The sequence below is a fragment of the Cervus elaphus genome, chromosome 16 (genome assembly GCF_910594005.1).
Source record: "Cervus elaphus chromosome 16, mCerEla1.1, whole genome shotgun sequence".
Taxonomy (NCBI): Eukaryota; Metazoa; Chordata; class Mammalia; order Artiodactyla; family Cervidae; genus Cervus; species Cervus elaphus.
Window position 1 is genome coordinate 36,866,811 of NC_057830.1, and position 144,179 is coordinate 37,010,989.

At 46.4% G+C, this 144,179-nt stretch overlaps 2 protein-coding genes and 1 non-coding gene across 3 annotated transcripts; 2 read left to right on the forward strand and 1 right to left on the reverse strand.

Moving 5' to 3' along the window:
• Nucleotides 1–13,680: 13,680 nt before the first annotated feature.
• Nucleotides 13,681–93,289, reverse strand: DPYSL2 (dihydropyrimidinase like 2). The gene is made up of 14 exons (XM_043927167.1): nt 92,977–93,289; nt 89,552–89,640; nt 87,604–87,788; nt 49,582–49,746; nt 47,356–47,417; nt 46,332–46,412; nt 45,310–45,378; nt 39,205–39,325; nt 28,699–28,855; nt 28,091–28,232; nt 25,492–25,662; nt 20,005–20,184; nt 18,742–18,907; nt 13,681–16,414 (listed from the first exon to the last, which is right to left on the reverse strand). The coding sequence occupies exons 1-14, from the start codon at nt 93,013–93,015 to the stop codon at nt 16,323–16,325; spliced, it is 1,719 nt and encodes a 572-aa protein (XP_043783102.1). The 5' UTR covers nt 93,016–93,289; the 3' UTR covers nt 13,681–16,322.
• On the forward strand, nt 74,058–74,176 carry LOC122673083. The gene has a single exon (XR_006334575.1). It is a non-coding gene; the product is annotated as a 5S ribosomal RNA (ribosomal RNA).
• Nucleotides 93,290–134,085: 40,796 nt separating the features above from the next.
• PNMA2 (PNMA family member 2) lies at nt 134,086–141,773 on the forward strand. Its single transcript, XM_043870535.1, has 3 exons — nt 134,086–134,218; nt 137,466–137,597; nt 137,889–141,773. The coding sequence occupies exon 3, from the start codon at nt 138,305–138,307 to the stop codon at nt 139,397–139,399; it is 1,095 nt and encodes a 364-aa protein (XP_043726470.1). The 5' UTR covers nt 134,086–134,218; nt 137,466–137,597; nt 137,889–138,304; the 3' UTR covers nt 139,400–141,773.
• Nucleotides 141,774–144,179: the final 2,406 nt, after the last annotated feature.

The window sequence follows — 144,179 nt, forward strand, 5'->3', positions numbered from 1 at the left end:
TTCCATCCAAGTAGTAACCAGGCCTGACCCTGCTTAGCTTCCAAGATCAGACAAGATCGGGCACGTTCAGGGGGGTATGGCCGCAGACAGAGAGGCACATTTCCAGGTGGAAATGGTATTATACAATCAGGCTCAAGCAGGCTCAGAAGGCACAGGTAATTTGCATGAGCAGGTTTCTCAGACTCTCTGACATCTCTTCCTATTCAGTCCACGTGCGTGGCCTCACAGGGTCGTTTAGGACTCGCTGATGGTGGAGAGAAAGGCCTCGCCCTCGTCACAGATGATGATGTATTCTGCGTAACACGCAAAGCAGAAATGGCATGCTGCTTACTAACCCAATCAGGACTGCCCCTGAAGGACAGCAGGAAGAACTCTAATCAGAACATCTGTTGTTCTCTGCAGAGAGGGAATCAGAGGCACAGGTCCACACTGATTCCTGGGGAGGGGCGGATGGTTTGGCAAGTGGTCAGAGACTTACAGCCTTCCCAGATGGCACTAGTGGTAAAGAAACTGTCTGCCAATGCGGGAGACATAAGAGACGTGAGTTCGATCCTGGGTTGGGAAGATCCCCTGGAGGAGAGCATGGCAACCCATTCCAGTAATTTTCCCTGGGAAATTCCATGGACAGAGGAGCCTGGTGGGGCTACAGTCCATAGCGTAGCAAAGAGTCAGGCACAACTGAAGTGACTCAGCACATATGCACGCAGAGACTTAGAGAGAACAGGATTGGAAAACTGGTGATTAGAGTGGTCTGGTGATAACGAGGTATGTGGATAGATCTCTGAGAATAAGCATGGGGTGTGGAGATACATGTGCCTGGTGTGAATGTTAACCATAGGACTCACCACAGTGGAAGTTCTTAAAAACTAGGTGTAAGTGACCCAGCCTCTTCCCAGGGACCCATTTCTTTCTGTGAACACACCTGTGCGTGAGCTTCCCAGTTGGCACAGTGGTAAAGAATCCACCTGGGTTTGATCCCTGGGTTGGGAAGATCCCCTGGAGGAGGAATCAGCAACCCACTCCAGTATCCTTGCCTGGAGAATCCCCTGGGCAGAGGAGAATGGCGGGCTACAGTCCATGGGGTTGCAGAGAGTTGGACATGACTTGGTGACTGAACACACAGGCGTGTACTTGGGCAGGAGTCTCTGGTGCCAGGAAGAGGAGCTCTCCTAGTTCAGGCTGTCACAACAAAATGCCACACCTGGGGCGGCTTAAACAACAGACATTTATTTTCCACAGTTCTGGAGGCTGGAAGTTCCAAGATCAAGATGCTGGCGGATTTGCTGTCTAGTGAGGGACCTCTTGCAAGCTGCAGATGGCCACCTTCTTGCCATGTTCTCATATGATGGAGAGAAAGAGCTCTCTCTCTGACCTCTTGTTGTTGTTTAGTCACTGAGTTGTATCCTACTCTTTGCGACCCCATGGACTGCAGCCCACCAGGCTCCTCTGTCTGTGGGGTTCTCTGTGCATGAATACTTCAGTGGGTTGCCCTTTCCTCCTCCAGGGGATCTTCCCGACCCAGGGATCGAACCCACATCTCCTGCATTGGCATGTGGATTGTTTACTGCTGAGCCACCAGGGAAACCGCCTAAGGAGCGGTAGGCAGCGGCTCCCTACAACATCTTTCTCTGTGTTGCCTTTTGGCTTTTTTTGAGTTCTCCAACTCCTGTTTAGACAATTCTCTATATTAAGTTTTCTCTGTTAAAACAATTTGATTTAGTTCCTGCTTTCCTGCCTGGATCCACACAGATAATGAACAAAATACATAAACATGGCTACGAAACCACAAGGCAAGGTGAAAACTGTTGTTTCAATGTGCCAGGCTCATGGGTGCTTCTGTATCTTTCTCCAAATATTTCTAAAGTCCTGGTATGATTTGGTTTCGTAACTGTGCCCTTCCCGGAGGACAGCATGTACCCTACGTACAAGGGCCAGCCACTCCTATGCATAATGATAGGTAAGGAAACCAATTTATGTAACTCACTGGTAATTGCCAGATGGGAGAGGACAGAAGGCAAGGGCTGGGAGAAAAAGCAAACAGAACTCTGAAAGAGATGCTATCTAACAGAGGGGAGAAAAATGTTTTCTGATTACAGGAAAACAATCCCACAGTTCAGAAAGAGAACATTGTTTTATTACATTAAAAGTTGTTGCTTTTTTTTCTTTCCTTTCTATATGGAAGTAGTTGGGGTAACAAGTGAACTGGGGTACTCCCAGGAGAAACACACGGTGTCTCTGGAAGCATTCTCCTAGGGAGGCTGAAGATCTGGTCATCACTGTCCTGGGAGCTGGACTGCAAGCATTATCGCCCTCTGCTGGACAGGACTCTGCAGATGGGTGGCCAGCACCCTGTGTGTTAGCGACTGAATGGTGCCCCCTCCTGAAATTCATGTGCTGAAGTTCCCACCCCACTACATCGGAACATGATTTTATTTGTTGACAGGGCCTTTAAAGAGGTAATTAAGGTTAAACGAGGTCATTAGGGTAGACCCTAATCCAACAAGACTTTTGTTCTTAAAAGAAGAGGAGAAGAGGGGTTTTCCTGGTGGTCCAGTGACTAAGACTGCCCTCCTAAGGCAGGGTGCCCCGGGATCGATCCCTGGTCAGGGAAATAGATCCCACATGCCACAACTAAAAAAAAAATATATATATATATATATATATATATATATATATATTCCTCATGCTGCAACAAAGACCTGGCTCAGCTAAAAAAATAAAAATAATGTGAAGAAAAAAAATTTTTTTTAGAGAAAAGAAGAAAAGGAGATTAGGACACAGACACACATGGAAGGAAGACCATGTGAGGACACGGGGAGAAGACGGCTGTCTGCAAGCCAAGGAGGGCATTCTCAGGAGAAAGCTTGACACCTCAACCTTGGATTTCTAGTCTCCAGAACCGTGAGGAAATAAACATCCGCTGTGTAAGACCCACAACCTGTGTGCATTGTTACGGCAGCCCCGTCAAACGAATATACCGGGTCCTTGACTACCTTGGTCACGGCACACACACCCCCACCCCAGCTTTGGCTCCACTCCAGAAAAGTGCATATCTTGTTACGACATAGGCCTGCGGTCCCACACCTCTATCAGGTCTCCTTCAGTGCTGAATTGGGCTGGGCGATGACCTGCAAGAGCTCATCCATTCCTGGGCTGTCTCAAGGCCGATGGGCACTGGCCTTCTGAAGAATAAGGCACAGGAGGCCATGTGGCATTGCGGGAAGAGCACCAGCTCTAAGTCAGGCAGGTCTGGTTCCAATCCCAATCGCAGCACTCATTGCATGAGAAAGCAAATCAAATTCCTTACAGTTTCTTTCTCTGTAAAATTAGGATAATGGTATTTATCTCATTGTTATGGACTGAACATTTCTCTATCTCAAATTCATGTGTTGGAGCCATAACCTCCAGGGTGGCTGTATTTGGAGATGGAACCACTAAGGAAGTAATTAAGATTTGTTGTTGGTCCATCACTAAGTGGTGTCTAACTCTTTGGGACCCCATGGACTGCAGCACACCAGGCTTCCGAATTCCACTGTCTCTGGAGTTTGCCCAAACTCATGTCCATTGAGTTAGTGATGCCATCCAACCATCTCACCCTCTGTCACCCCATTCTCCTCCTGCCCTCAATCGTTCCCAGCATCAGGGTCTTTTCCAATGAATCGGCTGATTGCATCAGGTGGTCAAAGTATTGGAGCTTCAGCTCCAGTATCAGTCCTTCCAATGAATAGTCAGGACTGATTTCCTTTCGGATTGACTGGTTGGATCTCCTTGCTGTGTAAGGGACTCTCACGAGTCTTCTCCGGCACCACAATCCGAAGGCCTCGATTCTTCAGTGCTCAGTCTTCTTTATGGAGCAGCTCTCACATCTGTATATGACCACTGGAAAAACCATAGCTTTGCCTAGATGGACCTTTGTCGGCAAAATTATATCTCTGCGTTTTAATATGCTGTCTAGGTTCGTCATAGATTTCCTTCCTAGAGGCAAGTGTCTTTTCATTTCATGGCTGCAGTCACCATCTGAAGTGATTTTGGAGCCTCCCAAAATAAAATCTGCTGCTGTTAATTAAGGTTAAATGAGGACATGAAGACGGGGCCCTGATCCAGCAGATTACTGTTCTTTGAGGAGACACCAGAGAACACTCTCCCTGCCTGTTCACACACACTGAGAAAGAGCCATGTGACCACACAGCAGGACGGCGGCCGTCTAGAAGCTGGGCCAGAACTCTCAGCAGAGGCTGAACAAAGCAGAACCTTTACCTTGGACTTCTAGCCTCTCAGACTGTGAGAAAATCAATTTGTTTTTAAGCCACCCAGTCTAAGACCCTTTATAACGGCAGCCAAGTTACCTAATACACCCATAGAGAAGCTTCAGGGCAGTGGTCCCCAACCTTCTTGGCACCAGAGACTGGTTTCATGGAAAACAATTTTCCGATGGACTTGGCGGGTAGAGGCATGGTTTCAAGTGATTCGAGCACACTACATATATTGTGCACTTCATTTCTTTTATTATTACATCAGCTCCACCTCAGATCATGAGTCATTAGAACCTGAAGGTTGAGGACATCTGCTTTAGGGGATGAAACAAAAGAACATCTAACCAGCTCCAAGGGTTCAATAAATACTAGCAGTGATTGCTAAAACTCTAAAACCAGTGGACAGAAATTAACGGTGAGTACCCAAAATAGAGGGGGATGCTTTGGCCGGTATGATGGCCACCATGGAGAAATTCAAGCATGAGTCAGAGAACCTTTGGGGAGTATTGTCACAGAGATAATTCAAGCATCAAAAAATGGTTGGACAAGGAATGGATAAAGACACACTGACACTGAAGTCGCTCAGTCGTGTCCAACTCTTTGCAACCCCATGGACTGCAGCCCACCAGGCTCCTCTGTCCATGGAATTTTCCAGGCAAGAGTACTGGAGTGGGTTGCCATTTCCTTCAATGTGGTACATATATACAATGGAATACTACTCAGTCATAAAAAAGAATGAAATAATTCCACTTGCAGGAGCATGGAGGGACCTAGAGATTATCATACTAGGTGAAGTAAGTCACACAGAGAAAGACAAATATCATATTTCACTTATATGTGATATCTAATAAAAATGATGCAAATGACTTATGTAAAAAAGAAACTGACTTATAGATCTCAAAATCAAATTTCTAGTTACCAAAGGGGAAATGTCGGGGAAGGTGATCAATTGGGAGATTGGGATTAAATATACACACTACTATGGATAAAATAGATGACTAATAAGGACTACTGTCCAGCACAGGAATTCTACTCAATATTCTATAATAACTTACGTGGGAAGAGGATCTGAAAAAATGGATAAATATATCTATAAATAACTGATTCACTTTGCTATACACCTGAAACTAACACAAGATTGTAAGTCAACTACACTCCAATAAAAATTTAAAAAATAATAAGACATTATTTTTCAAGTGGTTGGAGAACATGCCTTTTCAGCTCCTTTTCAGTCACAAGAACTTTGGAAATTTTGCCGTGGGATTTTAAAGTCCTTCCAGAATGCCTCAGTATTCATTTTCTCTGGATGATGCATTCACAAACCTATAAAGTGACAGTCAATGCTGTAAAACATTATCAGAAAAAGTGTTCCTGTTGTGTTACCCACTTTTGTATGTGTATGTGGTGTGCGCATGTGTATATATGTGTGTGCTGAAAATCCCTGCTCTTATGCTTCTCTGACATCAGTGTAGCAGATTTTTCACAAACCAGCTGCCAGACGACAGCAAAGTCATATACGCACCCACAGGAGGGAAAAAGCCAACAAGAAAACAGTTGACTGTGGCTTCCTCATCTATGTGAGACACAGCAGGCCAGCCCTAGCAAATCCCTCCCTGATTGGCGTATCAAGGAAATGCTTTCACATTTTCACTGATTCACAGGAATCAGTGCGTGGGCATTGCTATTGTTGTTTAGTCACTCATTCGTGTCCAGCTCTTTTCGACCCCATGGACTGCAGCCCGCCAGGCTCCTCTGTTCGTGGGATTCTCCAGGCAAGAATACTGGAGTGGGTAGCCATGCCCTTTTCCAGGGGATCTTCCCAACCCAGGGATCGAACTCTGGTCTCCTGAATTAGCAGGTAGGTTCTTTACTGCTGAGCCACCAGGGAAGCCTGCATGGGCATTAAGAGCTGATTTTATTAGTTAGCAACCCCATGGTCTCAGTCAAGGAGCCCACACTTGGCTCCAAATACGTCCCAACATTTTCCCCTGCAGGGAGACCCCTGCCTGATCTGGACATGCTCCATCACCCCGGCCAGGGGTGTGCCTGTGGGACATAAAGACTGGCCTCTGGTCCTGGGATATCCCTCACCAGACGTAAGAATCACCCTGACTCGGAGACCTATGCCCTTGTCAGTGGTTTCCTCTCCTTGAGAAAAGCCACAGGACACGACAGTGAGCAGAACTCCTTCTGTTTTAGTATTTGGAAGTAACGATTCTTTTGTATGTGCTTTGTCAAAGATAGACAGCTATGTGAGGCAGGCTACTGAGGATGGCATGGACTCAACGTGTTAAAACCAGAGACCGAGAATCCTGAACTCGGGCATTGTGCTGGCAGCGCCCTCTGGTGGACAAAGAGAATGCTGCCTCTTGCTCTCTGTAAAATACTGAAAAATTGCGGTGGTGGTGGTGGTTAACCACTAAGCAGTGTCCGAGTCTTTTACCACCCCGTGGACTGTAACCCACCAGGCTCCTCTGTCCATGAGACTTCCCAGGCAAGAATGCTGGAGTGGGTTGCTATTTCCTTTTCCATAGGGTCGTCCCAACCCAGGGAACCCACGTCTCCTGATTTCTTTAGCAGTGAGACACCTGGGAAGCCCCCCAAATTGTGTTAAACCCATTTGATAACGTTAATAGAGTCAAGCATATTTTCTTGCTTTCCAAAATTAATTGGAAACGTTATTTAATGTTATTGAAGGAGCATAGTGATAGGAGTGCAGGATTGAAAGGCAGACAGCCTGGGTTTGACTCAGCAAAACTACTTTCTACCTGTATAAACTTAGGCAAATTATTTTAAGTCTTTATGCTTCAGTTTGCTACTCTCCAAGATATCTCATACCATGTTGTAATAATTAAATGGATAAATACATTCAAAGTACTTAGAACAGTGCCTAGCACTAAATAAATGCTTATTTTTAATCTTAAAACATGCTGAGAAGTCAGGATTTCTTGGGACTACCCTGGCAGTCCAGTGGCTAAGACTCCATGTTCCAATGCAGGGGGCCTGGGTTCAATCTCTGATCAGGGAACTAGATATTGTTGCAGTGAAAAGGGAGGAAAAAAGGAATGAGTTTTTTTTCTTTCCCTTTCCTGAGAACAAAGATGATAAAGAGAATACTGAGCAGGCCTGAACATTCCTAGTTTTCCTAACTCTGCATGTGCATAAAAAATAAACCAATTTCAATTACAAAAATTTATCCCAAAAGTTTCAATAAAATTCTTACAAATTGATATCAGCCCTCTGATAAAAATAATAATAAAATACCTGAATTAATTTGATCATAGATCAAAAAGGAAAAATCACAGAATCATGCCAATAGGATTTCTTACAGTCTGGCAACCATTCTTTACAAAAAAAGATTTTTTTCTAAAATAGGATTTAAAAACTATTTGTTCCTAATGTGATAAAGAATATCTGTGTGAACACAATAGCCATATTTGGTATGCTTAAAATGTGTTCTAAATAATTTTAGCTCTGAGGGATTGTATGAGTAAGTAAGTGTAGAAATGGTACAGTGTCAAATAAGCCTGCGCAATGATTCAGCAAATAAAACAGGCTTTTATGTGTTTATGTGTATTCTAACTGTCCATATGTTCCATACCCCTTTGACCCTGTAGGACACTTTGTTGACAGAGCATCTCTCCAGACTAGCATTTTATAGGAAGTCACTTTGGAAAATGCTGTAGTAGTGGTCTTCCCCCACAATACGGAAAAGAAAATAACAGTGTTACTGGCTCCACTCTAACGTTGTCCTAAAATTTTAGGTCAAAGTGTTCTCAGCTAACATGCGGGCAACCCAGGAATCGAATCTTTGTCTCCTGAGTCTCCTGCATTGGCAGACAAATTCTTTACCACTGAACCACCTGGGAAGCCGGCAGTGAACTGCTTTAGTAACAAAAAAATCTACACACCCACTTTGCTTTAATACGTAAAACTCTGCTAACTTGGAGTCATCCATTGATCTTTTCATGGACAGAATGCAACCCATGCACTGGGGACTGGGGAGCTGGCAGAGTGCTTGTTTAGGAAAGGATTATTCACTGATTCAGTGTTGCATTCCATTCTCTGTGCAAGCTGCTTCAAGGGCGGGGGACCTCATATTTGCACAGTTCATGCTCTGCTGCCATCTATTGGAAAATCTGTGCAACTGGCCAGAGCTAAGTTTTAAATAGGCTTCCCTCCAAATTCCTCAACCAATATTTTGTCAGCCGAGATTATCCTCTTGTCATAGGCCTGCCATCTAGGAGGGAAAGAGAACAGCAAGAGCAGACAGGGCGCTTATTAAAGTGGAGGTAAGCATTTAAAGGCAATCAAGTGAAGGACCATTTTAAGTAAAAAAGTGAGAGAGAATGCCCACTCAAATGGGTGGAAGCAGAGTGGCCAAGCAGGGTGCGGAGAAGATGGAGAAGTGGGAATGAGGAAGAAGAGCAGTAATAATTCCAGAGAAGTGCAGTAAGACTTTCACACACCTATGAGTTCCGTTCTGAGAGCTCAGTCACTAGTGCAACTTGTTTGCCCGTCCAACAAGGTTAGCCTAGGTACCCACCCAACACAGTTGCTATATAGGATTGTACTGGTGCAGGCTTATAATACTTTTTACACACAAAAAATACATAAAAACAAAAAAGAAAGAGAACATTTTTAATCTTACAGTACAGTTCCTTGAAAAGTACAGTAGTCCAATACAACAGCTGGTATACAGGGGCTGGCATGGAGTGAACAGGCAAGAAGGGTTACTGACTAAAGGAGGGAGCGGAGGTGGGAGGCGGTAGAGCTGAAGGCTCGTCAGCAGTAGGGAACAGAGGGCCAGCTGCCGAGCCTGAGGCTGGTGGAACACACGTTTGCATCTTTGAAAGTCCGCAACATGAAGGTTCATGTGTAGGGGTTTACTGTAACCCTTTATGAACATTACAGCTGTCTAGACACCCATACAATTCAATTAAGTGTACACCTAAAACCTGCACCATTGTTTGTCTCTATTCCGCCGTCAAGAAAAGTTAAAACTAAGAAAAACGGATGCAACAAAACAGTTATCTAGGAGAGTAATGATGGTAGCTGAGATACAAGCAAAGGAGCAGAAAAGGGGATCCGGTTTTCTTTTAAGGCAAAGATGTAGGGGACAATGTTTAGTGAAGATGGGAGTTTATGGAATCATGTAAGTTTGTTGATCATGAAGCATATATATAGAGAGAGAGTTTGGGAGTGGGAGGCTTGGTCAAGGATAGAAGTTCAGAAGGACAACATGTAGGAAGATGAGGTACAGTGAACTAGCTTTCCATAGTCCTGTGAAAAAGTAACAGAAACCTCAATTATACACAGCTGGACCACCAGAAGGGGGAGCTCTCATACCCTGAGATAATCACAGAGCCAACAGGAAGAAGAAAGACTTCTCTCCTGGCAAAGGCTCAGCCAACGAAAGCCATGGACTCTTTGTTTACTAGAGCTTCCCAATTTCCTTTTCCTCGATTTAAAAAAAAAAAAAGAGTTGTTCTCCTTCCTTGCCCTGCCAGAACTTGCACATGGCTTGCCCTGGTTGCAGACCCTGTGATGACCGAGAGGGCTGAGATGGGGAGGCGAAGGGCACAGAGAGGCCCAGGAGGGAGGGGATATATGAATACACGTGGCTGATTCACTCTGTTGTGCAGCAGAAACTAACACAGCATTGGAAAGCAGCTATACTGCGATAAGAGTACTGCTAATGTTTGATCTGCCTGCGACGCAGGAGACCTGGGCTCCATCCCTCAGTCAGGAAGATCCCCTGGAGAGGAAATGGCAACCCACTCCAGTATTCTTGCCTAGAGAATCCCATGGACAGAGGAGCCTGGTGAGCTGCAGTTAACGCGGTCACAAAGACTCGGACACCCAGGTCATTAGGAAGCTATAACCCTCTGGCCTCTGACACCTCCCATGATACCAGACGAGCATAATTAACATTGTCCTGGGACAGTGGATTTCCACCAAAAAAAGAATGAAGTTAGTTGCAAACCCTGAATGGCAATTCTCAGTTGATCCCGAATAAATCTGTTTGCTAAAGAAATATCGGGCAGTCTGTTTCAGGTCAACAGCCCTGCGTTGCACAGTAGCACATAGGTTTCCCAGAACTCAAGCCGGGAGGGAGGCCAAGCAGTTAGGAATGGGTCAGGAATTTGCATTTCTCGTGATCTGTCACATGGTGTGGATTGCCAGGGAAGAACTAAGCAATCAGCAGGAAGTCCTTCATCTTGATGGGTTGTGTCTGTTCTTTGGAGTTGTTACTCTGGATCAAGATAGTAGTGCAGACGGCTGCTGGCAGGCAAGGCTGCTGTAGCTGGGGATCCAGAGCTGGGAGTGCTTCAAACCAGACCAATTGGAGGACATGCACTCAAGGGTGTCGAGGGAGGGACTTCCCTGGTGGTCCAGTGGCTAAGACTCCACACTCCCAATGCAGGGAGCTTGGGGTCGATCCCTGGTCAAGGAACTAGATCCCACAGGCTGCAACTAAGATGCAAATAAATAAATATTTTTTAATAAAACATTGAGGGAACTAGTGGGAGAGTTAAAACACCCACCGTGGAGCATGAGTAGGGTACTAGGGGGAGGCTAACAGCTGAAGGACAACCAAAGTCATGAGGCTGAAGGTGTATGACATCAAAAAGAGAGTGGGGACGTCCTTGGTGGTTCAGTGGTTAACAGTCCACCTGCCAATGCAGGGGACATGAGTTTAATCCCTGGTCTGGGAAGATTCCACATGCCACAGGGCAACTGAGGCCGTGTGCTGCAATAGGAGAAAGCCCGCGTACAGCAAGAAGACTCAGCACAACCAAAAAATAAACTTTAAAAGGAGAGCAGGGAATATAAAGCTGGGAGCCCGTCTCCCTACACCTAAGCAGGACCACCCCCTCCCCAGAGCATCCCAGCAGGTGGCCAGCCCATCTCCTCCCTGTTCTCTTGAGAGACAAAGTGGTCTTTGACTACATTCCGTGCCTTCTCACCTCACACTTAAATGCACAGGAAAAAATGAAAGGTGTGTGTCTCCAGCTGACGGAGTGCTGCATCAGTGACCTGACCTCATTTACCAGGCTTATTGGGTCCCCAGAGGCCTCCTGAATCTCTGAGGGATGGAAACAGCAAACCTCTAGAGTGACAGGAACAACCATTAGACATGTAAGCTCAACCTAAAGGAAATCAATCCTGAATGTTCATTGAAAGGACTGATGCTGAAGCTGCAGCTTCAATACTTTGGCCTCCAGATGTGAAGAGCCGACTCATTGGAAAAGACGCTGATGCTGCGAAAGATTGAAGGCAGGAGGAGAAGGAGATGACAGAGGATGAATGGTTGGATGGCATCACTGAATTGATGGACATGAGTCTGAGCAAACTCTGGGAGATAATGAAGGACAGGGAAGCCTGGCGTGTTGCAGTCCATGGGGCCACAAAGAGTCAGACACGACTGAGGGACTGGAAAACAATGTAAGGTCAGGGTGAAGTCCGCTGCTCATCCGATCTCCCCTGAGGAGGGATGGACCTTGGAGACCCGTGAACAGCCAGACAGGCAATTCTCCCGTCCTGCCCCCTTCTTCCCTGGGGCATCCACGCTTGGGTGCCATCCATGGTCCCTGGGGTCCCCAGATCCTGAGATGAAGCTTAACGTCATCACTGAAGGAGGTCAGGCCGTTTCCCTCTCGTTTGTTTGTTTGCTCAATACTGGATTTATAACAGTTTGGGGGATCTGCCTTTTCTTACAGGACATGGGTACTACAGAAACTTACCAGATAATATAACCTTCAACACATACTAACTCAACACAAAAATATTTCCCGAAGAACATGCATTCCATGTGCTTTTTCTAGATGCTCTAACATCTGTCTTTGGATTAAATCACACCACTAGAGTTATGCACCTGGTCCCGTTGTTCAGCCACGTGGCACCCATGGGACGCCCCTCTTTTGAGGACCCACTCTCTAGCCACCCACTTTCAATCCCTTCTTCAAATGGACACAAGCCTCTCCCCAGCGTCTCCATGGACCTCTCCATTAGAGGGCGGACCTCTCCGTCAGAGGGCAGACCTCACGGTGGGTGTGGACAGCCCTTGGCATGGCAGTTTGCTACAGGCTGGGTGGAACTTGGACACATGGGCAAGCAGGCCTGAGCACTTTACGTGGGCTGGAGCCAAGGTGGGGTTAGAGGGAGGGTGGGCTGCGGGCCTGGGGTCTCCCTATCAATGCTTGCCTAAGGTCTCATACATGTCAGGTGAACATTTCTGCCCTTCTCTCCAGGATCGGTTCAGTTTCCCCTAGATGTTGGTGCTCTGCCATCAGGCAGCATTGATGGCAGGATGACAGCCAGTCCAGACACACAACACCGCCGTCCTTGGACCCAGGACTTGCCCGTGGGGCTGAGCACCAGGAATCTGTATCCCTTTGGAAGGACTTATTTCTCTTTGGGTCACTATGTTATATGATCTTCTGGCCATGTTTCCTTTTTTGTTCTATTTGTTGCTAGAACGTTCAGCGTTCCCTCACAAATTTACAGCCTCATGGCATTGTGCTGTACCAACCAAACGCAGACCTTATCTCATTTTTCCTACTCTTAATTTCCCTTTACTCAAACACCGTTTATACAAGCTTGGCAGAGTGTGTGTATTTTTGTAAATCATCTCCTATCCTGTTTGGACAGGGCTGGATAGAAAAGAAAAAGGGTTCACCAACCACACAATGGGCACAGGGGAGCCCCACTCACATACCTGCTTCATTCAGTATTTTGCGAACCAATGAATCAGTAGTATCAGTGCTAGTTAATAAGCTAACTGTGAGGACTCAGCATCCGGTAGGTGGGAGTGGGCACGGCTCACCAGCCCCTCCAGATGTGCATTCTTGCACCTCCCTACCAGGGGTAAAGGAACCTGCTTCACATCCGTGGCTTGTGCGATCCTAGTTCCCCAACCAGGGACTGAATCCAGGCCCTCCCCAGTGAGAGCGCTGTGTCTTAACCACTGGACTGCCAGGAAGTCCCTCCGATGAGCTCCTTGACTGAGCTTTTGATGCAGGCCCACATATCTCAGTCTCTTATCTTCTGTACCCTTCTGTGGGTTAAGGATTTTCAAGGGTGAACAAGCTCTGAGGATGCAGAGAGCCCAAGGGGTCACCACACTAACCCACGTGGTCCCACCAATTTCCACTTCCCAACTTATGTTTACAGCTCGATCCGGGAGGCTCCCTTGGCCGGGCTTAGGGTGGAGTCCGTGAATTTCTGAGACTCAGGGCTCTGTTCAGAATTAAACCTCAGTGGCCTGGACAAGATTACCAGAAACACACAATGAAAACTCCTGAATTAGCACAGTCATCAAAACGAGGCCGAAGACATCCAGAAAGTTCTGGGGAGGGAAGTTTTGAAGGAGGCCCGGGTCAAGCAGCCTGCCTCCTTGAACATCTCAACACAAGACACACCCTGAAACAACCACATTTTGCTTTATTAGGCGTTCCATGGTAATATAACACAGAGTTCTTAAGGAATAATAAACACGAGACTTGTTTTGCTGTTTTTTTTTTTACCATAATTATTTTGCCATTGAGACAGTGGTTACAAAAAAAAAGGTACTCTCCTGGCTACACATGTAATGAGCTTTAGCACTGAAAATTCCTCCACTCGTGGGTCACAATCACAATTCCAAGGGTTAAAATCCATCTATGATTAAATCCTACATGGTTGAGAGCATCAAGTCACTGCAGTTTTACTCAGTTCTGAGACACTGTCGATTTATTTTAGCATTTACACATGACATTCATTTAACAGACACACAAAGCAAGCCAACAGGAAAACATGCTTACACAGCCTGCAGAAATCTTCAGGTTTTAAGTTGTCTCAAGGAAACAATCAAAAGAACCAAGATGAGCATCATGGAAAAACAGGAAGACTCAAGTGAAGAGAAGAGAGCTGCAAGTGTTTCTTAGAATTGAAACAAAAATCTTTTTTTTTTTTTCTGACTGGTTCAATTTCCCTCGCAGTGCAGGTGAGAAAAAAACAAAAAAGCAAATATATTAAGTTAACCAATGATTCTTTAAAAGTGCAATTTCCTTTTAAAATAACAAATAAACAACAACACCAACAAAAAGAAATAAACCCCAACCATAACCCCAAAGGCAAAACGTGTGGAGAGACAAGTGTCGTGATGGGATGACCTATTTTTTGATGTTACGCTTTATGAAAGCAGATTTGGTTTTATAAAAGCCTGCAAACGTAACATGGCTTAGGAGGACCTGTAAACACGTTTGGAAGAAGATGCAACACAGCTCAACAAAGACAGGAATAGGCACAAGGCAGCTAGTAGAAAGTAGAAAGGGTGTCTGAGACCAGGAGAGGGTAGGGTGTGGACACAAGGTCGCCTGTGGTCTTTAAGAGGCCACACATCAAATTTACAAGTTTTTTTCCCCCACCACAACTCTGACTCACAAAACAGATTTTTCCTCTTGCAAATGAAAATGGTCTTTTTTTTTTTTTTTAAACTCTTCATTGAATTTGCCACAATATTGCCTCTGTTTATGTTTTGCTTCTATGGCCCCGAGCCATGTGGGATTCCAGCTCCCTGACCAGGGATCGAACCCACACCACCCACGTTGAAAGGCAAAGTCCCAAAACTGGACCACCAAGTAAGTTCCCTAAAATGGTCTTTAAGCCAAACTTCCCATGGACTTTCTGAGTTTAGAAGACCTCCGTATATTGCATGATGTCTTTCTAAATAACTGGACAAGAAAAAAATAAGTTTTTTTTTTTCTCCAAAGTGAGAAGCCCAGTGTGATCTGGTGCCCCCCAAAAATACTTAGATGGAAAACAACAGTCCTCAGGGCCAGACTCCATCAGCTCAGCACCTCTTTGCTGGCGGCTGGCTGGAGACTGGTTAGCTCACAAGTTACGGGGGCTCACCTGACAGATCTGATTGTGTCTTTAGCCCAGTTAGCACTGCACAGGGGAAAACCTCTCAGGTCCTAGAGTCTCAGACTTCTCCAGCATCTCAGCACCGTTTGAGGTCTATTCTGGGCCCACGTGTGACAGCGTAGCTAACTCGGCCCTTCCCTGCATATGGGGATCATCTCAAACTCAAAGGCACATCCTGGGGATGTGAGTGGGTAGCACTGGTCTTATACAGACTAGGACAGCATCTTACAATGGTCGCGATGACAAAGCTCACATCTTTCCAGGCAGGTTCTTAGGACCACAGTACAACGGCAGACCTGGTCATTGGCAAAGATCATGGGAGGAAAAAAAACAAAAACAGAGACGAGGGCTGGAGGAAACACAAAGAAAGAGCAGACATGTGAACGTATCCATGAATGACAAAGCAAGAGGGACAGAGCGCGAGCAAAAAAGAGGTAAAGAGAGAAGAGAATCCTCAAAAGATTTCATCTGCAGCAAAAATCTAGGCCAGAAAGAAAACCTTTCCTTTATTAACAGTTGACCCAGAAGACGATGGAATGGCGGTGTGGATGCCGTGCAGCCTCTCAGGAGGGACATGGTGAGTCTGCCCACCACCCTGATTCAGCTTGATGGTTACACAATTGCATCATTAGGATGTCCAGTTCAAACCCCTTGTAGTAATAATGAATTAGGCTTTCCAATTTTGTATTAAAAAAAAAAAATCTCCCCCCTCCCCTACCCACCCCACCCTAAGCCCCAGAAAGAAAACTCTGCTAAAACTTTAAAAAGAAAAACGGCAGCTCTGGGCAATTCACTTTATCTTCCCCTCCCCTGATGACCAGGAAGATGATGACAAATACAACACGGTTGGAGATGAGAAACACCCTCACTGTGATTTGCTTTGTTTCGCATGTCTGAGTGTTGGATACGGTTCTGTGTACGGGCTTGGTGGACTCAGGGTGTGATATTCCTAGATGTGTAGGGAGGTGGGTGAGCAAAATAGGTGACTCCGGGTGAGGGACGGAGTGTGGGGGCTCGAGAGGGAGCCCCAGGAACTGGCTGCCCCACAGTAACTATCACAGGCTCCTAAAAAAAAAAAAAAAGGAAGGAAAGAAGGAAGGAAGGAAGTCTCAGAAAGTCCTCAGGTGTCCCATCCCCCGCTGGCGGCAGCCCTGAACTCTAGCCCAGGCTGGTGATGTTAGCACGGCCACCAGGGGGCGCCACGATGCGCTGGGTGGTGCGGCGGGGGATGTTGTCATCAATCTGGGCACCTGGAGAGGAGAGAGAGGGTCAGAGACAGTTACCCAGGTCCCTGCTTTAAACCGAAATAACGTGGCTTTTTCCTAAAAAATATATTTTTGTTGAAATAGAGTTGATTTACAATGCTGTGTTAGTTTCAAGTGTACACCACAGTGATTCAGTTAACATATATCCATTCTTTTTAAGATTCTTTTCCTATATAGGTCACTACAGAATATTGAGTAGCATTCCCTGTGCTATACAGTAGGTCCTTACTAGTTATCTAATTTATATACGGCAGTGTGTCTATGTTAATCCCAATTTTCCAACTTATCCCTCCCCACCTTTCCCCCTGGGGAACCATAAGCTTGTTTTCCCACATCTGTGACTCTATTTTCTGTTTTGTAACGAAACAACATAGCTTAGGAGAAAACCTGTCAGGCCCGTTCATTGTCCTTCTAAAACCTCACCAAGAGGATAAGCTACAAAAAAAGGCTGGCCTCAAGTGGCCTAAGAATCACAGATGGTATAAAGTCGTCCTTGGAGAAGTTGGATCCACTGCCTGAAAAGTAAAACTATACATAAACGAACACCACATTTCAGGCTTTTGAGAGACTCAGACTACATCCTGTCCCTATTCTCAGTAGGTCAGTTAAGTGTGGCTTTTCCAAAGGTACGCTCTGTCCCCCTGACACTATTCATCTTCTATGTAATCATAGATAGGACTCATCATACTTAATACAGAATACAGTTAATATATAGTTAATATAGTTCCCTGTGCTATAGAATAGGACCTTGTTGCTGATCCATCCTATGTATAACACTTTGCATCTGCTAACCCCAAACTCCCAGTCCTTCCCTCCTGCTTGGCAACCACAAGTGTGTCCTCTATGTCTGCGAGTCTGTTTAAGTTTCATACATATAGCAGAGGGAATATATTCAATATCCTATGATAAAGCATAATGGAAAAGAATATGAAAAAGAATGTGTATAACTGAGTCATCTTAATGTACGGCAGAAATTAAACACAAAGTTGTAAGTTGACTATACCTCAATATATATTTTTAGAAAAAGGTAGGAGTCGTGATGGTCTTTATGTTTTGGGGGGCTTTTTGTTTTTGTAATAATTTATTTATTTTCCATTGAAGGATAATTGCTCTACAATATTGGGCTGGTTTCTGCCAAACATCAACACGAATCAGCCATAGGTATAGCCATGCCCCCTTTCTCGTGAGCCTCCCTCCCACCTCCTTCCCCATCCCACCTGGTCTTTACGTTTGAATGGCCTGCTGAAAGACAGCACAGAAAGTGTCATGTAACATGAGCAACATGGATTACGTTATGGGAAAACTCATGCTCATTAGTTTTAAATTCTTTGCAAATGGGTAATCTGTATATGGCACCTTTCTAAAACCCAGTATATCTGACAAAAAATATATATATTTCTGATTCACTGTTTCCTTAACCCATCATAGAGATCCGGGTACAGATCTGTGACTCAGGGACTAGAAAAATAGAAGATTTCTAATCACTGGCCAAATGAGGGATTGGAAAGAAGTTCAAGTAGAGAAGCTCTAAAACTGGACTCTTTTCCTCTCACCTTCCCTGACATCACATATTTTATCCAGATTAATAGCTAACAATTATCAAAGGACTCAATTCTAAGCATTTTATATGCATATTAAGTCACCTAATCTTCACAACAACCCCAAGAGATAATTACCACCGTTACACCCATTCTACACATGAGAAAACCAAAGCACAGCTTGCATCTGGGCTGTGAAGTTAAGTTGCTTCAACTCTAGACTCCACAAGCTGAACCACTCCAATTTGCTGCATTCGTGAGGGAGAGGAGAGTCCTAAAACACCACAATATCCTTTTTCATGATGGACATGATACATTGAAAAAACGTCCTCTAATATCCTGCTCAGTGGCAAAGAACCCGCCTGACAACACAGGAGACGTGGGTTCAATCCCTGGGTCGGGACGATCCCCCGGAGAAGGAAACGACAACCCACTTCAGTATTCTTGCTTAAAAAATCCCACGGACAGAGGAGCCTGGCGAACTACAGTCCATGGGGTCGCAAAGAGTGGGATGTGGCTTACTGACAAAACAACAAAAACACTGTCCTGGACATAGTGTAGCCAGTAGAACATTATATGTGATATAGACTCATGTCAAGATTCTGAAAGCCAACCCACCATCTGCTGTGAATTACATCTCTAGTGAATTACATCTTTGGGAGAATGGGTCTATCATTCATTTCCACTTCTTCTTCTACAAGAGTGATGCCCGCCCCACCAGCAACATGGAGCAAGGCCCTGCAGAAGCAGGTTCTGACCCAGCCATAACCATACCGGACAAGCTGAATCCAGACTGGTGCAGGTTCCGGACAGGTGGGGCCTGCTGCTTGGCCGGAGACGTCTTAGCCGAGGAGGCCGGAGTGACCGTCTTGGGTGTCACAGACACCTCGCACACAGGTCCGTCGTACAGACCGCGGGGAACCCCTCTCAGCTCCGCCAGCTGCAGAACAAAAGAACCCCTCAACTCAGGCCACATTCACAGAGGATACCTACCTGGCAACTGCCTGCCTGATGGGGAAGTAACAGGTGCCAGGATGGCCCTGTGAGATTTGGGGGAGGAGGGCTCTCTACGGAGTATGGCAGGGACAGATATAAGCACACAGCCAGCACCCCAGCTCCTGTGCAAAGCTCCCTTAATGTGGGTCCCATAAAAACTGATGAGGGGCTTCCCCGGGGGCTCGGTTGGTAAAGAATCTGCCTGCAATGCAGGAGACCTGGGTTCAATCTCTGGGTCTGGAAGATCCCCTGGAGAAGGGAAGGGCTACCCACTCCAGTATTCTTGCCTGGAGAATTCCATGTACCCTGGCAGGCTACAGTCCATGTGGTCGCAAACAGTCAGACACAACTGAGCAATTTAACACACACATGCACAGGGAACTAGATCCCAGAACTAAGACCAAATGAAGCCAAATAAATAAATAAATATTAAAAAAAAACAAAAAACTGATGAACAGTTCTTCCCATTTTCTCCCAAGGCACTTGAGCCTAAACTTCGGAGGAATTCCCAAACATGTTGTGAAGAGGGTCTGGTCACATGTTCAAGATCTGGTCCCAGAGCTTCCAATCTTACTTTCCCTTTATTCCCTGACAGTTCCACCCATTCCCTGCCTCGCGGTCCTCAAGCACCAGTGCTGGAGAGTATTCAACATGTCCTAAATACACTCTACATTTTCTATGCTCATAACTGTCTCTCTACCTAATTCCCTTGTTTCCATTCTTTGACTTGTACAACTTCTACTTAACCTTCAAGACCCAACTCAAAATGCCCTCTCCCCATGTTACTTTCTCTTATAACTGCAGCAGCAGTCCCCTCCTCGAAGCCTCATCACAGCACACGCCGCAGTCTCACATCACTCTGGCTGGCTGCAGACATGCCTGACTCCTGCACTGGCATTCTGAATTCCAGGAATAAAAAGACCATGTTTTCCTTCTCGCTAAATCTTCCGTACTGACAGTAGTTTGACTCAGAGTGCTCCGTGTTAACGGAGTTGAACTTTATCCAGGAGAGAAACCACTCCTAAGATAGGAGGTACTCACCCTGCTCCTTGCCTTGATACGCTTGTAAACGAAGTCAGGGAAGGGCTTCCGGGGGATGTAGCGTCCAGAGCCTTCGGTGACATGAAGGGTGCCATCCTCCAGGACAATCTTCCCCTGGCTGATGACCACCAGTGGGGAGCCACGGCACTCCATGCCTTCGAAGATGTTGTACTCAAGAGACTAAAAGGGAGGGAACATAGTAAACTTCAGAATTCGCCCTCCATCCTGGCAAAATCTCATCAGTCTGGCAGTACCCACTGCCCAGCAATCACTCAGAAGAAAGAAAAGCCCAGAGATGGGGTCCCTCTCCTGAATGACCACTCACCAGGACTTCATCACTAGGTCTAAATTCTGTCTGAGTTTCAGCACAAACAGAGGGGTAAAAATCACGGAAGAGAAAATTTATACAGAAAAGCAGAGGGGTTTGTAAATGCCACACGAATATAAGAAAATGATTCCTCGTATAAGCGGTGACTTTGCTCTCACTAACTCAGGCTCCAATCAGGTTAAAACCCCAAGAAGCCTTCTCTGACCAAGTTCTAAATTTAATCTTGAAATGAGCCATCCACGAGTCGGTTTTCCCACTGGTTCGCTTGGTTTTCCAATCAGTTAGCGATGTGGTTAAACTGAAGTTGCTAAATGAAAGGACTGTGGTAACTCCAGAGACATGCCGTCGATAAAACGCTTGAGGTTTAATTTCCCAACAAGGCAGCCATCCTTTTGGTTCCAAGCCTTTCATGGTGAAAAGGGGGATATATCTGTGTGCCCTCTTGGAAAATATGTGGGGTCTCTGTCTGAGTGAGTTTGTTGCTGCAATAACACTAAAAGCTCCACGTGTCACAGGCCCACCCCACAGCCTCAGCTCACCCGCTGCTCCTTCTCCAGATTCCAGACGCCTGCCCTGCTCACAGGTACAGCTGCCTGGACCTGGAGAATTAACAGGCAGCTCCATGGCAACCCACTCCAGTATTCTTGCCTGGGAAATCCCATGGACAGAGAAGCCTGGCGGGCTACAATCTATGGGGTTGCAAAGAGTGGGGCACGACTAAGCAGCTAACAAGTTTGTATCCACAAAAAGCAGCTGGGCTTCTGGGGAGATTCGGACCAGGTGATCAGCGCTGAAGAGTCAGTCTGTGAGCAGAGCTGATGCACTGCCATTCAGGGCAACATCGCCCTTAGTGCAGGGGCTGGTGGGCATGGGGAGCCCCAGGCTGGCTCATCAGCTCACACGGGACCCGTGGGGTTGCCTGAAAACAGCAACAAAACAGCCCTGCTCTGAGACTCCAAGGAGTAACCTGAAAGCTCCTGGAGGAGTAAGAGGAAGAGGCACCTGGGAGAAGGAAGGCGACTCTGCACATGGATTCCCAGGACCACAGTGTGTGCCCCCAAGCCCGTCATCGGTTCTAAGACACTGGTCCCTGGAATGAGCCTGTATCTCACAGCACGAGGAGCTGCCCAGTCAATGTCCGCCTAGGCTAAACTGGGCCCTTCCAGGGGATTGGAGTCAGCTTTTCCCACTGGCCTGGGGGGGTTCCCAAACCTGTAACATGTTACAGGAAAATCTCACCCTCAGGTTTTTTCTGGACCGCTGCTGGACACAGCTTGCATAAGCCCCAGCTTTCAGTTCAGATTCTCTAAGCAGCCAGTTTTGCCCTCTCTGCACCAAAAGCCAGTATCAAGAAAGGCAAGCTTCTCTGCCACCCCTTCAGTACCTGGCAGATCTATCTCTCATGTATCCCGTGCTCAGCACAAGCTGGCCTTTGGCAATACAGCATTTGATTTTAGAGCAGGATCCTGTTAGACTCCTCCTTTTTTGGACATGCTTTCCTTTATAGCAGTACCCAAACAGACTATCTTAAAATTGGTGGCACCTTAGATCTGTTTGAAATCGAGGAGTTGTATGACTCTGAGCTTTAATCTTGCCTCAGACCTTCGGTTTCTTCACCTGCCTCCTTCGCAAGGCTCATGTAGAGATGACAACCCAAGAAGCATCATATGGGAAAGAATTCTGTCTGCTCTGAGAGGACCTTCAGGAGGGTTATCCTTGAGGACTGAGTCAAGTCCCAGCTCCTCCATGTCCCCCACAGTTAACTGTCTACACTCTGACAAGCTCCTCTCATGCCCTCCTATAGTCATGGCGACAACCCTGGCCATGGTGCCATCCGCCCCGGGGTCCACATCCCAGGTCTGCCATTTGCCAGCTGTATGACTTTGGACCAATTCCTCACACTTCTCTGAGACTCAGCGGCCTCACCTCTAAGGGGACACAGCCCACTTTACAGAAATGATGCTAGGATCACAAGAAATAAAAGGAAAAAAAGCATCTAGCCCATTACTCAGCATTATGTTGGCATTTAGAAAATCCCTCATTCACTGTCTGGTTCTTTATTGCACTTTCCCAGCAAGATTGCAAGCGGCAAAGACATCCTGAGATGCATATGCTGAGTTTAGTTGCCTAACAATGACTGATCTCATGGGACGTCACTGGTGGTCCAGTGGTTGGGACTTTGCCTTCCAATGCGGGGCGGGGCGGGGGGGGGGGGGGGGAAGGGGGTCAATCCCTGGATTGGAAAGCTAAGCTCCCATATGCCTCATGGCCAAAAACATGAAACAGACATGATATTGTAACATTCAAAAAAGACTTTAAAAATGGTCCATATAAAAAAAAATAAAAAAAAAAAAGATGGATCTCAGCACCCAGAAGATCTATGGGTCACCTCCCATTTTTAAAGGGATGTGGAAGAACAAGTCCTACGGCTAAGTGACTTAAAATTAACAAGTTCAATGGTCAGTCACAACCTGGGGTGTTCAGAGCCTATTCTCTGTCAAGGGCTTCCCTCGTGGCTCAGGGATTTGCCTGCAATGCTGGAGACCCAGGTGCGATCCATGTGTCAGAGAGGTCCCCTGGAGAAGGGAATGGCTGCCCACTCCGGTATTCTTGACTGGAGAATCCCATGCACAGGGGAGCCTGGTGGGCTACAGTCCATGAATGGCAAAGAGTAGGACACGACTTGAGCGACTAACACACACAAATACTCTGTCAAACAGTGAGGCAGCGAGACCTCATCGCTTACCAGGTACAGACCTTTATAACTTGCACCCACACATGCTTCCTAAAATGACTCATCTGGCTGGATGCCGGGCAAATCCAAGCAGAGGCTTAGTAGCAACAGGGCTGTCAACAAGAGTTAGCTAAATACTCCAAATTAAAGCTAATTAGCCCCGTGGTAGGAAATACTGTATTACACGGGGAAGGCCTCCTGCTAGTGTTCTTCTAGATAATTAGTGTTGCACAAACATGCTCCGTGCCGGCTCTTTCAAAGAGGTTTGGATGGGCGAGAGGCACTGTTAGAAGTCATGATCTCCAGGACTGCCTGGAGGTAAAGGCAGGGCGTTGCTGTTGAATGTCTGGAGGGTGGAATCTGTCTTCTTGGATCATCACTCCTCGACATCCTCTCCTCTGCCGGGTTCAGAGCTTCCCACGCAGGTGCTCTAGTTAGGTCACCTGCAGATTACACAGTGAGTCCAGCCTGCTCTTTCCATCACCTCCGGGAAGGGGACTCTGTCAGGGAGAAACATTTTTCTCCCTCTGACCCTGACCAAGAGGCTGCGCACACAGTCTGGCAGGGAAAAGCCCTGGACAATTTTGGGTTCTAATTCTAGCTCCACCGCAAAATAGCTATGTAACGTTAGACTGGTCACTTAAGCTCTCTAAGCCTCCGTTTTATTTATCTTCCCGATTGAGATAATAATACCATCCCTTTATTGAGAAGGCCAAATGAAAGGGTAAACGGCGCTGTGATGCTGAAGGCACAAGAAGAGGTAGGTTCACAAGGCAGGAGCCTCGGTCGCTGTTGTCGTTCTTGTCCAGCCGCTCAGTCGTGTCCGACTCTTTGCGACCTCGTGGACTGCAGCTCACCAGGCTTCCCTGTCCTTCACTATCTCCCGGAGTTTGCTCAAACTCACGTCCAGTGAGTGAGTGATGCTATCTAACTGTCTCATCCTCTGCCACCCCCTTCTCCTTTTGGACCCGAGGCCCCCTGTCGATAAAGAAGCCAATGATGGGCCCCCGGGAGGTCGTGACCTAAGTCACCAGCAGGGGCCGCTGTCAGGCTCTGCTGGGGAGCTAAGCCCGCCAGTGGGGAAGAAGGGAAAATCCACCATTAATACCGAGAGCTGAGCAGACTTCCTTAAAGGCACCTACCCACCCAGCACCCACGGGTGCTTGTGCAGCCCAAGCCCCTCTGCCCACATAGGAAAGAGGATTAGGATTTAGCTAAGAGTCCAGCAGTGTCCTGGAGAAATGCCAGAAGCCCACCCTGAGCTGGCCCTTGGAGCAGGCATCCATACTTGCTGGCCCAGGACACCTGGAGTGAGCAACCTAGAGTCAGATTCCTCACTGAGCCAGCTTTCAGTTTAGAAGTTTATCTCAAAAAGTCTCTTCATTCACTAAGAATTCACTTCAAGAGTCATACAGGGGAATTCCCTCGTGGTCTAGGACTCACTGCTGGTTAGGACTCACTGCTGAGGATCTGGCGTTCAATCCCTGTCAGGGAATGAAGATCCTATAAGCTGCGATGCTCGGCCAAAGAAAAATCATAGAGGTTTCCGACATGAAAAACTCTGTTCTATACCTGTTTCTTTTCTGAAGTTCTCCCTTTTGCCTTTTCTATATTATACAGACACACACACACAATTTTTTTAATGAAGAACCAATGGTATCTACATCTCCATCTAATACCTGCTGACTTCACAGAATCACAGGATACTCAGGGGCCTTGTCAAAACCCCTCTTCTCAGCCAACAAGTCCAAGACATAACATGAAGTCACCTCCCCAGGGTCCTATTACCAAGACAGGGCACCCTCAAGCTCTGCCATTTAGACCAAGAGACAAGAGATACCCCAAAACTACGGATCCTAAAATCCTGATCACAACGCCTTCCAGGGTATTTCTTCTATTTCTTCCAAATCAATTCATGCCTTTAGGACATAAGAGTATCTGCCTTTTAGGCTTCTGTATGGCCACACTGACAATGAGAAAGCAGTGGCCTCAAAGAATGAAAGTGCCAAGTAGGCATCTCGGGAGTGGACATTTGAATGTTTTATTTGAATCCCTTGAACCAGGGGATGTCAGGAGAGATGATGCACCGAACTATTAAATTGGAATGCTGCCTGACTTCTAGAAGCTTCTGAGGTCCAGACATGATGCTAGAGGCTCTGAAGGTCCAGAGATAGAGACTTTCTAGCCATAGACAGGCCATTGTACTCCAAAGTGATGATAAGATTAATGGTCATGTTGACCTCACTAAAGAGAAGGAAAGAGCTATTTTTTTCTCAGCAAATTGCAAGTTATAACATATCCTAGGGAAAAGTTCCTTCCGATCACAGCGAGTTCTTTTCATAAATCCTGGGGACTGTCCCTGCCTCTGTCCTTCTACGAGAGTGTTACTGGTCTGGATGGGGTCCACGCCGTGAACAGGGCTTACGCTATTGTGGGTCTTGGCAGAGATGGTCTTCACGCTGTCGGGGTCCCAGATGACCAAGTCAGCATCAGACCCCACAGCAATGCGGCCCTTCCGGGGGTACAGGTTGAAGACTTTGGCAGCATTGGTGCTGGTCACGGCCACAAACTGGTTCTCATCCATCTTCCCAGTGACCTGAGGAGGACAACACACACACACATGTAAGAAAAGCAAGTTAAAAGGCTGAAGGGTGGAAGGCTACTTAGCAATAAAAAGAGATGCTCTGGATACACATAACTTGGATATTAAGGGCATTATGCTGAGTTGAAAAAAAACAATCTCCAGGGACTTCCATGGTCGTCCAGTGGTTGGAACTTTGCACTTCCACTGCAGAGGGCATGGGTTCGATCCCTGGTCAGAGAACTAAGATCCCACATGCCCTGACATGGCCAAAAAAAAAAAAAAAAAACAGTCTCCAAGGGTCACATACTGTATGACTTCATTTATGGAACATTCTCAAAATAACCAAGTTATAGAGATGGACACACGAGGGGTGAGACGGAGATTCCTCCGCAGGTTAGGGGTGGAGCATGGGGGTCTTTGTGATGATGGAGGACACCTCTATCTTGATTGCAGTGATGGTTACATGAATCTACATATGACAAAACGACAGAGAACTAGACACATGCACCACACCACTGTCATTCTCCAGGTCTGGAAATCACACTCCAAATATACATGAGCTGTAACTGTTAGCAGGTGAAGGGTACACGGGACCTTTCTGTCCATACTGTCTTTGCAAATCCTCTGAAAGAATAATTATTTAAAAGCAAGAAGTTTTTTTTTTTTTTTAAAAATGCTGAAGGGGCCTCAATGCCTCTTTAGGAAACATGATTTGATGTGAACGGTTGTTCCTTCCAAAGATACAGGCACAGACCTCAGCTCCTAGTCCAGCCAACCTAGAAGTCTCAGCGCCCCATCCCTGCAGCAAACTCTGGATGTCGATCAAACTCCCCGCACATCCTTCCCCCTACTTTCTCATCTCTATCATGTGTACTTCGTGTCCCTTTAAATGTGGGATTTGAAGAGATGAATGCACTCTCTGTTAGAAAGCCCACTCTAAATCCAATAGAAAAATGGGCAAAGGACATGAGCGGGTTGTAAGGGAGAAAAAAATAAAAATGGCTGAAAGCATATGAAAGAAATATACATTTTAATAAGTAACTGAAGAGATTCAATGTAAACCAGTGAGATGAAATTCACAATAAAATTGGTGATGCCTTGGGTTTTTTGATGATAACCCTGATCTGGACCTGGTAGGAGGAACTAGGGAATGCCATCTACTGCTGGCAGCACGCAAATTTGGTGTGACCTTTCTGGAAGGAACTCTGACAAGAGATATGAAAAGCCTTAAAAATATGCACACCCTTTGACCCAAAAATACCACTTTTAGAAGCTTCTCCTATAAGCATCACTAAAGATGTGTCCAAGGATGTACCTACGAGGGTGTTCATCCCAGAAGTAAAATCAGAAATAACTAAATAGTCAACCAAAGAATTACAAATGAATTATAGTTCAGCATCAAGATGGAAGAGTTAGCTATCGAAAACCAAGTTTTTCAAGTACGTTGAAGGATGTGCAGAATTTTTATACTACCTTAATTGTAAAAGATAGGCTACAAAATAGTTTATATGATGCCTGTGTTACACATTCACTCATACATCATTTACGCACATGTAAATGCACTAGCAAAAAATTAAAGACATTCACCAAAATGTTCAGTGTAATTGGATCTGAAACATGATGTCATGAGTGAGTTTTACTTACTTCTTTATTCTTTTTGGAATAAGGAAATACATAGTTTACATAACTGAAAAAATTCCATAAGGTTTTAGAACTTTAAAACCCATAAGGGTTTAGAACTTTAGGTTTTAGAAAACCTAAAGTTGTTACATTTTAAGACATTAAAAATAAAAAGCCCCAAAGATTCCTCAAAGGTCAATGTATGTTCAAAGCAGGCCGTTCAAAAGCCTTTAGTGAGGATAAATGTTAAACCCAGAGAGTCCAAAAGACCATTTTAAGGAAACTGAGTCTATTTCCAAGAGCAGGAGATTAAGTCACCAGGGTGTGAAAGAAGCTTTCTCTTGATTGATCACAACAGTCATATTTTAAAGACCATCGTGGTTTCTTTTTCCCCCAGTCTCTCCTGTTTCACATATAATAATAGTGACAAATACATATGGGTATTTAAAAAGAAATAACCTATGGGGAGTGGTCTTAGACTTCCAAACCTAATATTATCACACAAATACTGGTTTCTAGAATTTTCTCAACTGCCATTTCAAGGTTCGCATGAGACCCAAGGCCTTGGATGAGGAGGCAGGAGAAAGCCGAGCCCTGCCCACCACTCAGAGACCACTGCGGTGAGACCACCACTCCTTACCACAGCCTTACCCACCGCTCAGAGACCACCACCATGAGCCCACCGCCCCTTACCACAGACTTACCCTACTGCTCAGAGACCGCCGCCGTGAGCTGAGACCACCATCATGAGCCCACCACCCCTTATCACAGCCTTACCCCACCGCTCAGAGACCACCGCCGTGAGTCCACCGCCCCTTACCACAGCCTTGTCCCAGATGACAGACATCCGCTCCTCCGTGCCGTTGGTGCCCTCAGGGATCAGGGTGAAGTTGTCCTTTCCGACGGCCTTCTGGGCCGTGTTGAAGGTACAGTGAGCGCTGCCGGTCACCTGAAGATCTCCACTACAAGGAACACACAGCACCAGCTTTTTACTGATCTTTACCTCAGATCATCCTTGAATATATTTTTTTCATGTGTCCGGCCACTGAAGGTTTTTAAAACAGTCATCCTGCCCCCAGGAGTCAGGAAATCCAGGAAGACGTGGCCTGACATTAAAGCTTCATTAAATGCTGGGTCTCTGAGTCTCTTTCATGAGGTGTCTTATGAGTGACACTACACACAGTGAAACCCTTTCGCTTCCTCATTCATCCCCTTTGGTTGACTTTCAAGATGGCCCTGGTTTTTAACCCAGGATCCCCTTGAAAGGATCAAGATGCTAACCCCCTGCTCCCATCCAGCAATCCAAGTTTGGAGGACAAGGTTTCTGCTGGCAAGCTGGCTTTGGCCAGCCATACTGGAACCCACCGGGTCAGCCTGGTCCGAGGAAAGGCCAAGAACAGGAGACGGGAGCAAGTCGCCGACACTCACCATGACAGCAAGGAGTTCAGAAAGTCTGGGGTGGTCGGGTCGGGGCTCAGGGGCGGGGAGGTGACAAAGGCAGCAGCCTTGGCCCAGTTCTTGCTCCAATAGTGAGAGCCGTCGGTCCCCAAGCTGGCAGTGATGGGCTCGCCGTATACCACGGTTCCTGACAAAGAGAAGGCAGAGCTGAGCCCAACACGGAGAGGCAGCGAGCGGGCCACCGCTGCCGGGAGTCCCTGCATCCTGGCAGCACGCCTCAGGTCCAGCACCCCTTCAGAGGAGGAGCCGGCCTGGCTCAGAGCTGAGGAAACGGGTGTCTGGGGAAGTCAAATACCCCAGCCATCCAGTCACCGATACAGTAAGTGCTCCTTAAGATTTCACCTTTGACCCCTGCTCTTCTTTTCTTTCTGTTACTTTTTATTTTTTATTGGAATATAACTGATTTACAATGTTGTGTTAGTTTCAGGTGTATGGCAAAGTGATTCAGTTATCCAGATACACGTATCTATTCTTTGGATGGCGCTAGCGGCAGAAAAACCCACCTGCCAATGAAGGAGACCCAAGAGACACAGGTTCGATCCCTGGGTCGGAAAGATCTCCTGGAGGAGGACACGGCAACCCACTCCAGTATCCTTGCCTGGAAAATCCCATGGAGAGAGGATCCCGGCGGGCTACAGTCCGAAAGGTCGCAGAGAGTTGGACACGACTAAAGAGGCTGAGCACATACACACACATTCTCTTTCAGATTCTTTCCCCATAAAGGTCATTACAGAGTAGAGTCCCCTGTGCTGTAGAGGTCCTTGCTGATTATCTATTTCATAAACAGTGATGTGTATGCGTTAATCCCTGGCTTCCCTTGTGGCCCAGATGGTAAAGAACCTGCTTGCAACGCAAGGGACTCAGCTTCGATCCCTCAGTTGAGAAGGTCCCCTGGAGAAGGAAATGGCAACCCACTCCAGTATTCTGGCCTGGAGAATTCCATGGACAGAGGAGTCTGGCGGGCCACAGTCCATGAGGTCGCAGAGTAGTAGGACATGACTGAGTGAATAACACTTTCATTTCACTTTCATATGTTAATCCAAGCCTAAGTTGATTGCTTCCCCAGATCACTGCTCTACTAACTCAACCCACTCTCCCTTGGAGAACCCAAACATTCTACCTCCTATTCTGTTGATCCCCAAATCTGTTAACAATCTCCAGCTCAGATTGCATTCAAGCACCCAATCCCAAGCACCACCTAGACTCTTATTTTGGGGTGATCCAGGGTACCTCACACTTGACCTCACTGCTCACCAAACACACCCCCTGGCCTGCTCTCCCAATGTCTCCCAGTCCTTTACCCAGTGTCCAGCTATGATTAATAGGCCGAGACAGAAAATTAGATATGACATCAGTGGGATGAAGTATTTCAGAGCACATATACAGCCCTCCACATCTGCCTGGATCCCTGAGTCACCATTCTCAGGGCCCCCAGATTCATAGCAGACTTTGTCAGAAGGAGAAGTAAAGGACTCACACAGTTACATTACTGAGATTTCAAGGTTTGCAGAAGTCTAGCTCAACTCAATATACTGTCAGGAAAGAATGTTGATTTCCTGGTGCTTAACTCATGTCCTCTTCTCTAGCCACTCATGGCCAAGCCAGAAAGTTGGAATCATTTATGACCATCGAAAGCCAATGCTGTAATGCCTTAAACACATCCGTTCCTTTCCACTCTGCATGGTGGTGGTTTAGTCGCTAAGTCGTGTCGAACTCTTATGACCCCATGGACTGTAGCCTGCCAGGCTCCTCTGTCCAGGGGCTTCTCCAGGCAAGAATACTGGTGTGGGTTGCCATTTCCTTCTCTAGGGGATCTTCTTGACCCAGTAATCAAACCCATGTCTCCTGCATTGCAGGCAGATTATTTCCTGACTAAGCTACAAGGGAAGCTACTCTGCATACCTTCCCTTAAATCAGGGCTGCATCATTTCTCCCCAGCTCACTCCAACAGAGGGCTTCCCAGGTGGCGCTAGCAGTAAAGAAACTGCCTGCCAATGCAGGAGACAAAAAAGATGCAGGTTCGATCCTTGGGTCAAGAAGATCCCCTGGAGGAGGAAATGGCAACCCACTCCAGTATCTGCCTGGAGAATCCCATGGACAGAAGAACCTGGTGGGCTACAGTCCATAGCGTCACAGAGAGTCAGACACAACTGAAGCGATTTAGCATGCAGCATGCACCCTCCAATAGAACCTCCCAGTCAGAGTTCGGATTGTTTTCTGCTTTCCCCACCTCCTTCCCTGCCTCTGCATCCATTCTCCACCGCACTTCCAGAGTGATCTTCCTAAAACATAATCTTCATGGGCCATTCTCTTACATAAAGACCTCTGAAGGTGTCCTTCTGCCTTCAAGGATAGAAATGAACTTCTCACTGAAGCATCTCATGCCTTCCTTACGCAGCCTTACAACAAAGCTGGTCTCTCTTTTAACACTGTCCAAAAACTCAATCCCAGCCTCCACTCCAATAATCCAATAAGCACCCAGTTTTAAATTTTTTTTATTTTTCACACAAATATCATATGATATCACTCATATCTAATGTTTTAAAAATGACACAAATGAAGCTATTTACAAGACAGACTCACAGATCTCAAAAACAAGTCGATGGTTACCAAAGGGGAAACATGTAGGGGGGAGAGGGATAAATTGGGAGACTGGGATTAACATGTATACTCTACTACATATAAAAATAGATAAGCAACAAGGATCTACTATATACCATGCGGAACTCTACTCAATATTCTATAATAACCTATATGGGAAAAGAATCTGAAAATGAATGAATGTGTATGTTTAACTGAATCACTTTGCTATACACCTAAAACTAACACAACACAGTAAATCAACTGTACACCAAGACATTATTTTTTTAAATAATAGATTTTTTTACTTTTCTACTTGATGGAGATACCCTGTGGAAAATGACTCTGTACTCAATAACTGTGTTGAACTGATTGAAGGGTGTGATGTTTTATGAAGTCAAGGGATCCGAGCTGGAATTTGACCTCAGACCAGCCCCACCACCAGCAGGAATGCACCTCTTCCACCTCCTCCCACTGTGGGGCTCCCGCACCCCCACAGTGGTCCTGCCAACCCGGCCCTTTTCTCCAAACCCAGCGCCCTCAAGGCCAAACACTTCTCAGTCTGGAATGCGTCTCCTTTCCTCTGCTGGGCCTTTCCCGAGGCCTTATCTCTTGATAACGCAGCACAACACCCACTCTGGGACAGTGGCTGCCTTGCGAGCTGGCTCTGGGAGCTGCCCCCATCCCTCCCACCCCCACCCCAGACTCAGGAATCTCACAAAGAACACTCTGTTCCTCTGGGGAGTGTTAGAGGCCCGGCAGGCAGCTCACTTGAGGAAGTCAGTGACAATCCCCAGGCAGGAAGGAGGGCCCCGGAACGTGGGGACAGCCTCACCCTAAAGGAAGCCCCCAGGAAGAGGGGGGCCAATGCTCAGAATCACCTGGAAGGTCCCCGGCATTCCTGACCTGCTCAGAGCTTCCCAGGCAGGCAGGATGGAATCCAGGGAGCTGCAGGGTAGCTGCACATCCTGTTTCAGCTCATCCCAGAGCAGAAAAACCTGCATCCCGAGAAGGCCCTGGCCCCTAAGGGATGTGTGTGAAATGCAAATGCCAAGCAGGCCCCCACGGCCCCGCAGGCCAGGGTTTTTGGTTCACGCATCAGCAGAAGTGGCTGAGCTGAGGGTGGCCCTTCCGACCAACCCAGGACTAGAGGTTCCACTGGCTCTTGTTGCTGCTCAGTTGCTCAGTCCTGTCTAACTCTGCGACCCCATGAACTGAAGCACGCCAGGCTCTTCTGTCCTTCACTATCTCCCAGAGTTTGCTGAAATTCATGTCCATCAAGTTGGTGATGCTATCTAACCATCTCTTCCTCTGTCACCCCCTTCTCTTATCTGAGCATAAAGGTGAGGTCTGGGTGAGGCCTTAGGAAAACAGAAGATCTGTAACCTTACAGGTTTCTGAGGACTTCCCTGGCAGTCCAGTGGCTAAGACTCTGCGCTTCCAATGCAGTGGGCCTGGGTTCAATCCTTGGTCAGGGAATTAGATCCCACACGCTGCAACTAAGAACTTGCATGCCTCAACTAAAAAAATCCCACATGCCACAATTCTAATTAATTTTTAAAATTCAGTTAAGATTAAAATTTTTAATTAATTTTAAAATTAAAATGTTTAATTAATTTAAAACTAAATTAAAATTAAAATTTTTAATTAATTTTAAAAAGAAAAAAAGGTTTCCTGGCTTTGTCGACCTGAAACTAATCAACAGACAGAACTGCCTAGAGAAAAAGAGAGCTGCCGGTCTTTGGAAATCCTTGGACGAGCATCAACGGTTTCCTGATCTTCCCGTAACTCACTATTGTTCATCCTCTCCTTGATCTGCACTTCAGTCCTGCCTTTGGAAACCTGAGGACCAGGAGGGGCTGGTTCCCGGAACGCATCCTGCAAGTGTGAGCGCCCTTGACCTCAGCCTTCATCTCACTCCACAAAACACAACTCAGGTGGGGATGCGGGAGCTGGTGAAGGAGCTGAGGCCCATCTTGTCTATGCACAGGCCACACAGCTCGACACAAGGGAATGAACTCGGCCTTCAGCTTCTGCAAAACCCAGAACTGGGTCGGAGTTTCAAGGCCATGGCTGACCAGATCTGCCTCCTTAGCCCGAGGCTGAGCCAGGACTCCTGGGCCAGGGCCAAGTGAAGATGGGGGACTTGGAGAAAGAGGAAGGCATCTCTGCAGCTCATTCCTGCTTTGCCCTGTTCAGGGATTCAGAAGTCCTTGCTGTTTTTGGGTTTTCTCCTCTTTAGCCCCCAAAGACAGGGCAGGAGCTACATCACCCTAGAGGAGGCCTCCACCTCTGCCCATTTTATGAACACTGTACCTGAGACAGCCACGGATGGACTTCCAGACCCCAGCCAGGCCACAGACACCAAGACACTGCATCCCGGAAATAATTACCACTAATAATAATAAACCACAAACTAGGCTTCACTGGCCTTTCTACACGCCTCCAAATACACTGCTGATGTTTTCTTGGCAGCAAGTTAGACCTTCATGCTTTTCTTCTCCGGGGAAAATCTAAACTGAAGGAGATGACCCCGGGCCAGCCTTTGGCAGGCTCCCTAGGATGGCCGGGAACAGGAGGGCTGGGGTGGTGTTTATTCACAACGGCCTGAGCGCATTCATGGAGAATAAAGGCAGGCTGGGGATCAGAGATGTTTGACAGCTCCCGCCCGGCTGGTTAGTCATTTCCCATGAACAAGAAGCAGGAGGACAAACCCAGAGAGAAACAATGGGAAAACGTATGTGTGTGTGTATTTCAAAACACATCCTTAAAAGCACAGTGAAAAATTATATAAACACTGGGAATTCCCTGGTGGGAATTCCCACACCAGTGATTAGGGCTTCACTCTTCCACTGCAGGGGACACAGGTTCCATCACTGGTCCAATAACTAAGATCCCTCAAGCCGCGCAGCACAGCCAAAAACAAACCAAAAAAAAAAAAAAACCCAAAATACCAAAAAAAAAAAACCCTACGCAAACATATACAAGCTCCAGGTGTTGGTGATGGACAGGGAAGCCTGGCATGCTCCAGTCCATGGGGTCGCAAAGAGTCGGACACGACTATGTGACTGGACTGAGCTGAAACATACACACACACCACTCTCTCTCTCCTCTCAGAGACCCCAGGCCAGAACCCCAGGCCCTGTGCACGGATAACCCTGTCAGATTCTGGTACCGAGAGTAATTCTAAAGGAACAGAATCTTAAAAGTTTTCTGGATGGGTTCTGGGGTTTCTGGAATTGGTTCTCTAACCTGATTTAAGGTACTAATGACCCCACTTCAGTACTTATAAGACAGCGCTGGCAATGCACAGGATGATGAGGCAAAAGAAATGCACAAAATACCACATCAAGTGCTTACAAGAGGCAAAGTTCTGGGTGACTGTATATTTGATACCTTAGAACGTTTTTGTCAACCTGAGTATGACAGTATTAGCTGGTTGTTCTTAATTACACTGGACAAAGTGAGGAAAGACAAGGATGACTCAGGGATTCACATTCCCAGCTCATAAAGAAAAAAAAAAAAAAAAAAATTCCCAGCTCAAGGGTCCCATAAATGAACCAAAAGTTTCTATATCTACCCCAAAAGAGATCCTCATATCCAGCAGCCTCAAAGCCAAACCGACCGAAAACTGAACCCAGGGTCTCACCCTACAAGTGGCTGAATTGAATTCCCAATTTGCAAGCATCTGCTATTGAGATGAGGGGGTTGATGGGGGAGGAATTCTGCCTCCAGACGACTTCCCATTGCAACATCAATGCTTTCCTGAATCTCCAACCAAGCAGCCTACCTGCAGACTTGCTTGCCAGTGCCCACAATGCATGAACCAATTCTTTAAAATCTGTGTGTGTGTGTGAGAGAGAGGGGGGTGGGGGAAGGGGAGAGATTCTGTTTCTCCAGAGCCCTGCCTAACACAAATTTTGGTGAGATTCATTCACAGCCCAACCAATGGGGCACTCTCTGGGCTCAAGATTACTAGGCTGTGCATTAACTTAACACAAAGGATTTGTCCCCAAGTTGGGATGGTCCTCGCAGAGCCCCTGACCATGTGCTTCTCATTACACCCCCGCCATTCCTACTGAACCTCAGGGCACAGGAAGTCTTGTCTCAAGTTTGGGTTGTGAACATTTCTGCATCTGGGTTTGGGGCTGGGGGAGGGATGTGGCTCAGATGAGGTCACTGGGCACGGCCCACGTGCCACCACTCACACACAGAAGGCATCGACACCATGTTCAAGCCCACACGTGGATAAAATGCAGTCGGAGGGAGCCCATGTGAGAGAAACCCCTACAATGGATTCTTCATGAAAAGAGAACCAGCCCAGAGTCTAGATCTAAGGGTTCTATTTCCTACAGGCTGGATGATCTGGGGCAAGATAGTCCATTTTCACATTTCGGTGTCCTTCTGTGACATCGGCCTTTGAAACTGACCAGGGTCTAAGCTCTTTGGAAGGGTGAAAACTGCCCAAGGTATTCTGGTGCTGGCTGTGTCTTCCTTCACTTCCTTGTTTGCAGACTGGAGTTGATGGGAGGCTGTCCTGCTGAATGACAGGATGGAGGAGACAACAGTGGCGACACTGGCTCTGTGGGAAGCCCGCATGACGCTGTGGCCGGTTAAAAGCCCCTGAAAACAGGCCTCACTCAGGCTCCATCTTGGGCTTCCCTGGTGGCTCAGATGGTAAAGAACCCACTTGCAATGCAGGAGACCTAGCATCAATCCCTGGGTCGGGAAGATTCCCTGAAGGAGGGCATGGCAACCCACTCCAGTATTCTTGCCTGGAGAATCCCAAGGACAGAGGAGCCTGGCGGGCTACAGTCCACGGGGTTGCAAAGAGTCAAACACGACTGAGTGACTAACACATGCTCACTCTTCAATCATCACAGTATCAGGTACAGTTATCATAAAGTCCTTGTGGGCAGTATCTCATTTAGGCGTTACCCTTGCCTTAGGAGATTATCACTGTTACCATCCTCCCCATTTAGATCGGAAAAAGGGACCAAAGGATGGTAAGTTATCTGCCCAGCATCACAAGCTAATGCCTAGTGGAGCTGGGAGTTGTCTCAGGACAGGATGCTGATCCCAGAGCACTAACGTTCAAATGCGGCTTTATATTAATTTTCTTCTTGGTCACTGGGGAATCCTGGCTTCCACATTCTCCATGACTTTGCCAAGTGTCAGAGTCCAGTTTCAACCCAGTTTGTTAAGGAACTAAACACCAACAGATACCAAGGAGATAGCCACAGCATCTCCCATATTAAAACAATCTCAAAACAGGAAGGTAAGTCAGACATTAGTGGGGACCTTCATGGCGTGAGGTCAGATGCAGATGATCAAAGCCCAATTCCACATTTCAGCAGCTCTGAGCTCCAGTTTACTCAGCTGCAAAGTAAAGCAAGTATAGAAATTCCTGCCCCAGAGCCTCCCAAAGGAATTATGAAGTTCCCAGAAGATGGAAAGAGCCTACAAGCAGGCTACGATTTCTCCTTCTTGCTAATTAACACCAGGATGCACCAGACATTCTTTTCTGGTGGCTCAAGTTCATCTAAATCAAAGGATTTCAAGGTCTACGGGGCGAGAGCTGATGAATGCAAGAACCACCCTGGGAACCACAAGCAAGCACAGTTGGACTCACCCTGAAGGTTCTGAATGAAGAGACTGAAGTCCCTTCTTGGTGCTTAGACCCCAACACACAAGCAGGTTCCAGATCATAAGGAAAACACGGGGACATCCTGGGGCGCTGAATCACAGAGTATCAGAGGGGACCTGGACTCTAATTAACACACTCCAGCTTCAAATGGAAGAGCTGAGACACAGAAAGGAGGAGCCGCAGCACTGCTAGCAAGCAGGGCAGGCCCCGAGCCCAGAGCTCTGCAGCCCCAGAGCAGGACCAGGGCCACCAGCCCCAGAGCAGGACCAGGGCCACCTGCCCCAGACTGAGACACTTCCATCTTGCAATTCTGACAAGTGCGAGCTGGAATTGGAAAGCATGGCTGCAGTGTTCAAATTCTGATAAACTGAATGCTTAACTATATTGAAACTATATTAAAATGTTTGCTTAACTTTCTGTTTCTTATTTTCATCTGGGCAGGGTATGGTTACTAACAAGCTGTGCCCAGCTTCCCATTTTCAGACACAGTGCCAGCTGTCTCCCTTCTACATGGAAGCAGCAATACTGTGATTAGCGCTGGGTGCTGAGGCTGAATCCCACATTGCAGATGTGTGCCTGGGTGATAAAGGGCCCCAGTGAGGGAGGGTCACCAGCAGTAATCATCCACATCTCCTAGAAACATAATTCAAAGCCAATTCTAAGTAAGCGAACAGGGGTGGTGATAGTTTAGTCACTAAGTCATGTCCGACTCTGTAAACCCAGGGACTGTAGCCCACCAGGCTCTCTTCTATCCATGGGATTTCCTAGGAAAGAATACTGGAGTGGGTCGCTAGTTCCTTCTCCAGGAAATCTTCCCCACCCAAGGATCAAAACAGGGTCTCCTGTATTGCAGGTGGTCTCCTGCATTGCAGGCAGATACTTTACCAACTCAGCCACCAGAGATGTTCCATTGCAAAAAGGCAGTTCCTTCTTGCTGCCAGGAGAGGGCAGGTTTCTGAAACACTGGTAAATGCAGCAACCATTTCAAGCAGAGTCTGAGGACTGAGACCCCAAGGGCGCTCCAGAGGACAGGGGCCAGGAATTCATTGCTAGGGCCATCTAGAAGCCATCAGCTCCTGGGACAAGCTGACTCAGTGGTCATTGAGCAATCTGTTCTAAGTCTTGCACCAACTCACCCACCAGTGAAAAAAAAAAAATCCTCCTGATCCATGTGGATCACATCCCACTGAGAACCAGAGAACAAAGCAGAGAGGTCAGAGGGCTCCCTTGCTAATGGAGAAAAAATAGATACATGAAGAGAGATAACAAAGTCAAAAAAGAATGAGACAGAGAGACAGAGAGACCAAGAAAGTAATGCAGAGACCAGAAGAGAGCCAGAAGTCAAGAGAGAGAGAGAAATGGAGACAGAGATGGAGAAATGCAGAGACAATAGGGTTGGGAAATATAATGGAGGGAGAGAAGGAAGAAAGGAGAGAGGGAGGGAAGATCCTTCTATGATACTCTTGTCCAGATCCAGCCAAGATCCACCTCAAGTCCACTAAACAGCATCAGTCTCCCTTTCTGTATACTGAGCTACACTCCCAAGCAGAGACCATGGTGGTGTGATTACCCGAACTCATAGTCAAGGTAGCTACAGTAGGGCTGTGTTGCATTCATAATGGATAAGGTGATCAGGGCACATCCCCTGGAACGGTACTTAGTAGATTAGTTTCCAAGAACCTTCCCGCTGGAAATAAGAGCCAGCCTCAGCCCAGAATATATCACCACCATCTACAGGGCGCCACTGGGGCACCAGAACAGGATATGATGGTGGGGTGGGGGGAGGGGAGCCGGGGGGCGGGGCAGAGCCACGCCCCCACAAGCCTCTCTTACACAGGCCAGCGGAAATCACTCCCAGCCACAGAGCGGAAGCGCACTTTGCAATGGAAGGTTCCCCAGGATTCTGCGGCAGATGGGAGCTGACGTCATCTGTGTATGTGCCTGGTTTATTTAGACTGCATCAAATTAAATCCAACTCTTCTACAGAAGTGCGAGCAGGAGGCAAAGCGTGTGGCCCACCCACCCTGCGCTGTGCGTAGCTTTAAATAGATACCAACACGGTTGCAGCCCCGGAACAGAGCGAGAAACAGGAGCTGCCCGCCGCACCCAGATGTAATTAGGTTAATGCTGCAAAGTGATGAGAGCGCTGCGACCCACTTGGCAGCAGGAGCTGGAAAAGCAGCCCTTGCCCCCACCTACGACCCCTCCAGAACCTGCGCTTGCACAGTGAGACCGCGGGCAACACTTACCCTTTTTCCGGGCCTGGGCGATGACTTCCGCTGCGCTCTTGCTCATCACCTTGGTGATGTACAGGGGGCAGTTGGTCTGGTTGGCGATGGTGATGGAACGGTTCACGGCTTCAGCCTCGACCTGCAGAAGAGCATCCCAGTGTGAGAACTGTGTCCACTGTTCTGTGAGTTCCCTGAGCTCATGGCTGCTCTCCACCCACAGGGAGGGGCTACAGTGAACCAGAAACCAATGTGTGCCCAGGGCTCTACCCACCAGCGGCACAGAGGGCAAGGGTAGTGACTTGCCCAGCTGACCCTTGTGGATGGTTCTAGGTGTGATAAGCAGCCACCTGGAGTCTGTAAAAGAATGCATTTTCTCATGAGTCTCAGGCCCTTCCACCATATCCAAAGGGTCCGTAGCTCTGGGGGTGGGATCCAGAAGGGTGGGTCTTACCAACTCTAGGTGATTTTTATGCTTGCTACTGTTTGAGAGCCACCATGCCTGGAAACCGATGGCTCCCAGTTTGGTGCATTCACTCCAAGCGTGTGGTCTCTCCAGTCAAGATATCCACTGATGGAATTTTTGTGCTGGGCTTCAGTCCCATGCTCAAAAATGAAGTCAGCCTCACCCAAAGAACAATGCAATCTCACAGCGCTCTGGGAACAGGGGCAGGCAGATCTGTGTAAACCAAAGGCCCCTCTGTATGGGCAAACCCATCATCACCAGCCATAGACTGGTACTCCCTTCCACACGAGATGGGAGGGCTGCTCTAACCAATAACCTGATTCTTTAAACCTGATGCTTCAGTGAATGATGGTCCAAAGACCCCAAGGGATGGGGCTTCCCTGGTGGCTCAAACAATAAAGAATCCGCCTGCAATGCGGGAGACCTGGGTTTGATCCCCGAGTTGGGAAGATCCCCTGGACAAGGGATAGGATACCCACTCCAATATTCTGGCCTGGAGAATTCCATAGACAGAAAAGCCTTGCAGGCTACAGTTCATGGAATCACAAAGAGTTGGACATGACTGAGCGACTTTCACTTCCACTTGTTCACTGAAAGTGAATGATATTCCAAAGACCCCAAGGGATTACCGCTAACACCTGAACAGGTAAGACGAGTTCTTAGGTCATTGTATCGTACAGAGGAATCAGCAGTACCGAGGAATCAGTGGGCAGCTGAAGGAACAAATGCAATAATGAGACAGAGGACCTCAGAAAGCTTCTTGCTCCCTCCCAAATTCTGGCAAAAGGCTGACTTCCACTAACTCTTCCAGGCGAGGGGCTGGGTCTTCCTTGAATTTTTTGATTCCTCTAGGCAGTTCCCAGGGTAGCTCCTGGTACCCAGCACGTGCTCAAAAATGTTCACTGAGCAAGTAAGTGACTTCATTTCAGGTTAATGGTTAAAGCTAGGCTGGTTCCATAAAGAGCAGCCACTTTTCATAAGACATGACCAGCTCCAGACTGAATCATCTTAGCTAACCAATCTCTATGGGAGCTCAGCCAAGAACTGAAGTTCTGTAAACTGCGCTAACGGGTGATCTAATTTAATATAAGAGGACAGCATCCTTCATACTTGGTCTCTTGGGCTTCAACTATGTGAAGAGAGATGTCTAGAGACCCACAGGCAAACCAAACAGCCCTTGAAAAAGCTCATTAAACATCCAAGTGTTTTTAATTCCTGGCATAGCTGAATGATCACCCTCCCCTCTCCGTGGCTCCAGTTACAACAGAAGGGCCTCGGGCCGGGCAGCATGAAGGAGGGACGTCTTGCATCTCTGCGGTCACCTCAAAAAGTACACAGGGGATGTGCAAACAGGACTCCACTAGAATCCGCATGCTTTCCAGGGGTGCAGGTGACTGCCTGAATTCACGGTCCCTATCTTATAAGACTCTTCTGAAAGCAAACAGAGGCACCATTCATAACTGCCTGGGGCAATGGGTGTGGACCAGGACTGCCTGGGGTGAACCAGAACTCACAGTCAGGCTCATCAGGGAATAAATGGAGCAGAAGTACCAGTTCCAGGGGGCCGCTCCCCAAAAGGAGTGGTTTCTGTTAAGACTGGTTTGGTGGGAGAATCTGGGTCCCAAAGCCCTGTCTGGATTGGCTCATCTACTGAGTTCTGACCCCTCCCCTTCCCCAGCTGGGCAGTAAGGTCATGTCGTGGAGAGAAAAGGTCATGTAAACCCCACCTCTCCAAGTTTCACCCAGAACCATGGAAGGATTCATGCATACCCTTCTGCAGGTACATATTGTGACCCCATGGACTGTACCCACCAGGCTCCTCTGTCCATGGGATTCTTCAGGCAAGAATACTGGAGTGGGTTGCCATTTCCTTCTCCAGGGGATCTTCCTGACCCAGGGATAAAACCTGGCTCTCCTGCATTGCAGGCAGATTTTTTACCAACTGAGCTACAAGGGAAGCCCAGTACACATGTATGCCTCTGCTAGAAAACATACATTGTCTCAGGCACACTGAAATCTGGCTTCAGTATTATGACAACAGTGTTATGTTTAAAAATAAAACTTTGTCTTTGTTTCTTTATAGAGCTGCCAGGGATTTAAGTGGTCACCTGAGCCATGCTTTCTGCTTTTAAAGATGAGCCACCCCAAGTTATGACCATATCCCGGTCATCCCATGCCAGTTAGGAGTTTTCCTTCTCCATCAAAAATTCTGTCACCTTCACCTCTGGGTCCCCACTCTCCACCCAGACAACAGGCTGTGTGTGTGTGTGTGTGTGTGTGCGCGCGCATACATGCACGCTTTGTTTTGTTTTTACTTTTGGCCACACAGCGTGGCTTGAAGGATATCAGTTCCCCAACCAGTGACTGAACCTGGGCCACGGCAGTGAAAGCCCAGAATTCTAACCACGAGGCCAACAGGGAACTCCCCCGACACCAGTCTTACTGGCTCAGAACCCCATCACATGTCGCCCCATCTACTTACTCTGCATCTCCCCCTTTCTCCACCCCCCACCCCCCAGCTCATCCAAAATTCCCTTCACAAAGGACCACTTTCTCATCCATCTCGACATCCCCTACAGGCTGAGCAGTGCCTCCATCAAAATAAGCTCTTGGGTACAATTGATGGACAGGAGGTTTCTATTAATAGATTTCTGCATCCCTATTTGTCTCCCTTTCAATCTTCTCTGCTGAAAACTGGGGGAAATCCTACCAGCCATCTCACTCGGTGAGTTGGAAAGAGCAGCAGAAAGAAGAGCATGTTTTGCGTGGTTCAAGTCAAGTTCAAGTTAACCATGAGGACGCTGTCAATGGATCATGAAACCAGGAAGGAATTATGTTATTAACTGTGTTTTTTGCACTGGCAGCATCTCTCTAACTTCATACTAAAGCTCAGTTCCCTCAATATGCCGCCGTGTTTTATTCTCTTTATTGCTTATATACAGCATGTGAAAAATAAAAGTGTTAGTCGCTCAGTCGTGTCCAACTCTTTATGACCCCATGGACTATACAGCCCGCCAGGCTCTTCTGTCCATAGAATTCTCCAGGCAAGAATACTGGAGAGAGTAGCCATTCCCCTTCTCCAAAGGATCTTCCTGACCCAGTGATCGAAACTGTGTCTCCTGAATTGCAGGCCCAGCAATCAAACCTGGGCCTCTGTTACCATCTGAGTCACCTGGGAGGCCCTACATAGAATATAACACACTGTTGTTAACAGATCCCTACCACTGAACTGAAAAGCCATCCCCGGGAGCCAAAGGAGAAGGTGCCAGCTGGCGCCTGGCGGCTCACATGGCTGTCCTAAGGATGCATCTGCGCAGAAGCACCGCAGACTGTGCCTGGCCTCGAGTCAGTGCCTCTGAATCAGCTCAGCAGCAGGTGCCCCTGGAAAGCAGACAGTCCCAAAAGCAGCCTCTTGTGGGACCACAGGACCCCCCCTCAAGGAGCCAGGACCTCCCCATATTGGAATGCTGCTGGGGCTGCCAGCTCCCAAAGGAGGATTCTAGGGGTCCCAACACAGCAGCGGCTGCAAAAGAAATATCCCATGCCTCAGGGTGGAAAAACAGGTGACGTTTGTGGTCATAATGGCAACCAGGCCCCCTCTTCTCTGAAAGCTGTGGCCTGTTCAGTAAACCCAGGGAGGACTCGCTTTCTGATGGGGGTGTGCTGGGACCTGGGGAGGCATTGCAGATGGTGGGAAAGCAAGACGGGAAGCAAGCCCCCAGGAAGGCTCTGAAATGGAAACCAGCAGGCGGCTCTCACTAGGAGCCCTGGGCCACAGGAGGAGAGACGTTTACTCTCGGAAGACAACATCCTCTTCCCCTTCTCTCCTGGACGGTTGGGACTGGAGGGGAGGGGCTCCCAGCCAGGCTCCTGGATAAAGGTGAAGAGTAAACATTCTAATGGAGCCCAGCCCCAGGTGTCATCGCCTGCTCACACAGGCCAGTGGCTTCCCATGGAGCTTGGGCTCCCGGCTGTGTATCTGTGTGTACACTGAGGGTGGTCAGGGGGGCAGGCAGGAACTGCACTTGCTAGCTCTCTGATGCTGAACTTCACACCCCTGTGATTTCTTTACACAAGAGACCCAGGTGACAAAGGTTTTGCCTCCAGGCAGCACCACACACAGGCAAGCAGAATGGAACGGGTCCCCTGGACACAGCTATCCTTTCATCTGAAGGAAATGTCCCGAGTCTCAGATGGTAGTGAAGGTGCCCTGGTGTGCCTGTGTCTATGTATGCACATGTGTGCAATTATGTGTGTCTGTGACTCTGTGTGTGTGTCTATGTGTGGGTATCTGTAACATTTGTATCTCTGTGTCTGTGACTCTTGTTTCTGTGACTGTATGTGTATATGTCTGTGTGTCTGTGTATGTATATGGATGTAACTGTGTCTGTGACTCTATGAGTCTCTGTGCATATGTCTGTGTGTCTGTGATGCTCTGTGTATGTGTGTATATATCTCTGTATGTGTGTACGTGTGCACATATGTGGTAAGAAGAGCAGAACAAGGAAATTAAGCCCTCAGTGTGTGCAAACATTCCAAGTGATTTCCGCTTTTGCTTTTTTCTGCCTCTTTCCTATATTCTTTCTCCTTTTTCAGCCTCATCTCTCCCCACAAAGCCTGGAGAAAAGCCTGATGAGACGAGGCACTTCTCCTCACCCCAGGCAGCCTGTTGATGGCACCTTCAACGCCACATGCTCAGAACCCATTTTCTTCTAGGCAGAGCAGAGCCCCTGCACCCACAGGTCCTAACCCAAGTGGGTTAGGGAGGGGCTCCCCAGACTCAGTGGGGATGCTGTGACTTGGGGGCCCTGGTCCCATCCATACCCCTCTGACCCAGCATCTTCCACCACCTGTTTCTGGGAGGAAAAATCCTAATTTTAAGTCGTCATCCACATGGCAATTTTATCTGCCTTCTCTGCCTGTCCCTTTTTCCAGGACAGAGTCTCTTCACTTCCATCAGACTCCCCAGCAACCTCTTTGCTCAGAGCCACCAGGAACCCCAAAGCCTGACCTTGAGGCTTTCCTCGAAGAGCTAGCTCCTAAAAAATATTGAGGCCACAGATTCTCATTTAGAAAAACAGACTCTTCTGTCACGTAAGATGTAAGCCCTCCTTCTCACTCACAAGCTTCACCATCCAAAGCAGTGACTCTCAACTCTGGGCCAGCAAGAACCCTGCTCTGCACTCTCCTCCCTCGACTGTGAAAGATTCGGTCTACCACACTCTGCTGATTGCGCTATACTCCATGTAGACTTATCATGGAAACACTTACAATCTCCCTTTTGCCTTCTAGATACTTACAGGAACTTTTATGGCAGGATGTTGGAGGCCCTGGGTTATGAACCACAAAACCCCTATTGCTGGATGCTAACAAATGCTGTTTGTGTTTGTCTACCCAAGGAAGGGTTTGGAGAATAAGAGCCAGAAAAGGAGTCTTTAGGTTAAACAAGCCACACTGCTTTACCCCACAGCACATTCTAATACTCCACTTTGCCTGTGTAGACACTTCTCAGTGGCCGACTGTGACTTCTCCAGGGACCAGAATCAGCATCCGAGGGAAAAAAACCAACATTCTCAACAGGCAGGAAGTGGGTGCTTTGTGGCTCTGGCGGCGCCCGCCCCAGAACACGGATTCATCCCCTCCATTCAGCAGGCACTCACCTCCTCAGGCCGGCTCAGTACATGTCCCTCAGGGCCCGTGATGCCCAGATCCAGGATCCTCTGCTGCTCCTGCAATGTTTAAAGAAAACCAGGCTGTCAACCCTGTCCATCCGAAAGGAAATCAACTCTGAATATTCATTGGAAGGACTGATGCTGAGGCTGAAGCTCCAATACTCTGGCCACCCGATATGAAGAGTCGACTTCATTAAAAAAGACCCTGATGCTGGGAAAGATTGAAGGCAGGAGAAGAGGATGACAGAGGATGAGATGGTTGCACGTCATCACCAACTCAATGGACAGCAAACTCTGAGAGATGGTGAAGGACAGGGAAGCCTGGCATGCTGCAGTCCACGGGGTCACAAAGAGCTGGACACGAACTGAACAATAACAAGGCTATCAGGGGGAACCGGATCCCACATGAGCCTGATTGCCAAGAGCTGGGTAAAAGTCACTCCGATGAGACATCAAAATGGAACTGCTGGGACTTTCCTTCTGGTTCAGTGGTTACGACTCCCCACTTCCAATTCAGGGGGTACGGGTTTGATCCCTGATCGGGCAACTAAGATCCCACATGCCATGCAGCATGACCAAAAATTAAATTAAAGCGGCACTTTTGACCCTCATCCCAAGACCCCACAAAAGAGGGCTTGGTACCCCGTCCCCGGTGCTGCCTAAGTTATGACAGATCAGTTACAGCCTCCCCAACAGTACAGCTATCCCCTAGGATGCTAAAAGCCAACACATCCCAGTCCTGGGCTTCAGTGTGACATATCTATATGCGGGTGTCCACATCCGCCTCACCGCAGGCAGCCACATCACAGCGCTGAGAGAAAGGACTTCTCTATGGAAAGGCTGTTCGTCCTGAGAACACATCAAGGGGCGCGTGTGTCTCCGATCTTCATGCTGCCCTAAGACTGTTGCCACAGTCCCCCCCGGAGGTGAGCTACGGCAGCCCCTCCACTCCCTCGAGCCCACGTCTCGCCCAGGGGGTCCCGTGGCGGTGACAACGCGGAAGCACGCACCTCTGCGATGATGTCGCCGTTTTCCGCGTGGACCTGGGCAATCGCTCCAATATCCCGGATCACGCTCAGGACTTCATAGATCTGAGAGAGGGAGGGCGTGGGATCAGAGACAGGGACGTCAGTGTTCCTGGTCACAAGTACCACCACCCCCCTGACAACCGCCAGGACTAGCACCAGGACCCCTCGATGCTTCTATGAAGGCCAGCTTTTCTGACACGCCCGAGGGCAGTGTTTCTGGTCACACGTAGCAGAGAAGGACCTCTCAGTAGTTAACAGATAATCTACAGAGGCAGTGTAACCTACACAGGCTTGGATGCGGAGAAGCTGGTGGGTGGCACCCGCTCTGCACCAGGTCTGCTGAGGGGGGTCTGAGAACCCCTCTCAGTTATACTTGCCCAGCCAGGTGCCCGATTCCAGAGCCTGGGAACACCAGTCCCGGGGGGCCAGGGCTCGGGCTTCACACCATCCCCTGAAGGGAGTGACATCAGGGACTTCATCCACCAACCATTCCCGTAAGCATACACAGAGGCAGCTGTGGAGACAGCAGCAGTCCACGCTGAGTTTATTTTTGTGTGTGGTGTCAGGGCATGCTCCCACTGCATTCTTTTACATGTAGCTGTCCAGTTTTCCCAGCACCATTTGTGGAAGAGACTGTCTTCTCTCCACTGTATATTCTTGCCTCCTTTGCCATAGATTAGGTGACCACAGGTGCATGGGTTTATCTCTGGGCTTTCTATCTTGCTCCATTGATCTATATTTCTGTTTTTCTGCCAGTACCATACTGCCAGGGGTAAAACAGATAGCTAGTGGGAAGGTGCGATAGAGCCCAGAAGTTCAGTTCAGTGCTCTGTGATGACCTAGAGGGCTGGGATGGCGGTCCAAGAGAGAGGGGATATATGTGCACATATAGCTGATTCATTTGACTAACACAACATTAGAAAGCAACTATTTGCCAAAAACAGAAAAGGCAACAGCACTGGCCCAAATGTACCAAACGCCAGTAAGAAAAGCCGGCTTTTCTTACCTGGGAATCCGTGAGCTGGAAGCGATCTTTGAAAGCCATGTACACGAGGAAGGAATTCACCCCTAGAGGACAGACAAAGCATAGAGCTGGAGACATGACTCACAGATAAACCAAATCATCTGGGGAATAAGGAAGTCATAATATGCATATGTGTGTGGAGAGAGAAACTCAGAAGGAGGAAGAAAGGAAGAGATAAAGAGAGACAGAGATAAAGACAGAGGCAGAAAGATAAGGCAAATAAATGTGATAAAACACAACTGGAAAATCTGGTACTAGGGTGCCAAAGGGTTCTTTTTAATATTTTTACAGTTTTCTCTAAAACTATATCAAAATTTTAAATTGCCAGTATTTGCACACCCATTTTCACAGCAGCATTGTTCAAAATAGCCAAAAGGTAAAAGCAAAATAAGTGTCCATGGATGAAGGGCTAAACAAAATGTCCATCCATACAATGGAATATTATTCAGCCTTAAAATGAAGGGAATTCGAACACAGGATGTTAGAATCTAACATGGATGAGCCTTGAGGACATTCTGCTAAGTGAAATAAGTCAGTCACAAAAGGACAAACACTGTAGGATTCCACCTACATGCCAAATTCAGAGGGACAACAAGTAGAATGGGGGTTGGGGGAAGGGAAAGGTATGGTTTAACGGAGACAGAGTTTTAGTTTGGAAAGATGAAAGAAAGGTCTGGAGATGGACGGTGGTGATGGCCGCACAACAGTGGGAATGTCCTCAGTGTCACTGAGCTGTACATTTAAAATGACTAAGACAGCAAATTTCACATTATGCTGTATTCTACCATAATTAAAAGTTAAACATTAAAAAGAAATTTGCTCCTAACTGTTGTGACTCTAACAAGAAAGTGAATTCAAAGATCTGTAATAAATGTCTTTTCTCCGGTAAACGGACTGCCTTCTATGCTGATTTTTCAGAAATGTCTGTGGGTGCAACAGCAGATGTCACAGTTCTCACCCTCGCATTTTAGAGTTCTTGCTTCCAAAAGCAGCAGACCAAACATCCCTGCTCAACATCCATCACAAGGGTAAACAACTGTACTGACAACCTGCTAGCCTTAGAGCTTAATTCAAGCCACAGGGGGTGCTGGAAGCTGCCTGTGTTCAATGCCTTGGGACACTTTGGCCCTTCTCTCCTGCTAGGCAACAGTTGCTATGGGAACCCTCCAGGCTGATGTGGAGTAAACTCATTATTAGCATTTAATCCATTTGAGTCTCAGCATTTGCAAAAGTGAGAAAGGTCAAGGATTACCTAGTTTCTTTCATGTGGGACCTCCATGTGGGAATGAATCTTAGGGTATCTAATCCAATATCCTCATGTGAGACTTTTTGTTAAACTGAGACTCATCAAGTTTAAGTGATTTGGCCAAGGTCACACAGCTAGTTTGTGGAAGAGAAGAGAAATAAGCCCCAGACTACAGATTATCATTCTAAGCTTTTCCCACCGTATCTATAGATATCTACCACATCCATGCCTAGATTTTACTCTCAGCTCATGGTATTTCTGAGTCTAGAAGTTCCAGAGCCATAGAGCATAGATGTTTCCTTGATGATTTGGATCCAAAGAGGTCAACATGTGACCCCATGTGATCTCCAGTCTACAGCCAAGGTCAAGAAGACCCCCAAAGATGATGTTGTCTGATAACATCACCCAAGCCCCTAAGGTTTCTGTGGATAAGAGGGACCCAGAGGCACCTGGAGGTGATTAAGATCCCCCCAACATCCCTGGGAATCTTTCAGAACCCAGTCCTTAGAAGCTGGCTCCCCCAGATAGTCCTATGGAACAAGAAAAAGACACCTCGTGTGGTTCCAGAGCCTCACCACCCTGAAATCTACCCTGGTTCTCCTGGGTTTGCAAACAGAGGCTGCCAAAGTCCTGGACTCAGGGTCCCGGGCTCTCCTCTAAGATTACCCAGAGTCCTCCCTGGGAGGTGCACTCTTCTCCTTTAAGAGCAAATCCCTCTGTCACCCTCAGCTCCCCAGCCCGGCTGGCACGCACACGCAGTGTGCTTACACCAATAAGCTGTGACCACTGTCTGACCACGGCCAGGCCCAGCAAGAGTTGCAGGCCACGCCCTCCCTCCCGGCACTCAGGCAGGCGCAGCCGGCCCCTCGGAGCACCATCCACACAGCTTTTGCTCAGAGCTGGGGCAGCTCGTGGTCTGCGACGGAAACACCGCCAGGGAGCGCCGGGTGGGCGCGACCTACCATGGTCCTTCACCAGGGCCTCCATCTCCTCCTGCACGCCCTTGTGCCATTCGGTGATGTCCACGTGCAGAGAGTAGTCGCAGCAGGACTTGCTGTCGGCCCATTCCCGCCACTGGTCGAAGGCGGCCAGCAGGCTCGTCCCAGGCTCAGGAACCACGTGGTCAACTAGAAAGAAAGAGAAGTGTCGTCGTCACCAACAGGAGCTTCCAGGTGTGCAAGCCAGAAGTTGTTTCCCCATTTCAACCCTGAATAAGGGCTCAAAATTAAGATGGAACTCCACCACCAGGTTCTAAGAATCCACTTAACCAGGAGACTACCCAACAAGGAGAAAGCAGAAACTTGGCATGGCCTGACTGCTCCAGTGAAACCATGCATGACCTGCCCAGATCTGATTTCCCGGCACAAAACTCCTGAAAGCACAGACCTCGGGCACATTTCACGGACAATGAGTCCTTTTGGACAATGGCAGTGTCAAATGGCGAGCCGGAGCCACCAAGCCCTTTTCTGTATTGATAGCTATTTCAGGGACACCCTCCACCAGACGACAGGGAACTTGAAGATGCTGGACCAGAGCCACGCAGACGGGGCCTTTTAAAAGGTCCCCGGCAATTGCTTCTCCGTCTTTCGGCTAAGATCAAATGTAAAGTTTCCCCAGCATATCCACTATCTCATCACCACTCGGATTTCTGCAGCATAATACCACTTTGTAATTCAAGGGCGATCGTTCATCCTAAGAGTTCAAAGCATTTTAAAACTGCGGTTATTGTTATATTATTATTGAAATAGGCTGATAAGGAGTACAGAGGACTAGTCAGGCGCACGTGGCTTTGCTTCTTGGCTCCACTCCCCACCAGCAAGGTGAGTCACTTCATCTCCACCTCCACGACCCTAAGTTTCTGGATTGGTTTACAATAGAGATATGGGGACGTCCCTGGTGGTCCAGTAGTTAAGACTTCGCCTTCCAATGAAGGGGGCATGGGTTTGATCCCTGGTTGGGGAGCTAAGATCCCACATGCCTCGGGGCCAAAAGAACGAAATATAAAACAGAAACAATATTGTAACAAATTCACTAAAGACTTTAAAAAGTGGTCCACATCAAGAAAAATATTTTTTTAAAAAACAGGGATATTACGTACCACATACATTGGTTATGAGGATTCAATGAAACAGCATATCTATCAACATTATGTAATTTAGTCACTAAATCATGTCCAACGGTAACCCACCAGGCTCTCTGTCCATGGGATTTCCCAGGCAAGAATATTGGAGTGGGTTGCCATTTCCTTCTCTAGGAGATCTTCTCCACCCAGGGATCGAACCTGGGTCTCCTCCATTGCAGGCAGATTCTTCACCAACTGAGCCACCAGGGAAGTCCAACCTTACGTCCCTCCCCAATTTAAATCCTCCAATGGTTTCCCCTCACTCTTCAGATAAAATTTTTTTTAATATTTATTTGGCTGTGCCAGGCTTTAGTACAGAAGCAGGCAGGATCTTTAGTTGCGGCATACGAACTCTGAGTAGCAGCATGGGGGTTCTAGTTCCCTAATCAGAGATCAAACCCAAGCCCCCTGCCCTGGGAGTGCAGAGTCTTATCCCCGATGGCTCAGTGGTAAAGAATCCACCTGCAATGAGGAGTGTGGGTTTGATCCCTGGCTGGGGAAGATCCACTAGAGGAAGAAATGGCAACCCCCTCCAAGTATTCTTCCCTGGAAAATCCCATGGACAGAGCAGCCTGGTGGGCTACAGTCCCTGGGGTTGCAGAGATTCTGACACAACTGAGCGCACTCCAGGGAAGTCCCCAGACAAAAGTTAAAGTTCCTGACAAGATCCTCGCCTACCTCTAGAAATCACCCTGGACCATCTGCCCCTTGCACTCTTCTCACCAGCCGCTCAGTGGCCGCCTTTGAGTTGCTATATTATCAGCCTGCTCCCCTCTGCCACAGGGCCTTTGCATGGGCTGTGGTCTCTCTTAGGTCTTGAAGAGCTCTCGCCCAATGGCCATGATTCTTATTACTCATCTTCTGCCCAGAGACACTCAAATACAAACCAAAGTGACGTGTCCAAGGTCAATTCAAACTTATGCAACCAAGAGGACAAAACCCAGGACTCTTGACGCCTAAAGCAATGAATCATTCTTTTATATATTAGATTTTCTACAGCCAGGTAAGCAGTTCTCAGCTAAGAAAATGCCAGCGCAGGCAACACTAGTGAGGTTGAGTTTCTGAACTGGATCAAATCTCACAGACACTGCTCAACTGCAATCAATTGAGCTTGGCGTTATATGCCTGGGAAATACGAACATCGAAGCTGAATTTTCTTCTGACAAAATTTACTTTTTATAAGTAGCAGCATATGTAATTAATAGGTAAATACAAAGCTGGTATTGTAATACATATAACATGTAATGTTACCTAACGAAAGCAATGAGGATGTATATTTTTTTTGGCATATAATTGCCTTACAATGTTGTGTTAGTTTTTTCTGCAGGAGGTAGACTTCTAATACAAGTCTGTTCCATCTACTAACACAGCAACTCTGACAAAGTGATTCCAATTTTTCCTTCTAAATTGGTTCCCCCTGCCCTCAGCAAAAAAAAGAAAAAGGACTAAAATTCGACTTAGTAGCAATCATAGTTTTGGCAGAATCTTCCCTAGTCACACCCTTTGCTTCATCACTTGCCCTCCTCCAAAGCCTCCGGTAGCTGCTCATCATCTGTAGAGCAAAACTCAAACTCCTCTTTTTGGTTCTGAAAATCAGCCCCAACTTATCTCTCCAACGTAATCTCTGCTACCTACCCACTGCTCACCACCTCCAGGCCACCGTGGCCGGCCATGTTTCATTCTTTGACTTGCCAACTTCCCCACCCCCAGATCTTTGCAGGGGCAGTGCCCTCTCTTTGGAAATCCATTCACCTTGCTCTTTCCTTGGGCATCTCGGCTTTTTTCCCCCTTCTGATTGGGTTAAATGTCAGCACTCCAGGGTCACATTCCCATTTCCAGCAGTTTCTGCATCAGGTTTCCCTACTTTATGGCATGCATAGAGGACTGGAGGGCTACAGTCCAGGGGTCACAAAGAGTCAGGCACGACTGAGCACACTTTACCCTCTGACTCTAGCCCCCACTCCACCCCACCCCACCCTCCTCCATGGGATGTAAAGTCTCCCAGAGCAGGGTGTGGATGCACTGATACAGGAAGTGCTCAATACGTATTTTCAACAAATGAATGAATGCTCCCTTCCAGCTCATACATCACCCTGCAAGATAGGTCAAGCTCAGAAGGGCATGCCCTCCTGGGAACACAACCAGATTTTCCTGTTCAACCCCAAGCGTATGTAAGATCATCGGGTGCTAGGCTCCTCAAACTTCAGAGAAAATTATCTTAAGAGCTAATTAAAACCCAGTTTCCTGGACATCACTCCCAGACTTTCAAAGTCTGTAGGCCTGGGCGGGGACCTGAGAATCTGCACTTCTAATAAGTTCCCCGGGAGCTGAGGGATCTTCCTGGGACCACCCTGAGTATCACTTGCTGTTATTATCGTTTAGTCGCTCAGTCGTGTCTGACTCTTTGTGACCCCGTGGAAGGTAGCCCACCAGGCTCCTCCGTCCATGGGATTTCCCAGGCAAGAATACTGGAATGGGTTGCCATTTCCTTCTCCAGGGGATCTTTCTGACCCAGGGTCGAACCCTGTCTCCTTCACTCTCAGGAGGATTCTTTACCACTGAGCCACCAGGGAAACTGAGTGCAAACCTTTTCCCACTGACTCCCCTCGCCAAGGTCATTCCCTTGTGCCGCTTCTACCATCAGGGTCCTGTTTTCTACACAACAGCTTTATCACGTACCAAAAATATCTGGTTCCCTCCCTATCCAAAAACAGCTCTTAGAGTTATGAACCCTTGAAAACTCAGGGCTCAGGCAAAGCTGAGGACTTTGGGGAATAAACACATTTCCTGCCAGAATGAACGACACTCAGAAACGTGTCCACGAAATGACTCCTCATGTTTTCCCACAGTTCTCTTTCCACAGAAGGTCTCCTGGGAAGAGCTGCTCCAGAGAACAGGGCAGAGTGTCACAGTCATTTCCGGAGGGAGCAGAGATACCCCGAGGAGGAGGACAGAGCCTGGAAACGACTTGCATGGCACCCACAGGCCTTTTCCCTGGTGACTGTCCTAAGTCATCTGTCCCTGGGAGGGCCTGGCTTCTGTCTTTAGAGGGACATCTCATCAACCCAGTCTGGCAGCAGGCAAGGAAAAGAAGACGGCCTTTGGGTCGGTGAGCCCCACGTTCTGATGCTGACTCCCACAGCATCACCTTTCTGCTGTGTATACTCCCTGGAACCACCATCTCTTCACATATGAAACATGGGCATCAAGCATCCATGCATGCAGGGCCTCGAGAAGTTCAAGAAAGCATGTGAAAGCTTCCCGAGTGGCTCAGTGGCAAAGACTCCGCCTGCCAAAGCGAGAGACCCAGGTTCGATCTCTGGTCTCAGAAGAGCCCCACACTGCGGAGCAACTATGCCCAGTTCACCACAACTGCTGAGCCTGGGCTCTAGAGCCCCAGAGCTGCAACACTGAAGCCCATGTGCCCTAGAGCGTGTGCTCCACAACAAGAAAAGCCACCACAACCAGAAGCCCACACACAGTTACTAGAGAGCATCCCCTGCTCGCTGCAACTAGAGAAAAGCCCATGCAGCAACCAAGACCCAGCACAGCTAAAAATAAATAAATCAATCAAATTAATTTTTACAAAAAGAAAGCGTGTGAAAGCACCTGGCGAAATGTCTGGCACGTACCGAGTTTTCATACCCTCAGGAGGAGCATCAGAAACACCACTGTGGTTTCAGTGGAAGGCCTGTGAATCTGGTTTATGAGGGAGCCAAAACATGCCCCAAGGCAGTGGCCTGAATTGAGGCATTCCAACCAGTGTCTGGAAGTGCTTGCATCTAGAGGACACCAGCTCTTTCCCAAGGACTTTTATTATTTCTCTTAAAACTGTCAAAGGACGTTACACTTTTTTTTAATAGCTTTATTGCAATATAATCCACATACCAGTCAATTTACACATTTAAACTGTACAGTTCAATGGTTTTTAGTCTCGTCACAGAGTTCTGCAACCGTCACCACAATCTAATTGTAGAACATCACCCAAAAAAAGAAACCCCATACTCATCAGCAGCCCCTCCCCACTCCCCCATCTCTCAACTCCCAGCCCTAAGGGACCACTAATTTGCTTTCTGTCTCTATGGATTTGCCTACTCTGGATATTTCATATAAAAAAAAGAATCATACAGCATGTGGTCTTTTGTGTCTGGCTTCTTGCAATTAGCATGGTGTTTTCATGGTTCCTCCATTATAGCCTATATCAGCACTTCATTGCTTTTTACTGCCTTGAGTGGTTTTGGTATCCTATTGTTATGTGTTCTGGATATCAGAAAAGTGTTAACGCCATGTAAATACATTGCTGCTCCTGGAAAATTCAAATCTAGGGCCTCTTTGGAGTTTGCAGTATTTAAAAGACCCTATTTAAAGTCCACGGGGCTGCAAAGAGTCCGACAGGACTTAGCAACTAAGCAACAACAATGGTATTTGTGGCAGACTAGACGGCCCAGCAGGTAAAGAATCCACCTGCAGTGCAGCAGACACGGGAGATGCAGGCTCGATCCCTGGGTCAGGAAGATCCCCTGGTGGATCTTGGCAACCCACTCCAGTATTCTTGTCTGGAGAATCCCATGGACAGAGGAGCCCGGCGGGCTAGTCCATGGGGTTACAAAGAGTCGGACACAACTGAGTGACTAAGCACACGATTGTGGTAATTACAAGCACACCATCACGGTAATTAAAGATTCACAGGTAGTTGTAAGAAATGACACAGAAAGAGCCTCAGACCCTCCACCCAGTCTGGTACCCCCTCCACAAGGGCAATATCTTGCTAAAGTGCATACAACATCATACCTGGGAAGTCAGCCCTGACATAATCTAAGACCCCAGATTTTTAAAAGGCCAGCAGTTAGTGTCTCTAATCAGTTCTTCATATTTAGAACATAGAGAGATGCCAGAAAAGTCACCCCCGCAGTCCTTGTCCTGGAATTGAGGGGGCTGAACAGGAACCACACTCCAAGCCTACTGGGAGGATAAGCAGATGGAGCAGGAGGAAGATGGGTGTGGGGAGTCAGCCCTGCCGGGTCCCACCGAAGGCTCTCCCCCTGCCTCTCTGGAGACTCAAACACAGACCCCTGTAGCGGCAGGTCTAGAATCTCCTGTAGTCAGTACACACACCGCCCGTGCTCCCTGGGGCCTTTACCCTATCAGAACGGCCCCTCTCCAGCCCCCCGTTCCAGAATCAGCACTGGGCCTCCTTCTCCAGGCCTCATGCTTAGCTGTGTGCACGTTGGCCTCCCATTTCCATCTGAGATAAATTAATGGACCTGAATTAAAAGCAAACCACCAGGGAGATGGCAGCACAGCCACCGCTGGCTTATCGCTGGAGCTGCCGGGCCGGCGTCTCCTCAGCCAAAGGCCGGGCGACCTATTCAGCAGAGTGTGGCTTTTGTTGCTGGAGAGATAACAGCCTTTGGGGAGTCCGGGCTGCCAGTTAGGATAACATGGTTTTTGTCCTCAAAAGAGGCAAAAAGGGAAGAGAAAGCACCTGCGCCGGGGAATACAGGAGACGCAGGGGAGGAGGGGCGAGGTCAGATGACGGAGTTCCTGGCCTGTTCTGCCATCTCTTCATCATGTGACTGTGGGTGAGACAGTCAACCTCTGGGGACTTGACATTCCTCATCTGTAAAATGGGATTGATACAAGTACCTAACTCACAGGTTTCTAGGGAGGTGAAAATGAGTCAATACAGAAACCATCTGAAGAGTGCCTGCTACACAAGCGTGCTCTAAATGACCAGCAGGGAAGGCAGAGTTATTAATACAACACTTCATAAGGAAAACTCCCTCGTAAATCCCGTTGTGAAATATTAAAATGCCTCTAAACCACATGCTTCCAGGGCTAACTACTCGCCTGGTGCAAATATTCTGCTTCTCCTGCCATGCAAGGAAGCACTTTCCTAAAAGCTAGAACTATCTAGAACAATCGCAGGCATACCAACTGCTCGAACCTTGAGGCACCAGGGTCATCCTTTTATTTCTGTCTTTCCCGAGCCTCCTTTAACATTATCTCACTTTTAAAACTAAGCAACTATCCCCCAGTGGCTCAGTGGGTAAAGAATCTGCCTGCAATGCAGGAGACACAGGAGATGAGGGTTTGATGCCTGGGTCCGAAGGATCCCCTGGAGAAGGAAATGGCAACTCACTCCAGCACTCTTGCCTAGGAAATCCCAGGGAGAGAGGAGCCGGGCGGGTCCATGGGGTCACAGAGTCAGACACGACTGAGCAACTGAGCACACATGTTCATATCAACCATGTCAAGCCATAAGAAACCATTCAGTGTCCAGTGATCACTGCTAGAATCATTAAGCTAGAGATCTGGTGGGAATAAAGGCCAGGGCAGGAGTCAGTAAAATGTATTTATAAAACAAACAAACAGCCTCTTCACTGATCTGATGAGTAGCCAGCTATGGAGCAAACGAAATCTGCTCCTAAAATACTATTTTAGTATTATTTGGGGAAAAAAAATACTGGGTTGGCCCAAAAGCTTTGTTAGAGCTTTTCCACAGGTGTATGGAAAAACCCGAACAAACTTTTGGGCCAACCCCATATACTAAAAGCTACACATAAGAATGACACTGCTCCATTCTCAGGCTGCTGCTCACTTCCGGCCCTGCGTCTCCTGCCAAGTTCTGGACAGGGGTGAACGCTGTCAACACCCCATGTTTCCGCCCCCCTTCACTCTCGGCCCATTGCACCCTTGCCTCCCCCCTGCCTGAACCCACCCCGGGTTCATCCCAGCGCTGCCCATACCATCCTGGTGTGACTCCCCAAAGCACCAATACCCCATCTCCCAGACAAAGCAGTTTTCTGTGTCCTGACCCATCCTTGGCCTCAGACTCAGTACTCACTTGGGGGATGGATCTGGGGGCCTGTGCCCTCTTCAGCCTCAGGCAAATCCCTATGCCAAGCAGCTGGAAGCAGGTGGGGCGCCAAGGCTACAGCACCTATCAGGGGTGGCCCCTGCTGCCCACAGGCATCTGTGCATCCAGACGCTGCAGGTGGGCACTCGGAGCTCCCCATACCTGCAGCCCATGCCCTCTGCCCCCCAGACTTCCCTTCCCGTGGCCTGGGCCTGCTGGAAGGAGGCTGCCCATTCCTTCCAGGCTGCTGGAAGGCAACCTAGAGAGCCCAGGAATCAGAGCTAGAGACAGAGGGTGGGAAAGGAGAGGCGGGGAGCAGGGCAGAGAGAAGACCCAGATTCCAAACCCAGCATTAGTTCCGATTCGAACGATGATCATGGAAAGGCCTCTTGGCTTTTCAATCCATTTTCACAATTTAGCACAAGGCATAACCAAAGCTCCTCACTTTACGAAAACATATCTACTCCTACCTACAGAAATTTTTTTTAAAAATAGGAACAGGACCATTAAATCATTTTATAATGTCATGCCAATGTTTGTTTGATGGCAACAATATCAACCTCACCTTGGTACAGCTCTATAGCAAGTAGTCCACAAAGTGCTATGGTGTGCCTGATCAGGTGATGCTCAAATCAGGCAGACAGGGCAGTTTCACAACGCTCACATCACAGACAAGGAAACTGGAGGCTACCGGACTCACCTGCAGTTCTGCAGACACTGTCTCAGAGCTCAACTCCCAACCTGCCTTGTTCAACAGACACAACAAACCACCACCTTCTATCAAGAACACACCTCAACTTTTCAAACCTAAACCCCCTTCCATCATCAAAAACATATGCAGGTTCACTTAAGCAGGCAGCTAATGAACTTAACCCAGTGGACAGAGGGGATACAGCCAACCTGAGTCACTGAAATTCAATTTGGGGCACCAGGTAAGAGCTTGTCAATATGTCAGCAGCTCGTAAAGCCTTTCTCTTTGAGGCTCGGGTATAGTTTGCACACGGCCTCCTTGCATGCATGATCAAAGGCAGAGCTAACGCAATCTTTGTGTGGCAATGAAGGGCCATTTATGATGTGTAAATCCTTGAAGAGGATTTACAAACCAAATGATGCACAGAAATCCTCTCCTTGACTCATCAAAAGCAGACATGGAGAGTCTGAGAGCCCATCTGCAGGCAACATGGGGTCAACCTTCCAGGAAGGGACCCACCAGAGGCAACCGGTCGGCATGGGGAGGGGAGGAAATCACCTGCTTCACCAGAAAGAGCTTCAAAACCAGCCTCCAGGGATGTAAGAGCTCTCTGCTCACTTGAGGTAGATGTGCACAGTAGCACCTTCAGGAAAAGCATCATCAAGCCGTGAATGGTGGGTGACAGCAGGTCCGGAGCCACCAAGAGTGCTTACGGAACTTCACAGTTTGTGCACAATGATGGCACTAACTGCCCACAAGTTGTTTGGTTTTTTTTTTGTTGTTTTTTTTTTTCACAAATTGTTTATTGACATAAGCAGTCCAGCAGACTCCACTTGAAGAGACCATTAGTGGCTATAATCGGGCTCAGATCCAGAGACCCTTGGAAATGGTTCTAGCTTTTCACTGATGAGGAATCTGAGTCCCAGGAAGTTTGAAGAGTCACTAGAGACACATAACGAGATGTAGCAATACCAGAACTAATCCCAGGTCTGAATCCAAAATCTGTACTGTTTTCTTTACTTTTCTTATTAACAGGAGAAAATATTACCTACAATCCCACCATCCCAATCATAACTATTCATCTTTTTTCTAGATCATCTTCCAGTTTCTAGATCATCTTCCAGATCTGGCATGTATATATTGTTTCTTTTTTGCTTTTTTCTCTTTTTTATTTTTTAAATTATGAAATTATGCAACACTTTTACAGGACACTTGGAAAATACAGAAAAAAATTACATATAGTTCCATTCTATATTACAATTATTTTTTAAGTAGATAAATTAAGATTTTTTGTTGGAGTTTCAATATCAAACTCTCAAAAATTAATAGAATGAATATACAGAAAAGTAGAAGGATACAGTAGACTTGAAAAGTACTATGAACAAATTCAATGTAATTAATATTTATACAATTTTCATGTGTATTTGTTTTACGTGGGTATAATCACAGGGCACATTCACTTAACTGTGGCTTTTTTCTTAATACCAATGTTGTCTTAGAGTCTTCATAATTCCATTTTTTATGAGAATTATTCTTTGAAGAATCTATTACAACTTTCTTCACCATTCCCCTGTGTTGAGCCTATAGAATGCTTCCACTTTTCCTCTATTATACATAACGTTCCTATGGACATGTTCATGCAAATAACTTCCCCTTACTTTTTTTTCAGCCACTCCACATGGCTTGTGGGATCTTGGTTCCCCTATAAGGAATTGAACTCAGACACCAGCAGTGAAAGCCCTAAGTTCAACCACTGGACAGTCAGGGAATTCCCATCTTCCCCTTACTTTAAATGGTTTTCTCTGGAGAGGGTTCTAGCGTCGAGTGAGCTTACTGGGTGAGCTACAGTTCTTAATACAGATGAACATGTTGCATTCCAGAGCATCATCGCTTCATACCACCTCTAGGCACGCATCAGGATGTCACCCCAGCCAGCGCTGCTATTTTCACTTTATTTGCCTGCTATTTAAGGGAATAAAAACAAAGCTCTTTTCACTATTCTAAGCCGTCTCTGTTTTAGATCAATGGCCACCTTCCAAGACCCAAGTAGGGGACGAAGCAATACTCTTATAGAGACAGATCAACCCGCTGGACAAAGAGGTTACTGACAATTTAACCAGAATATGATGAAATGGTGACGGCCGCCATCTTACTTCTCCAGTCCCCTCATACCTTCTCTTAGCTTCGTCCATCTGACTCATAAGCTGATCCCCTCAAGGCCGCCTTGTGAGGCCAGCAAGCCAAGGCAGCAGCCCAGGCCCCTGGGCCCCAAGTGCAGAGAGCACAGCTGTGCTTTCTCTCAGCTCCATGAACGCTTACAGACAGATAAGACACTGAACAGGAAGTGCCCGCTGCAAGCAGCCTGATGAAACCATGGCCCGGGGGAGCAGGCAAGGGAAGCCAGAGGTGAGCATTCCAGCCAAGCCTCCAACTCCAGGTCCATGCAGAATTTCTCCAAGAGATGTCGAAATCATTGACTAACTGTGGAGAGGGCCCTGTTTCCTGTAATTAGACCGGCGCGCTGAGTCTCCGTCTGGAGACAAGCCAAGTTTGCGGCCCCTCGCATCCAGGCATCGGTGGTGGGAGAAACACCGAGTGTGCCTGAGGCTCGGGTCCTGGAATTCCTCTAAGCCGTCTGAAGTCCTGAGGATCCTCACGGACAGGGACTGCACAGCCTGCAAGCCAGCTGACTCTCAAACGCCCTGATCAGGCAACGGGGCTTCAACCCCACCCATCAAATACGCGTGTGTTTGTGAGCGCAGGGACTCGCCTGGTCCTCCAGTGGTTGGGAGTCTGCCTGTCAATGCAGGGGACATGGGTTCGATCCCTGGTCCGGGAAGATCCCACATGCTGCAGGGCAATTAAGCCCTTATACCACAACCACTGAGCCTGTGCTCTGGAGCCCATGCTCCGCAACAAAAGAAGCCACCGTAATGAGAAGCCCATGCACCGCAACTAGAGACATTCCAAGAAAAGTTAATTTTACAGCTGAAACTTAACTTTAGATTAAAAATTAATCTAAAATAATAATTTTTTTTAAGTTAGAGCACCAGTTGGCAGCCTGAGCCAGCACCCAGCTCTGCCATCCACTAGCTGCACAACTCTGAATCCTTCATGTTCTCCAGGCCTCAGTTTTCCCATCTGTCAAATGGGGCTAACAGCATTCCCTTGCAGTGTTGTTAGGAACTGGTGTTTATAAAGGGCTTATCCCAGTGTCTGCCAGAGTAGGTCTTACACAACCATTTGCAAAATAAATTGAAAGTAAAATAGGAATGTATTGAGCCTGTAAGACTGCTTGACATAATTCCTGGCATGAAGTCAGTCTTCTCCACATGCTCAATTGGGCTTTGACATAGAATGTGAAGGGGTCGGGGCTTGGGCACTGTGGAGGCACAGAACCCTCCAGCGCTGCTGTGGGCTGGGTGGCAGGGACAGGGTTCAGGGCGGCAGGGGAGGGTGACAGGCTCAGGTGGAGGACCCACGAGGGGTAACAATGTAGGAAGGCAGCAGATAAAGACATTATTGAGAGGAGAAGGCCAGAGGCTCCCAGTGCCAGAAGAGAGGCCTAGGACTTTAAGGTATTCATCCAGCCAAACAGTCTCCTGCATAAAACTGAGTTAGACAAAAACAAGCAAAACAAATCTGTCCTGTTTACACAGCAAGTAGGCATGGGTCATAAAATAAAAGACAGTGAACGCTAGAGCAGGAAGCCTCATAGAGACCCTCTGTCAACAAGCCTAAGTATAGACTTTTCACCCCCCCACCAGGGAACCACCCTCCCCACCCTCTCTCTGACCCCAGGACACCATGATGGAAACAATCTTCCCATCCAATGGAATGTCTTAAGCTTGAAGAAATGCATCTATTTGGATTATGAAAAAACGGCCAAGCAGAGCAGAGAACACAAAATAATCATCATGAAGAAAGTCCACGTAATTCCAATCACAAGCAATGAAACCTGATCTTACCCTGGAAACATCACGGCAGTGTGAATCTCCAGCAGGCTTTCAGAATATTGAGGCTGTTTATATTTTCAAAGGCCCCCCGGGGATACGGTAACTCCAGGCTGCGATGGATGACCTGGTTTTCCCCTTTTGCTCTCCAGGCAGGGAGGAGAAGGAGGTGTGTTTCCTAAATGCTGGAAGCACTGGCAGCCCCAGGATCTGCAGATTTCCTGAGCAGACCCTCCCCTTCCATCAGCATCCTTTACCAGACACAAGGCCCCGGGTACCAGGATGACGACCAGAAGCTATGTGTTATGCATGAGTGTATGTATATTCACACATGCATGTGCATGTGTGTGCACATGTGTGTGCCTGCTTGTGTGTGCACACGTGTGTGTGCCTGCTTGTGTGTGTACACCCATGCATGTGTGCACATATGAGTGTGTGCCTACATGCCTGTGCTGGGGGTGGAAGGGGAGGAGGCGAGCTCCCTACTCTACCTCCTGTGGCCTCCAGGCTGTTTTAAGAAAATGGAAGAGACTTCCCAGTTGTTTTTTTTTACTTTTAATTGGAGGATAATTGCTTTACAGTGTTGTGTTGGTTTCTGCCATACATCAAAGTGAATCAGCCATTAAGTACATGTGTCCACTTCCTCTTGAACCTACCTCCCACCACCCCCCACCCCTCTAGGTCATCGCAGAGCACCGGGCTGAGCTCTCTGCGTTACACGGCAGCTTCCCACTAGCTCGCTATTTTCCATATAGTAGTGTATATACTTCAGTGCTTCTCTCTCAATTCTTCCCACCCTCTCCATCCCCTGCTGGGTCCAGAAGTCTGTTCTCTACATCTGCGTTCTCTATTCTTGCCCTGCAAAGAGACTTCCCAGTTTTCACCACAAAGTCTGCCATAAATAAACTCCAGACTACAAACAAATGATGAAAGGCATACAGGAAACTAATGAGGGACGGGGACCCCAGGGGCTGGGGGGGAGACCACTGAAAAGGACCCTGTGTGGGGCTGGGTCAGACTCAGCTCTGAGGAGCTCCACCTCAAAGAGGGGGTGGCCACTGGCCGTGTCGGGCCAAGATGAGGTGGCGGGGGAAACATGTGAGTAATGACACTTCCTCTGTTTGTCTCAGCCTTTGGTTGCCTGGGACTACGCGACCACAGATTCGGGGCCGGCCTGCCAAAAATAAGAGATTACAGGGCTGTGCAGAACATCACGAAAAAATAAAAGTCACACCACAAGGCTTTCACGTGCAAAGACTGCATCTGTCTGTTTTCCTTCCTGCTGGATCCTTGTGGGGAAGGGAACCTGACCAGAAACTCAAGGACTTACAGCTTCCTAATGAAACACACAGACTGACATACGTAATGTGAAGAGCCATATCGAAATGCTCTGGCCCAAGGTCACTGCCAATAACAGGAAAGGATAGCAAGCCGCTTCATCAAACAAGGTCACATTTACACTCCTATCAAAGGAGATAATCAAACACACCCTGGGATCTAGTGACAGTCATCTTTCTCTGAAAATACAGACCAGAGTGAGAGTGAGGTCACACCTACTGTAATTCAGGACGGCACATGTGGACACCCACCAGATAACATAATAAGGACGAGAGCACCTCATTCAAACAAGAACTGTCGTAAACATGGGGCTCTAATTAGCAACCGAACGATTCCTCCCTTGCACAAAGCTTGTACAAAGAAGGGCATGGCCACCCACTCCAGTATTCCTGCCCTGAGAATCACATGGACAGAGGAGCCTGGTGAGCTACAGGCCATGGGGTCACAGAGAGTCAGACACGACTGAGCGATTAACACACTTGTGCAAAGCCGCTGTGACAGACTCGCTGTGTATAATAAAGAGAACAGTGGCCACCAGGCTGGAGTTCAACCCAGAAACAAAAGCACAGGGGATCCGTGCTCCACTGTTTGTTCCAACGTTGCACAATTCTCCTTGCATCCCCTCCAAATAAAGGCGGCCAGGGAAGGAAGAGTTGGTGATGTCATGTGTTGACTGGGATCTATCTAAAGCCAGCATAATTGACGGGTGTTTTCCTCCTAGGAATCTGGACTGGATTCAAAAACATAGCATAACATCTCTGCAGTCTGAACCACGGCCCTTGTACCATGATGTGCTGCCCATCTCGGGCTGAGGGCTGGCAGTTCAATGGGTCTTTTTTCTTCTTGTTGATTAAGAAGACTCTGACTAGCAGCCAGTGTATCTGGACAACAAGATCTAAGCCGGATAAGGGACCCAGCTGCTCAGGGAGCTTCCATGACGCTTTATAACTGTGTGGATGGTGGAGAGTTTAGGCGCTACACAAACACCCCAGCGCAACTATACATAAATTTAAGCACTGCCTCACATTATATTTTCTTTCTTCCCAGGAATGACAAGGGTAAGAGATAGCAACCCAGATGAAAATGACAATTTCAAGGGAATTTGCTTTTTATAAAATTCCTTTAAGTGTGAAGGCACTTACATGCCAAAAAATTGAAGGAAAAATTTTTATTATTCCATCATTCAAAGAAAATCACTATTAATATGCTGATGTATGCCTATGCAATCTTTTTTCCTACCCACTATACATACATATATATCCTTTATGAAAATAGTATAATTTTATAGTTTAAATTACACTTCAATAAAGCTTTTCTCTAAAAAAAGGTAAAATCAAATTGGACACGTGATCAAGCCCTGCTTTTCTCCATCAATACACTGTGAACATACTCATATTAATAAATATTTTCCACAATGTTTTTTTAATGACTCCATACCATTTTGTTCTAGAAGTGGCCATAATTTACTTAATCAATCACTTATTTTGGTCACTTAGGTTGTTTCTAATTTTTTCTCACAATTGCAGTGAACATCCTTACCACTAAATGTTTGCACATAGATTATCCTGGATCAAGGGGTATGAATATTTTTTCTTCATAAACTTCTTCTTTTTTAAATTTATTTTTTAATTGAGCATAACTGCTTTATAAGAATGTGAATCAGCTACGTATACACAAATATCCCCTCCCTCTTGAGTCTCTTTCCCACCCGCCCCGTCCCCACATCTAGGTCATCACAGATCACCAAGCTGAGTTCCAGTGCTATACAGCAGCTTCTCACTGGCTATTTACTTTATGCATGGTAGTGTATATGTGTCAATGCTATTACAATTTTAAAGTTCCTGTTAACTAGTGTCTTACTGCCCCCCACAAAGGTCATCCCAATATAAACACCCATCAGCAGTCTATGAGGCCCATTTCACGGAAACATTGGGTTAAACATCTGAAAATCTGGTAGACAAAACTTAGCTCATTGCTAAGTTAACTTGTATTTCTTTCATTACTCATCCAGATGAATATTTCTGCTTAAGTTTAATAGGAGACTTATTTTTCTTTTGTGAATACCTTGTTCATGCCCTTTACATTCACTATTAAAGCCTCTTTCATTAAAATGTTACGATTTCATATGTTAAATATTATCAGCTCTATGTCATATATTGCAAATAAAATTTCCTACTGCTTGTTTTTCTTTTAATTATTTTACTGTGATGGGGGTTTTAATTTCTGTGTAGTCCAGTGTCACCATCTTTTCTGATTTCTACCTTTGATGAAATACCTTCTATGACCCTTTGATTATATTTTTTTTCTGCTTCTCTTTTGACTTTGTTGTTGAAATTTAACATTAACCCATTTGGAAGGTATTTTGGCATATGATTTGAGGTAAGGAGTTTACTTTTCCTTGTTTTTCAAATAGTTAACTATCTCAGCATAATATTGTAACTATGTTATCATTCCACTCTGAGTTAGAAATGTTATTTTTTTCATACACCAAATACTTAAATACAGTTGGCACTTACAGATTTTCTATTTTTTCCTACTGATGTATGTGTCTCTTCTGGAGCTAGGACCATGCCACCTAAATTATTATATTTTTAAAATATCTAGAGGTCTCATCCTTTTCTTCATTATGCTTCTTACAAATTTCTCTTAGTTCTTATTACCTATTGATTCTTCCACCAGAACTTCAGATTCAGTCCGGTGTCCAAAAAAAGAAAAAAAAACAACAACACTTTTTAAAGTTTTGGTTGGAATCACACTGAATTTATAATTAATCTCTAAATAATCTGCTTCTTCAGAGTATTAGGTCTTTATATTCATTAACATAGCACTTTTTAAATTGATTAAAGTCTTTTCTTGGGTCCAAAACATACAAATGTATTCTTGTAATTTTTGGTTACTTTATATTTTGTGCTGCTATTGTGAATGGGATTTTTAAATTATATTTTCCAACTGGTTCTTTCTGGCATATGGCAAAGCTATTAATTTTTAATAATATATTTCTACACTCAGTCATCTTAATAAGCTTTCTTCTTAGAGCCAATTATTTTCTTCAGTTAATTCCTTTGAGTATTTATGGTAAACCACCTAACAAATACCAATCATTTGGATTTTGCTTTCTGAAAGTGTTACTTCTTATTTTTCCTGTCATATTACATTGACTAAGACTTCCAGGATAATGTTAAATAACAGTGATAATAACTGGCATTCTGGCCCCATAATCATCAGGATAATATATATATACCCAGCAAAACTGATCTCCTTGTAAATTCTAAAGCATTCCACACTCTTACGTATACTTAACTCCACATGCCTCAATCCACTCACCCATGCCTCTCTTTTAATTGGACACCTCCTCCTAATGCCCACTCCACAATCAGAATCCAGGACAGAATACTGGCCAGCCTTCAGCGCCTTCATCCAAGTCTTGGACCTATTTGGGGAAGCTTTTCCATAACCATCTCTGGCCCATTTTAAATATTTCTTCTTCTCTGTTGCCCCTGACCCTTCATCTAAAAATGGTTACATTTTGGGAATTCCCCAGAAGTCCAGTGGTTAAGACTCCACACTTTCATTACCGAGGTCACAGGTTCGATCCCTAGTTAGGGAATTAAGATCCCACAAGCCATGCAGTACAGCCAAACAAAATTCTTCTTTTATTTTAAAAATTAAAATGATCACATTTTATTGTAATCCTTTCTTTGTGGGTCTCCCCAGTAGGCATCAATAGAACAGAATAGAGCCCATATCTGCGGTCCTAATGGCTAGACCAGAACCTGCCAAGTGGCCTAATAAAGACCACGAATGTGTGAATGACTTGATGGATGAATGAATAGGGTTTCATAGTGGAGGAAACCACAGAGATTACACAGACTAACACTGAAACGGCACTGGGAAGGACCACATCCTCCCAGGTTGTTATCTCTCCCTCCACCCACATCAATGCAGCCCCAGCCACCCAGCACCATTCTCAGTTCACAGTTTTATGAGGTGTTCATCACTATGACATCAGAAGCATCCGGAAAGCAACAACAGAGTCCTCTGAGATCCAGGGCATGCACTGAAACCATGCATCACACCTGATGACCACAGCAACATGCCAAGCAGGACAGGCGCCGACCAGAGATCCAGATGACCAGGGTCTGAGTCGTCTGCAGCCTCATGTTAGTTGGGTGGATTTGGGCAAGTCAGTTAACCTCTCTATTCTGCAGTTTCCTCAGAAGTGGGGGTTATTTCCCACCTTCTTGATCAAACCAGTCAATCCTAAAGGAAATCAATCCTGAATATTCATTGGAAGGACTGATGCTGAAGCTGAAGCTCCAATAATTTGGCCACCTGATGTGAAGAGCTGACTCGTTAGAAAAAACCCTGATGCTGGGAAAGACAGAAGGCAGGAGAAGGGGACAACAGAGGATGAGATAGCTGGATGTCATCACTGACTCAATGGACATAAGTTTGAGCAAACTCCAGGAGATAGTGAAGGACAGGGAAGTCTGGCATCTGCAGTCCATGGGGTTGCAAAGAGTCAGACATAACCGAGCAACTGAACAACAATTGATCTTACAGAGGCAGAAAGCAACCCTGAGTAAAGACTGTGAGCAACAGATGCAGGATGTGATTAGTTTTATTATGCTGGCCTATGGAAAGCAGAGATGTCCGTCTGAGGCAGGCACAGACTAGCCTGGGAGATCTCCGGTCCTCGGCAGACTGCCCTGGCCTGGCAGTCTACAGAAGGTGTCAGAGAGAACACTGGAGCAAAGAGGCTACAAGGCCTTGGCCAAGTTACCTCCCCGGCACAAGACCTCTTACCTGCCCACCCCACCATAAAGCAGAATAAACACAGTGAAATCATTCAGTCATGTCTGACTTGGCAACCCAGGGACTGCAGCCCACCAAGCTCCTCTGTCCAAGGGATTTTCCAGTCAAGGATGCTGGAGTGGTTTGCCATTTCCTTCTCCAGCGGATCTTTGCCGATCCAGTGATCGAACCCGGGTCTCCTGTACTGCAGTCAGATTCTTTACCGACTGAGCTACCAAGGAAGTCCAAGCAGAATAAAGGGTACTCATAAAAGACAGAAAAACAGGACTCACTCTGGGACCCATGGTGACACAGCAGTGCATCTGGAGGGGCAGAGAGGGGTCTGAAAGGGAAGGAAGTGGCCAGTCCAGCCAGCCAGGGACAGTGAACCCCAGAGTGAGGATTTCTGGGACTGTCAGGGGTGAGGACAGAAAGTCCTGTTTTTCTGCATGTATGCATGCCTAGTTGCTCAATCATGTTTGACTCTTTGCGACTTCATGAACTGTAGTCCACCAGGATCCTCAGTACATGAGATTATCCAGGCAAAAATACTGGAGTGGGTTGCCATGGCCTCCTCCAGGAGATCTTCCCGACCCAGGGACCCAATCCACGTCTCCCGCTGAGCCATCAGGGAAGCCTGTTTATCTGGGACATCCCTAATTTCAATTATTCTTTCTCATCTCTAGGAACATCTTTATACTTTTCATATCCGATATCCCCATGCAGAGTGAGGAAAACATACTCAAAACCAAGTTCTCACATCATGGGTTAAGAAAAGTGTGACTAAAGGTCCATGAACAAGTGGACTGGCTTTATAATAAAGCCTAGAGTCAAAACCACAATGAAATACCACCTCACACCCCTAGGGATGGCTGTAATCCTAAAAAGAAAGCAATAGGTGTTGGTGAAGGTATGGAGAAATTGGGGCCCTTGGACGCTGTTGGTCAGAATGTAAAATTTCACTTTGGGAAAACAGTTTGAAAGTTCCTCAAAAAGTTAAAGACCGAATTACCATGTGAGCCAGCAATTCTGCTCCTGCAAAGATACCCAAGGGAAAGGAAAATGTATGTCCACATAAAAAGTTGCCTACAAGTGATAATATTCATTCAGAAAAGCCAAAAAGTGGAAACAGCCTTAAATCCATCAACTGATCAATGGATAAGCAAAATGTAGTATATTCTACAACATATTTTTTGTCCATAAGAAGGAGTAAGGTACTAATACATTCAACAATGTGCATCTTGAAGACATCATGCTAAGGGAAAGAAGCCAGACAGAAAACACCACATATTGTGTGATTCCATTTCTATGAAATGTCCAGAGCAGGCAAATCAGCAGAGAACTTTCTGTTTTCGTTTTTGCCATGGTCTGGGAAATTACAAGTAACTGCTAATTAATATGGAGCTTCTTTGGGGAAGAGTAAGAATGTTCTAAGGGCTTCCCTGGTGGCTCAGTAGTAAAGAATCTGCTTGCAACGCAGGAGACTCTGGTTCAATCCCTGGGTCAAGGAGATCCTCTGGAGAAGGAAATGGCAACCCGCTCCAGTATTCTTGCCTGGGAAATCCCATGGACACAGGAGCCTGGCGGGCTGCAGTCCATGGGGTCGCAAAGAGTCAGACACGACTGAGTGACTAATGAACAACACAAGGAACGTTCTGAAATTAGAGAGGAGTGATGTTTGCACAATCCTGTGAATACCCTAAAAAAAAATGTGTGCACTTTAAAAGAGTGAATTTTATGGTAAATAAATTATATATATTTTTTATTTTTAAAGAGCCAATATAGTGTGTGTAAGCCAATACATTTATTCACACATAAATAATGACAGAATAAGTGAATGAAGCCTAAACTGATGAGACTCCAGTTACTGAGCATCTCCTCTTGATGCAATTCCTAAGAAGAAACAATAAGAATAGACTGTCTTTTTGCAAATTGCCTTAAAGACAAAGAGAATGAGGAAAAGACAGGGCCAAACCAATCCACGAGGAGGAAAGGTAATCAGGAAAATAGCATTTTCTGGCAGAATCATGGATGGAAAAGCTATCAGTCGCTAGAGGACATCTTCAACTGGCAAGGAGACAGCACAAAGAGAGGATTTCTGTCAGAGAGGCAGAAATGTCTCACAGCATGTAACTTTTGGATCCCCTGACTCTATCAGAACAAAAGCCCGTCTGCCCAAGCCAAAGGATCCAGAATGAACAACAGCCTTCCATCTCCTGATGTAGCAGAACCTATTGCCTTTTATTGATCAACTTTTCCAGTTTGTCTTTCATTAAGAGGCCTTGTCACTTAATGAAAGCTCACATTTCAAAGTGGGACAGCAAGGCCATTTTCAGTTATCCTCTGGAAAGTGAGCTTACTATTAGAGATGCATGTCTGTGCAATGGGAAAGCTTCTCTGGCCATTACCAGAACTCACTGTCGGTAGGGGGCTAAAATGCACAGAAGCTGCACCAGCTACAGACATAAGTGTGCCCTATGGAGAAAGGGCACAGACCTGGAGAAAGCCCTGGGCCTCAGTGTTCCAGCTGCAAAATGAGGCGACTGCAACAAATCACCTCTACGTCCCAGACACAGCCCACACCCAGAGCCTGGGGTCAGGTGTCCATCCCCCAGCAACAGCGATTTTGATGTTGAGGCTTTACCTGCCCTTTGAGCCAACCATCAATTAAAAGCACCTTTTTCTAAACTATAAAAAGAGAACATGGGACATCCCTAGTGATCCAGTGGTTAAGACTTTGCCTTTTAATGCAGAGGGTTCAAGTTCAATCCCTGGTTGGGGAGCTAATAAGATGCCACATGCCTTGCGGCCAAAAAAAAAATCAAAATATGAAACAACAGAAGCAATATTGTAACAAATTCAATAAAGACCTTAAAAATTCTCCATGTTAAAAAAAAAAAAAAACTTTAGGATTTCCCTAGTGGTCCGGTGGTTAAGGATCCGTGTGCTGACGCAGGGACACAGGTCCCAAGGAATATACCACGCGCCTGCGCGCCACAACAGAGCCTGTTCTCGGCAACAAGAGAAGCTGCCACAGTGAGAAGCCCAGGCACCAAAACTAGAGCAGTCCCCACTCACCCCAACTAGGGAAAATGAGCGCAAACAAAGACCCAGCACAGTCAAAAATTAATTCAGTTTTTAAAATCTTTTAAAAAGAGAGAAAATGATCAGATATTCTGAATACCCCACTAAGCAGGATATAAAATTCAGCAAAGAAAATCTTCCTTTACCAAACTAAGATGGAAAGTGTGTTTTCTTGGGGAGGGAGTGGCAGAACTCACCAATGAACAGAGCTGAATGCTTTCAGCCAGGAAAGAAATTTGGGTGACAGTAAAGAGGTACCTCTGTAACGCCCAAGGAAATGTCATGTCAGAGCCACACTGCCCATTTTAATTGAGTCTCAGTGGAAGAAGAATAAGAGGAGAGGTGTATAATGAAATGAGAAATGACTGCTAAAGTCAACTGCCACCAGGAAGCAAAGTTAGCCCTTCAAACCTCTCAGGATCCAGGTGTCATGATAGAGGGTTTTGACTGGGTTTTCCTGGTGGCCCAGTGACTAAGACTGGGCTTCCATTACAGGGGGCCTAGCTTTGATCCCTGGTCAGGATACTAGATCTTACATGCATCAACAAAGATCCTGCATATTACAACAAAGACCCAGTGCAGCCACATAAATGTTCTTAAAATAAAAAAAGTTGTGACTGTCAGGATCAAAACTGGGCTGCAGGGACTTCCTTGGTGGTCCAATGGTTAAGACTCTGAGTCCTCAACGCAGAGGGCACGGATTCGATTCCGAGTCAGGAAATGAGATCACGCACACTGTAATTAAAGATCCCACAGGCACCAAGTAAGATCTAGAGCAGCCAAAATAAAATAAAAATTTAAAAAACTGGACTACAGGGCCTACTCCCCTCCTACAGAACCTGCCCAAGCCGTGTCACACCCACCATCTCACAAAATCCTTACAGCAACCCTATTAGGCAAGACAGGCTGATCCTGGCCCTTTTGACAACTGACAAAACCAAGACAGAAACGTGGGGTAACTTGCCTGAGCTAATGAGTAGAGGGTCAAGACCCGAATTAAGGTCTCTTGATTCCTGGCTCTGTGAAGACGTGTCATCAAGAAGTTGAGGCCTCAAATTCTTTCCGTTAGACCTCATGCTTCTCCTTAGAGGATCTCCATAAGGGAAAAAACAATGCAGAGAGCTACAACCCCAAGTCTGAGAAACTGTTTGATCTTCCCTGTTCCTGCTCCTCCTCGAAAAATGCCATGTGCCCGAGGTGTTCCACAGCCAGGCTTGTGAAGGGCTGAGCGTTATGACCCTTGCTAGTGGGGGCCGAGCCAAAGTGATTCAGAGAAATGGGGAGAGATGGGGCCCAGGCAAGGGCCAGGAGACCTTTGAAGCGGCTTGCGTGCCGCCATCTGGCTGTGCAGAGAGAAGGGCTCCTGGGCTCCAGAAGAGGGATTAAGTTCAGTTGATGAATGCACGGCATGAGTCATTCCTTCTGATTGCTCTCCAAATCCCTCCTGGGATGCAAGGGGACAGCTAAGGCATCCATCCTGTGCTTCTGTTGGGAGATCAGAGATGCTTGACACACCACCATCTAGGTGAGCATCTTCCCCTGCTGGACGCAGCCTCCCGCTCGGTGACAGACAATCACTAGCTGATCACTAGTTCTCCCTTCATATCACAGAAAAATGACTTCTACATACAAGCTGGGTCAAAGGATCTTTCTGTGTCTTCGGGACTGGGCAGCCCAATGCCCCATCACAAACTGCAGGTGGGCACTGTATCCAGGATGTCTGTGAAGCATCTGGATGCTGGGCACAGAGCAGCATTGCTGAGCACACTCTTTATTTTAGGGAGGGGCTGGATTTTTGGTTTGTTTTCATTTGTTGGTTTGGCCATGCAGTGTAGCTTGCAGGATCTTAGTTTACTGGCCAGGGATTGAACCCACACCCTCCACAGTGAAAGCGCAGAGAACTAACCACTGGGAGCTTCCCACGTGGTGCCAGTGGTAAAGAACCCACCTGCCAAGGCAGGAGGCATAACAGATGTGGGTTCAATCCCTGAGTTGGGAAGATCCCCTGGAAAAGGGCATGGCAACCCACTCCAGTATTCTTGCCTGGAGAATCTCGTGGACAGAGGAGCCTGGCTGGCAGGCTACAGTCCATGGGGTCACAAAAGAGTCAGACACGACTGAAGTGACATGCGCTAACCACTGAACCGCCAGAGAATTCCCGTGAGCACGCTCTTTGACTGTTCAAAAGCAAGCAGTGCTCTTTATTCTGTGGTCCAAGAGTGCCAAGAGCCCAGCCCTAACCCGTGCAAGTTCCATGGCTTTAGGCAAGTCACCTGGCTTCTCTGGATTCCCATTACTCATTTACAGCCTGAGGATGAGTATGTGCACGTTCAGTCCTGTCCGACTCTTTGTGACCCCAGGGGCTATAGCCCACCAGGCTCCTTTGTCCACAGGATTTCCCAGGCAGGAATACTGGAGTGGGTTGCCATTTCCTCTTCCAGAGGATCTTCCCAACCCAGGGATCGAACCTGCGTCTCCTGCATGTCCTGCACTGGCATTCGAAATCCTTACCACTGAGCCACCTGGGAAGACCCACAGCATGAAGACAAGCCCAGCTATCTTCAGGGTCGACGTAAGGATTAGAAATGCTGTGTACAGTCTACGGCCATACCACCCTGAACACGCCCGATCTCATCTGATCTCAGAAGCTAAGCAGGGTCGGGCCTGGTTAGTACTTGGATGGGAGACTGCCTGGAAATATCAGATGCTGTAGGCTTTAAAAGAAAGAAAAGAAATGCAGTGTACAGGGTTTGCAGTGGGGCACAGACTCCAATAAACTGTATCCGTTTTCTGTTCCTTCCAAATCATCTTACCTTCTTCTACTGTATCTTGTGCAAAGGATGGAACCATGCAGCTCCCTGCTACGATTCCTTGCAGGTTGGTGCATGGGTCCAGAGAGCAGCCACTGGGTCATTCCCCTTCAGAGGCATTCAGAGGACAAGAAAACTCAATGCAAGCCCCTTGGAGGAAGAGTGACGCATACTGGAGCGTACCTGGGCAGCCAGCTCTACGCTGTTGTCCTGGCGTAACAACTGCTATTCTGTCGCTCAGTCATGTCCGACTCCGTGACCTCGTGGACTGCAGCTCACCAAGCATAACAACTAGGAGCAGCCTTTTCACTCTCAAAAGCACATCCAATTTGGACAATAACTTAAATGCCCATTCTACACACAGGGCTGAAGCCCCCATCTAATTATGTTAAAAGACGCTAAAACAAACCACCAGTTCTGAGCCTGTTGTTGGGATATTCTGTGGGGCTTGCATTTAACTCTGAAGCAAAAACTACACTGTCTCCAAAATACAAAGTCCACCCCCCTCCACAGGGCTCAGTGAAGTGAAGTGAAGTGGAAGTTGCTCAGTCATGTCCGACTCTTTGCAACCCCATGGACCATAGCCCGCCAGGCACCTCTGTCCATGGGATTTTCCAGGCAAGAATACTGGAGTGGGTTGCCATTCCCTTCTCCAGGGGATCTTCCTGACCAAGGGATCAAATCTGGGTCTCCTGCACTGCAGGCATATTCTTTACTGACTGAGCCACCAGGGAAGCCGTGAGGGAACCGGGGGCTCAGAGCGACCCCCAAATTATCTGCCAATCCCTCAGGACATAGTTTTCTAACTACACTCTCTTTTTGCTTTAACTAGGGATCTGTTCTGCCATTTTTTCCTACCTCCATGATTTGTGGAGCTAATGAGCCAAAGCAAAAAATAAATAAACGACAATAATAAAGATTCCCAGCTGAATGAAAGAAGCAGAAGTGAATATAGAAAAAAAGACATTGTCTGCATGGATGGACAACATGGATGGACCTAGAGATTATTATCCTAAGTGAAGTAAGCCAGACAGAGAAAGACAAATATCACATGATTTCACTTACATGTGGAATCTTTTTTTAAAAAAGATACAAACGAACTAATTTCTAAAACAGAAATAGATCCACAGACATGGAAAACCAATTCATGGTTACCAAAGAGGAACGTGCGGGGAGGGATAAATTAGGAGGTTTGGCTAATATATACACACTGAGATATATAAAAACGGGGCTTTCCCAGTGGCTCAGTGGGTAAAGAATTTGCCTGCCAATGCATTAGACGCAGGAGTCAAGGGTTCGATCCCCGGGTTGGGAAGATTCCCTATAGAAGGAAATGGCAACCCACTCCAGTATTCCTGCCTGGGAAATCCCATGGACAGAGGAGCCTGGCGGGCTACAGTCGGGCACACCTGAAGCGACTGAGCACAAAAGCACGTTATAAAACAGATAAACCAACAAGGACCCGCTGTACAGCACAAGGAATGATGCTCAGTATTTTATAGTGGCCCAGAAGGGAAAGAATCTGAAAAAGAATGTGTGTGTGTGTAGCTGAGTCACTGTGCTATACACCTGAAACTAACAGGTTTGTAAATTGAGCATATTTCAATAAAATACATTAAAAAAAAAACACACATTTTGTGTTTCTTAAATACATTTTAATACATTAAAAAAAAAATACCAGGCACCAACCGTCAGGGCCCAACACTGTCACCTCTGAGGGGTCTGACACAGTCCCTTCATTTGATCCCACAGGAGAGGAATGGGTCCCTGGCCAGTCTGCCAGAGAGGAGCAAGCTCTGAGTCCCATAGGACTCCTTTGCCACACGTCTCTGAGTGTGAGGCCCTCTAAGGCTAAAAGCTCCTTTGCCAAAACAGCCCCTAGAGAAGAATTTGTCACCAGCACTGCCAGAGGACTGACCCGAGGCCAGGCACTGGAAGCGCGGCAAGTCTTGAGGCTGTGGGAAGAGTGATGCTTGTGCAAGGGAATGCAGACCTCCTTGCATGAATCCACCACGAAAAACGAGGGGTCCAGGCGCTCAACAGCATGATAACAACCCATTATAAAATTGGCCCCATTTGAATTCCTTTTTTGGCTAAAAAGTCAAATCTAGCAAGAGTTATTCACTGGATAAGCTGCTTGTTGATGACACTGCTTTGCATGTGTGGGGTCAAATGAATTGTCAAGAAAATTAAGCCCCAAATTCTTTCAGCGATTATTCAGAGGGCAAAAAAAAAGTGAAAAAAAATTTTTTGTATAAGAAGTCATTTTAAAGCGCTTTTTATAGATGATGGTTTCTCCTGCTGGGTTGGAAACATGAATTCCATTAACATGGGGTGAAGATTAAGCTTGAATTTCTTTCTGATCTCCCAGAGCGGCAGGAAAGGGAGATAACCCATCTGGAATCAGCTGGTACATGACTGCATCCTTGGATCAAGAGAGATGAACAGTAGTAGAGAGACTGTTGTTCAATAGTTAAGTCGTGTCTGACTCTTTGTGACCCCATGGACTGCAGCACACCAGGCTTCCCTGTCCTTCACTATCTCCCAGAGTTTGCTCAAACTCATGTCCTTTGAAACAGTGATGCCATCCAACCACCTCATCCTACCCCATGTCATCCCCTTCTCCTCCTGCCCTCAATCTTTCCCAGCATCGGGGTCTTTTTCATTGAGTTAGCTCTTCACATCAGGTGGCCAAATTATTGGAGCTTCAGCTTCAGCATCAGTCCTTCCAATGAATATTCAGGATTGACTTCTTTTATCCAGAAATATTCAGGATTTGATATCCTTGCTGTCCAAGGGACTCTCAAGAGTCTTCTCCAGCACTACAGTTCAAAGCATCAATTCTTTGGCGCTCAGCTTTCTTTATGGTCCAACTCTCACATCCATACATGACCACTAGAAAAACCATAGCTTTGAATTTACGGAGCTTTGTTGGCAAAGTAATGTCTCTGCTTTTTAAAATTTTGTCTAGTTTTGTCATAGTTTTTCTCTTAAGGAGCAAACGTCTTTGAATTTCATGGTTGCAGTCACCCTCTGCAGTGATTTGGGAGCTCAAGAAGACAAAATCTACCCCCGTTTCCACTTTTTCCCCATCTATTTGACATGTGATGGGATGGGATATCATGATCTTGTTTTTGAATGTTGAGATATCAGATTAGATAGATGGATTAAACAGATGATATTGATTTACATAGGTAAGAAACGGCTAGAAATATGAACTAGATATATAAGAAAAATGACAGATGATGATAGCTTAGATGCCATGCCATCTGTCTCTTGGTTACATCCAGCTCTTTGCAATCCAATGGGCTGTAGCCCACCAGGCTCCTCTGTCCAAGGGATTCTCCAGGCAAGAATACTAGCGTGGGTTGCCATTTCCTTCTCCAGGGAATCTTTCCAACCCAGGGACCAAACCCATATCTCCTGCATTGGCAGGCAGATTTTTTACCACTGAACCACCTGGGAAGCCCTAATTGGTATCGATATTTAGATAAAGAATAGAGATGCTGGCTAAATCATAGATTAGATAGGTGGACAGATCCATTGAACATTGGTCCACTGATTCACATAAGTGCCAAAAGTGTCACAATAATCATGTACAGCACAGTCTCACTTACCTTGCATATAACCCTAAGTAACAGGAATTTATTATCTCCATCTTACAGACATGGAAATTGCCATCTAGAAATATACTGAATGAGTGAAAGTCGCTCAGTCATGTCTGACTCTTCCTGACCCCATCGACTGTAGCCCACCAGGCTCCTCTGTCCATGGAATTCTCCAGGCAGGAACACTGGAATGGGTAGCTATTCCTTTCTGCAGGGGATCTTCCTGACCCAGAGATCGAACTCGGGTCTCCCGCATTGCACGCAGATTCTTTACCTCCTGGGCCACCAGGGAAGCCATAGAAATATATGAGATCACACTCAAACAGAAAGTACTAGAAAGGGAAAATTAAACTTTGGGCTTCTGATTGCTGGACCTCTCCCAGCCCTGCCTGCGCTGTTCTTTGCAATTCCACCCTCTGGAACATGCTCCAGTTTCTCCCAGCTGAGAGAAAGAGAGAGAGGAGCTGGGACAGACCATATGAATGCTTGCCTTAAAAGTCTCTGATTCTATGTTATTACCAGGCCCCTTTGATTTTTCTCTCACAGGCTCTCCACAGGGAAGGATTCCAGGTCTGACCTATCATTAGAGGGAGAATAGGTCATAAACACTATTGACTCAACCTAAAGACAGTAGGGTTTCCTCAGGGAAACCAGCACAGCAGGTGGTCCACAGGGCTGGGCCTGGCAGTCCATATCCCAGCTCCACTCTGCCTTCAGCATCCCCTCTCATCCCACGCTGTACTGTCCATCATCTCTCACCCACCCTGACTCCAAGTCATGTGCATAAGTGCTAAGTCACTTCAGTTGTGTCCGACTCTGTGCGATCCTAAGAACTGCAGACTACCAGGATCCTGTGTCCATAGGATTCTGCAAAGTCCTACCAGCGCCCTACTAAGTACCAGTTAAACAAAACCTTCCAGGACACCGAGGACAGCACCTGAAGGAGGAGACCCTTTTCAGTGACCTGAGCTCAGACCCATCCCGTTTCCTAAGTTTCTGAAGGGTATCCAGCTACAGGATCCACCCACTCCAGGTCACGCCACTGGAATCCCCCGCCCATGGCAAAGAGGCCTGGATACAGCAGAGAACTGAGGGCAGAAGGCACCTCTAGCTTTTAGGAAACCTTGGCAGATCTTCATTAAGTTTCAACAGAAATCCAACCGCTGGACTAGGCACCTAGATTTGGCTCTTAAGCCTGGCCACCACTGGAAGCTTTAAAACTACCAACCTACCTACTTAGAGGTCTTTCCTGGTGGTTCAGTGGTAAAGAAACCACCTGCAATGCAGGAGACTCAGGTTCAATCCCTGGGTCAGGAAGATCCCCTGGAGAAGGAAATGGCAACCCACAACACTGTTCTTGCCTGGAAAAATCCCATGGGAGGAGGAGCCTGGTGGGCTGCAGTCCACGGGGTCGCAAAGAGTTGGACATGAGTTAGCGACTAAACCACCACCGCCTACCTAGCACAGTCAAATCAGAAGTTCTGGTCTCTGGGCTTGGGGAAAACTCCCCAGGGGATTCCAGTGTGCAGCCGAGGTTTGCAACTGGCTCATCGCAGAATTTCCCTTCAGAGAACAGTCAGCCTCAGCCACAGGGACCCCACCCCCGCAGCATCCTCCCTATCATTAGGGGAACATTTAGTCACATTCAAAGAGCGCTAGCTCCCATAGGGGTTAACCAGAAAGAACTCTAATTTCTACTCACTGTCATTCCCCTGGGTCATTACCATGGCAGTTCAGACAGACTAAAAGCAAGGAATTTGGGTAAATGGCTTCACCCAACAACAGCAGCCAGTTGGAGGCAGAGCCCTCAAAGCCCAGAGAAAACAATCATTTCCCGAGAAGAAACAGGGAAGTCCTTTCAAAGAGTAGAAAGGGGAAAGCCAGGGAAAGGGCCCCTAATGGAGTGATGAGGGATCAGAGCGATGGACGGCAGGTTGAAAAAGGCAGACCCTTCTGCCAACCCTTGCCTATGACAGTCATTTATCCCTTTAAGACACCGTGTATGATTAATCGTTTAAAGAAGGACAGAATGTTCACCTATTATGAAAAGTCACTCTGATGAAAAGCACAGCAGTCCGGGGCCAATCTGGGCAGGGAGATGAAACAGCTGCTCCATCCTAGTTCCTGCCTTGAACAGGAGGTGCCTTCAAGAAAACCACTGAAAACGTACCTCATGGTTAGTTTTCCTAAGTGACTAACTGGGTATGTCCCGTCTTACTAATCACTTCTGACTCCTCCCCTACAACTCAGCACTGAGGCTGTCCAGGGAGCAGTCACAGCGCCAGGCTCTGGAGAGAAGGTACGCAGGCAGGGTTGGGGGGAGTGATGGAATGCAGTGGGGTGGTTTCCAACTGTGCTTCCCCAAGCCCTAGGATTTCCCAGAGGCAGAGGAGCTGCCAAGACGGAGGGGAAGGAAGAAGTGGAAGAGGATCCGGGCTCTCCCATGGCCCACCAGTGAGCAACAGCTGCCCTCTTTCATCAGTCTCACTTGCCACGTAGGGGCTCCCCTGTCAGATTTCACATGAGAAGAGGAGAACAGTGCTAAAGATCCCAAGAGAAGAAGGAACCAGGGGTCAAGGCTTTGGTCCAGACTCAAGCTGCTGTTCATCAGGCAGCCAGCTTCCGTGGATGCCGCGGGCCATATAGTAATGGGTAGCGCCAGATCCATGCACTCGGGAAATCTCTGCCAGCTCACTCAGCCAGCACAGGGAACAAGGGTCTCCTTGGACACACATGTGTCAGGCAGGCTCTTATCTAGCCATGCAGAACCCTGAGCCCATGCGATGCTGACTGTTGGAAGCCTGTCCCTCTCATCAAAGGTCTTGCTGGAGTCGATCACAGGCATATTCCCAACCACACCCCCTAGTTCTAGCTGTCACTCTGGGCAACAAGACTAACAGGACATACCCAACCATCAGGATATCCTGCTCCATGGAAACTCAGAATAGGCTCTAGGAGCAACCAGTAATGGGATTCTCCTCCACCCTCTGTATACAGGAGTTAGACCTGATCACGTAGGAAGGAGATGCCTTCTTAAGAGATGACGTCACCCTTCTGTGGCCTGGGGTGACTCCTAAAGCTGTAACTGCCAGTTCTCAGGGCCAGAGGCCAGGCAACACACCCTGAATAGATTAGGGTAAATGCCACAATGTCCATGAAATAGGGTCTAGGACCCAAACAGAACTGTCTCTGCTTCCCGAAGGGCCTCCACGTATGTGTGCTCAGTTGTATCCAACTCTTGTGATCCTATGGACTGCAGCCCACCAGGCTTTTCCAGGCAAGAACACTGTAGTGGGTTGCCATTCCCTTCTCCAGGGGATCTTCCTGACTCAGGGATCGAACCCAGGCCTCCTGCATTGCAGGCAGATTCTTTACCATCTGAGCCACCAAGGAATCCTTGTATGTCAAAGTGCAATTATTTTGGATACACTATTGTTGTTCAGTCAAACAGCTGTGTCCAACTCTTTGCGACCCCAAAGACTGGAGCCTGCCAGGCTCCTCTGTCCATGGGATTTCCCAGGCAAGAATACTAGAGTGGGTTGCCATTTCCTCCTCCAGGGGATCTTCCCAACACAGGGGTCAAACTCACATCTCCTGCATCTCCTGCACTGGTAGGCGGATTCTTTACCACTGAGCCACCTGGGAAGCTCCCAGAAGGGGCTAACAGACTCTAAATCCCACTGGGCTATGAGCTCAACTCATGAATGGCCTCCTTCACGAGAACAGCATCTATGGATGTGTGTGCTAGCCCTTCAGGAAGTGGGGGCTACATTCCAGAAGGATTCATCTTTTTCACTCTCTTCCTCTGCTCTGCTTGGCACCAGGCATTAGGTGGTCAGGCCAAAATATCCCAGGGAGTGCATGGGTTCTTGCAGTTCCAGCCATTCGTGGACAAGATTTGCACAGTGACACCTGAGCTGGCCCCATTCCGTGGCGTCGGCTTCAGAAGGCACTCATGTCCATAGGTGAAATGTACACTTTCACCCACGTGGGGCTTGGGGAGGATGTGAGGCGGAGCGGACAGAAAGAACCCATGCCCACAGCCCATCAGATAATGTGGCTTTCTAACTGCCAGCCCACAGGCAGATGTTGTGGGGACAACTCAGGTCCTGGACTCAGAGACTTTCGTCTGATGTGGTCGGGTTTTCCTGTAAGCACTTTCTAACCCAAGTCAAATGAAATGATGCAAAGGGAATAATCAAAGTATGGATTACAGACGCATTCATATTCCAGTGCATGTGTGTGTTCACACATGGACCCGTCAGAGGCAGGGAGCAAACCCAAGCGCCACGTGGATGAAGAAATGACAAGCAGTGGCTTGCCCCAGGGATGCTCCGAGCCAGGAAGGCCCTTCACCTTGATGTAGGCCTTCTGCCTCCACCGGCACGGCTCTCTAGGAAGAGCTGGATAAGCCAAGGGGCTTCAGAGATGACTGCTGAGTCCTCCGTAGTGCTCAGGGACCACCCTGTGCACTCAGAGGGCAAGCTCCCTCATGAGAGGACCAGCATCCCCACTTCCTTCCGAAAGATGGAAGGAGCAATCCCCCTTCACGACCTCAGGCTGATGCTCAGGCTCTGGGTTTTCCCGTCCAACTTCCCTCCCCCAACCATTCCAACAGTTGATTGGGCCGCAGTGGCCAGGGGCAGACGACAGAAATGAGGGCAGTACTAAAGAGACAGTTGCTTTGGGGGAAATGAACACAACCAGTGAATGTTGTCAACACCAGACCCTCCTCCCCACCCCCAGGATTCTTGGTCCACTGGCACGATATGCAGATGAAGCAGGAAACCAAGTCCCATGAGCAAATAAGCTCATCACATCATTCATTCATCCACTCATTCAGCCATGCATCAGTGGAGCAAGTGTCTCAGGAGTAAGACACTGCTGGGTGTGGCGGGGGGCAGAGCGGGTGGGGATGAAGACGAAAGAGACAGGGCTTCCCTGGTGGTCCAGTGGTTAGGACTCCACTTGCCAATACAGGGGACACAGATTCCATCTCTGGTCCAGGAAGATCCCACATGTCGCAGAACAACTAAGCCGATGTGCCACAACTACTGAGCCTGGGCTCCAGAGCCCAAGAGATGCAACCAGAGAAGCAACCACAATGAGAAGCCTGTGTGCAGCAAAAAAGACCCAGAGCAGCCAAATAATTTTTATAAAGACAAAAGAGGCAGAGGAGCCATGATCAAACTGTAACACAGGACAAACGTCCTGAGGACTAAGGCAAGATCCTTAGCCATCTAGAGCCTGCAGATCTGGCATGGACCTCCAAGAGCCCGACTTTCCAATAGCTCCCCAAGCTCACGTGACAATCACCAGATTCAAATACAGATTCACAGGTCACCTCAGCACCCTCCAGGTCAAGAGGTAGGGTAGGGCTCAGGAAACTGAATGTTTTAAGAAGCACCCCAAGTCACATCAGGGAACCCAGTCTGCTGACCACACTTAGAGAACCCCCGCTCCCAGCAAACAGTCAGGTCGGTCCTCCTGCAGTTGAAGCCTCTTTCCTCTGGCTCTGTAGAGAGGAGCAATCCAGAGGGCATCTCCGTGGAGATGGGAGGTTTCTGGTACCTGATGTGAGATGGAACAATAATAACCACCACAGCTGAGTGCTGACTGAGGGCCGGGTCCTGTTCTGATGGCTCCACCGTCGATCTCTGCGACAACTATCCCCAGTCTGCAGCTGAGGCTTAAAGCAGAGGTCACACAGGTGGCGGGGGGTGAGGCCACAGTTGCAAGTGTGCACTCCCATACCTGTGACCTGCACTGGTGAATGGGGTGAATGTCCTGCCCTCTGGCCCCGGTCTTCCCCTCTATAAAATGGAGATAACTGTTCTTGCCTGCTTCCTAGAGACTCTGGGGTCTGAACTCTGACGGTCACAGAGCCCCCAGGACGCCAGCAGCACTTTCAACAAGCGGCACCCTTGCCACCTCCATGACCCCTCAGCTGGTCTGGATGCCGCCTACCGGGTGTGTGTCTAGAGCCTCTGCCCACCCATCACCAGACAGAAAGGGCAAAGGACGTTCCCTCTGCCCCGCATGGAGGGCCCCTTACAAAGATCTCATTGTACTTTTCTCAATGACAGCCTCTGTTTCATGGCAATAATATTATTTTCTGCCACTGACGTGTCACCTCCATTTCCAAACTGGGACCATTTGGCTGCATTTTGCACTGCAGGCTGTGCCTTGCAGACAGAAATGGAGCCTCCAGGTCCCGTGACCTGAGAAATGCACAGCAGGTAGCAGGTGAAGACACATCAAGTAACATGACGTGGAGCAACGCAGAAAGATGGGAGAGAGGGGTTACGGGGAGCATGGTGTCAACTTCCTTCAATGGCTTATTTCTGTTTTCACTTGAAATTCTTCAAAGTGTCCGAAACATTTAGTGCTGGCCTCAATATTTATTAAAGAAGCTACAATCTCATTGAAAGAGCAGGTCACAGGTACCAACGAAGTCTCACTAAGCTAGCTATTATTCCTCTTTGCAAGGCTCCACTCTGAAGCACACTCTAGCCACTCACTCACTTGAAGCAATACAGAATGCATAATCGGCAAGCAAAAAAAATAATTCTGATTTCCTCATCTGTATTATTACCACATGTCTCTTGAGGGAAGGGCAGGCAGTGGTAATTCTATACACGTCCGTAACCATGAGTTTGGAGTGTGACAACTTGGGGACCACATCCCCACGACCTCTGCTTACTTTCATTCTTTGAGATTTGCTCATTAAATCTCCCCACTTTTTAACTGTGCCAGCAACTCTGCCTTAAAGGATGCTTGCATTCTGCCTGACTGAGTGGGTCAGGCAGTCAGATTTTTTCCCCCTTCTTTGTTCCAATGCACAATAAGGCCATCTGCTGCCTATTCTGGGCCTGCGGTCCAGGGGCAGGACTCTGGAGACATCCCTCATCCCTCCACAGAAGGAACCCACCAGAAAGTCAGGGAAAGATGCTCACGCTGCTGAGAAAGAAGGCCAAAGGGAAGATGAGGATATCAGCAGGAAGGGATGTGCTCACGAGTGAAGGTGGGTGGGGAAGGGAAGGCAGAAAGAGACAAGAGGACTTCCCTGGTGGTCCAGTGATTAAGACTGTGCTTCTACTGCAGGGGGCACGGGTTCAATCCCTGGTCAGGGAACTAAGATCCCATATGCCACATAGCATGGCCAAAGAAAGAAAAGGACAAGAAGCAGGAAAGGCGCCAAAGAATGGATCAAGTGTAAAAAAAAATTTTTTTTTTTAAAAAAAAGAATGGATCAAGTGTGAGTAGTGAAGAGGCAGAATCAAGAAAGCAGGATGGAGTCTTTCAAGAAGTCAGAGAGAAAGCAGAGTGTTGACGGACCTGTGGAGCAAAGTGCAAGTAATTAAAGGCAAACTACGTCTCTGAGCTCAGTGAGTTGCCCAATGTGGGAGCTGGAAAGGACATCCAGGATCCTCAAGTGCAAATCCTTCACTGTGCAGACAAGCAGCCGCGAGAACTGAGGTGATTCCCAAGGTCCCACAGCAAGTTGGTGTGGCAGGTAGACCAGATCTCCAGATGCCTCATTGGGTATATTTGTACCTCCTAGGGCTGTCCTTTGGTTCAATGATAGACATCACTGATCACTCCCTTGAAGTGAAATGAAAGTCACTCGGTCGTGTCTGATTATTTGCAACCCCATGGACTATAACCCGCCAGGCTCCTCTGTCCATGGATTTCTCCAGAATACTGGAGTGGGTTGCCACGCCCTCCTCCAAGGGATCTTTGCAACCTAGGGACCAAACCTGGGTCTCTGCATTGGAGGCAGATTCTTTACCGTCTGAGCCACTGGGGAAGCATTATTTGTGACTTACTAACAATCTGTGACCAAGGCAGGGGCCTACAGGGGGGCCTACAGGGACTCCAGACTGAGGCAGTTTATAACCTTGACTGGGTCTTCCAGGCTGACACCCGAGGAGTCTGTTTCTCTAAGGTCCAGTGTGGCTCCACGGCCCGCCCTGGAGGAGGTGCGGAAATTCCCACTGGTGCCGGTGAGTCCTAACAGACACCACTGACAAAGCAGCAGGCATCCACCCTAGGCCAGTGTCCCAAGATGTGTGTGGACACCACCCACAACCACAAGAATGGTACCCTCTAGGTTAAGAGGTAACATGTGCAGTAAGAAAGAAGTAAGGCTTAAAAAAAAAAGCTTTTTCTGGTCAGTGATGACACCCAGAAGACCAGGAAGGACACAAGAAGGTGAATGCTTGATTTAAGAAGTCAAAGAGCTCGGACGAGAAGGGGCTGGCAGTGTTCTGCCAGGAGGTAGGGAGGAAAAGAGGAAGCTCAGAAACAGATCCTGCAACCACACATTAAGAAGAGCATCAATTCAAAAAGTAACCAGCAAGATAGGTTTTTCTAAAGCATAAAGCACTAAGTTCTTTCCACATTGACCCTCTTCTAAACTGAACTATAAGGTTTTAAGACCGACTGTATATTGGCTTTCACTCCTGGATAAAATCTTTTTAAAAAAAAAGGAAATAAAATAATGCCAACTGCAGCAACATGGACAGACCTAGAGATGACCATACTAAGTGAAGAAAGTCAGACGGAAGAAGATAAATATCATATGATCCTGCTTATACGTGGAATCTAAAAACTGATACAAATGAACACATTTGCAAAATACAAACAGACTTACAGACATAGAAAACAAATTTATGGTTACCAAAGAGGAAAGGAGCAGTGGGGAGGGAAAAATTACTAGTTTGACATTAAGAAATACACACTACTATATATATATATATATTAATAAACAGATAAATAAGGACTGACTGTATAACATGGGGAACTATATTTACTACCTTGTAACAACTATAATAGAAAAGAATCTGAGAAAGAATAGACACACATAGATATATAACTGAATCACTCTGCTATACACACAAAACTAACACAACTTTGTAAATCAACTTCAATAAACAAATAAAAATTTAAAAATTATGTGTCTAGTGGGTCAATGTACAACTTGCCTACCTCCTCAAAATCAAAATGATATTTGTCAAAAGGGCAATAAACAAGTATGCTGGAAACTGACCATTCACAAACACTTCACATTTGTTAGGAAATATACTCTGGATTCTGCTGAATGAAAAGCACACATGCTACAGAGCAATATTCATGGGGCACCAAGGTGTCCATGGCAGAACAATTTTCATATCTTGACAACAACTGAGATCTGCAGGTGCTTCTCTGAGCAGGACTGCCCAACTCCATTTACGTCAAACCCCAAGCAGGAAGTAATCCTTCCATTTGATGTTCTTATCAGTAGAATTAAGTTCCTGGTTCAACAATTCATCTGCTGTACCCTGGCCTCATTCCAAAAAGATACACCGTTTAGGAATTCTTTAAAAGTCAAAATCAAATACTTAGGAGCAAAGGCTCAAAACTGATAGCTCTCTGAAGATTCCTCCACGGACTGTTGCTTTCAAAGTGATCACAATCAAATCGCATTTTCAATCTAAGAAAGACAAAAGTTCTAGAGCCACTTTTTTTTTTTTTAGTCCTACTGAAATTCTCAGGTTCAACTGAAGAACCTTAGAGCTGGACAGAAAATGAGCCTAAGGCTGGCCTGCCCCCATCACTCCCCTTACTTGGAAGACCCATCCGCTGTTCAGTCTAGCAATTTTCAGAAGGAAAGACAACAACACAGGCTCATGTTCTCGTGATAATGGTGCTCAGGCACTAAGAATATTTGTAAGCTGTCTTACTGATCATGGTGGTTCCTCCAGCCAGGGCTGCCTTGGTGCCTTGGAAGAAGTCATCAGCAGAGGTCATCCCCTGATCAGGCATCTGGAAGCGGGTATGGACATCAATCCCTCCAGGGATCACCATTCTGGAATGGGCTTCAATGGTCTTCACTCCTCCCGGCACAATCAGGTTTTCTCCTATTTGCCTAAATAAACAGGGTGGGCAATAATGACCGTAAATGAAATGTCCTAAATCAAACAGCATCTGACAGACACCTTCACCAAGCCCATAAACATTCCTTCTCTATATTCCAAAGACTTTTCAGGTTATTGTTATTGTTATTACTCATAATGTCTGTGCCCTACTCCCTACCCACAAGAAGCAATGTAGAGCATACTAGAAAACAAAATTTAAATAAGGCACCAGCGGCCGATTCAAGGTTTAGTTACCAGAAAATCCATATGACCAAATGATAACAAAGTCCCAAGATATTTACATAAAATACTGCCATACTTTATCACACACCCAGTTGAATTACTTATCCTATAACAACTTTCTCCAGACCTGCTTTCACTTTACATTTATTTTCACCATATCCTTTTCAACAAAGAGAAATGAGGATTAAAAGGGTATGGAGTAAAACAAAACAAAGCAAAAAAATAATAATAATAACATTCTTATTATGAAAAGTAAACACTATGATTGAAACTACTTAAAAATATGATTAGCAACTCAGATAACAGAGGTAGAAAATTATTCATTCACGATGAATAATGAATATAAATTAAATTCATTAACATGCATTAATGAATATTCGTGGGTGACATGAATTCCCTTCCCATTTTTAAAAAAGTACCTCTGCTACATCTGTCTGCCAGTTTTTTGAAAAGGTAAAACTAATCACGAAGGAGTTGGTCAAGTTCTAAAACAAATTAGTGATGACTAAAAATAGCACATGGGCTTATTCACTCTTCCGCCAGAGTCTTACGGACCAGATCATGCTGCTTTCCAGTTGGGGGAAAATGGAACATGAAAGTCATGGTATTTGAGAGCCTGGAGCTGAGACTGTCACAAGCAAACACACATGGAGAAAACATTAAATGTTGAAATGTTAAAACCTCTTTTAGGATCATAAATCAGGGTGTGAGTTTCCAGGCAACACACCCGTTCACTACACTTTTCCACTTCTCTGGATTGGTTTGTTGCTGGCCCTTGATAAATGCTGCTTATTTAAAAGATGTCACTTGCTGCAGTGTTTGTCTTTAAACAGATGTGCTATTTCTCCAGGGCCTGTGAGCTGTCCCAATTGGAAGGGCATGAGAATACTGGGATGTTCTCAACGCACTTAACCCTCTAGGGTCCAAAAATACCCTAATTCAATCACTGTTCTGTTGTTGTCTCCCTTGAAACACAATACACAGTAAACACAAGGGCAGTCCTATTTGTGTTCATTGACACTTAAAGAATGAAATCTAAAATTGCCTTGAATGAGGCAGTAATTTTTCTCTGTGGCCTAGTAATTAATTGGGTTCCCTTTGGCCCCAACAACTTGGATTCTTGATTAAGAAAGCAGATGTGCTATCATGACAATGAGGCTGTATTTTGTACCTGTGTCCTCTAACTATCCTACCCTCCACACACAACAACTACGTTCTAGGAACACCTTTAATATAGTCAATGGATCATAACCCAAGTATTTGGCAACAAGAAAACATTGTGTCACATTGGTTAAAAATAGTCAATTACATAACACGTAAGGAAATGGATGTGCATCCAATTGTGGCTTTGAATTCCCTAAATCTGAGCTTTGAAATTCACTAATTACCAGCAATCAAGCTGTGTTTAAACAGATATTAAGTTAGTGTCTCTTTGAAGTCACTAGAGCTGATACTAGACGTCTGAATTGTACATAATGCTTAGCAACACTGCAAGGTACCCAAATTTGTCAAGATGATGAGTTACACTTACTTGATCAACCCATCCTCCATGTATATGTCTGCATAGAATGACTGGTCATCATTAACAATTTTACCTCCTTTGATCAGAAGACGATCACTCTGAAACAAAGAAGTAGTAAGGTCATAATGCATTCCTGATTCACGATAAGACAAATGAGCTAAGAACACTTTCATTGTTCCAAAGAGATGCTCAAAGTGAGCCAATTTGGGAAAGACTCAGTGACAAAGGTGAACCCGTATGTGGCAACCTATTCATCATTTGATGAGTCAGAACATACTGGCAAAATTCAAAGCTTGTCCTAGAGGAAAAAAATCTTTCTCAATTGGACCCAAAAGCAAAAAAGAATTAAAAAAAAAAAAAAAAAGCCCAACAATCTCTCTTTAAAGAGCTATTTAAAAACATTTCAGATAAAGAAGACAATTACTTTAAATAGCTTTAGGTTAAACTTCATGTTAAAACAAAATACACCCACATGTAGGGGAAGTCAATTCTTGGCGAGGTTTGTGTGGGGGAAAAATTAACCAAAGTCTGTTGTCATGGGATACTCTACACAAACACATTTGGTTCAATTATAGCAAGGTTTCAATTCAGTATGTTATCTTTGTGGTAAATCACAGCAACTGTAGGTGGGAAGAAAATACTTCAAAGATGCACCATTTTAACTGTTCAGCTGTTAAGAAAAAGGTAAAGTTTTCAGATAAAGTAGATGAGAGGACAAGTTCTAAAAATCTCACACCATTATTGACTGTACATGTACTTATATTTTAATTGGTGCAAAAAAATATATGACAAGCAGCCCATAAGTCACAAGAATGGAACAGAAATGTTACATTATGATTCATCTCTACAGAAATGCTGTTGATGGAATCTTATGCTAAAATCCTGTGTTCCGCGGACACACACCTGTATTATTCCACAGAAGGGTTAAATGATTGCCCTTTTTATATGGTTTTAATATGGTCCATTTTAACAATTAACTCAAAATTCAATTAAAAAAAATATTCTCATCAAGTGCAATTTATGTTTAGCACCTACCAAAATGAGAAAATTAAAGCAACTCTTTAAAAAAAAAATGCTGCCTGAGACATAGGGGAAAAGACTTTTACACATAAATGCACACACACTTGGGTTTAGAAAGTATTTATTGTTTCTCTAACATAATCAAAAACATTAAGATTATTTTAATTGTGTACACTGTGGGGGCCTTCGCTCTGCTGCAGACTTTGAGAGACAGAATAAAGAGGCAGCAACAATTCCTGTATTTACATAAAATAAATGTAAAAACTTTTACAAAATCCTGCCCTGTAAACCATGTCACCCCAGCTGCCAATCAAACCTGTGAGGTGGATGGAGCCAGATTCTTGTTCCCAGGACACAGACAGAAACTGAGACTCAGAGAGGTTAAGCCACTGGCCCAAAGTCACCTGATCCAGTGCATGAACTGTCTACAATGACCTCCCCCTCTTCCCCAGTACCCAGCTTTGACAGGATAAATATCCCTGGGGAGGCAAGGAGAAGCCCTGCCCTTCACCACCTGCTCGCTTAGTCACTGCGGTACCTGTCTCGGCCATCATGCGAATCCCAGAGCCAACAACATGTTAAGAAAACAAGAGAGAGAGAGAGAAACATCACAGCCCAGCTCACTCGTGTGGCTTCTTACATAAGAGGTTGGCCATGCTGATGGAGGGAGGGAAACCATGCTATAGGTCCCACTATCCTGCAACCAGATTTTGTTAAAGGGTAAAGGGGGCGCTCTTTTGGAAAAAAAAAAAATCAGTCTTGTTGATTGTTTGCTTTTTACATTTTTTTCTCCCCACACTGTCAAACCGAAACTGCCTTTTTCATTCACGAAGACAGCGGATTACTTCAGGCTTGCAGCAAATCTGCTCTCCACCCGCCCCCCACCCCACGCCCCAGATTCCTCTCTCGGGCGCAATGAACACATAATGTGGGGTGCCCCCGCGCTCGGCCCTTTGGGATTCTGGGTCTCTCGCCCTCAAGAAAAAGCTAGCAGCCACCGCCTCTGCTCATCCTCTAAAACCCTCCGGAGCACACGCCCCCTCCCCCGTGCGTTTGCTCCCACATCCCTCTCTTGCGGATGGGTGTGCCCTTGTGCATCCACTGGAAGCCGGGGTGCCGGTGGCCAAGGAGGAAACCACAGTGAAAGCGCGCCCTCAGACCCAGCCCTAAACACATCGTGACTTTTCAAAGATTCTTTCTTTCGGTCACCGTCTCAGCCCTGGGTTCTACCAGTTGCAATCGCGTTATCATTATATAACAATGAATTTCCCTCGCGTTCCTCCCTCCGCGGGATATCATTCGGGGATGCAGACAGCGAAGATTGGCGAGAAGAGAAGATGGGGGCGGGGGAGCAGCGGGAACAGGAACCTAAGTTCATCTCCCAAGCATCGGAGAGTCATCGTTTGGAGCTCCTCCTGATTTACAGACTAAGGACCCCAAGCCCCAGGGCTGCGCCCGCATCTCCGGCTGCTGCGATCATTGTCTGGCCAAGGCCGGGCCGGGCCATCTGCTCTGCACGTCGCGCAGCGCCATTACCTCCCCGAGCCCGGCTTCGCGCTGTCCCCAACGCCCACCCCCCCTAGCCCGCTTTGTATAAGCCAACACGGAGGCCTCCCTGGCTGCAGAAAGACACAAGAAAGCGAGCCCAGAGCCCCGCCAGGATCCCAGCCCCAAACTCTGGGGCGAGAAAGCCAATAGGGCCATCAAAAATCGGTCTTAGTCAACAAAAAGCCCACGCCTGTCCGTCCCTACTCCCCCCCCCCCCCGCCCCCTCTGCTCATCATCACGTCCCTGTTTTTCCTTCCAGTTTCTCCAGGATCCCGGTACACCCAGCCCTTCTCAGCATCCCTCCGCTGTCATTACGCCTCCGGGCTGAAACCGCTCCTTTTTCTGAAGAACCGGAGGAAGGCTCCAGAAAGCCCCTTATGGTGGGGGCGGGAAATGGGGAAGAATCCATTTCCCCGTCTTCCCCCTCAGGCTCCAGGAGTCCAGCCCCGCAGCACGCAGCCGGGAGAACAATATCCGAGCTTCAACCATGCATATTCAATCTGAGATCCATTTGCTTACACCCCGCAGACCAGCACCGCAGCATCCCGCTCTGACAATAAAAGGATACAGCGGATCTGGCGCGCTACCTAAAACGACCTTAATGCACTCACGCTCCTATTTTAACGCCTTAGAAACTATGCAGCTTACAATTCCATAGGATTGCGTCTCCCATCACGATCGCCTTCCTCGGTAACAAGAGGGTAAAGAGAAAAAAAAAAGTTGGGTTCCTCTTCCTCCCCCTGCTTTAAAAAAAAAAAAAAATATATATATATATATACATATATATATATATATATTCTTTAGACCATCTGTGCTACAAAAAAAGGTTGCTGGCCGATCGCATATCGCCCAAATACCCAACTCACCGTGATGCGTGGAATATTTTTCTTCCCCTGATAAGACATCTCTCTCCTGGGAAAAAATTAATTTCAAAAGAGCAGCTTTAAACAAAAATTGCCAGGAAAGACACTTGGTTATTTTTTGCAGGATTGAAAAATGTGCAGTCGAATAGCTGGTCTTGCTGATAGCAAATATCAGGAACGTAAGAGATAAATGCAATCCTCTGTCTCTTTTTCTTCCTCTCCTCCAGCACTGCCCCAGCTAGGGCGGAAAAAAAGAAAGAGAGAGAGAGAGAGAGAGAGAACAGGAGGGAAGGGGGTGGAAATAAACTACAGCAATAAAAGCCTCGGTTCAAGTCTGCCACCGCGGCGCATGCGCCGCCAGCCACTCCCTTTCCTCTCTGGCCAAAGCCATCCGCTTCGAGAGAGACGAGTCCTGATTGGTCACAATCGTGGGATATGCAAATGAGTGCAGGCGGGGAGGGGAGCGGCGCGAGTGCGCGAATTGCTGCAGTGCAGCCGAGGGCGGCGGTCGGTGCGTGCGCCCGATCGGGGAGCGCGCCTTTCGCGCCCTTTCTTTGGACCAGGGCCTCGGCCACCGGGGCTGGCAGAGGCCCCAAATGCAGCATCAGCAATGCAGGGATAGCGGAGGGGTGGTCATTACGGACAGGGGGAGTCCAACCCCTAGACGGTGGGCTTAGATGGGGCCCCGGCGGCACGCACACGCTCGCGCGCGCCCCGATGGATGCCCGCCCGCGCGCCAATCCGCGGAGGCCGCCGCTGCAGCCCCGCGTGGGGTGACTGCGCCGAGCCAATGGCTTTGCTGGCGGCGAGCGCGCGACTGCACGGCCGGCCGGCGCCGCGCCGCCCGGGAGGGGCGCCCGAGCCCTCCTCCCGCCGTCCTCGCCTTTCGCGAAGGCTCGCTCGGCCTCCGCCCAGGAGTCGACGGGGGAATTCAGATGGCAGCGAGCGGAGGGAAGGGGAGCGGGGCGGGAAGGCTCCGCGAGGCGCCGCGCCGGCCACGCCCGGCCCTGGAGAGGGGCGGCTGGACGCGGGCCTGTGGGCGGCCGGCGCCCGGCTGGGCTCGCCGGGGGCGGAGAGGCGCGGGCCCGAGGTGAGGCTGCGGATAAGTGGAGCCAGAGGCCAGGCTTCGGGCATCCTTGGCCTGGCAGCTGGAAAAGAAAGTCTGAAGCCCTCACTGCTCTAAGCAGGGAAGGAAAGCAGCCAAAGAAGACGTAGTTCGCTGCTGGGGATGGAAACCCCGCCCTAAAACATCCTTTTGTGCCTTGGGGTCGCCAGGAACTTGGGGGCAAGGGAGGAGCATCAACCCCCTGTTGAGGCCAAAAAAGGCTCTGTCTAGGCCCGAGTCTCTTTAATAGTCACTCTCACCTACACGATTTAGGGGGATGAAGCAGGAGGCAAGGGATGGGGGCAGGGCTGGGGAGTACGTTTCACTGCTGCCTGCAATTCTGTTGAGAAACTGTTGGGATTAAAAGTGCCCAGGGAGCCCAAAGGATGTGCATTGTTATAGACTGGCCCCCCAGTTCACATAATGAAGCCAAAAGCCAGGAGATGAACTGGAGAAGCTGGAGGAATGAAGGAAAGGCGATCTCAAAAAGAAAGGTATCCTGAGTCATGGAGAGAACCACCCAGAATCCGTTTAAAACACGGGGAGTCTTAACTCCCCAGCCAGAGATCCTACCACACAGGGCTTTTAAGGCCTCTCTTCTTGGGCTAGAAATTAAACAGGTTGGGACCCATTGGCTCTGTCCAAGTCCTTCTCTGATGCTCTTACTTCAGAATCCTTGTAGAAAGAAGCTGAACCACTTGATCGGGAGCGGTCTATCAAAAGTCATCTCTTAGGAAGGTTGCCCAGTCAGGTACAATGACAAAAACATCTGGGCTGGCCTTGAACTTCTCTACTAGAGATCAAACAATAGATAGAATCCTCACGTAATCTATGCCTTCCGGCAACCATGGAGAGAAAAAAAAAAATCTATTTAATTGGCTCACACCTGCTCAGCAAAGATTAGCCAGATAAACGCAAAATAATCCTGAGGCTAGGATGGGCTCACGTTTCAAAGTCTCTCTACATCTGGCCACTTTGGATGGTTGTTTGTCTCTCCAGAAGGTGTAAGATGCACCCTTTCACTCCTCTTTCTGTAAATTCTAAAGACCCAGAAAGAGGCTCTGGGGCACCCAGCAGTCTTCCCAGCTGGTTAATTCATTGCAGTTCCAATTAGCTCTGCATCTTAAAAATTGAAAAAAGGAGCACTTCCCCCTCCAACTCTGCGATGTGCTAAGAGCCAAGTGAGTTGAAATCAGCAAGTATTGGTGTCAGCCTGAAAGGGTCAAAGTCACAAGTCTGAGAACACACAGAATGTACCTTCCTACCCAGAAAACCCTCTGACATTTCCAACCAGGAGTGGGTGAGGGGCAGCAGGAGGATGAGTATCCTATTAAATCATAAGGAGAATACTACTGGACAAACAAGTAAATGAGGGTCAAATGAATTAAAGCAAAATAACCACTAATGACATTATTTGTTTATATTCTTATTCTATGTTCCTGCTCCCGAATTGCTTGATCGTAAAGGCTTTAACTATACCTTGCTATTTATGAGTTTGCCATTGAATATTTTGCTCCCAAGAGCTTTTATATCCATCTTATTTATATCAACCTTATTTCTATAACCACTGATAGGAGGTTCCTAGACCAGGAGAACTGACATTACTGCTCATAAATATCCAGAGATGTGATGTTTAATTTCATTTGTCTGCTCTGAGTAGAGCCTAAGAGTATTTGGCACGTAGAAGGTGCCAAATAGATTTAATTGACCAAGGACAAGAACTGTCAGCAATCTGCATTGCTTACCATACTTACCGCTCAATAACAATGCAGAGAAGGAATCGATGTGGGGGAGAATTTTCCACCCACTCTGCATTGATTGACTTGTTAATATACAGTATTTTTACACTGTCTTTGGATGAACACTCAGTGAAAATTGCCTGTAAAGTTACAAACCATTGACCCTGAACCAAATAGGTGAACCGATTCTCGGGCATGATTTTTCTGAATTTTTTTAAAACTTAAAAGCATTATAAGCTGGCCTATTCTACATTCACGACCCCTTCCCAGTCCTTGCCTTCCCACTTCCCATAGGTCTCCCCCAGCATCTAGAAAGAGCCAGAAGTGATGTTGTTGTTTAGTTGTTGTGTCCGACTCTTTGTGACCCCACGGACTGTAGTCCACCAGGCTCCTCTGTCCATGGGATGTCCTAGGCAAGAATACTGGAGTGGGTTGCCATTTCCTACTCCAGGGGATCTTCCCAACCCAGGGATCAAAACTCGGTCTCCTGCATCGGCAGGCAGATTCTATACCGATTTGCCACCAAGGAAACCCGAGAGGTGATGGACAATGAGTTAATGAAATAGTTCTGCTGCAGACATCCTGGTGCTCTGGAGGAAGGGAGACCCTGCCTCATGATCCGAGAGCAGCAGGAGCGGTATCCTATATCCAGCGATAACCTATATCCAGGTGGTATGTGTGTGCTCTGTCGCTTCAGTCACGTCCAACTCTTTCCGACCCCGTGGACTGTAGCCCGCCAGGCTCCTCTGTCCATGGGATCTCCCAGGCAAGAATACTGGAGTGGGTTGCTGTTTCCCCCTCCAGGGGATCTTCCTGATCCAGGGATTGAACCCACATCTCCTTCATCTCTTGCATTACAGGCAAATTCTTTACCACTGAACCATATCCAAGTGAGCACCAAGTAGTTTCAGCTCTCAAAGTCTAGGAGCTCTTTCAAAAGTCTTACTCATCTTTTACCCGAATAAAGAGCCTGATGGAGAAAGGGTTCAAGAAGGATGGGGTGATGGAGGGATGACATCCAGCGTGTCTGAGATGTTCCGGTCCTACAGCCTGCCAGGAACCAGGGGTGGGAGGTGAGTCCCAGTCACTCAAGCACTCCAGCGTGACGGGGCTGCTTTTGGTTCCTCGGCAGCAGTGTCCCCTCCTGGACCAGCCCCACCTCTGCTCTCGATTTCTTCTTCCCCCTTTGGGGAGCAGGGGTAACCATTTCTGCTTCTGTGACCCCACCCCCACCCCCCGCGCCTCTGCGGAAGTGAAACCTTCAGGATGTCACCGAGCAAGGGGAGTCCAAATATAAATAGTTGGCAAAGAAGAAACGATTTCAAGTGTTCACTTTGCTGCAGTACAGACGCCAAGGGCAGTGGCCTCGGATGCAGCCTGCTGCTAAGGTTAAAATGAATGCGGTGGTAAGAGGAAGGACTGGAATTCTGCCTTGCCAGAAACTAAGGGCATCAGCTAGGACACTGAGAGGGAAGTGTTGCCTGCTTCTCTGCGGCTGGAATTGGGCCAGTCTGCAGGGGAACAGTTAAGGACCAACGGGTCCCAGCCTGCCCACTGCCTTTCCCAGTGGGGGCATCCTTTACCACAGGGGACAGGGTGGGGGCTGACGAGGATCAGAGGGACTGGTCCTCTGAGCCAGATGCTGACTTTGCTGGAACTGGAAGTTGGGGCTGTGAAGGGTCCTGAGGAAGTCCTTACTGTATGCGGAAGAAGCAAGTTTCATCGCCCCAAATCCTGCCGACATCAGGGCACAGAGGAAGTCATGCACTTCACAGAATCTAGTAGCTTGGCTACGTTGGCTTTCTCTTTTTATCTCCGCTTGGCTCACAATCCTCCCAAATGACCCCCGGCTTTATCTGCCTGGCACAGCACCCTCTGGGGAGCTACAGATTTCCCCCGGGGTCCCTCGGTCAGAGCCAAGACAGACAGCGTCTCTCTCTGACCGTTGTGCCTCAAGCTCGCCCTCTGGTGGTGAATGGGGAGAGTGATCTGGTCCCCTCGGTCCTTGTCTAGCGTGATGGATGATGATGACGCAGGACTTGAAAAGGCCCTTGGAGATGCTTATTCCAGCATACCTGGGTCTTAATCACCTTACGTGATTTTGCCTCTGTGTTAGAACCATCTGGGGCTCCAGCTCAGATCATCTAATTAGAAACTCCAGAGATAAAACCCAGGAATGTTTTTAAAATAGTCTACCTCTGGCCTCTAGACCCAGGGATCCCCAATCTCTGGGATCTAATGCCTGATGATCTGAGGTGGAGCTGATGTCATAATAATAAAAATAAAATTCACTATAAATGTAAGTACTTGAATCATCCCAAAACCACCCCCACCTCCACTGTCCACAGAAAAGTTGTCTTCCACAAAACCAATCCCTGGTGCCAAAAAGGTTGGAGACGGCTGGTCTAGACCACTCCTACCCTCCTTTTACAGAAGAGGAATCTTGGAAAATATGAACCAAAATGCAATCCCTCCCCAGGACTTTCCCCTCCCCAAAGTACATTGATGGTCCTGCTCTTTCCCCAGCAGGAACATCTTCTGAAAGAGTCATTAATATCATCATCATGATCTTTCTACTGTTTGTTTTCTAGTAAAACACTGTTATGGGTTTACCAGGTGGAACTAGTAGTAAAGAACCCACCTGCCAATGCAGGTTAGACATAAAACATGCTGGTTCGATCCCTGTGTTCGGAAGATCCCCTGGAGAAGGGAATGGCAATCCACTCCAGTATTCTTGTCTGTAGAATTCCATGGACAGAGGAGCCTGGTGGGCTACAATATATAGTGTCGCAAGAGTCAGACACACCAGAAGCAACTTCATTCGCTGAGCACCTACCAGAGTCTAAATACAAGAACTGGGGGCTTTAAATACATCTTATTCAATCCTCCCCCAAATCTTACTAGGTAAGTCTCCGTATCCTTATTTTCTGGACAGGAGTGTAAAGCTCAAAGAAACTTCTTGTTCAAGGCCCGGGTTAACACGAGAGCAACAGAAGGATTGTTCCAATTGTTGTTGGATTGTGTGTAACTGGATTGTCGCACACAATCTAGGTCTGTGTGGAGACCCCAAGCCCAAGGTGCTCGTTATCTGAATGATTCAAGTATTTGTGTAGCAGCAACCAGGACCCACCATGAAAGAAGTGAGCATAGGTGGTCTGCAGTCTTTTCACCCCATTCACAGTCTCTGGCTGCCACTCGAGGCACCGAGAACTTCCATCAGTCAATCAGGACCTGTGTGTGTTAGACACTTGTCCTTGTCCCCAAATTAATTCTCCATCTCTTTCTTCATCACCCACTGAGATTCAGTTTCTCTCAGCGACCCACCTTTCCTCTGATTGGAAACATGATAGATCAACACCAGAGTTTAAGTGAACAAAGAATCCACACTGCACTGCCCCTGGGCTGAAAGGGGAAGAGCCTGATGGGCTGCTTCCATAAATAAAATGCAAACTATCACTTCTGCACTGCAGACTCTTCCTGGGTTCCCTCGCCCCACCCCCATGGGCAGCCCCCTGGTTTCTGCCTGTTTCCTCCTCTTCTCCCATTCACAGCGGGGGCCGGCTCCTCCTGACCCTCCAATACTCTCCGCAGGATGCAGAGAACGGGCTTGTGGAGACAGCAGGAGGAGAGGGTGGGACGAATAGAGAGGGTAGCATTGACATATACACACCACCACGTGTAGGACAGAGCGCTAGTGGGGGGCTGCCGAGCAGCACGGAGCTCTCAGCTCGGTGCTCCGAGGACCTGGGGGGGGGGGGTAGGAGGGAAGCTCGGGAAGGAGAGGATACATGTCTGTACGTATAGCTGCTTCACTTCATTATACTGCAGAGACTAACACAACCTTGTAAAGCAATTATCCTCCAATTTAAAAAAATTTTAAAAAACTCCCTCTGCAGGAAGCTCCTTCCTGCCCACCCTGTCTGAAGTCAGCCCACAGTCACCACGCTTCCCTGTCTTAGTGTCGTCTCCTCAGCACCAGTGACCACAAAGCTGGAAGTATTTTGTGAATTCGTTTACTTCCCTCTCACCTGCAAACTGTCTAAGGGGCCTTATTCTCCACCCCACCCAGCACAGACCTCACAGTGCTCAATAACGCATACGCTGAATGAGCAAACCAATCGCACGCCCTCCCCCACAACGGCCTTACGCAGCTGTCCTCGGGCCGCCCCATCCTGCTGAGCCGGCCTGCAGCCTGGGTGACAGCCTCTCCTACCCTGATGCAAACCCCGGGGTTTTAAAATGCCAGATGGAGAGGGACTCCCCTGGTAGCCCAGTGATTAAGACTGCGTGCTCCCAATGCAGGGGGCACAAGTTTGATCCCTGGTCTGGGAACTAAGAGCTACCCACCTGCTTTGGGTTTGTTACAGAAAATAATAATAATAACTATAATATAATATAATCATATACTGTATTATGCAGGGAACTCAAACCCCCTGCTCTGTGACAACCTAGAGGGGTGGGATGGGGTGAGAAATAGGAAGGCGGCTCAAGAGGGAGCAGACATATGTACACCTGTGGCTGATTCATGCAGAAACCAACACAATATTGTAAAGCAATTATCCCCCAATTAAAAATAAATTTTAAAAAAAGATTAGCTAACAAAAAAGAGGGTAAAAAATACAGGCAAATATTTTATTAATAAAAATATATATAATCCTTGCAAAGTGTGTGTTAGTTGCTCAGCTGTGTCAGACTCTTTGCAACTCCATGGACTGTAAGCCCGCCAGGCTCCTCTGTCTATGGAATTCTCCAGGCAAGAATACTGGAGGGGGTTGCCATTCCCTTCTCCAAATCCTTGCAAAACTTATAAGAAATTCAATTATGCCAGCAGCATTTTAGAATGACTGTTCATTAAGATACTTCTTAATGAAGTATCTTTTCTAAAAAAAAAAATATCTTTTCTAAAAAAAATTATATATATATATACATATATATACATACATATATATATATATATATACACACACACACACATAAAATAAAATGCCAGGTGGTGAGAATTCATCTCACTGGGTTGGGTCATGTGTCTGGGCTCCAGTTATCCACTGCAGAGCAAGCAGATTCCCTCCCACGGGGATCTTCCCTCCAAAAGCATTCTACCGCACAGGTCTACCTGCAGGCCAATTGTGGGCACTGCAGTCAGCTTCCTTTCCCAAGCCTACTCATGTTCCGCCACACCCAGAAAATAACAGCAGATCCTCACCAACCTGGGCCCTCCTTGAATCAGAAGCTGTGTCAGTTTCACAAAGGACCAAGAAAAATGGAGAACTCTGTGCCCAGAGAGTGTCAGTGATATTTCAGTTTAAGTCCCTTAAGAGAACCCCAGCCATGTTCACAGACTGAGAACTACTCACTGATTCAAAAACACTCCATGCCTCTTGCCTATTTGCTCAAACAGGTTCCCAAGAGACCTCTTTGGGGTGATTTGTTAGCTTTAGTCTGTGAATTCTTGGAAGTAGTCCAGTTGGATATTGTAAAGATGTCAAGAAATGCAGAATTTCCCCTTAATCAGATTGCTCCGCCTTCCCCTCTTCTTCCCTCCTCTCCTCGACCCACCCACTGTTTGTTTTCAAGTGGGCCAGAGGTTGGGCTCTCCAGGTGGCACTGTGATAAAGAATCCACCTGCCAATGCAGGAGATGTGAGTTTGATCCCTGGGTTGGGAATATCCCAGGGAGAGGAAATGGCAACCTACTCCAGTATTCTTGCCTGGAGAAGTCCATGGACAGAGGGGCCTGGAGGTTACAGTCCATGGGGTCACAAAGAGTCGGACACAGCTGAGCGGCTGAGCACTCACATGTGAGCCAGAGGTTATCATCCTCTGTGGGCCAGCCCAAGGAGATCGCAAGCTCCACACACACAGCCCCTCCTATGCTACAAGGTGCTGTGCTGTGAGGCCACCGGGCGAGGCACGTCCAGGCCTGGGCTGGGGGCTCTGTGTCCCCAGAGACCCATCCAAAGACTTAGGAGCACAGACGGCCTCTGTCCAGAATCAGAGTAGGCCCTCACAAGACAGAGGGGGAGAAGAGTCAGCAAAGGAGGAACAGCCAACAGATGCGAGCAGACGCCCCATGGAGGACGTGGGCCTTTAGACCAGATGCTATAATCACGGGCAAGGCTGACTTCGAGTGGGCGCTGCAGTCCCACTGGGGGAGGAACTGGAGAGCTTGCACTGGTGTCTACCCAGCTCGGCGGTTCCCCTCCGTTCCTCCAGAATTGAAAAATGGAGTGAAATTGGTAAAATGGCCACTTCAAAGTGAGTGAGCTGAGAGAGGATAAAGGTAATCCGGGAGGGCTGAGAGGAGGTGGTGTCTTTCCTCTCTCCTCCTGTCTCCTCTCCATCTCAGGCCATGGTGCTCATCTGAGTTGTCACCATCTCTCACAGGCCTAATTCACTGGGACCCTGCTTCTGAGTCTGATTCAGTCCTGAAGTCAGAGTACTTTTATAGAAGTGCAAAGTTGGCCGTGTCATTTACGCTTCTGCTTATCATGTTGGAATTGCTCACAATCCCTGTGGGATAGGACCCATAACCCTTAGTATCACATCCACGGCCTGTGACTAGCCCAGCCTCTGCTTCTGCCCTTGCCTTCCTCAGCACGCTCTGCAGTCGTAGCACTCACCCCATGCTCCACACTAAAGCCTTCACTTCCCTTGCATATAGCCTCCGTGTTTGTGCTCACATCTGTGTCCCTCCAAACACACCCATCCCTTGCTGACCCCTCACACCATCACCCATTCGGGCATCCATTCCTGCGTACAACTGACCACTCCTTCTGTTATACTGTGCTGACGTCTCCCAAAGCACCTGAAACAGTTGCCTCTACCTATTTCTTTACACATTGTCTTCTTCTCCTGGACAATAAGCTTCTTGAGGACAGAGATGACACTTTCTTTTTTCAGCACCCATCATCGTATCTTGTAGACAATAAGTACAAAGCAAGCTCTGAAAGAACGGATGGGTGGGTAGATGGGTGGATTATGGATGGATGAGTGGACACATGAACGGATGAAAGGATAGATAGATGGATGGAGAGATGGATGGGTGAGTGAATGGATGGATTGACAGGAGGGTAAATGATGGATAAATGAATGACTAAGCTCCTTGAACAAATCTCCCAGTAATAACATACAGTTACACTGGAACTTGAGTCTAAAATGATCTTCTACTGCACACAGTTTACAACCAGGTTCTGTCTTAGGTCCCATCTATTTAGTGAGAGCTGCCAGGAAGACCAATGGGCACTCAAGACAACAACCTTCTCCCAGTAAAGGAGGCTGTGGAACCGTCACTAAGGCTTGGGCAACCTAACCTGCTACCAGTACCACCCTGTATTCATAGATGGATTATGTCCTCTCGGGGAGAGACACTCTCCATGTTGCAGAAACCTCTAGGATCAGTGGGTGTATCTCCAGACACTTCTCCTTCATGGGCATGGGATAGGAGAGCTTGAACAAAGAACACCCTGATAGAAGTGTCATCCTCCAGTGTGACAGAAATCCTTCTAGGTTGGTATGTGGGAAGTTCAGATAGACAAAGGCAGAACAATCAAGGTCACCTTGTGAAATGTCCTTTCAATCCAGCACTGGGACATAAATTCCTCATCCTGCCCACTCCCATTCACTATCCTTCCTCTCGTTATGCCATATCAAGTCATTTGGCCGTTTTGCCTACAGAATACCAGAAGTGTTCACGATTTGGTGGGTGATCAAGGTTATGATCAGAACAGAAGGAGTCTTAATTCTAAACTCATGACCCCTGGAAAGCCACTGGTTTGAGCCCCTCCCTTTCAGCCTCCTTTGGGGTCAAGGCCAGAGCTGAGAGACACAGTGCAAGCCTCAGGCAGATCGGCTCCTGAGTCATCATCTGCTGGGGAGACCGAATCGGGGCATTCACACAATGACCTGCCTATCAGAGTGATGGAGAAGAGCAGTGAGACAGAGTTCATCAAAGCCACTGCCATTTCTCCTACAAGGATGCAGCAAAATGCTGTCAGGCTGCAAAGTCATAACAAAAATCACAGCATGCAGAGGACTTCCCTGGTGGTCCAGTGCTTAAAAATCTGCCTGCAATACAGGAGACACGGGTTTGATCCCTGGTCTGGGAACTAAGATCCCACACACCTCAGGGCAACAGAGCCCTGCAGGCCGCAACTTCTGAGCCCAAGCACCACAACTAGAGAGTCCGTGCACCACAAGGAAAGATCTCACATGCCACAACTAAGATGCAACACAGCCAAATAAATAAATGAATAATATTTTTAAAAAAACAAACAAAAGAAAACACAGCATGCAGCATTGGGACCCATAGCCATTGCCAGCTCAAGCTACTCTCTCCAGCCATGCGTCTCTGTATCTCACTGGCCAAAATGCAGCTGGCTTACATCTCTATTTCAGTCTACCTAGGCTAATACTCTTGCATTGGCATGGCAACCCACTCCAGTATTTTTCCCTGGAGAATCCCACGGACAGGGGAGCCTGAAGGGCTATAGTCCATAGTGTCGCAGAGTCGGACACAACTGAACCAGCACATGCAGGCTGATACTCAGCAGCTATTCCTACTGCAACAACCCAGGAAGTGTCCCCTACTGGCTTGTGAAGGTTGATTTGGTTCTCAGGATGACAGCGAGAAGCAGGACAGCTGGCCATAATCCAACTGTCTTCTGTATCACCATGAACAACAGAGAAGTGACTCAGCCTCTCTGTGGTTTTAGACCTTTTACAACTCAGACAGCAACATCTGACCAAATGCTTGATTCTCCCTTCCCCAACCACAGCAGGTCCTTCTGATACCTTCCTTCAGGTCTGTTTAAATTACAACCTTGAGTTGCTCTTCCATGACAACTGTGTCTGCTCATAGCAGTCTGAGCCCAACCAGCTAATACATGGCTGAGAGAGACAGTGCCATTCGGAACATGACAAGCTATGACTTTCATCAAAGCATGAAGAAGACAGTGGCCCCAGATGATTTCAGGCTGTGCTCCAGGTGGGTGGATTACTGGTGGGAGGCCCTCTTGAAAAATGGCAGCCCTCCCCTGGAATAGCTGCCTGCATCTACCAAGCGGTGCTCCTCAGAATCCTTCCCTCAGATCCTATCCCAGGGTTAGGCTTAACTGATGAACCACTGGCCTTTGCACCCTAGAGTGTGTTAGTTGCTCAGTCGTGTCTGACTCTTTGCAACTCCATGGACTGTAGCCCACAGGGCAAGAATAAAGGAGTGGGTAGTCATTTCCTTCTCCTGGGGATCTTCCCAACCCAGGAGTCGAACTCACATCTCTTAAGTCTCCTGCATTGTAGCCAGATTCTTTACCATCTGAACCACTAAGAAAGCCCATTTTGCACCCTAGAAATGCCCCCACAAATGCCACCCATTGCCACCATTTTGCCTGAAAAGTGACCCCAAAAAGAGCTGAACTCTTTGAAGGATGGTACCTGCCCAACTAAGCACCAGAGTCAACCTCCACATGAGTCAATCCCCTTCCATATCCATCCTGTTTCAGGAGGACCTGGGACAGACCACAGCCCCTTCCCACCGCAGGAACCAAGAGTTCTGCCTCAAGGTGTTAGCATAAAACTCCTACTCCTCCCAGGGATCGAACCTGCATCGCAGACAGACTATTCACTGTCTGAGTCACCGGGGAAGCCTCCCCACTCCTCACACAGGGTAGAGTGGATAGAAACAGGGCGGAGAGGTGAGATTCTCCATCTACTGTCAAGTCCCCAAGACTCACAAAGTTACAGCCCTGAGAAGCCTGAGACAATATGAAACTCACGTGAATTGTCCTTCTGACCTCCACCCTGGCTGTATGACAGTAGCTAATAAATCAACAGTTGTGTGTCTATGTCTAAGAAAAGGAACCACTTCTGACATGACATCGCCTTTCATGCCCTTCTATCCTGGTGTTATTGTTGTCTTGTTCAGTCGTTAAGTTGTGCCCAACTCTGTGACTCCATGGACTGTAGCCCACCAGGCTTGCCTGTCCATGGGATTTCCCAGGCAAGAGTATTGGAGTGGGTAGCCATTCCATTTGTGAGGGGATCTTCCCGACTCAGGGATTGAACCCGGGTCTCCCACATTGCAGACAGATTCTTTACTATCTGAGCCATCAGGGAAGTCCCCAAAGCCCTTCAAGTTCCCCCAAATGAATCCCCAGACATTGTGGAGCAAAGACAATATAGTCTTGCTCCATTGTATCCAAATTCCTGACCCACACAATCCATGCGTGAGCATAATACCATCCCTCATTTTTGCCACTAAATTTTGGGGTCATTCGTTACATAGAAATATCCACCTTGTACAGCTGAACTTAAAGCAATAGGTAAGGGCCATGTATGGAGAACTTTCTAGGCCATGGAAATACATTTGGATTTTACTCCATGTTTATAAAGAAACCATATAAAGGTTTTAATCAAGAGGCCAACAAAATCTGATTCATACTTCTGGCTGCAGAATTAAAGGATTAAAGGGGAGAGTTCATCATGGCTAATATTGGGGGTAGGGGCAGGTAGTCCTGAGACCAATGGACAGATGTACCCTTTACATTGGAGGTAATTTTTTTTTAAGATTTTTTTGATGTGGACCATTTTTGAAGCCTTTATTGAATTTGTTACAATATTGCTTCTATTTTATGTTTGGTTTTTTTGGCCCTGAGGCATGTGGAATCTTAGGTCCCCACCTCCTGCATTGGAAGGGGATTCTTAACCACTGGACTGACAGGGACGTCTCTACATTGGTGGAGAAGGAAATGGCAACCCACTCCAGTACTCTTGCCTGCAGAATTCCATGGACAGAGGAGCCTGGCGGGCTACAGTCCATGAGGTCACAAAAGAGTCGGACACGACTGAGTGACTCACACACACACACACACACACACACACACACACACACACTGAGCCAGGCATTGTTCTAAGTACTTTACATGTATCAGCTCCAGTTAATCCTCATAGTACTTGTATTTGATACTCACAAAACCCCTGTGAGGTAGGGTGGGAACAGAGAGAGATTAGGGAACTTTCTCCAGGACACAAAACTAGTAAGTGGCTGAGCCAGGAATCGGGATTATATCAGGTACCATTAAATTAAATAACCATGGACAAGTGCTCTCTCCCCCACTCTGAAAGGTTCTAGTTCAAATTCAAATTCCTCTTTAGACGTGGAGGCCCCATGAACACTCATTATATAGTTAACGGTGTTTTTTTCCCCTTTCTGGTGAGAAGTAAGTGGGACCAGCAAATTGTGCTGAACTCCTAAACTTCTGTCAATTATACTTAGATGGATCACTCTAAGGTCTACATGTACTTTATACATACAAAAATGAACTCGAAATGAATCAAAGGCCTAAATATAAGAGATGAAACTATAAAACTCTAAGAAGAAAACATGGGGGTAAACCTTTATGCCCTCAGATTAGGACACTGGTGTCTTGACTATGATACCAGAAACTCAAGCAACAAAAGAAAGGTAGGTAAATTGGACTTCGTCAAAATTTGAAATGTTTGTGCATCAAAGGACACTATCCAGAAAGTGAAAAGACACTTCACAAAATGAGAGAAAATATTTGCAAATCCTGTAAGTGATAAGTGTTTAGTATCCAGAATATATAGAGAACTCCTAAACTCAACAACAAAAAGACAATCTGGTTTAAAAATGGACAAAGGACTTAAATAGATCTTTCTCCAATAGATCTTCTCCAAGAAGATATACAAATGACCAACAAGCATACAGAGAAATGCTCGACATCATTAGTCATTGTTGCTGCAGTTTTTCAGCTGCTAAGTCATGTCTGACTCTCTGCGACCCCACGAACTGCAGCATGCCAGGCTTCTCTGTCCATCACTATCTCCCATCATTAGTTGTTAGGGAAATGCAAATCAAAACCACATCCAGTAGGCTAACTATAATCTAAAATACTAAAAAAAAAGGGGGGGGAGAGGGGGACTTCCCTGGTGTTCCTTTAAGAATCCATTTTTCAAAGCAGGGGATGTGAGTTTGATCCCTGGTAGGGGAACTAAGATCTCACATGCCCTGAGGCAACCAGACAAGCTCATGCACAGCCAAAAAAAAAAGAAAGAAAGAAACCACTAAAAAAAGTGTGTTATTGAGGACGGGTAAAAATTGGAACCCCTCATATACCGCTGATGGGATTGTATAGTGGGACAGCCGCTGTGGAAAACAATTTGGCAGGGCCTTAAAAAGTTAAACATAGAGCTACCATATGAACCAGCAATTCAACTCCTAGACATATATTTAAGAGAACTGAAAACATATGTTCATACAAAAACTTGCACATGAATATTCATAGCAGCATTTTTCATAATAGCCAAAAAATTAAAACAATCCAAATGCCTGTCAACTGATGAAAAAGTAGTACATCCATACAATGAACCATCATTCAGCCAAAGAATAAATAAAACGAATGAAGTAGCTAATACATATTACACCTGGATGCACTTTGGAAACATTATGCAAGCTCACGCTGCAGTACCAAAATGCCACAGACTGAGTGGCTTAAGCAGCATTCATTTCTCATAGTTCGGGAGGCCAGAAGTCCACGATCAGGATGTCAGCACGGTTGGGTTTTGGTGAGAGTTCCCTTCCTGGTTCATGGAGAGCCATTTACTCATTGTATCCTCACATGACAGAGAGAGAAAGAGAGAGAGAGGACTAGATCGCTTTGTCTTCTTAGAAAGGCATTCATTCTATCGTGGGAGTCCCACCCCCACGATCAAGTGCGGTAGTGTTAGTTGCTCAGTTGTGTCCAACTCTGCAACTCCACAGGCTGTAGTCTGCCAGGCCCCACTGTCCCTGAGATTTCCCAGGCAAGAATATTGGAGGGGATTGCCATTTCCTTCTCCAGGGGATCTTTCCCACCCAGGAATCCAACCAGGATCTCCTCCTGCGTTGCAGGCGGATTCTTTACCATCTGAGTCACCAAGGAACCCCCCACTCTCACGACCTCACCACTTCTCAAACTCTCCACCTCCTAATACCATCCCAAAAGGGGTTAGGAATTCGACACATGAATTTTGAGGGGACACACACATGCACGCGGTCCATAAATCTAAGAGAAGGAAGCCAGTCACCAAGGGCCATACATTGTATGATTTCCTTTATGTAAAATGTCCAGAGTAGGCAAATCCATAAAAATAAAAAGCAGATTCATGGTTTCCAGGGGCTGGAGGTAGAAGAAATAGAGAATAACTACTTAGTGGGTTTCTCTTGGGGGGAATGATAGGAAACATTTTCATTTATTTATTTTATGTTTTTGCTTGTTTTTGTCATTTTTGGCAGTGCTAGGTCTTCGTTGCTATGCAGGCTTTCCCCCTAGTTGCAGTGAGGGGTAGCTACTCTCCAGTTTCAGTGCCTGGGCTTCTCACTGTGGTGGATTCTCTTGTGGAGCGCAGGCTCTAGGCTTCAGTAGTTGGAGTCCCCAGGCTCTGAAGCACAGGCTCAGTATTTGTGGCTCATGGGCTTAGTTGCTCCACAATATACGGGATCTTCCCACACCAGGGATCAAACCCACGTCTCCTGCACTGGCAAGTGGATTCTTTACCACTGAGCCACCAGGGAAGCCCAAAAATTGTCTTGAAAGTAGACTTTGTGATAGTTGCACAATTTGTGAATAAACTTAAGCCACTGAACTGTATACTTTAAAGGGGTAAATTTTTATGGTATGTGAATTATATCTCAATTTCAAAACCACTTTTTACCAAAGCTCGCTCCTCTCCTGAAGTCCACTCTGACCTCTTGCCCTTGGAAGATATCCTCCCCTCTTCTTTTACCTAAAAATTGAACCCACCAGAGACAAACTCCATTAAATGCCTCTCTTCCCCTTCAGCCCCATCCCTGGGGTCGCACCAGTCACCTCAGTCTCTTCCGTGCTGCAAGGGAAAGCCCTGATCATCCCCCAGGCAACCACATTCACCTCTGTGCTGGAAGCCAACCCCCTCCTCCTTATCAGGGAAACACTCCCAGTCTCCATCAGTCCTGTCCTCCTCCTGGGGCCTTCCTCTCACTAAGGTCAGGGTTGCCCATCTTACAAAAAAGCGAATGAACTTACAAGCATGCAAGGAGCCCTCCTTGTGCCTGTCTCCCTAGCAAACTCCCTGTCTTTCCCATGGGCACCAAATTGTGATTCCCCCACCTGCCCCCACCACTTCATTCCCAATCTCCCCAACCTCACATCACACAGCAGTTGCTGCCTGCCCTCCACCAAGACCGCTCCCACAAAGATCCCAGAACCTAACAGACACTAGTGGTGCCTCCCTTACAGGCTTCATTGTACTTCAGTTCAGGCTTCCCTGGTGGCTCAGTTGGTAAAGAATCCATCTGCAATGCAGGAGACCTGGGTTTGATCCCTGGGTCAGGAAGATCCTCGGAGTAGGAAATGGCAACCCACTCCAGTATTCTTGCCTGAAAAATCCCATGGACAGAGGAGCAGGGCAGGCCACAGTCCATGGGGTTGCAGAATCAAACACAACTTAGTGACTAAACCACCACCACTTCAGTTTATTCTGCCTTTGGCACTATTGACTATCCTGCAATCTTCTGAAATGTCCTTCCCTTCCTTCCCTATCTTAACTTTTTAAATATTAATTAACATAATATGGCCATTGCTTAAGCACCTGCTAATACCAGTCACTGTATCTCTACAATCCTTATGGTTAATCAGCTCTGCTATTTAATAGGAATTGTCTGTTTTTCCTATTAGCTCCAGAGCCAGTAGATTTGCTACACTGAGGCCTAGAACTAAATATCTGACTCATCCCCAGCTCTAGATGGCTCCAAAATCAGTGCTTTATCTACCATGCTGCCACTCTTGTCTACAATTTATTCTATTCCTATGGCTTGTTGATCCTTAACCCCTTTTAGACACTTTGCAACCAGAATTATCGCACCCCTAAGAAATTCTTCACCCTCCTGCTAAGTCATTATAGAATGAATAATGGATCAATTCATCAAAGTGGTATAATTGTAAATATATATCTAGCCAACATTGGAGCACCTAAATATATTAAGCAAATACTAACAAATCTGAAGGGAAAAATAAACAATACAGTAATAGTAGGGAACTTCAATACCTCACTTTCAACAATGGATGGATTACCCACTCAAAATCAACAAGAAAATGTTGCATTGGAACTACACCTTGGACCAAATAGACCTAACTGACACATACAGAACATAATAAAAACCTTTTATGACAAATTCACAACTGACATCATATGCAATACCTCCCAGCACTGAAAGACCTATACATAGCAATTAGGCAAGAAAAAAAAGTATCTAGACTGGAAAAGAAAAAGGAAATTTGTCTCAGTTTGTAGATGATACAACTTTATATATAGGAAATCCTAAAGACTCCACCAAAAAAATTATGATAACTTATAAAAGAATTCAGTAAAGTTGCAGGATACAAAATCAACATACAAAAATTATTTGTATTTCTATACACCAACAAAAAATTATCTGAAAAAGAAATAAAACAGTCCCATTCATAATAGTGTCAAAAAATAATAAAATACATAGGAATAAATTTAACCAAGGAGGTTAAAAAAACTGTACACTAATAACTATATGACTTTGATTAAAGAAATTGGAGAAGACACAAATGGTATGATATCCATATTCACAGATTGAAAGAATTAATACTGCTAAAATGTCCACAGTAAAAAAAATTTTTTTAATTAAAAGAAACTTAAATGTCCATACAACCCAAAGTCATCTACAGAATCAATACAATACCTATGAAAATCCCAATGGAATTACTCACATAAATAGAAAAAAAATCCTAAAATTCATATGGAATGACAAACCTCCCAAAAAGGTAAGACAACCCTGAGAAAGAATGAAGCTGGAGGCATCACATGTCCTGAGTTCAAACTATATTACAAAGTTCAGTCTTCTAAACAGTATGGTACTGGCATTAAAAACAGACCAGCAGAATGGACTCTAAAGCCTGAAAATAAATCCTCTCATATGTGATCAACTAATACTTGAAAGGGAGCAAGAATACTCAATAAGGTAAGAATAATTTCTTCAACAAACAGTGCTGGGAAAAACTGGATAATCACATGCAGAATTTTCTAAAATACTAGGCTTAAATTATAAACACATGTGTTGTCAGAGATTAACTCTTTTCTCAGGACTTTCCTCTGAAGCCACCATCAGTTACACCTGCTGTAATCTCTGTAGTCTCATTCTCATAGTACAAACAGCTATCCTGAGATCTCAAAGTTTTCTTGAGCCGATGTAGAAACATAACTAAAACTAAGTATATTTTGTTCCTTGCTTTGCAATCATGTTTAAAAATTTCTAAACTATTTTCTAAATTTTATCTCAGACTGTTATAATTTTGAAAAACATTTTATTCTAAAATAAAATTTATTTATAATACTTTTATTATATTTACAGATGGATTGTTAGCTTTAAAAAAAAGATAAGGCAATTTCTAACCACAGAGCCACATTGTCCACAATTAAAGATGATGAAGAAAATGAAATTGAAATATCAGAAGGTTCTTTGAGTCACCTGTTTCATGCAAAGCATGTTATTTATGCTAACTGGTAATGAGTCTATTATTTGCTATTTTTAAATGAATTAATCAATATTTTAAAATTCCAAGCTTTAATTTCTAATATGGTAAATATAGAAAGCTATAACCTACAAAAAGAAAGGCTCCTTGGGGTCATCAATACATTTTTAGGAATGTAAGGGTATCCTGAGTGCAAAAAGTTTGAGGAGCACTGATTTAGAGGACAAATATAGTGTGAGTCTGGGCTTCCCTGGTGGCTCAGATGGTAAAGAATCTGCCTGCAATGCAGGAGACCCAGGTTTGATCTCTGGGTCGGGAAGATACCCTGGAAAGGGGAATGCCTACCCACTCCAGTATTCTAGCCTGGAGAATCCCATGGACAGAGGAGCCTGGAGGGCTACAGTCCATGGGATCACAAAGAGTCGGTCGGACATGACTGAGCGACTAAAACTTACACTGACTTACTCACTACTCATATGCAGCAATATCCATGATAAGGTCTGACATATTGTGGAGGCTCTTAAAAAGTAAACTTTCTATGTTGTTTTTATTCATAATGGCCAAAAGTTGGAAGCATCTAAGATGTCCTTTAGTAGTTGAATGGACTGTAGAACATCTAGACGATGGAGTAATATTATTCAGCTGGAGAATATCCACACATTGGAGTATTATTATTCAGCACTGAAAAGAAATATTATGGAGTCATGAAAAGACGTGCAGGGAACTTAGATGCATGTTACTATGAAAGAAGTGAATCTGAAAGACTACATACTGTATGATTCCTGCTATATGTCATTCTGGAAAGGGAAAACTATGGATACAGTAAAAAGATCAGAGGTCACCAGGGGTTGAGGGGCAGAATGAATAGGCAGAGTATAGAAGAATTTTAGGGTAGTGAAATGATTATGTATCAAACAGTGGTGGATACACTGTTTATACATTTGTCAAAACCCATAAAATTTCAGCAAGAGTGAACTTTAGTGAACACTATGCACTTTAAGTGATAATGATACGTCAATGAAGGTTCACAGGTTTTAACAAATGTTCCATTGTGGTGAGCTACCAGTAGGGTGGAGAGGTTTTGCCTGTGTAGCTGAAGGAGTTATGTGGATACTCTGTACTTTCTTCTCAACTTTGCTATGAATCTAAAACTGCTATAAAATATAAAGTCAACTTAAAATATGAAGTGCTTAGGAGGATTTGATTGAAAAATTTCAGGAGCTGACAGACTGAATGAGGGGCCCAGTTTGTAGAGATCTGATACTTAAATGTATAAGCACTAGGGATGGTTTTACTTAGGATTTACTAGATTTGGTTTGGAGTTTGTTCTAAAAATCTAGATGTCATATCACTGCATGTTAAATATATGCAGTATTTTTTCCATTTGTATACGATAATGCATTTTAAACAGTACTCTTTTTGTTTCTTACTTAGGTTGACATGTCTTTAATATGAACGGGGGAGGGGAAAACCACTTGTTTTTCTTAGGGCTGTATATGTTTATGTCATTGAAATGAAGGACAACACTTAAATCAAGAAAATTGAGAACAGCCAGACTCACAAGCGGTCTCAAAACAAAAGCAATAAAGTTAAAAATTTTCCTCTTGGTTTAGAATGGGGACAAATAAAATGATAGCTTTTCAGTATCAAATAGCCTTTTATTTATACAAGGATGTTTACACTATTATCTGAGAGAAATAAATAAATACTCAATTTGGATGTTTCCATAGAGTAGGTAGAGGTAGAGGTTGGAGGTTTCTCTTCAATCAAAACATGAAAGTGCTAGCAAATTTTTGGGAGACAGAGAAAAAAAAACTCAGCTGTCATTTGCCTGCTGTTGACTTAAATGGATTGCCTGAGTAATTTCTTATTATTTGACTGACAAACAACAGTTTGTTGCATTTTGAAGGAAGAGTGAGAAAGACCAGGGGCCTAAGAAAGAAGAGATGGCTTTTACGCAGTTGTTTTTACTAACTCTAATTTAAAGTAATTGTGCGGACGAAAAAAAAAAGAAATATTTTACAAATAACTTTAAAATTTTTCCCGATAATATCTAATATTTTAAAAAGTCACTACAAGACAAAAACAAGGACCATCTCATTTTGACAAGATAGCACTTGGTTTACATTAGGTTTTTTTTTTCCCTGTCCCCTGCCAAGTTAAAACACAGAATTATAAATTTAAGCCTAATTTAAAACAATGTACAAAGCTATAAATGAATGTTCTCAACATTAAAGAGAGGTTTCATAAAAAAAATTATAATAATAAAGCCTGCCTGCTTTGCACATCCTGAAAAACTGCACCCAATATCTGCTAGCCATAGATTTAAAAATTCTTGTGTCTATTGTTGTTCAGTCGCTAAGTCATATCCGACTCTTTTCGACCCCATGGACTGGATCACACCAGGCTCCTCTGTCCTCCACTATCTCCCAGCGTTCGCTCAAACTCATATCCATTGAGTTGATGATGCTACCTAAGCATCTCATCCTCTATAAAAGGCACTAAAGGATAGCTGCCTTTGACCCAAACACGCAACTGTACTACTGAGTAACGTCATCTAGAGTCCTAAGTCCCCACTCCCACCCTGGAGGACGCCCCTCTCCCCATCGAGTCCCCTTGCCCTCTTTCCCTTTTTGGTGGCAGCCCACACCTCTGTCCTGGGAAGGGTTCCTGCTGGGAGAGACTTCCCCTCTCTAGTAACTTGTCAAAGTGAAGTGAAGAGAATCTGCATTGCAGGCAGATTCTTTAAGGTCTCCCAGGTGACTCAGCGGTAAAGAACCTGCCTGCCAATTCAGAAGATGCAAGAGATGGGGGTTCGATTCCTGGGTGGGGAAGATCCCCTGGAGGAGGAAACGGCAACCCACTCCAGTATTCTTGCCTGGAAAATCCCACGCACAGAGGAGCCTGGCGGGCTGCAGTCCGCGAGATGGCAGGGAAGCCCGACCGGTATAAGCTCCGCCCAAAAAGCCGAGTGTGTGCTAGTGCCACCTAGTGGTCACATTTGTCCTTCGCCAACTTGTGTGCTAGCCGCTCAGTCGTGTCCGACTCTGCAACCCCACGGACTGCAGTTGTGGTATCTCAAATACAGAAACAACGCTTAGAAAGCAAAAAGAATAAGACACACATTCCAACAGAAAAGTAAGATTATAAACAGGCAGTTTGCAAAAGAAATACTATACATGACTAGAAACTTTTTTGAAAATATGCTCCATCTGCTAGCACTCAAAGTCAAGTGGAAATTATGAGCTACGATTTTTAACCTATGTGACTGAAATTTTTTTCTCTTGGCCACATTGCTGGGCATGTGGGATCTTAGTTCCCTGCTGCTGCTGCTGCTAAGTCGCTTCTGTCGTGTCCGACTCTGCGTGACCCCAGAGACAGCAGCCCACCAGGCTCCCCCATCCCTGGGATTCCCCAGGCAAGAACACTGGAGTGGGTTGTCATTTCCTTCTCCAATGCAGGAAAGAGAAAAGTAAAAGTGAAGTCGCTCAGTCGTTTCCAATTCTTAGCGACCCCATGGACTGCAGACTACCAGGCTCCTCCATCCATGGGATTTTCCAGGCAAGAGTACTGGAGTGGGTTGCCATTTCCTTCTCCACTTAGTTCCCTGACCAGGGATCAAACCCGTGTCCCTTGCATTGGAAGCATGGAGTCTTAACCACTGGACCACCAGGGAAGTCCCACAATGTTTTATGACTTCATATCAAGTGTTGGTGAGATCATGGGGAAACAAGATTGCTCCCATAGGACTGATGGGAGTGTGAAAAGGACATTCCTTTTCAAGGGTGGTTTGACAGTATCTATAATAATGTTAGATGTGCTTATCTTGGGCCTCAGAAGTTTCCCTCTTCGGTGTGTACCACACAGGAACGCATAGGCCTCCACAAACAAGCAAGCATGTACAGGATGCCCCCTGAGCATAGTTTATTGTCAAGAAAAACTGGAAACAAGAAACATGGCTAAAATATGCCATGGTACATTCACACTATGCTTCCCAGGTGGCTCAGTGGTAAAGAATCCACCTGCCAAGCAGGAGACTCCCGTCTGATCCCTGGGTCGGGAAGATGCCCTGGAGGAGGAAATGGAAACCCACTCCAGTATTCTTGCCTGGGAAATCCCACAGACAGATGAGCATGGCAGGCTACAATCCACGGAGTCACAAAGCGTCGGACATAACTTAGTGACTAAACAACAAAAAAGCAGCAATATTCATACTAAAAAACAATGTCATAATTAGGAGCACAGACTGGAGCCAAATGCCTGATTTTATATCCTGACGTCATCACTTCCTGAGCATCTAACCTTAAGCAAAGTCCTCTGTCTTTTTCTGCTTCAGTTTCCTTGTTAAAATGAAGACAATAATATCTACTCCCCAGGGGCCATTAAAAGTCCTAAATAGGTAACCTCAGTAAAACAATTGGAAATAGAGAATAGGTCATGGTCAGCACACAATAAATATCAGTAATTATTAGTAGTATCAGCAGTTTAAAAAAAGTGAGTTTAAAGGAACTAACAAGGATCTTCCCTGATGGGCCAGTGGCTAAGACTCTGTGCTTCCAATGCAAGAGGCCCAGGTTCAATTTCTGGTCAGGAAACTAGATTCCACGTACCACAACCAAAGATCTCAAATGCTGCAACTAAAAAAACTAAAGACAGTTCAGCCAAATAAATAAATAAAATTTAAAAAATTAAAATGTTTAAAATAAAAGAATTAACATAATTCACACACACTAACATAGACCTCTGAAACACACAGAAAAGGAACAGGTTGACAATATAGTGATACCACTTGTGTAAAACAAACACACACATGCATGCAAATAATACTATGCATTTTCTCCAAGGATATATGCGCAGGTAAATATGTAGGGAAGGGGCTGGAAGGATATAAAAGAATGGATAACCTTGGTTATCTCTGGTCAGGGGAGGGGACCAGGATGGGGAGAATGGTCAAAGTGGGCCTTAGCTGTATTTCTGTGTTTACAAGTACATTCCTCTGTGATGTACAGAAAGTTCATTTTTTTTAAAAAACAGTGAATGGGACAAGAGGAAAGAGCAAATATAGATTAGACTGTAGAAAATTTTGCTAACAAAGGAGTGAAAAAGTCTCAGGATCCAGAGAGGACTGTGGGGTCAGGAAAGGACTTTGTGAGGTTTACTTCTGTTATTTTATAATGGAGGTGTTAAAGGCTATTTATGCTGATAGAAATGATCCAGTAGATGACCATGGGGGTGGACAGTTTCCAGAGGTGATGGTATTCAGGGCATACATGAGCAGATGGTCATGGGCAGACTAGGGACTTCCTTCCGCTGTGAGCTTAGGGGAAGGGAGGACTGTTCCAGTGATGACAGGTGACAAAGTAAGTGGGTTCCTCCCTGAAGATCTGCTCCCTGCGCTACTTCCCAGGGAACAAAGTGGAGTCATCCACTGAGGGAAGGCAGAAGTAAAGAGTATGTATGGTTTGAGAGGAGAAAAGATGTAGGCCATTTGTCTTTGAACTGGAAAGGGGTGAATGTCCATTTGCAATTTGTGGCCATTAATTAAATGAAAACAAACTCTTCCCACTTTGATGCTCCAAGTAATTTCACACCTTTCCTGTGGACCTCATCAAATGGTGCTATATTTATACATACCGTTAGATGGGGAAACAATGGACAGTGACAGACTTTTTATATTTTCTTGGGCTCTAAAACCACTGTGGACGGTGATTCAGCCATGAAATTAAAAGAGGCTTGCTCCTTGGAAGAAAAGCAATGACAAACCTAGACAGTGTATTAAAAAGCAGAGACATTACTTTGCCTCAAAGGCCCATATAGTCAAAGCTATGGTTTTTCCAGTAGTCATTTATGGAATGCTGAAGAACTGATGCTTACGAACTGTGGTGCTAGAGAAGACTCTTGAGAGACTCTTGGACAGCAAGGAGATCAAACCAATCAATCCGATAGGAAATGAACTCTGAATATTCATTGGAAGGACTGATGCTGAAGCTGAAGCCCCAATACTTTGACCACTTGATGCAAAGAGCTGACTCACTGGAAAAGACTCTGATGCTGGGAAAGGTTGAAGGCAGGAGGAGAAGGGGATGACAGAGAACAAGATGGTTGGATGGCATTACCAACTCAATGAACATGAGTTTGAATAAACTCTGGGAGATGATGAAGGACAGGGAAACCTGGCATGCTGCGGTCTGTGAGGTTGCAAAGAGTTGGACATAACTGAGTGACTGAACAACAAAAATTTATATGCACGTCCATCTCCTACTCATTTTACAATAACAGCTAAGATTGCTGAGCCGCTACACAGGCCAGGCATTTTACATACAATACTCCCTTCAGTCATCCCAATAACCCCAGGAGGTCACTATTTCAATGTCCAGGTCTAAAGGAATAGGTGATTTGCTCAAAGCTCAAATCCCAAAAAGCTCTCCATAACAGGGAAAACTCTCCCAACCTTTTGCATACAATACATTCTCCACTGATATTGAAGAAAACCTCAATAATTGAATGCAAAACACACCTAACGTCAATACATCTTCTTACCTAACTAAACGGCCAAAAGGAAGGAAAAATAAAAACAGCTGGTAATACTGTCAAATATTTAAGGATTTTAAAAGCAATCCAGAGTCCCATCAAGCCCTAGAAGTTTGTAGCACGTCTCTGCATTGCTTTATCTGACTCCAAACTGGGATAACACCTTGGAGGACTTAATTCCTGAATCCTGCATGATCATTTCAGAGGCCACACCTAATTAGGATATGACCAGAAATGCCACAGATTAGTTAGGGATTATTTCAAGAATAACATTATAAAGATATACTGCTTTTGGTGTACTAGTGTTAAGCTAAGATAGTTCCGAGTGAGCAAGCTAAGTAGACTCAACTGTGTCCAGCTCTTTGCAACCCTATGGACTGTAGCCCACCAGGCTCCTCTGTCCATGGAATTCTCTGGGCAAGAACACTGGCAAGGGTAGCCATCCCTTCTCCAGGGGATCTTCCCAACCCAAGGATTGAACACGGGTCTCCTGCATTGTAGGCAGATTCTTTACCATCTGAGCTATCAGAGAAGCCCTTACAAATACAAAAGCACCCAATAATTCTGTACATTTAAGACCAACAGACATGTAAGGAGGAGAAGGGGACAACAGAGGATAAGATGGTTGGATTGCATCACTGACTCGATGGACATGAGTTTGAGCAAGCTCCGGGAGTTGTGATGGACAGGGAGGCCTAGCGTATTGCAGTCCACGGGGTCACAAAGAGCCAGACACGACTGGGCTGCTGAACTGAACTGAACTGAACTGACACGTAGGGCCGAATCTTGTAATAATCTTAGGCCTACTATTACCAGCTGGTATTGTTATATCGATCATGCTTTTTTAGGCTCTGTATTGCTGGTCCTTGGACATCTGGGGCCTTGTGGACCCTGGAGAGACTGTCCCTCCCAGGGCGAGCCAGTTTTTAGATTTCTAGACTCTCCTGAGAGTGTAACTTTCATATGCAAGCCAGTCAATCCAGAAGCCATAATCTCATCTGCCTTCTTTTTATGTTTTTAACATTTTTTTTGTTATAGCCTTATGTTGGAGAAGGAAATGGCAACCCACTCCAGTATTCTTGCCTAGAAAATCCCATGGACAGAGAAGCCTGGTAGGCTACAGTACATGGGGTTGCAAAGAGTCGGACATGACTGAGCGACTTCACTTTCACTTTTCACTTATGTCAAGCAGGATCTTAGTTCCCTGACCAGGGATCGAACCTGCATCCCCTGCATTGGAAGCATGCTGTCTTAACCACTAGACTGCAGGGAAGTTCCCCATCTGCCTCCTTTATGAAGCTCTTAAACTCAGGGCCACCCCACCATCCCTGAAGCAAATATCAGACAACTAGAGACAGCCTCTATGTGTCAGGGCTGACTACAGTTATCCAAACCAGCCTATCCTGTTAACGATGCCTTGCCTGTTCCTTTCCAGAAGCCAGAATAATGACTCCTGACCTCGTCCTCCGCTCACTCTCACTGCCTCCTGACTCGCTCTTGTGCTTCCCCACGTAGCCTTGCAGTCATGTCCTGTCTCCACCTTTTAGGAATCTGTGAGCATAAAACCTCACACGTCTTTGCTTCATGACAGTAATTTCCACACTTCTGTGTCTTTCCATACTTGACTGAAACAAATCCCAGGTGCATTTTGAAACAATTGCCCATGCTGGCCTGGGAGAGGTCATGTCTCTTTATCCAATGGAGATAAACACTTCTGGAAAGAGGCTGTGTGGGAAAGGCCAGACAAGCAGAGGTAAGAGATATGCCACCTCTCCAGGGGGAAGGGTGCCAGGGAGGACAGTTAGGGAGTTTGGGATGGACATGTACACACTGCTGTATTTAAGATAGATAACCAACAAGGACCTACTGTATAGCATAGGGAACTCTGCTCAATAAACTGTAGTAACCTAAATGGGAAAAGTGTTTGAAAAACAGAGGATACATGGATATCTATAACTTAATCCCTTCACTGTACACCAGAAACTAATACAACCATTGTTAGTATATAAATACTAATATAAATATAAAAATAATATATAAAATATAATTATATAAAACAAAAAAATTTTAAGAGATATGCCACCTCAACCAATGCTGGCCTGGCGGCCAATGCCAGCGTGCCTGGGGGGCAAGGTATTCACAAATCTAGGTCAAAATGAGAAAAACAAGTATCCTTGGAAGGAAAGTTATGACCAACCTAGACAGAATATTAAAAAGCAGAGACATTACTTTGCCAACAAAGGTCTGTCTAGTCAAGGTTATGGTTTTTCCAGTGATCATGTATGGATGTGAGAGTTGGACTGTGAAGAAAGCTGAGCGCTAAAGAATTGATGCTTTTGAACTGTGACGTTGGAGAAGACTCTTGAGAGTCCCTTGGACTTCAAGGAGATCCAACCAGTCCATCCTAAAGGAGATCAGTCCTGGGTGTTTATTGGAAGGACTGATGCTGAAGCTGAAACTCCAGTACTTTGGCCATCTGATGCGAAGAGCTGACTCATTTGAAAAGATCCTGATGCTGGGAAAGATTGAGGGCAGGAGGAGAAGGGGACGACACAGGATGAGATGGTTGGATGGCATCACCAACTCGATGGACATGGGTTTGGGTGGACTCTGGGAGTTGGTGATGCACAGGGAGCCCTGGCATGCTGCGGTTCATGGGGTCGCAAAAAGTCGGACATGACTGAATAACTGAACTGAACTGAATACATTTAATCTTTCGTAAAGCTCAATTTATGCACATGTTTAAATTCTAGAGTTATTTTTTCCTTTTAATAGTTTTGGTGCTAAAACAATCTTTATTTTGTGAGATGCTACTACAGAGTCATGTCAGGGTTATTTGGAGGATTACTTTTGTTTGCTTGTTTGTTTGTTTTAGCATCCTTATTTTGGCAACATAAAAATTTGGCAACCTTTAAGATGTTCCCCAAATTTGTTTTTGAAATTTAACTGCACAGTAAAAGCCAAAATCTGCAACTTTGGCACCAGAAATGGGAGTTGGACAAGGATTTGGTATTTGAATCAATCCACAAACTCTCAGCCTAATAAAGAAGATTCCACTAGTACATGTAGTCAGGGAATGAGGCCAAAGACTGTTCACACCCTCCTCCAGTGAAAACATGGATTCTGAAGGGACTTCACCTGAACTGAAGGTAAATACAAAGGAAAAATATCAAGTTTATGAAAAATTACTATGAGACAAGGAATAAGAGATCCCACTTCCTGGGGGGGAGGAAGAAGGAGTTCAAGAAATGATTTGGCATCTTCAGTGGAGGACAGAAAGATATCTCTAAAATAGAAACAGACATAAGACACTACAACATAGACTCTATCACACCAAGTCCTGATTTTAACAGTATGTTGAGAAACAGAAAATAGTTGCCAAGAACTGGCCTGGCACTCACAGCAAGGCCTGGGCATTCTCTTGTCGCATGTAAATTTCACAGAGCATCAGTATCAGAGAAAGCCACTCAGTGACCATGGCAGATCAAAAACAAAGACAAGACTCCTCCAGAAAATCACAGGTAACAAAATATGAATATGTCTTCTATGCTGTCTGTTTTATTGGCATGTAGTTGTTTGTAGTAGTCTCTTATGATCCTTTGTATTACTATGGTGTCCGTTGTAACGTCTCCTTTTTCATTTCTAATTTTATTGATTTGAGCACTCTCCCTTTTTTTCTTGATGAGTCTGGCTAAAGGTTTATCTATTTTGTTCATCTCAAAGAACCAGCTTTTAGTTTCATTGATCTTTGTTATTGTTTTCTGCATCATTAATTATCAGAGAAATGCAAATCAATACCACAATGAAGTATCACCTCACACTGGTCAGGATAGCCATCATCAAAAAGTCTACAAATAAATAATAAATGCTGGAGAGTGTGGAGAAAAGGGAACCCTCCTACACTGTTGGTGGGAATGTAAATTGGTACAGCCGCAGCATGAAGTGAAGTGCAAGTTGCTCAGTCGTGTCCGACTCTTTGTGACCCCATGAACCATACAGTCCATGGACTTCTCCAGGCCAGAATACTGGAGTGGGTAGCCTTTCCCTTCTCCAGCGGATCTTCCAAAATCAAGGATCAAACCCAGGTCTCCCGCATTGCAGGTGGATTCTTTACCAGTTGAGCCACAAGGGAAGCTCAAGAATACTGGAGTGGGTAGCCTATCCCTTCTCCAGTAGATCTTCCTGACCCAGGAATTGAACCGGGGTCTCCTGCAGGTGAATTCTTTGCTTCTTTACCAGGGAAGCCCAGAGAGCAATAGGAAGGTTCCCTAAAAAACTAAAAATCGAGTTACCATATAACCCAGCAATCCGACTCCTGGGCATATAACTGGAGAAAAACATAATTTGAAAAGATACATGCATCATGGTGTTCATTGCAGCACTATTTACAATAGCCTAGACATGGAAGCGGAGAAGGCAATGGCACCCCACTCCATACTCTTGCCTGGAAAATCCCATGGATGGAGGAGCCTGGTAGGCTGCAGTCCATGGGGTCGCTAAGAGTCAGACACGACTGAAGTGACTTAGCAGCAGACATGGAAGCAACTTAAATGTCCATCGACAGGTAAAGAAGATGTGGTAGTTATATCTAATGGAATATTAGCCATAAAAAAAGAATGAAATACCTATGGCTAATTCTTGTTGATGTATGATGGAAAACCACAAAGCTCTGTAAAGCAATTATCCTTCAATTTAAAAAATAAATAAATAAATAAAAAGAATGAAATGTCATTTGCAACAACATAGATGGACCCAGAGATTATCATAGTTAGTGAAGTAAGTCAGACAGAGAGAGATGAATATCATGATGTCACTTATGTGTGGAATCTAAAAAGAAATGATAAAAATGAATTTACAAAACAGAAATACAGTCACAGATGTGGAAAACAAACTTATGGCTACCAGGAAGGAAAGGGGAGGGGAGGGATAAATTGGGAGATTTGGATGGACGTATACACACCACTATATGTAAAGCAGATTATTAATCAGGACCCACTGTATAGCACAGGGAACACTTCTCAGTACTCTGTACCTATCTGCATAGCCCAAGGAGCAGGGAACACTTCCCCATCCTCTGTAATGATCTGTGTAGGAAAAGAATCTGAAAACACTGGCTGCAGCACTGTTTATAATAGCCAGGACATGGAAGCAACCTAGATGCCCATCAGCAGATGAATGGATAAGGAAGCTGTGGTACCTATACACAATGGAATATTACTCAGCCATTAAAAAGAATTCATTTGAATCAGTTCTAATGAGATGGATGAAACTGGAGCCCATTATACAGAGTGAAGTAAGCCAGAAAGATAAAGAACATTACAGCATACTAACACATATATATGGAATTTAGAAAGATGGTAATGATAACCCTATATGCAAAACAGAAAAAGAGACACAGATGTATAGAACAGACTTTTGGACTCTGTGGGAGAAGGCGAGGGTGGGATGTTTGGAGAGAATAGCATGTATATTATCTATAGTGAAACAGATCACCAGCCCAGGTGGGATGCATGAGACAAGTGCTCGGGCCTGGAACTGGGAAGACCCAGAGGAATGGGGTGGAGAGGGAGGTGGGAGGGGGGATCGGGATGGGGAATGCATGTAACTCCATGGCTGATTCATGTCAATGTATGACAAAACCCACTGAAATGTTGTGAAGTAATTAGCCTCCAACTAATAAAAAAATTAAAAAAAATTAAAAAAAAAAATTAAAAAAAAAGAAAACAAAAAAAAAAAAAGAGAGACGGAGATGTACAGAACAGATTTTTGGACTCTATGGGAGAAGGCGAGGGTGGGATGTTTCGAGAGATCAGCATCAAAACATGTATATTATCTAGGGTGAAACAGATCACCAGCCCAGGTTGGATGCATGAGACAAGTGCTCAGGGCTGGTGCACTGGGAAGACCCAGAAGGATCGGGTAGAGAGGGAGGTGGGAGGGGGGATCGGGATGGGGAATACATGTAAATCCATGGCTGATTCATGTCAATGTATGACAAAAACCACTACAATATTGTAAAGTAATTAGCCTCCAACTAATAAAAATAAATGAAAAAAAATAAAAAGACTTGCTATGTGCATATGTATAACCAACCCACTTTGCTCTACACCTGAAACTGACACTAAACCAACTCTATTCCAACACAATTTAAATAAATAAATAAGAACGTTGTCCAAGTCACAAAATACCAAACAAAATCCCCCCATTCTAATTAATATGAGTGCCTGCTGCTTCTTCACCAACCACAGCTTTAGCCTCAGTCTAATCTGCCCTTATACAGATAAGAGGTACTGAGACGCCCAGTCACAGAACTGCCGTCACTTTATGACAGCACCCAGTCCAGAGGGAATGCTCACTTCCTTGCGCTCTCCCCAAAATCACCTCCCACAGCCCAAATCTCTCACCTCCTACAGACACCCTAGAGCTCCCTATGGTATGTGGTTTTTCTCACTGCAACAAGTAATAAACCCAACTCACTCAACCTCTCATTAAAGTCAGAAATCAAACAGGAAGCCCTAATAAAACCACCTCTACTCAGCATAGCTCTAGTTCAAGCAACGTCATCAGACCAGGAAGAGAAATAATAAATAAAGGCATTGGGGAAAAAGACATAAAAGCAATGTTATATAATTAAATAGTCCCAAGAGAATCAATTGAAAACGATCAGAACCCAAAGTGAGTTCAATAAAGCAATCTGTTATGAATTACCATAAAACTCAGGACTTCCCTGGCAGGCCAGTGGTTAAGAATCTGCCTCCCAATGCAGGGAATGTGGGTTCGATCCATGGTCCAGGAAGATCCCACATACCACAGGGCAACTAAGTCCAAGCACCACAAGTACTGAGTGCTCCCTCTAGAGCCCATGTGTCACAACTAGAGAGGCCTGCGCGCTGCAATGGAGACCCTGCATGCCATGACCAAGGCCCGACGCAGCCAAGTAAATAAACAGTTTATGCATTATGAACCCAAGGGTCACCAGAAGGTAAGCCACAATATGCAGTAGGGAAATTTCCCACTCACAATAGCAACAAAACAACTGGGAATGAATGTAAGAAAAAATTTCAGAGGAATAGAACGAAATGCCTGAAAAATGGCAACACATACTATAAACTGAGGTAGAAAGGCTTACTGTCTTAAAAATAAATATGATTTATTTATATTCATTATAAATTATAATTCAATATTTAAATTTAATATAATTCTGGTAAAATCATATCAGGTTTCTGTACTGAAACTATCTTTCATGAAAAAAATGAAGAAAAGTAAAGCTAGTAAAAAGTTGCAGTATAACACAGGGAATGAAGTCAGTTTATAATAACTATAAAAGTTTTGAATCACTATGTTGTACACCTGAAACTAATATAACATTGTAAATCAACTATACCTCAATTTTTAAAAAGTTATAGTAACTAAAGTGGTTTTGAATCTTATGAAATTAGAAACACAAATCAGTGAAACAGAGCGGGAAGGCAAAAAACATGCAGAGATATATGAAAAGTTGAGTATATAAAAAATAAGTGGAGAAATAGCAATTATTCAAAAAAGTGCCATTTGGACAACTGACTAACTATCTGGAAAATTAAGTTATACCTTACTTCAAGTTATAGACAAAAATTAATTGCCAGATTTAAATATAAATAAACACAAAACCCAAAATGATTTTAAAAGACATCCAAGTTAAAAGCAATCATGAAAGGCAAAACACATGTTATAAAAGATGAACTGACTTAACTATGTAAAAGTTAAATTTGGATGTCAAAAAATAAAGGCAGTAAAAAACACTAGATGCAAACTAGGAAATAATGTGTAATAAGTGATTTTTTTTTTCACTCATTATCAGAGAAATGCAAATCAAAACCACAATGAGGTACCATTACATGCCAGTCAGGATGGCTGCTATCCAAAAGTCTACAAGCAATAAATGCTGGAGAGGGTGTGGAGAAAAGGGAACCCTCTTACACTGTTGGTGGGAATGCAAACTAGTACAGTCACTATGGAAAACAGTGTGGAGATTTCTTAAAAAACTGGAAATAGAACTGCGATATGACCCAGCAATACCACTTCTGGGCATACACACTGAGGAAACCAGATCTGAAAGAGACACGTGCACCCCAATGTTCATTGCAGCACTGTTTATAATAGCCAGGACATGGAAGCAACCTAGATGCCCATCAGCAGATGAATGGATAAGGAAGCTGTGGTACCTATACACAATGGAATATTACTCAGCCATTAAAAAGAATTCATTTGAATCAGTTCTAATGAGATGGATGAAACTGGAGCCCATTATACAGAGTGAAGTAAGCCAGAAAGATAAAGAACATTACAGCATACTAACACATATATATGGAATTTAGAAAGATGGTAATGATAACCCTATATGCAAAACAGAAAAAGAGACACAGATGTATAGAACAGACTTTTGGACTCTGTGGGAGAAGGCGAGGGTGGGATGTTTGGAGAGAATAGCATGTATATTATCTATAGTGAAACAGATCACCAGCCCAGGTGGGATGCATGAGACAAGTGCTCGGGCCTGGAACTGGGAAGACCCAGAGGAATGGGGTGGAGAGGGAGGTGGGAGGGGGGATCGGGATGGGGAATGCATGTAACTCCATGGCTGATTCATGTCAATGTATGACAAAACCCACTGCAAAGTTGTGAAGTAATTAGCCTCCAACTAATAAAAATAAATGGAAAAAAAAAAAAAGAAAGAGTTCTGGGCTGGGGTTAGGAAGCCAAGCTTATAGTCTTCTCTTTGTCTTCACAAGCTTTCTACTTGCAAGAGCACTTATCTGGGTCTGTCCTCAGAATCAGAGCCCAGGCAAGCTGTTTGTGTGTCTCAAACGCAAACCTCAAGCCGTCTTCAAGACCAGGTGCTTTCCCGTCCGGGCACTATCTGTGCAGCTCTTGGCCTCTGCTACCAGTCTTGGCCACAGGCGGCAACCAACCCAAGTGCCCATCGACACACCTGCCAAGGCTTCTATTGACTCTCTCATTATTTGTTTGTAGTTTATGATGTACATCGAGTGGGAGAATCACCTTGTCATCACATTGCTCCAACCTTAGAAAAGCATGTCATTCATACAGTCAGAGTTGGCCTCTGTCCAGTGATATCTGAAGGCATGTCTTGGGTTTACAAATATCATCAGTGTAGGACACATTCATAAAAACAGATCAATGGTCTTTTTCATAAATGGCTTCAGAGTACATGGTGAAACAGAAACCAGAAAAACAGAACTACTCAGAACTATTTTTGCAGCAGTTCAATAGTTAAGTCTTTGGAGATAAAATGAGAAAAGAATAATTAATATAGAAAATAACTCAGTATACCATAGTGATTAAGATGTTCTTTAATCACATAGTGAAAGTCAGGGATCACGGGTTCAATCCCTGGTCAGGGAATAAGATCCTACAAGCCACGCAGCATAGCCAAAAAATAAAAATAAAAAAATAATTTAAAAAAAATTTTAAGTTAATTTAATTAAAATGTTAAAAAAAATCCAGGATCTAGACTGTAAATGTACATTCTAGGGAGCAAACAAGTTGGCAGGTTCATAGGAAGTGAAGTTCACCTCTTCCCACAAATACTTTCTAAAGTTACTTAGCGCCACATAATTAACAAGGTTTTTGCCATCTCCTCTCCAGGGGATCTTCCCAACCTAGGGATCAAACCCAAGTTTGATCCCGCATTGCAGGCATACTCTTTACCATCTGAGCCACCAGGGAAGCCCTAAGTAATAAGGTTTACTGGTGTAGGCCTGCAGCGGGCCTGGGCAGTAAGAGGTCTTCACCCCGGTGTGGGACTGGCATATGAGCTGCACAGGGTGAGGAGCTGTCTTTCTGGGCATCCACTTCTCCACCTCTAAGACGAGATGATCAAACAGTCATTAGGTCTCTTTCAAGCCTGGACATTCAGCGGAAGTACACACGTGAATCCATCACCTGACTCTCCTTTCATTCCTAAAGAAGCAGAGAGTGTCGCCAAAGAACCCATAAGACCTTGTCTTTACGAAGGGTGGGAAATGCCTTGGCCCTGCCTGATTTCCATGGCCCCCAAGTTGGTGAACCATGTAACATTCAAGAGGTCATGGCCAGACATTGTCACTGGAGGTTCAATAACAGCAATTGTCCTCTCCACCCTCAAGCTACAGGGGAAGGAAGATGGAAGACGCTGTTTAGTTGGTAGGAATTTCCATCTGCTCAGGCCTTGGGCCCCAGGCTGGGTGAGTCTACTTCATCCCAACGATAATTCCTACTTCCTCTCACAACAAATTCATTGTAGACCCATTCACTGAGTAACAAATTTTTCAATCATCAATAACTTGTGAAAATTGAACTAACTCTAAGAATATCACTCAGCCTTAAAAAAGAAAGAAATCTCATCGCAGGTTACCACATGGATGAAACTTGAGGGCAGGATGCTAAGTGAAATCAGCCAGTCACAAAAGGACAAAAACTATATGAATCCACTTACATGATGTACCTGGAGGAGTCAAATTCCTGGAGACAGACAGTAGGAGGGTAGTTGTCAGGGGAATGGGGAATTCAAAATTTAATGGCATAGAGTTTCAGCTTTGCAAGACAAAAAAATTCTGGATGATTGCATGACAGTATGAATATATTTAACATGACTTAACTGTACCCTTTAAAATGGCTGAGAAAGTAAATGGTATGTTATGTGTATTACACCACAATGACTTTTTAAAATTTAACTAATTATATGATCATTTGGGAAATCAAGAGTAACCAATAATTATAGATCATAATGATTTCCTTCATCTCCCCAAGTACCCCACCTCCTTCAAACCTAGATGGATCTTAGGGTTTTTGGCACCCTGAACACACAAATTTCCATTTTTGTGTCTCCCTTTTTGAAATGATGTGGCTTCTAAAATATCAAATTAATGCCCTCTTTCTAGGCTCCCAACCAAATCTCTACCACACAACCCACTAACTAGACATCTATTCTGTTGAACAGGCCAGTCTATTATCAAACAAGTATCTCTGGGGACAACTTGTATATTGGTTACATAAGAGATGGATGCCTTCAATCCTTGGGATTTCTTTCCAGTTAAGATTAATACAAGGAAGAGACTTTGAATGGGAGAAGGAGGGGGGCAAAGTAGGAGACAGTGATTTCAGAACTTGTTGCTTTTGGAGAAAGAAAGATCTAGAAAAAGCACCATCAAGGGATGGTGTTAACCAGTTAGAGGGCAGCAGAATTACTGGGCACTCAGGGCTGGGGAGATAATTAACACGGGGAGAAGGGATGGGGACACAGAATAGAAGGGAATATCGGAAATCACTATACAGACTTGGGGATTTTGTCAAGTTCAGCACACTATTGTTTAGCCCACTCACTGGCACCTGCCCACGGAAGTGGCGAATCACTCCCTAACAGTCTAGTGCTCTAGTCTATGTTGGTTGTTTGCTGCTGGGAAAAGACCCTGAAAGCCCCTTTGGAAAGGATGCTTATGATCCAGTACCCCTGGCTGAACAGTTGGTTCTGACTAAACTGTGTCTGAGTGGAAAGAAAGGAATTTCAAAGAGGAAAGGAAGAGGCTGGGAAAACCCTGGGCACCAGCAGGGAGAATTATGCTCTGTTCCAAGAGGCTCAGAGTCCGTCATGGGTGGTGATCTATTTAACCTCACTGCAGGCCAAGGTGAACGTCCCCAAGGACACAAAGGAAAAAGAGGGTAATGAGATAGCCTTCCTCATTCACATTCATTACACCAGCATTTTCCTTTCACCACAATCTACCAACCCAAACCAAGCCACACCCATTGCTTTTGGTTGCCAACCTGCTCACGCCTGCAAACGCAATTGCAAACACTCAACCTCCCCTCATCTCCCACAAACCACATGGCATCTGGGCTAAGGAAGCCTGTATCCTCCTTTCCCAAAGCCTTACTAGAAAAACAGCAGAACCCGCTAGAGCAAAAGTCACTTTGGATCATACAATAAGGATATGTATAAATACAGGTTCTGAGGAGGATAGAAACAGAGTGAGGGGCCCCAGGATCCACTCATTCTAGTTCTCTGCTACCTCTCTCTGTTCCAGGGCATGAGATAAGAATGCCCTAGGATGCTGGCAGTTACCCTGCTCATTAGCTGAAAACTGAGTAACGGCTACTCAATTCCATCAAAGTGGTGGGTCTAACCATACTTTTGGAAATAAGCATTACTGCTATATATATGTGTTTGTGTGTATGTGTGTGTGTGTCCCCAAATCCCTTTTTCTCTCTTGTATAGATATGAAATCATCAAACACTGATCCTGGTAAATGCTCTTAGTCATGAATGAAAAAATTCCCACAGGAATGGCTGTTATGTGATATGGCAACATCAAAAATGAAAATTCAGGGAAGGTTACTGAAAGATCAAGCCAGAATCACTCTGTTACTAGTAACTGAATACCTACAGCAAATGTGGTTTGCAGAGGCTAAAACTGCCTGGGTTATTGGTTAAGAATTTCCTCTTCGAATCTCCCCCTCCATGTCCCCTAGGTTTACAATTTAGAATTTCTATGAAATTCAGAGAGTGTTCAAATAAGTAGCTCTGATGATCAAATATCCAAGCTTCTAAGTGGGCAGGAAAAGAGATGTGTTTTTCAACACAACGAAACTTTGCCTTTCAAACTTAATTCACTGCCATATTTATCAAGATGGCCACTTTCAACCTTTGCCCTCGGATCTGCCATTTTAAAAATGATCTCTTCCTTATCTCAAGGCATTTTTTCTGCTCCCTTTAGGACACTAGAATCACCATCACCACTAGCTGAAGATGAGGTGATTACACAACCATGATACCATATAATCAGGGTCTAGTCCTCACCCAGTGTATTTTCACATCCCTCAGCTCTCAGTGGAAGTCGCGTTATTAGAAACGTGTACTTCTATTGTCTGATCCTGTGGAATAACACAAGTTCTTGGATTAAGTTCTTCCGACTGACCCATAATGATATAGGGGTGGCAGGTACCCCCCGGCATGTGCATAAATCAGAGAACGGAGCTGGGCAAGGAGGAATCAGTTAAGTAACTAATTGTCATTAAAAAGTGACAGCAAAAGGTTTCTCTCTCCTAGAACTGGTCCTGTGTAAGTCAAAAGCTGCAAAACCCTATGCCACATCAGGAAACAGGAACATGTTCAGACCACTGCCATCAACCTTTAGTTGTTCTCTGATGAGTTCACTGTCAACCTACAACCTGAGTGCCAGATAAATGCTTATCACTCAGTGGATTTGTCTGGAGCACTCCCAACGACTCTCGAAGATCTTTAAGAACTCACCTTGAACTTTTTATAGCTAATCTCCACCCTACCCACACACAATAGGTTGTTAATAAATAATCGATTGTTGACTGATTTCTCATCTTCACCAATGGGCATGGAAGACAAACGGCAAACAAGAGTTGAAACCTTTCACACTAAAATTTATCACTGGAGACATTAAGGCTGAGGGAAAAAAATTGTACAAGTATGAAGGTCACCCTGATAAAGGAAAGCACATGTGGTATGCGAAGACAAAATGCACACTGTACTTATTTCCCAGAGATGACATTTTCTGAAATTCGGTTTACCAAATTGGTCTTCTTTGTTTCCTCATTTAACCCAGTATGGGGTGGGGAGCGTCTAATTCATCTATGACAATCTATTCAAACTGTGAGGGCTTTCCCCTTTTCTTTTACCCTTTGACTATAATCCACCTAGTCCCCATCCCCAAAGCCCTCCCAAATAGTGGCGGGGTGTGGGGGAGCGCTCTGAGACGCCCTTGCTCAGATACTTAGCGGAACTGTGTTCTCCACACGGGCTATTTGGGAGAGTCGCGGTCTCCTCGCTTCACCCACTGCCTCCTGGGTTCTTCTCTCGCTTCGAACAGGAGTCAGGGTGATGAGGTAGTCTCCCTTGCGGTCCGGGGAGGCGCTGGCCATGGTCCTGACCTCGAGCTCGAGACTGGAGCGCGGAGGGCGCCCAGGAGCGGCGCTGGGAGAGCGCGCAGGGCGCGGCGGGGAGCGGCCGTCGAGGCCCCCGCCCTTCCCGACCCCGGGGGAGCCCGCCGGCCTTCGCGCGAACCCTTCACTGCCTGCTCGGAGCTGCATCAAAAAGGGTGGGGCATCCAGCCACAGCTGCAATCGGAAGCCACCCGGGAGGATTGAAGAAGAATGGAAACCCGGCCCGTCCCCTCCCCCTCCAACCATGCGACCCCCCCCCCCCCCGCCACAGTCGGGGATGGGCCCATCCTTTACCCCCCACCCTCCACCTCCCAGGCCCAGGGAGGCGCGGGCAGCCTTTGTGGACGCACGGCCGCCCACCACCGAACCCGAGCACAGACAGGGGTCGGGCAGGGTGGGGTGGTGTGCACCTGCAAGAAGCGGTATTCGAGGCGGGGCAGGACTGTGGGTACGCTGGGATCCTCGGTCCTCCGCCGAGCTGGAAGGGGGCGAGGGAGGGGCGATCCCCACGCCCTATTCTCGGTCTTCAACACCGCGCCCCCCCACCCCATACCAACCTGGTCGTTGATGTTCTGCAGGGCTTCCTTGCCCGAGGCCCGCCGGATCTCCACCTTCCTGCTCGATTCAACAGATGGCTCCCCGCCGGCGCGCCGGCCCTGCCGGGAGTAGGGCGTCTGCGGGTCGGGGCCCAAGTGCGCGACGTCCCGCTGCTGGGCCACCACCTGCCCCGAGCCCCGGCCCACCGTCAGCGAGTCGAAGTCGATGGTCTTGTTCTCCGAGGACCCCTCCACCGGGCAGAACATGCCACAGAATTTCTGCCGAGGCTTGGGGCTGCCTGAGCCCAGGTTTTTAAAAAAGGCAGGGACCTCTTCGTCCTCTGCCGCCTTCCCGGATTGCTTCCTCTCAGCCATGGCGTGGGGGCTCGCGGAGGGTCCTCGCCGTTCGTCCGTCCGTCTGCCGGTCCCTACGTCGGCCTGTCTCTAGGCACAAACCCCCTGCCCCGGCTGCAGCCGCGGCTGCCGCTCTCTGCTTACCGCAAGGTGTACAGAAAGGAAGGAGGGCTGGCGAGCGAGCGACCCACCCCTCACGGTCCCTCCCCCTGACCCCGCTTTCTCCCCTCCCTGCCCACGCCCCCCGCCAGCTCCCGCGAGCAGCAAAGTTGGGTCTGGGCGGGTGGCCGCTGCGGCAGCGAGAGCGGAGAGGCTGCCAGTTCCCGGCAGCTGCGGGAGGAGCGAGGCGCGGGCGGGGCGGAGGCGGGGCGTGGCGCGCGGGGAGGGGAGCGAGGAGCCGGGGAGGCCAGGGAGGGCCTCGCTCCGGAAGTGAAGCTGCCAGACCACCGGCTAATGGATGCGCAGCGGAGGGCCCGCTGACCGCTCTGGGCGCCACGGTGAGTACCCTGCAGGGCACGCGGGGGCGAAGATCGTAGGGCGCAGTCCCCGGTCCCTGCGCCCCTCTCCCGGACCGGCCCGGCCCAGGCGCCTCTTCCTCACCGCATTGCGGAGGTGGGCCCACGACGAGTGCCCACCGTGGGGAGGACTCCCTCCCCCTGCCCCGGGTGTGAGCTGATGGGTGGGGAAAGTGGCACTCGCTGGCGGGCGCCAGGACACCCGTGGTGGAGGGGCGGGGGGAGAAGGAGGGGCGGCACTGGGGGTGGGGAAGAGATGGCGCAGGCCGCGCGGAAAAGGAGGGACCGTAAGAGGCGCGGGGACACTAGAGCTTCGGTCTAACCACCGGCCGTGGTGGGATACTGGGAGCAGAGACAGAAACGAGATTCTCGCTCACTGCGCCCACAGTGCGGGGGGCGGGGGCGGGGGCGCATCATGGCGGGGAGAGATACAGAGGGGCGTAGCAAATACGAAGTGGGTGGGTGTAGAGACAGAAAATAGATCTACAGTCTGTGCAAGTGTAGCAAGGCGAGGTACAGCCCAGCGCGGCAACTTAAGGGTAGAGTGAGAGGGGATGCAGGTGGGCGATATTGGCCGAGGGCGCCGTGTACCGTCGCTGCGCGACTGTGCCAAGAAGGGTCCCGCAGAATGTCTTCATTTGATATCTTCCGCCCCTTTCTCCCGCCCAAGGGGGAAAGATACACATGGAAGCCCCCCCCCCCAAAAAAAATCTCCAGCCCTACCCGGGGCCACCGGCGCCCCGCCTCATTCCACCGCCTCTGTAGCGCACTGCGCCAGAGCCGCGGGGTTTCCTAGGCTGCCAGAAGCCGCGTGCCTGGGCGCTAGTGTGCGCGCGTCCAGTGCAGGATCAGCGTGTGGGGCGCGGCTGTGATGGTTGCCTTGAATTGTGTGAGGCCAAGCAGCAGAAAGGTGTATGGGGACGTGGTGTGTATGCACGAGTAGATCAGCCTCAGCCATGGGATTAGTGGGCATCCAGGGGGCATTTTGATGTAACGCCGGTACATCAGGCCAGTAACACAGCCTCCAAGAACCCTTCATTGCTTACTTCTATTCCCCGTGTCTTTTCCACGTCTCAGTCCCTGCCCAGGGTTGATTACAGCCCCGCCCCTCTCTCCACAGTAGCAAAACCCTGCAGAAACGATGCCCATCCTTTGGCAGCTCGAGAAGGAGCTCTGGGCATGCTCAGTGATCAGGGCGGGTTTAGACTGGGAAACTGTTAACCACAGGAGCTTGGTGCTGGGCTGAGCCACCAAAGATTCGGTCCCATTGTCAGCCCTTGCCCTTGGAAGGACTAAATGCGGATCCCCAGCCCTCCTCCACAATTACCAGGGAAAGGTGAATGGAGTTAAACTTAGAGGACAACCAGTCCCAGCTGGAAGATAAGCCCACCATGATGGGATAAGGAGGACGGACGGAGGAATGTACCTGTGCAGGGGATAAGAGAAGCAGAGGCGAGCATTTGGACCTAGCACCAGATGTGCTTTGCATTTGAATAAAGTGCCTCCACACGAATTACATTTCCTACTCCTAGCAGACCCCTGGGATGAGTGCTTCCTTATCACCACTTTCCAGGGTAGGTAACAGAGTTAGATGCTTTGCCCAAGGTGACTATATAGTTAAATGATCCAACAACTCCAGTGGGGTCTTCCACCTGAAAGTCTGGTTCCTTTTCCACCTTATCCTATCTTTACGTGAGATTTTCACATTTTTTCCCCTATCCAAGTATTTCCAGTCTTGGTCTTATCCTGAAGCACCCAGGTGGCTCAGACCATAAGGAATCAGCCTGCAATGCAAGAGACCCAGGTTCCATCCCTGGGTAGGGAAGATCCCCTGGAGAAGGAAATGGCAACCCATTCCAGTATTCTTGCCTCAGAAATCCCATGGACAGAGGAGCCTGGAGGGCTACAGTGCATGAGGTCACAAAGAGTGGGACATGACTGAGCGACTAACACTTTCACTGGCCTTACCGTGTACCAGGGATGTTTCACTTACCGTCTTTTTATTTGGAAGGTTGCATTGAAGGTTGAGATAGCCTTTGGAGGAGGAAGCCACTCAAAGGTAGCCTAACTTGAGCGGGACAGTTATGTAGACCTTAAGAGGTGTTTCTTCCTGGGTATGCAATGTCTTTTGACATCTCTTGTTTCCTCTAAATATTATAACCGGGAAGAAGGTCACCCCCATATCTTAGAAGAAGATCATGAGGCAAGAGGGAGGAGTCAATGTACTCAAATCCCTGGGGCTGCTGGGCAAGGACTCGATCCAGCATTTTGCCCTCCCTGCCCTCTGGCACACGCACCTCCTTTCAGCACCTTCGAGAAGAACTCAGAAAATGTGCCTGCAGCAGGAGCAGCTCCCCTGCTTTAGCTGCAAGTTGGTGTCTGTGGCATACGGGCCCCATTTGGACTGATGGAGAATTTTAGGGCAAGAATGATTATAGCCACTTAATACTCCATGACAGCAACTCGAGATAGACGCTCTTCCCTTTTTAAATCAACCGGTCTCCACTGCTCCTTCACAGATGTGCCTCCTGTCTTTTTCTTTGTTTTCAAATGACCCATTCAAGTTCAGATGCTATGAAGAAAGCATTGTGTTACGAACTTAACATTTATAGCAAAAGAAAACCCCTAGCTGTGCATTTGCAAAGCATAACCAGGCATAACCAAGGAGAATTAATTCATAACTTCAAGTTTAATTTATTTGGCTCTGAGTTTTTTGTAGATTTTAAAACCTATATTAAGTTGTATCTATGTTATTATATTAAAGCATATTATGCAAGTTATATTGCTAATCCCATATTAAGTTGATTTTAAATGTTTGAATGATTCTAATTGGATTTTTAATCAAAGGAATGAAGTAACTCAATATTGTTTAATAGCTCTAATTAGATTATGAAGGATTTGGGGGGGGATTTTTTTTGGCTGCATGGCAATGCTTGTGGGCCTGGCAGTGAAAGCACCAAGTCTCAACCACTGGACCACCAGAAAATTTTCAAGAATTACTGTATTTTTGAATAAGTGTATTAATAGTCTTCACACTGGGTATTGTCATTGTTGAGTCTATAAGTTGTGTCTGACTCTGCTTCCCCGTAACCTGGCAGGACTGTAACCTGCCAGGCTCCTTTGTCCACGGGATTTCCCAGGCAAGAATACTGAAGTGAGTTGCCATTCCTCCTCCAGGGACACTGGATATTATCATCATAAAAATACACTATTTATTATATTTATACAGGGCAGCTTGGCTTGGCTGGAGTGGAGAGACACCCAGACACACCATTGTGCTGAGTGGGTAACATCATCTTCCTGTACCAGAAGCTGAACACATAAGCGCCTTGGCTGTCACAGAACATTCTGGAACAAACAGGTACCTAACAAACAGCCTCCTGATTTCAGTTTTCATGTGGGAAAGATCTTGAGTCCTGTCCATCACTGGAGCTCCATTAATGGCATGCCTGATGAGTATATGGTGGGGAAGCCCGATTGCAGGAGGGTCCCCAAGAGAATAAGAAGTCACTGTAAGCAAAGAAGAACAATGACTCAACTACAACGTGAGGCAGTCTCCCTGTTTCCCGCTCCCACTTCCATCCCTCACCAGGTATCCATGCTTCCCGGAAAGGGGAGGGCTGTGTGGTAAAACTGAGCCTTGTTTCCCTAGGAGCCCAAGCTACTTGCTGGGAAACTTCCCTCCAAGAGTTCTGGCTGCCAGAGTGGAGGCGTCTCCCCACTGGCTAGAGAGAGGTGAGGCGGCAGAGACCCAGAGAGGGGTGGAAGGAACACACACGTGCTTGCACTTCCGGTGCTGCAGGTCCCCACCCCGCCTCCTCAATGTGACTGCAGAGCCTCTGGCCGTGGTCCTGTCGTAACAGATACTAACCTGGGGCAGGCCTGGAGACCTCACGGAAAGGGCCAAGTTCTTGCCACTGAGCAGCAAAGGTGATTGGTCCAGGACCTGTTGACTGGTGGGTTATAAGTCTAGAAGCTCATCTGGGATATTCTCAGTTTGAAGTCAGCGCCAGTCTGTCCCATAAGCTAATCAGTAGCCATAGAGTTCCGGCCAGGCAGTATCCGGCAATGGCGCTGGCCCTGTTGGAGGACTGGTGTAGGATTCTGAGTGTGGATGATCAGAAATCACTGATGGTTATGGGGATCCCAGTGGACTGCAGCGAGGATGAGATTCAGGAGGTCCTGCAGGAGACTTTAAAGCCTTTGGGCAGGTATAGACTCCTTGGCAAAATATTCCGGAAGCAGGAGAATGCCAATGCGGTGCTATTAGAGTTGCTGGAGGACCCTGAGGTCTCTGTGATCCCCAGTGAGGTTCAGGGTAAGGGGGGCATCTGGAAAGTCATCTTCAAGACCCCTAACCAGGACATGGAATTTCTGGAAAGACTGAACCTCTTTCTAGAAAAAGAGGGACAGACGGTCTCGGGAATGTTCCGGGCACTTGGGCACGAGGGGTTGTCTCCAGCAGCCTTGCCCTGCATCTCGCCAGAGTTACTGGCCCACGTGTTGGGACAGGTGATAGCACATGCCGCTCAGCCTCTGCTCCCCATGAGGTACCGGAAGCTGAGAGTGTTCTCAGGGAGCACCGTGCCTGCCCCCGAGGAAGAGCCCTTTGAAGTCTGGCTGGAACAGGCCACCGAGATAGTCAAAGAGTGGCCGGTAGCAGAGGCAGAAAAGAAGAGATGGTTGATGGAAAGCCTTCGCGGACCAGCCCTAGACCTCATGCATATAGTCCAGGCAGACAATCCATCCATCAGCGTGGAGGAATGTTTGGAAGCATTTAAGCAAGTGTTTGGGAACCTGGAGAGTCGCCGGACCTCCCAGGTGAAGTACCTGAAAACCTATCAGGAGGAAGGAGAAAAAGTCTCAGCCTACGTGTTACGGCTAGAAACCCTGCTGCGGAGAGCAGTGGCGAAGCGGGCGATCCCCAGGAACATCGCAGATCAAATCCGCCTGGAGCAGGTCATGGCCGGGGCAAGCCTCAGTGAGGTACTCTGGTGTCGGCTTAGGGAGCTGAAAGACCAGGGCCGGCCTCCCAGCTTCCTGCAGTTAATGAAGGTCATCAGGGAAGAAGAGGAGGAAGAGGCCGCTTTCGAAAATGAGAATACTGAAGAGGCAGAGGGAGGGGATGGCTATGGTCACTGGGGTAATGAGGCCAATGACTAAAACCCAACTCCGAGGGCGACCCACAGACGGTGGGTGGAGGGACAGCCACGTTATTAAGCTGAGACCTTTTCAGTCTTTTTTTCTCTATAATTTGCACAGTTGAAATCACAGCATTCAAGCCAGGTTTTATTTTGTTTTTCTTTAACCTTTCTGGCTGCATCATGGGGTATGTAGGATCTTAGTCCCCCAACCAGGGATTGAACCCATGTACCCTGCATTGAATGTGGAGCCTTAAACTCTGAGTGGCCAGGGAAGTCCCTTGAGTCAGGAAGGTCTTGATTCTTCTTTGTAAGGAAAAAAAAAAAACTGAGAGTTTCTTGGACTCTACATAGACAATTGCTAAGTCTCTTCAGTTGTGTCTGATTCTGTGCAATCCTGACTTTATGGACTATAGCGCACCAGGCTCCTCTGTCCATGGGATTCTCCAGGCAAGAATACTGGAGTGGGTTGCCATGCCCTCCTTCAGGGGATCTTCCTGATCCAGGGATCAACCCTGCAGTTCACAGATGATTATTAATAAACAAAAACTTAAATTCCAAATAGGAGATCAGAAGCCTAAAGGAATCTGAACCAGTTGTCCTTTAAATCCCTCCCAATAGACCAAAGAAAGCAATGATGTAAGAAAATAAAAATCTCTTTTGTCATCTATTTAAAAATCCCAGCTCTTTGAATTAATGTGTTTTCCTTTCTCAAATCTACAAGCTCTCTCTCTCTCTGAGTACCATATAAGACAGTGTTCAGAGAGCATGGTGTGAGGGACATTCTCAAGAAACGGTAGTTATCACAGGAGGGCCTGCAGAAGCAGGGGATGCACCCACCATGTTTTGATTCAGGCCAGTGGTTAGAGAAGAGGATTTTTAGTGATGACAAAAGACAAAGAAGAGAGGAAGTGAGCTGATAGTTACTGAGAAAATGCTCTGTGACAGGCATTTTACATGTATACATTTTTCATGTGTACATCATCCCCAGTGTGGTATAATTATGCTCATTTTAAAAGAGAGGGGGCACTTCCCTGATGGTCCAGTGGTTAGGACTCCACAGTTCCAATGCAGGGGTTGAAGATTTGATCCCTGGTTGGGGAGCTAAGATCCCACACTGCCAAATGGCACAGCCAAAAATATATAAATCATAATTTTTAAAAATGTCTCCCAATTAAAAATAACTAAATAAGTGAGAAGGAAAAAAGTCCATATGGGTTACATGGTCTGCTCAACATCAAAACGCTAACAGGTGGCGGAGCACAGACGGAAGTCGGGACCTCTCTGACTCTTCCTAATCCGCTCTCCACTGTGATCATAGTTTTCAAATTGTGCTTTGTAGTTCTGCAGGGACTTTTCAGCAGTTCCATGTTGAAATTGTATTTTACCCTCTTTAAATCTCTACTAGATAACAGGTAGACAGACACAAGTGTGCTGATATCCAGATTTTAACACACTGGCATTTGCCAGCAGGCTCACTGTTGTTTCCAGATTGACTCATTTTGTGCAGATCTTGGAAAAAAGATTCCCTGGTGAGATCCAAGCACACAGCCAAACTTCTATTCATTCTTCGTAGATTAAGGAAGTCATAGCATTTCAGAGGTGTTTCAGTCAGGCTTATGCCTGTCCTGTGATGCCAAGTGTGCTTCAAGCATAAATGAGCATCATTCAGTTAAGCACTACACAAGACTCCAACACAATCCATGTCTCACATCCTGGCAGCTTTGTATATACAATAAACAAGTGGCTTAGCTTCTCTAAGTATCAGTTTTCCTCATCAGAAAAGTGGGAGGACAATAGAATAGGGTTGTTGTTAGGATCAAATGACATAATGCCTTTTAAGCACTGAGCATGATGTCTGGAACACAGAAAGCCCTCAATACATGGAGGCTCTTTTTCTTATCTTTCCCATGCTTATTGTCTGATCAGCGCATGTTCTCTTCTTTTTCTAACAGTCCTGCAATAATGAGTAAATAGGTAATCTGTTCGGTTGTGACAACGTTGCATTAGAAACCATTAAGTGCTTGTGGTAAGTTGGAGCTCTTATTGTCTGTTATCTTTGTGATCAATTTTCCAGCTATTGTTGACTATTGTTAGTGATTATAAAAAATAAATTATTCTTTCTGATGGTAAATAATTTTAACTGAAGCAATATCCTGAGATTGTAAGAAAAGGCTTTTATTTAAAAAAAAAAAAGATACCATTTGTGAGCACTTACCTTTCTAAGTTCAATTTTTCAATACTGTTCAAACAAAGTGATACAACTGTCAGCCTATACACCCGGATTTCATGTGTTTTTTGTATTTGTAAAAATGGCCTCATTGATCTCATGTATTCTCAGTATACAAAGTAAAGTGTTATAAATGTGAAGTTATAAAATAAATCCATTCTGGTAAGATTCTGAGTTTTTTGTGCTTTGTATATTGTGGTTCTGTATAAACTTTTGCTTAACAAAGGGATTTAATTACTAAAAAAAATTTTTTTTGAGAGATAGAGATTAGAAAATCAAGCTAAAACCACAAAAGATCTTGAACTCTTCTAGAGAAAAAAAAAAAAGAGCAAAATGCTGGGATGGAAATACTTGGACTTGGTCTCCAAAGATGAGAGGGAGCTCAGTTCACCCATCACTGATTTCCCTTTTAACCTACAAGAAACGACAGATGGAGGCCGGGTCCCTCGGAGACCTCCAGCCCATTTGCTTAGACAAGTAACTGTACCTTGACATTCACCAACCTCTATTGCCAAAGGGGAAGTGACCCAAAGGTGAAATACTACATTTCTTGAATGAAGTAATTTTTTGCTATATAGATATATTGTGCTGATGCTTCAGTCATGTCTGACTCTTCACAACCTCATGGACTAGCCCACCAGGCTTCTTTGTCCATGGGATTTTCCAGGCAAGAATACTGGAGTGGATTGCTTTTCCTTCTCCAGGGCATCTTCTTGACCCAAGAATTGAATCCGAGTCCCCTGCGTCGGCAAGCAGATGCTTTACCACTGAGCCACCTGAGAAGCCCTATATAGATGTATAGAGGGGTTAAAATTTCTCTTGCCTTTAGCCCTCTTGAAAAGAGGAAGAGAACTTCCTCTTTTCTACAGCACAGTGGGGAAGCATTCCTCAAGGGCCGCACATAGTGCAGATCGACCCGCTGTAAGTGTCAGGAGGGATGCTCAACACTCTATCCCAATCATTTGAACCAAACCTTCCTGGAGATTGGTCTCACCTCTTACTTAATCTGTCTCCAATCCTGACCCTTGGAGGCCAAGGCTTCCAAGATGACATAGTCCACTGCTGAAGTTAACTTTTCATTAGGGGCCTCTCAGGCTGTAGGTGTCGCCTGACATCTCCCCCTGTACCAGCCAGTCCTGCCAAGCTTCTCTTTTTGTCCATCCTAAACACAAGATCTCTGGTCATCAGTTCCCAACTTTACTTTCATGTCCACACTACACCGTGCCTCCTCCCCAGTGCTGATCTTTAAGACCCTCTCCCGTGCCTACTGGATTTTCACAGTGTCCTGAAAGACTAGCCTATATGACCAGAGTCCTTGCTGGATACTCTGTGACCGTATTCCTTGACTGAACTCTGGTCCTCCTGAGAGTCTATTGCCCTCAAACCCCTTGAGGAGAAGCTGCTCATTCTCCCCCACATCTGGAGAGATTGGAGAAGGGTAACAGCATCTCTTTCTCTCACCATCATCACATCTCCCCTTGCAAACATGTTTGCTCCCTCCTGGCAAATGCTCACTCACTCTGCCCCACCAGCCACTGTGGATCTGTCCTGACAAGCCTAGACAGAGCATTGGCAAAGAAACTAATGTTGGTGGGGGTGGGTGAAGTTTAGGACCAAATCTAACTGGGTGTTATCTAAAGAAATAAGAAGAAAAAATTAATGAACCCAAGCCATGTCCAAGGGAGACCTACAAGCAAGACTGATAAAGCTGTGGGGGCGGGGGTTGGGGGGTTGTTTGTTTTACTTTTAATTTGGGCTTACCTTGTGGCTCAGCTGGTGAAGAATCCGCCTGCAATGCAGGAGACCTGGGTTTGATCCCTGGGTTGGGAGGATCCCCTGGAGAAGGGAAAGGCTACCCACTCTGGTATTCTGGCCTAGAGAATTCCATGAACTCTATAGTCCATGGGGTTGCAAAGAGTTGGACATGACTGAGCGACTTTCACTTTCTTTCCCTTTACTTTTAACTGGAGGATAATTGCTTTGCAATCTTGTCTTGGTTTCTCTTCTACAATGAAGTGGATCAGCTATGTGTAGACACATGTCCCCTCCCTCTTGAACCTCCACCCGCCTGCCACCCCTCTAGGTCATCACAGAGTGCTAAGCTGAGCTCCGTGCTATATGGCCGCTTCCCACTAGCTGTCTATTTCACACATGGTAGTGTATATATGTCAACACTACTCTCCCAATTCCAAAGCAGAGTTTTGAAGCTAGATGGTTGAAGGTGGAGTTTTGAAGGAGTGGAGCCTGAGATGAAATATACAAGTGAATTATAAGAGGATCTGAATATAAGAGGATCTGAGACAAGTGTTGTCAAACTCATTCAGGGTTTGTTTTGCTGCTGTTGTTGTTGCTATTGTTTGATCATCAGCATAATCTTTGGATGGTCTAAAGGCCCAAGATCAGAGCAGACATCTCTCCCATCCCCCACCTGTTTGGGGGGACCAAGAACTCCTGAGTTTACCCAGGGAAGACTTAACACTCATTCAGACGGTCTCTCAGAAAGGAAGACAGTGTCCGTAGGTGGCTATCACAAAAACTAGCCTTCCCACTGAACAGGCCCCAGAGTTGTCCC

Excerpts from the sequence above, each read along its gene's own strand:
- DPYSL2 (XM_043927167.1), bottom strand. The coding sequence starts at position 93,015 with ATGTCTTATCAGGGGAAGAAAAATATTCCACGCATCACG. Across the intron at positions 25,663-28,090 it reads TCATCTGGGACAAGGCTGTG|GTCACTGGGAAGATGGATGA; the intron begins GTAAGGGGCGGT and ends TGTCCTCCTCAG. Across the intron at positions 16,415-18,741 it reads GTCTGGATTCAGCTTGTCCG|GTGCCCAGATTGATGACAAC; the intron begins GTATGGTTATGG and ends TCTCCTCTCCAG.
- PNMA2 (XM_043870535.1), top strand. The coding sequence starts at position 138,305 with ATGGCGCTGGCCCTGTTGGAGGACTGGTGTAGGATTCTGAGTGTGGAT.